Source organism: Canis lupus, chromosome 15 (genome assembly GCF_048164855.1).
Source record: "Canis lupus baileyi chromosome 15, mCanLup2.hap1, whole genome shotgun sequence".
Lineage (NCBI taxonomy): Eukaryota > Metazoa > Chordata > Mammalia > Carnivora > Canidae > Canis > Canis lupus.
In genome coordinates this window covers 8,043,860-8,188,038 of record NC_132852.1, presented here as the reverse complement: position 1 = coordinate 8,188,038, position 144,179 = coordinate 8,043,860, and the positions used below count along the sequence as shown (strand labels likewise).

Sequence of the window (144,179 nt, the reverse complement as noted above, 5' to 3'; positions counted from 1 at the left end):
ATTTATTTTCTTACTGTTCTGGAGACTAAAAGTCCAAAATCATGGTTCTGACCATGCTCTGTCAAAAGGCTCTTGGGGAGGGTCCTTTCTTGGGTCTTCCTAGCTTTTGGTGGTCGCAGGTATGCCCTGGCTTATGGCAACAGCACTCCAATCCATGCCTCCAGCCTGGAGATCCCTCTGTGTCTGTGGCAAAATTTCTTCTTACAAGGACACCAGTCACGAGGGACTTAACGGCCTGTACCACTCCAGTATGTCCTCATCCTAACTTAACCAATCACATCTTCAAAGACCCTGTTCTCAAATAAATTCACATTCTGTGGTTTCATGGGTTAGGATTTCAGCATATCTTTTGGGAAGACATAAGAATTCAACTCATAACAACCCCCAACCAGCAACAGACAGAATCACTTGGACTCTTGCTTTTGTTTTTTTCAATTAGCTGAACATCAAGCAGTCTCTATCGTTTCCTCAAAGAATGGGCTCGTGGCCAGCTGCAGGCGGAGAGGGATACACAATTCGGTGGGGCACTCATGCAAATAAGAGAGTGCTCCTGTCCAATTTCAACTGGAGTAGAAAAGTTTCCTTAAGGAGACAGTGACGCGAAAGAAATGCAAGGAATAGAAACCCCAGAGATGATGTGACCTTAACATGGAGAGCTCGGAGATGGCTGGCCCTGCATGCCGGGCCTCTCACATGCAAGCAGAAACATTGCCACCATGTCAAACTCACACCTCGCAGTCTCATGTTATCCAGCACTGTGTAGTGTTTCCTCTGGGAATGCATGGTTGGAAGCTGCTCAAAGCCTCCACAGCAATAGGGTTGGTTGCCTAAGCATAACAGGGAGGGAAAGGGGAGGTAGCGGTGATTGATGGTGGAAACAGTGGCAATAATTTTCTCCCACAAAAATAGCCAAGGGGATATCAAGGAGATTAAAGGGGAAATGCCATTCACTGAGGCAGAGATCAAAGGTTACTTCACTTAATCCTCACAATAAGGGGGTTTGCTTTCAGGCTATACAGTTGGAGTCATGTAATGGCCCTGGTACATATTGCAAATCACAATTTGCAACTTTTGGCCATTTTTTTCTCTACTGAAGCATAGTGGAGGGTGGGTGGGATTGAAGAGATGACATATTCAATAAATTTAAAGGACATCTAAATTAAAGAGGACATAAGCAAATGGGTTTCAGAGACTCCCCAAAGCTGATGAAAAAAACTTTTGCCACTTGGGCCAGTCACTACACAAGATGCACAATCGCTTGCATTTAGTGTCCACACCAAGAATTTGCCTCTTCTTAGGGCTCTTTTTCAAACAATCGTTCTGTGGTTCTTTTTAACTTCATTTGCATCTTTCTTTTCTTTTCTTTCTCTCTCTCTCTCTCTCTCTCTCTCTCTTTTGAAAATGTCATTGCTTTTTCTTTGCTGGAGAATCATTTAAAATCCACCCACTCGCCTATCTATGTGTTGGACAAGTTACATGGAAACTTCCTCCTCAGAGCAATGTACAAAGTACACTTGTGCTATTTCAGTTCTGAAGAGAAAATATATCTACTGTCTTTTTCTAGAACAAAAAAGAATAGGAAAAAATGAGCAAGTGTGGTAAAAGGTATTTTAACTTATCATGAATGAGAAATGTTGTAAATACTCTCAAGTGAGAGAGCACAGAATGGACATGTTCCTTGCCAGGTCACATTTAAACAGTTAGTTCATACCTAGAGGATTATCCAAGTTGTCACTGACCTTGGCAATGAGACAAGAGTAACATTTTTTAAAGGATAAAATGTTCTTGAAAAATATCCCAGAAGGATCAGATGGATCCCTACTTTGTTTTCATCACTCTCCATAGTACTTTGCCTATTTCTCTTCCTTAGCCAAGAAATAGGGAGTCATTTAAAAGAAAGGTAGGAAAAATGTGATCCCTGACTCTATTTCCATGTCTTGGATTACTATTAATACTTAATAGAGTCATCATAGAAATAATCTTCAAAAGTGTGCGTGTATTTTACTTCTCTTGAGTTTGAATGGTAGCAAAAGACTGTAAATAAAGAACAGAACAAGCCACAAAATTCTGAGCTTAATCCATTGGGAGCAGTTTTTTTGTTGTTTGTGTTTATTTTAATGTCATTGATCCCATAGACCTGTCTTGTTCACAAGAGAAAAGATTTCATGGAATGAAATAAATGAATGAATGGTTAGTTCAATTAAATAATTAATGAATACATAGGTGAATAAGAATATATAAAAATACAAACATTTTTAAAGTTAAGATTTTTCCTTCTTTGTAGATAATGTTCTAAGTTTGAGGGGTTGAAAAGTAATGTTTTAAGAGAATTCATGATAATCTTGGGTTGCAGTAGCATTCTAAAATATCATGTCCTAGAAATATACAAACTGAGAAATCATATGGTCCCCATAGATTTTTTTTAAGGTGAAAATTTAGTTTTGAAATTCAGAAAATCACATGACTCTCATTAGTGAATTGATTTCTTTGGATCCTTGCCGAAGGATCCTTCCATTCATTTTTCTTTTCTAATTTTTGTCAGGCTTTGTCAAAGCAAGAGATTTCGTGTTTAATAACAAAACAGATTAGGGGCACCTTCATGACTCAGCCCTGATTTCAGCTCAGATCATGATCTCAGGGTCATGGGATCGAACCCCTATTTGGGCTCAGTGCTCCACATTCAGCAGGGAGTCTGCTTGAGATTCTCTCTCTCTATCTCTCTCTGCCCCTCCTCTACATGCTCTCTCTCTCTCTCTGCCTCTCTCTAAAATAAATACACAAATCTTTAAAAAAAAATAACAAGGCAGATTAGTGGCCACCAAATGATAGTTGCACTAAGAACCACTCAATTATTCAGGATGAATAATTACAAAAGGGTGTTTATTTGATTAAATGAAGCCAGTTGACTGAAAGGAAAAGACAAAAAGAATGAAGTGGACAGATGCTTAAATTTTAGTTATCCGGAATATTGAGAGACACCCTTAGGGTCTCAACAAGTAGACAAATTGCCTCATTATTACCATCCAAGACAGGTGAATGAAAGAAAGGTGAGCTTATACAAATGAACTTTGGAAGTTTTTTTCAGTGAAGAAAGACAGATTCTTCAGACTAGATGCATCATCTAAGTGTCCCACAGAATAACTTCATTCCAGAAATGTATTTGTCAACTATTTATGGAGTTGTGTCAGACACGGTAGTGATACAAGTGACTAAGAAGCAGGAGTGAAGAAAGCTAAATCCCTGATTTTATGAAGTTTTCATTCCAGTGAGTAAAAAAAGCCTAGCATTTCTCTGTGAAATTCTAACACACCACAGCTAAAGATCCTAGAACATTCCAAAGAGAAAAAATAAAATTATGAAAGGGTAATGATTTCGTTGGCTTTTGGATTCTTTTCAACATCCCCAAGTACTTGAAGATATTGGAGAAATGCCTTCAATACTCTGAGGGAAAATAATTTTGAACTGAAAATTCTATGCCTAGCTAAAATAGCACTGAATGATGAGCTCCGCCTTCAGGATTCCACAGGAATTCAAGATTGTAAAAAACACTCCTTCTTCCTTCCTGCCCTCTTTTTCATTCAGTCTGAAGGCTTCGCTGTACCGGACCCTAGAACTTTTCTAAAAGAGATGCCATAGCATTTTGTGTTCTTTTGCCTATTAAAGAACAGTCTTTAGGAATTATGTATTAAAATGTGAAGTCTCAGAGTTCTATTTCATACCCAGAAATTTCTCTCCCCCATCCTACTCCTCTAGCTCCCTTACCCCACCTCCCAGCAATTCAACTCTGACTCAGGCATGAACTTAGGGAGCAGGTCAGGAACAACATCCTCATTTCCCCTCTCTCCGCATTCTTCCTCCTGTGACAAACACCCCTGATCTTCTGAAAACTCCAGATTGAGTAAAGAAAACCAAAGTGGGGTGATACTGCCTGGTAACAATGAGTGTTGCTTCCTGAATGCCATAGACTATTTCTCTGTTCACATTAGTACAACATTTATATGTGCTTTTATGAAGAGAACCAGAAAGCTAACTTGGTTTGGTGAACTTCACCAGTTCGCCCACACTATATATCAGAGCAACCCTAAATTCTGGTGTGGGGCTTTACAGTTTGGAGAGCCTTCATATTTGCACTCACTTGACCCACACATCCCTATGAAAGCGGCAGACCAGATCTTCTTCTTTTTGTATTGTAGAATAGATGACTGAGCTCTCAGCTGGCTCTATGACCAGCCAATAGCCACAGGTCAGTATAGAGCAGAGATTTAGCTCTGCACTTTTGCCCTGAAGACTGCTCTTTCCATTTCACAAATTTTCCCTCTTTTCACCTGATAGACTTGGTATCATGTCAGGATTTTCCTTCATTCCAGTGTATTAGTGAATCTCTAAGTGGGCTTACCAGTTACACTCAAATCCTTTGAGAAAAGAAAACATTAATCTCTGCTGTTCTTTCTTTCATGGTTTGAAGAAATAAATGCCTCAAAACTTCTTACAGATGCAGTAGAGCATAGCATGTTCAAGTACAAAATGTGCTTTTTATGGCATGTACAACAATGCCCAGGATGTAACAAGTCTTTCGCCTACATGTTAACTCTAAGGAATTACACGTTTTTGCTTTCTTACTCAGGGTATATTTGAGTAATAATATATATTAGGTGTACAAAGCACAATGTTCTTTACATGAGCGACTCACTCAATCTTCACCACAACCCTATGAGGTACTATTACCACTCTCAACTTCCAGACAAGGGAACCAATCAAGGCACAGAGAAGATAAGTAACTTCTCTACATCACACAGCTTGAACCCAGCCAACTTGGCCTCATAGCCTGCAGTCTACTCTGAAGTGGTTCCATTTTGTCAGCTCTCAACTCATGCTTTGCTAAGACTATGTCTATATGTTAAATCAGATAATTATGACAATTTTCTTACTAATTCATCTGACTTGCTGAGGGATTACTGAGTGATCTTGTGAAACCATGAAATAAACTTGAGTCTTTCAGAAGGTGCCACATCACCAGCCCTCTTACATCATTACCACCTTTTCTTGTTGCACAAAATGTCAGAAATGTACAGAAATGGAGCCTATGAGTCAAAAGAATCTGAGACATTATTCAACTCAACATCACCCCATTATAAGAATCTTTACTACAACCTTCTTGTAGCATCTGGCTGCTGCTGTGGGACTCTGGAAAGATGGAGACCCCTCATTGTAGAGGTAGATCATTCCATGGCTAGACCATTTTATTGAAAAAAAAATCCTTATAATGACTCATAATTTTCTCCCCTATAACTTCTACATCTCTTCCTAGTTCTGCTCTGAAAATGTGAAAATAAGTGTAGTCTTATTGCAATATGACAATTCCACAAATGGAAGCCCAGGATGGCCTGACCTCTAGACCTGTTGATCTTCCTACAAATGTACCAAGTGTGATCCTCCATATCTACAATGCTGGATAGTCACAGTTGTCCAGACACAACAAGAACTCTTTTGTACAAAGTAGTGCCACACTCTTTTCTACATAATTTTATGTATTAGTCCTCCATTAAGACATGTTAAGTGGAATTAGTTATCTTGTTGGCCACAATCTACCACTGACTAATGCTGATCTCAGAGGGTGGTTTTTAGAATGAAATGACTTAATGACTTATAACGAATTAGCTCAGGGCCCAAGAAACAGGAATAACTGGTGGTTAGTTTTAGTATGACTTAAATTTCTTAATTTGGAATTCTTTCACCAAGCTGATCTTCCAACAAATTAAATTTGCCTGACATTTTGTCATTCTGAAATGCTGTGAGTATGCCTTATATGGCTTCATCTGAGCTGACAGCTAAGACATTGAATCTGCCAGGGGACGTAAGCAAGCATAGAGGCCTGCTCTCAGGGAGGTTCTCATGATGCCATGCTTCTTTCTTGAAAGTGTCAGTGGTTAATGGGCTTTTCATGTTTGGTTATGTGTGAAAGAGGTGAGAAAGAGAAACAGCATCTTATAGAAAGAGAAGACCAGATGCCATAGAGGTTGGGCTCAGCTGGGGGAGGACCTTCTAGGAGAACCTACCCTCCCTCACATTGCTCTGGTTTTAGCACATCACTGATGTCAATGTATCTGTGTGTCCACACGTGTGTGTGTCTGTGTGCACATGTACATGCATGCACACATATCAGAAAGAAAAATATATTGAAAACACTTGAGCTAAGGTTCAATTCAAAAAGCTAAACAACAACCAAGAGAATAAACCAAAAAGAACAGGAAAAAATAAAGAAAAAGAATGCAAAAAAATGGAATGAGATGAATGGCAGAACTGAATCAGTTTTCTGAAAAGAACAAAGGTAGACTAAATCCAAATGAGACAGATTAAGAAATAGTTGCAAGATTAAAAATATAGAGAAATAAAACCAAGAATAACTAAAAATCAAACAAATATTAAAATAATATTTGTTTGTGCTGCTACCATTCAATTTGTGAACCCTGAAATGATGCATGAAATTCCCAAGGTCACCCCTTGAAGAAAGAATCAAGATCAGCAAGAGCCACATCTTCTACGGCTGCCAGGACAGAGGAGAGAGGAAGGTTGTGTCTTCCTACATTGCTCTCTGCAGCGGAAGGTGGAAGATGCTCCTCATTAAGTTTCACAATCTAAGGGGGGATCCCTAAAATAAAGAAGAGGTGCAGGTATAGCACAGAATGAGAAGGGCAAATGTCTAGCACTTTCTTTTTGACAGCTCGATATTCATGTAGGTAATTTATCCCATATTTATACTCAAAAAAAAAATATAGTCCCTAACTAGAATACAACTATGCCTTATACTAAAACCAAAACCACATTTATGTCCTTTCACAGAGAAATAGATCCAAAAGTTATGAGTTACTATATCTGACAGATTCTGAACAAGTGTGTGTCATAAAAAAAAAAGTAACAGGAAAACCAGTCCCAAATGGAGCTGCTTATGCTAAGCCCCACATTACCAAACTAAAACAACTAAATTACAGTTTTAGCTGTCCCCAGAATGGAACCTTAAACCAGCCAGTCAGGGAATCTCTTGTTAGCACTAGTCAGGGAACACCCCCCCACCCTGCCCCACAGACCCCCTGTCATCCCCTGAAGGAAAGTTATCTTGTAGTAATCAGCCCACTCTCTTGCCTACTCTAACTTTCCATTCTCCCATTAAAAGTATTTTATTTTGGCTCCTCAGAGCTCCCTTCTACCTGTGAGACTGGAGGTTGCCCAATTCAAATGGACTTTTGCTCAAATGAACTTCTGAAATTTGTAATACTCCTCAGTTTATCTTTTTACATTGAACAACTAGGATGTCAAATTCCTCCCCAAATTGCACAGTTCTCTTGTTTTTGACAGTCTGCCATAAACTCAGTAGTAGTCCCCAAACAATAGTGGAGGGACTGAGAGGAAATATAAGGGGAAATAATTAAAATGTGTAAATACTACCCCCTCCAAGTGCTCTGACATTCACTGTGAGAGATCCTGCGTGTCTATGAATCCAACAGACACTGTGATTTGATGATCCACGGGATCAAAAGGCGTGTTTTGATTTTTGGCTTCATCAGCTTTTTGGTAGCATTTGCAAAGTCATTTGTTAGCTTGGTCTTTGAATTTCCCTGGGGTATGGTCTGCCGTCTGAGTTGAGAATTTAGAATATTAAGCTACCCATTTTTCTTCTTTAATCTGCCCTGTGCCAGTGGAAGCAGTCACTCTAACTCATGGGGTGAAATTCTGTGCATCCTTCATATTCTTCTACGATAGTAGAAATGGCTTCCCCGGAAGCTTGCTTGAAACCATCACCTCCCTCTAGTTAATAATGCAATTGGTGCTTTTATCTCAGCATTCCAGGTGCTGCAACATTCTCTCCCCTGACTAACAACGGGGTTTTGGGGATCCCTCAGCCCCAACTGAGCACTTCCACATCCTGCAAACAGTCCAACCTCCCCACCTCCTCCGTGTCACTCTGTAGGGTATCACCGATAAGCCCCACGTCTGGTACTATTTCTGTATTAGGCAGGATTCTTCTTACAAGCCAAGGAAACAGCTCTGGCTAATTTAAGCAAAAAAGGTTAATTACTGGCATCATTTCAGACAGCTCTGGAAGCTGGAAAATCCACCACAGGAATGGACAGGAACTCAGGGAACAACACACAAAGCCAAGAAAACCACGTGAATAGTTTGGTTAATACGGGGGACCTTGGACACTAGATGGCATAGCTCTGGTTTCACTCCTGCTGTTCATTTCTTGTCCTTATCTGCCTGTGTGGGTCACCAAGGAAAAGGGGAAAGTTGCTTTCTCGGCTTCAGTTTCTGTAGAGGGTTGGTGGCCCCTGCCCCCAGCATGAGTCACTCAATTCTCCAAACGGGGGATCGAATGACACGCAAGCACCACACCGTCGTCGCCTGGTCTAGTGCTGTACTGCACCCATGTGTCACTGGCAGAAAACTTACTCCCATGCGAGCGTTCTCAGCTTCTCTACCTCCTTCCCAAAACATTTGTGTTTTTACACTCTAGTTTCTTAGAAATTTGTCATGATAGGTTAATAGGTGAAGCAGAAAATTGAAAGAAGCCAGGAGGGTAAACTGATGTACCAAAGAGCGAAAGAACTGACCAGAGAGAAAGGGTGAGGACAGGAGATGGGAGTCAGACGGGTGACATCATTTCTTGAAAGGTGGGAGGGAGAGAGAGAATAGAGAATTGGAACCAAATATTTGGGGAGAGGAAAAGAAGGCAGACAGTTACCATGAGAAGGACACTTTCTCTTCCTTTCTTTCTTTCTTCCTTTCTTTTTCTTTCCTTCTTTCTTTCTCTTTCTCTCTCTCTCTCTCTTACAGGCTCCATGCCTCCCAGCATGCAGGGCTTGAACTCATGACCCGGAGACAAGACCTGAGCTGAGATCCAGAGTCGGACACTTAACTGCCTGAGCCACCCAGGTGCCCCGTGGAAGCTCTTGAAGGAGGGAATCTTCAGGCTCTTGGGAATGTAACATCATCTTTTCAAGAGATTGCATAAAGGCAAAGTTATTTTTCATGTTTTCTCTTTCTTATTTATTTTCAGAGATGTAGTGATGTGTCTTTCTGATGAGATAACAAAAAGGCACAGGTTTATTAGTGTTAACATTTAAACCCCCTTCGTCCTATTTAGCTGCTTTGAAGTTGATGCCTACTTGGTCTGAAATGTGATTCTTTTCATGGAAGCCACGTGTTCTTGTAGTCTCTTGACAGCTCCAGACACTTTTCTGGGTGATGTCTTTTTTTTTTTTTTTTTTTTTTTTTTCCAGCAAGCTGCCATTACCCTGGAGTTGCAGGATGCTGTTCAATTCCTATTGCAATATTATGTTTCTTATTGCACTGGTGTCTCATTTCACTTCGCTCAATCTCAAATGGAAGGAAATCTAGCCACACTCTGGACACGGGTGAAACTTTAACTGCTGCCTGGTTCGGGGACACTAAAAACTGATAGAGGTCTTGGTCTTGAGAAATGTCAAGCCTGCCCTACGGTGCCACCCCTCCCCCAAACAGAGCTCTTCCCTTGCATGGACTCCAGCTCTTGCATGGGATAAACCATAGCCACTTAGCCTTTTCTTCCATGTTTTTGACAATTGCATTTGCCAAATGTTTTTTAAAAGGTGGTGCTCAGGAGTGGGGCCCGGGGCACTGTCTGAGTGAGAGGTGAGTTTTTGAAGTATTCTAATTGATACACACCAATTTTTTTTTTTGATCTAGGGAATTCATAGTATTACAAGTCAAAAGCACGGTGGCCCTCCAAAATTACTAAGGATCAGTCTAGTGCGTTCACAACTGATTGAAAATTTTTCACAATTCTAAAAATGGTTTGATCATGACTCTTAGTTTTTCATATTATGTATTCTCTGTGCCTTCCTAAGTAGTTCAGTGGGTCTTTAGAAGAGAAGATATTGGGTCCACTGAGACAGCATTTGAAATGGCCTCATTGATGATGATTTATTTCCATATCACCCTCCTCCCAGATAGAAAATGAATCTATTGAGAGCAGGGATCGCATCTCACTTTTCCTTGTGGTTCCAGCACCTATAACAATACGTGGCATAAAGAACACATGTGATAGATGTGGTGTTGAGTATACATGCAACGTACTAGCCAGCAGATTTCCAAACCAAACTTTTTGTCTTCATTTCCTCATCTCCCTCTTTTCGCTACTGCCTGACTTGGGTCCTCACCTCCCAAATGCCCAAGCTTGGAAGGCACCTTGCCAAAGGCACCCTCCTCCTTGCCAAACCAACCACCTTCTTTTCAGTTCTTGGCCATGTGAGGATGCTGTGATGACTGTAGTTGATGGCCATTCCCTCCTCCTTCCCATGACCTTCCTTTGGTTTCTTTTTTTTTTTTTTAAGATTTTATTTATTTATTCATGAGAGGCACAGAGAGAGAGGCAGAGACACAGGCAGAGGGAGAAGCAGGCTCCCTGCAGGGAGCCCGATCCCAGAACTCCAGGATCACGCTCTGAGCTGAAGGGAGACACTTAACTGCTGAGCCACCCAGGCATCCCATCCTTTGGTTTCTGACACCACTTCTGCTTGGTTCTTTTTTCACCTCATCCCCTTTCCCTAACAGCATCTCTGCTGCTCAATCTCTTAATTTTAGAGCTTTTGGGTCTTTCATGCTTGGTCCTCTGCTCTTCCTGCTCCCCTTTCTGTTCAATACTCTTTGCCCAAGCAAGAGTATTGTTTCTTCCCGGCACTTCAGCTCTCATTTAAGAGAGATCCCACTGGATCCTGATGCTCCTTCTAATCTTTATGAGCTCCGCCTCTATCCTGAACCCCAGGTTTGTATTCCGCACAGATTTTTTTAACCTGGATGCTCCATTGGAACAGCACTCACAACATGTCCCAAACCAAGTGTATCACTCGCCCCAGGACCCCCCAAATTTCCAGAGCTCCCTTCCCTCCAATGTTTAAAATGTAGTGAATGGCATTTCTCAATCCTCATAGGTTTCTGAACCAAACCTTGAGATCATCCTTGATTTTTCTTCTGTCTTCTACTACTACCATCCTCACATCCAAGTTCTTACTGGACTTAGTCAAGTATACCAATCTTTCCTCAGATGTGCCCCTGATTTCCATCCCAACACCACTGCTTTCCCTCAAACCTACATCCTTTCTCTTGCTGTATAATCCACGACTCCAACACATCTACTCCATATACCATCAGAATCATAATTCTGATCTCAGTGTATCCCCTCCTGCAGTATATAGTCTAAATCTTGGAGTATGACACCAAAAACTCTCTATAACATTTTGAAGTAGATCTTACCAGCTGACCTACACCATCCACCCTGTTGGTGTGCAGCCTTACCCTTCTCTGACCATTCTGTGGTCTCTCGCACCCCTGTTCTGTGTACCCAGTGGTGTCTGCATTACCTAAAATGACTTGTCCTTGCCCTTCCCTCCCTCGCTAATTCGCAGGCCCAATATGAAATTATTCTATAACTTTAGCCTTGGACCTTCCTCATAATTCATGATTTCACCACATCCCACTATCTTTTTTTAAAGCTGCTGACTAAGATTTCAACATAAGTCTGTATTTCCAGTGTGGCATTGCAACATTCATCATTCTGTGGCTATCCCTGAAATACTGTGGGTACGTGAGAAAGTGGAGGAAGCGTTCTCAAGATTTCAACACAGTTGAGTTTTTCTAACAATATTTGCCAAAGCTCTGCACCTTCATTTGCTGACTAGACCTCCTTTCAGCAAAGGGCTAGACAAGAAAATAATTTTGAATGTAAATCACAACAGTTATTTCCTTAGAATTTTTAGCCTGACAACTCTTATGTAAAGTGAGATATAAACTCCATTGGAAACACTGGAATCCAGGCTTAGAGTTGCCCTAATGTGGACTCAGAGTCTTCACCTAAGGAAAGAATGCTGACAAATCTCTTGTTTGCCTCCACCTGGAATTTTTTGAGGAAATATTTAGCTTACATACAAAAGGGTTTTTTTTTTTTTTTTGGAATGTCTATGTGGGTACTATAATTCATTAATTCAAATATAAAGGGAATTATATTTCATATCTACATCTGATATACCAAAATTACAAACACATACTCATAAGGTTTTCAAATTACCCTTTAAAACTTCCCAAATCAATAATAAATCCTAAAATTAATCATAAGTGACATAAGTATGGGATATTTTTTAAAGGTAATATCTACTTTCAATCTGTAATTTCAAAAGACTTTAAATGCTACTAACCTGGAAATAATAACTCATTTATTGATTTCACATTAACTTATACATAGCTGGTTTTAGATCCTTCCAGGTGACGTGTGTTAATACAAAAAGGCAGAGGATGTGGGAGAGATTAGAGTCTTTGATATGGGTAAGGAATATCACATGGAAGGGAAACCAGGAGAGTCTTTTTACTTTTTAAAATTTTATCTTTAATTTTTTTTTTTTTAAGAGAGAGAGCACATGTGGACACGCACACACGGGGATGGGGGGGCAGAAGGAAGGGACAGAGAAAGAGAGAATCTTAAGGATTCTCTATGCCCAGTTTAGAGCCTGACTCAGGGCTCAATCTCACAACCCTGAGATCATGACCTGAGCCGAAATCAGGAGTCGGGTGCAAAACTGACTGAGCCCCCCAGATGCCCCAAGAGAGTATACTTTTACCTGAAGAACTTCTCCTGCAGACCTGGCTACTACACAGTGCGAGAGGTTTGACCTATAAGGCATAAACTCTAGGTGACTGGAAAGAAAAGATTCTGGTGCATTCCAGGCCTTGACCATGTCATTATATGATAAGTTGGGACTTGTGAGTAAGTATTTCTTCTTTGTTCAGCGACTTGTGCTCACAGTTTTTCATGCTTTGCTAATGTGACTCTGGAACTCTGACATTGGCTGCATCTACACCAGTATCACTAAATTTAATTCCAAGTGCAAATCTGGAAAGTATCCTCTAAGGAAGGAAAAGAATCCAATCTTTTAAAGTGTTTTACCATATTTCATAATATCCACTACATATCACACCCTGATTTACTTATGGCTGTGTTCCAGGCTTAGACAATACATTGATTTGATTATATTTGAATTTTTGCTGAGACTCAAAAGTTCCAGTTTTTGATCTCCCATTCAGTAGTCCAAAAGTGTCCTGTTCACCCAAAAAGGGTGAATCTAAAACTAAACTGTAGTACTCCTATGATAATTCATCATCCACAAGGAAAATCTACCTTTTTTGACCTTAGGATTTTATTTGAATCCTGACTCCCGCAGAAAGTTAAAATAAGGGAGGATCTCATGGTTGAACAGGGCACACTCCACGCCTGCAGTGATTTGCTGAACCCTGATTTTGGAAGCAATGAGGCAATTTGCAAGTCAGAGGGAGTCAAATTATTAAGTTGGCTAAAGATTCAAACCAGTCCATGTTTGTCACAAATCTGTCAGTGAACTCTATGCTCAACACATTTTCCCTGTCTCTAGATTATAGTTACTCCAGCTGCCTTATGTTAAGTAAGGAGATCAAAGAAGACCTGGCCTTAAAAAAATCTCCCCTGAAAAATCTCACCGCGTGAGGCTGATTCAATCTGTATTTAACTAAAATCCTAATGGTAATGATAATAGTTCCTATCCTGGGAAGGTCAAGTACGTGCAGGTAATCTTTCTACCTCTATCCCCTGTGTCTGTACATGTTGGTGAGGAATCAGCCAATACCTTTGCTTAGGGTTTTCTAAGATTTCAACCACTTCCCCACCTCCTACTTTCACTGAGACAGTCGACTCGTAACTAGCATTTCATATGTTCAAAGACCTCTGTGGTGCTTTGCGAAGGTTCTAAAATGGTTCACTCCTTTTCCTAAATTTTAAAAACAATCCAAAGAGCTATATAGTCCAACACCTATCAGCTAACAGTAATATATTCTAAATTGAAAAAAAAAAACAGCAAAGTCAAATTGATGTTATAACTTTGAAGTAAAAACTACAAAAGCACAACTAATCAACAGTATGTTCTTTTTTTCTCTGTCTTCATACTAGCACAAAGGAAAAAAGTTCTCCATGAACCTGAAACCAACACATAATTTTTGTAAAGAAATGCTTTTACACAAATCATGGAAAACGTTCATGGTTAATCCTTTGCCTTTGGTTGCAAAATAATATGAAGAATAAGGTTCTTTCATGACTACTAAGTAGTCATTTTCTCCTAACATTTTCTTTTCCCATCAACCATCTGTGGAAATCCCTCATCTCGTCACTGTAATGAATAAGCATAAGTAAGACGACTGACTCATCTCAGATCTAGTCAACGGCTACGTAACAGAGAAACTCATTCGTATGTTAGCAGAATCCACACTCAACTGAGAAACATGAGTCTTGGGTTCTAGTGGACTTCCCCTAATTACCTGGATGATCTCTGATAAACCACCTAAATTCTCTGGTCTTCATCATAAAATAGTAAAGTCTAATCAGTGACTGTATCATCATATGCACTACTCAGGGAGATTTTAAATATATGCATATCCCAAACTAAACACATCAATGGAATAAATAAAGGGAACATGAACAGATCCAAATAGTGGCATATATTTATTTTATTTTAAAAAGCGGCATTTACAACAATGGGGAAAAGATGATATTTAATATGTTACATTTGGGTGATCGATAATCTCTTAATAACTTATTTGTGTCCCTCGCTTACATACAAGGTCAAAATAAATTTCCTAAGCACCCACAAATATCAATTTAAAAAAAAACATAAAATTTTGGAATAAGGTATAAAAAATGGTTTATCATATCTGTTTATCATAGCTGTGTGGAAAGACCTTTTCTAAGTATGCCATAAAACTTCTTTGGTTTTATAGGACATGCTGATGCATTTGGTACGTAATAATCTAGCAATGCCTGGATAAAACCACAGATAAAGTCAGAAGACAAATATAAAACTGAGATAAATATTTGCAACACTTATCACATAGGGTTATTATCACATAAGTTTTCTTTAAAGTTTTTTTTTTTTTTTTAATTTAAGTAGTCTCTCCACTCATCGTGGAGCTCAAACTCATGACCCCGAGATCAAGAGTCACGTGCTCCTCCGACTGAGCCAGGCAGGTGCCCATAGGGCTTCTTTAACATGCAGAGAGTGACAAATCAGTAAGTAAAAGATAAGTATTTTATTTTTAAGTAGATAATAAAAAAGATAGAGTACACAGAAAAGACTACACAAATGGCTTTTAAAATATGAAGTATACCTAATCTGCCTCAAATTTCAGACAACACTTCTGGAGTTAAAAATTGAAACACTATCATCTGAGTCCTTGTGGTTTTTAAAGAAATTCTGTCAATAGATTCTAGGTTGAAAACCATTGACTTAGACATCACCTAAAATCCACTAATCTCAGAGGTGATGTATGGTTAGTCCTTGTCTGTCTTCGATCCAACCGAGATTCTACTCTGCCATTTTCCCTACCTGACCTACAAACATCCAACACTGTCACAATCACATGAGCACTGCGCTTCCTTTCTTTAACCACAAGGCCAGACGCCGCTGGGGGGAAAACAGTCATGTATTAGGATTGAAGCTTGTTCAGATTTGTGCTTTCCAAATCTGTGGCCTCCATTACACTCTTCAAGACTTTTTTTTTCTTTTTGGACTTTCCCTCTCACATTCACTTCAGCTTTTTATCCTAAATGATTTCCACTTCCTTACTCCTCCTACTCAGACTGTGGCTTCTTCATATTTACCAGATGACCTTATCTCCTTAGCTCACAAAGGAAATAGAGTCATTCCTTCATTTCCCTGACCAGTATTCATTCCATCCCCAAATACAAATTTCCTAGCATTCTTATGTACCTTTTTCTCCTTCATTCTGGTGTCAGAGGAAAATGTGTCTCTTCTGTACAAAAGATAGACTTTTATCTATGTTCTTAAGCCCAGAGCCTCCTTCTATTTAGTGGATGCTGCATTATTTTTTTCTCTTCTCTGCATTATATGGTCAGCCTTTTCCACTACCTTCTCTTCCAACCCAGTGGTTCTCAACAGAGAATAATTTTGCCTCCCTCCCCAGTCAATGTCTGGAAAAAGTGTGATGGTCACAGTGGCATCTACTGACGTCCAGCACGTAGAGGCCATGGGTGCTGCTAAACATCCTATAATGCACAGAATCTTCCACCCCTACCCCCACCACACCTACACACAATACAGTGTTACCTGGCCCAAGATAGTGTCAAGACTGATAGGTCCTGTAGCCTCTAGACATATTTCTGTGTTTCCTCCTTCCTTCCTCCCACTCTCCCTTCCTATCTTCTTTCCTCCTATTTTTCTCTCACACAAACATATACACACACAACCACATTTTAAATACATTCCTCCTTCACCCTTCACCTCCCTCTAAATATTCTTATATTTCTCTTCCTTTTTTCTCAGCCAAACATTTTTTTAAAAATGACCAAATGATATCACTTGCTTATATCTCCACCACTTAAGGCAGTCTGGCTTCACTGCAATCATTCTAGCAAAGGTCACCAATGACTCAGTGTTGCCAAATCCTAAAACAAGTCTCAACCTTATCTCAGAATACTTCTCTGAGGCACTTAGCCTTTGTTCTCTCTTTCTCTTTCTCTCTCTTTTTTTGGACATGTTCTTCCTTAAAACTCTCTTACTATTTTATGTGTTGTCGTAACTTACATTCCCAGGTCTTGGTTCGAGAACCCTTTCAGTCTCCTTTTAATGATTCTGCATCTTGCTTTTGGCATAAAGGTAGTCCTTATTCTTCTGTCTCTTATTGTCTTCATTTCTAAGGCTGTATTTTGTATTTCAAGCATATTGTATCTACCACAAGCTGATGGCGCATAAATATATAACTATAAACAAAGCATTTCTATGGAACTCAGGGCAAATTCAACCAATCATCCGTTAGGGTTTCATCCTGTATATTCCAAGGCACTTCAAATTTTATATACGAAAGAAATACAAAAATAAGATATACATTTTTACACTTACAAAAAAATACCCATTTTCTGTATGCCTATCTCATTGCCAACATCACTATCCAACCAATTTTCCAAGCAAGAAGCCATATACCTAGGAGTCATCTGCGGTTCTTCATTCATGGTTATCACTCCTTACAATCCATTCAGTAACAAGTATTAAATTTACCTCCCCAATACCTCAAATATGTCCTATCAAAACATGCCACTGTTAGGGACTTTGTTTTAGGTTCCTATCATTTCTCACTTGGGTAATTGTAATACCAATTAACTGATTTCCCTACCTCCAGCCTCTCAGGGTTAAAGTGCTTGCTTTATCATGGTTCTCTCCTTCCTGAAACCCTCTCAGAGTTCTCCATTGCCTGAACCAGACTCTGCAGTCATTTTGCAAAGGACATAAAGTTTTACTAAACTGAGCCTTGCCAAGCTCTTAATCCTTAAATCTCTCAACTTTGCTCCTTTCCTTCTATCTTTCAACTTTGCTCCTTCTACTTCATGTTCCAACAATATCAACTGCTTATACTCTCCCACACTCATGAAATTGCTTCCCATCTCCTTGCCTTTGAAACTTTTATCCTTGGTGCTAGAATCGACTGGCATATCCCATCTAGAAAACGTCTATTCTGTTTTTAAGACTCAAGTGTCTTTCTAGAAAACATCCTTCAGCATTCTTTGAGAATTACTTGTCCTCTCTCCTCCTCATTGCTTTTTTGCGCTGTAGTTGGTTTAAATGTTACATTTGTCACAGTGTATTCCAATTTTAAAGTGCACATTTTCTTCTACTAAATCATAGCTTGTTGGGGAAAGATCTATGCCTTAGTGGTCAATGATGTAGCACTAGAGCTTGGGAAAGTACTTAGGACTAGGCGTTCTATGAATGTTTGCTGAAGGAAGGAAGAAATGGTAAGAAATACAATTATTATTAACAAGCTATAACACACAGTCTAAAAATTGTTTAACTTTGGCATCAGAAGCATTTATGAAATGTCTACATTTCCTTGCCCTTGATGGTACATTAAGCACCGCAGAAGGCAATTGAATGTAACCGATGAAGTGTGTTTTAGGTAAATATAAAACCAATAATGAGTCCTTGCTATTGTTCACTGTGATGCAAGTCATCACAGTAACACACACAGTGAATTCTCACAGCCTAAGTTTTCCCTTTCTCTAGTGTCTCAGCAGATCTTTACTTTCTCCAGTTAATTTTGGCTCTTTAAAAATAAACATCTTGAGGTGTGCTTCGAGGAAAACTGTCCTATGAGACTTCCTCACATAAAAGGGTCTGGTGGTCAATCACATGTGTGCAAGACACATGTCATGTCTTTCTATTGGCGATGGAGAATATATGTGAGCATCGTAAAAGCTCTGAGAAAGTTTTGTAGTGAGAAAATCTGTTATTTTTGATGAATGGAATGTTTCACAAACTCATTTAATTGTGGAACCTTTCTCATGCCTTATCTAGAACAGCTCATGAAACTAGGATTCTGTGAAACCAGCTTTGGGGGACGGTGGGTAAAAAGATAGTTTATGAAGTATCTTAACTTCGCCCCATTCCCACCCACCACTCCTCCCCAGCTCCATGGGCTCAGGTGGGTGCTAGGCTGGGAGTGATGGCTGGGGAGTGTATGTATAGTAATTGTCAGAATCTCAAATAAATTCCATATTTATTCAGAATCGGTTAACCTAAATTTGTTTAGATGCAGTGGAAATTATTCCACACTTCAACAAAATTTGATATCCCTTTTTCATAACATATCATAGAATTAAAATGTCATTATTATTTCACTATAAAGATTAGTAGGCAAAGGGACATGTCTTAAAGTCATTTAAAAGGGTTTTCACCCCAATCAGTTATCTGGGCAGAGGGAGAGAGACTCTCAGGCAGACTCTTCACTGAGCATGGAGCCTGATGCAGGGCTCCATGCCAGGATCCCAAGGTCATGACCTGAGCCAAAATCAAGAGTCGGACTCAACGACTAAACCACCCAGGCGCCCCATTGGGCTTTTCTATCTTATCAGGAATATGTACCATATAGCTACAAACAATTATAGTGCTGAAAGGAATTTAACTCAGCCCCTTAATTTTACCAGTGAGGATTTTGAGGCCCACAGAAGATAAGTGACTTATCGAATATTATTTGCATCCTCAGAGGGGTGGAAAACACAGGGTTTGTGACTTGCACTTCAGTACTTTTCCTACTTTCCACTTCCTGCTCATGAATCCAAGTGGACGGATGGAGTTTGGGGTTGGAATCTAATGAACTGTCCATGGATAGTAACCTGCTACATATTGAGTTTCATGTTGCTTGTAAACTGCTGTCTTTTCCATTATCACATTTGACAGCCCCATCTGCCCTGCGTGGAGAGTCAGGAGAGTCAGGCCGTCCTTGTTTCCTTCTACAAAGAATTACAACGTAGCCCTAAGTGAAAAGCTCCCTGTCCCTGGGAGATGATGCCTTGTTAAAATGTAGGAAACACTTAATGAGAAACACTAATGTACATTAGTCATGCTTTCCAGGGAAAGATCCGGAAATAACTCACATAGACCGAAGACGAGGCACACACACATTGGTGTGTCAACTGTGGCTCTAGGAAAACGATGGCAAACCAGAGGTGCCATCAGCATCCTTTCTGCTGTTGCACCTTCCGTGACTAAAAATACCCATTTTCAGAAACCCAAAGTGTTTAGTTTGAATCCAATCTACGGTAAAAGACAAGCAGTCGGGCTCACAGGAGCGCTTCTGAAACCACCCTCCAGAGGTCAAAGAAAACAAGGTGGGTACCGGAGTGGAAAGGTTCTCCCAACAGCTCCCACCAACTGGCACCGCGGCCTCGCTGAGTGCTCACGATTAGAGCTTCATGGGAGATCAGAAAACATTCTACTGCAAACAGCACTTCCAGACCCAGAAACCAGGTCACTAGTATGTAAACATTTTGCACTGCTCTGTAAACAGATAAAAATACCAAGTCGGTTTGGTGTTAACAGACCAACAGCAGGAGAGGCCAGCATCCTTCTTGGGTGGGGCCCCGCGAGGTAAAGATGCCCAGAGTTAGCTGATCTCGACCTGCTTGGCACTGGCCGCATTTCAGTGTCTCGAAGTCTGGCCTGTTTGTTGAGAAGCTGGTGGCAGGATAACAATAAACTCAATAAACCATCAACTCAGGCTAACAGCAGGAGCACGGTGGCCCACAGCAGGCCCCAGGTCGTCCTTAGGAATTTCTGGTTCTGTGGCTCTGACACTGACAACTCTTCATGCTCAAATTTAAAATAGGAGCCGAGGGGCCCCTGGGTGGCTCAGGGGTTGAGCATCTGCCTCTGGCTCAGGTTGTGATCCTGGGGCCCTGGGATTGAGTCCCACAGGGAGCCTGCTTCTCCCTCTACCTGTGTCTTTGCCATTCTCTCTCTCTCTCTGTGTCTCTCATGAATAAATAAATAAAATCTTAAAAAAAATAAAAAATAATAATAAAATAAAATAGGAGCTGAACAGTGTGGACGTGGAAACCACAAATGATGAGACCCTTCAGGTGGATAGCAGGGATAATGAGGCAGGAAAATGGGGGAAGACAAAGCTTGGACATGAGCTAATCCCATCCACCGGGGTCAGGACACATGACTTACGGACCATTTGGTATTTTCTGGCAAAGTATCTCACTCCCTCCTACTCTACCACAATGTCCTCCCCACCCCGCCCCTCTGCCTTTACACTTACCAGAAGCAGAGAAGGGTTTACCCCCACAAACTGTACAGCATTGATAGGAATGATTGGATTGGGTCCACCTTCCCAGCAAGTGTCTTTGAAGATCTTTCCCAGGTACACCCATGATTCAATATTTGTGAGTTCCTTTAATCGCCTGTCCCTCTCTTAAGTATTTATATGGTAAAGCAGATAATACGTGGTTCCTGCACTCAAGGACTACACTTTGTATGTTCAAATATATTTGTAAGTTGTGGGACACTTGAAAATATAACATGCCCATTCATCCTATAACGACAGGCACTAGAAGAAAGACAGATGGAAGGTGTATTAAATACAACACTGCACTCACATTCACCCACCAGTATGTGACTTGGGTGATTACGAGAGTTTTCAAGAATTACGGCTCTGACACCTCTTGTGTCTGAGTTCTCTTGGCCTCCCACTCGGCCACAGCTATGGGGACAAGCTCCACGTGGGCTACCACCACCTCTGCTCAGGTGTGGCTGGGCAACGCCTCATCTCAGGCACCTGCTACTTCTCTCTGGCTTCCTTCCTGGTGTCTCCTCTGACCACGTGGCATGGGAAGCCCACAGAAGCATTGATGACCTGTGGGACCATCCTCAAAGAATAGAGAGAAAGTGATAGAAGGACATTCATTTTCTATCCTTGAGATAGAGAGTTCTGATGCATTCCATGCAGATGCTCAGAAAGTGACGGTGAAATCATGCATCTGTCCCAGGCAGGGATGACCAACCCAACCATGCATCTTGTATTGACAGTCCTTCCCTCCTGATTTTGCTCTGTCCCTCACTTCTGCCCCCCGAGGGGCACAGACTCTGTAAATGCCCTGCCAACAAGCATGACCCCAGGTCTGCCATGGGAGAGAGCCAGATTATACCAATTTGAATGCTTCCTCATCACCTGAGCTATTTAATGATGTTCAACGCAACTGGATTTTTTTTTTTTTTTTTTGCATTTTCCTCAGTGATTTCCTCCCCCGGACACAGAATTTTAGGAATCCAGAAAAGATGTCATTCAAAGATTATTTACTATCTTTTACCAACTTTCTCCTTTAACTGACACTGTCATTATTTACATGGAGCTAGATCTAAGCATTGACAAAAGAACAACAGGGATGGAGGGAGGATGGAGAGGAAAGGGAGGAAGGAAGGAAAGAAGGGTCAAAACAAGTTTGTTAACCCTTTCAGAGAACTGAGAATCCATAGTGTTTTGGAGAAACTATTTCTTATGATTACATTTTTGCAATAACAGAATTCTAAGATGCTACTTATAACTATGTTAGAGATTTTTTTTTTATTTGCCCTTCTGTTTTCTTGTTTTCCAGTTTCTCCCACTCTTCTTTTGGTCAGCTGTGTGGTGGGAAACAGAGCAGAGCCTCAGGGCTGGAACAGAGGGAAAGGATTGGAGGCAGAGTCTGAGGCCCCCACTATGAGGGATGGCCTAGAAACACACTGGGGGGCAGGAGGGCAGAGACCATATTAGACGCCTACTCTAGACCTACAGGACTTCCTTCTGCATCTTTTTAGGAAACCCATAAGTGAAACACACTATATGTGTTCCTGAAAATTTGATGTTCTGCTTGTTATTCATAAAAACTACATATCTACTCTGCTCTCTTACAGAACAGCATAGATACTCTTTAGTACAGAATGCTACACTTTCCTTGATCATTTTTCCTGCCAAGGGGTATAGTTCGGGTTCTTTGGATACACATCAAACTGACAGTTATTTCTGGGAGGGGACGAGGATTGTCCTGGTAATCAAAGGGAAATTAACCTGCATCGATAAATTTTAATGTCTTACAAGGAGAACTTACTCATGTATTACTTGAGGAACTGAAAAGTAATAGTTTTTAAAAACTCTCATGTTTTAGTTGACATAAAAAGGCAGGTCAACAGGCGGTACAGGAAATTGCCCCCCCCCCCTTTCTCACAGATCACCTGCTGTGCTTTGGGACAACCCTCCTGTTTTTGAACTGCTTGTTATTCCCAACAATTGCATCTTGGTTTTGGTGTTAATTATAACCTCATTCTCTGTGTGTCAAGTGTTAACCTCACAAAACATCACTGCCTCTATCTGCTTCCTCACCTGCTCTCTTGAGTTCCATATCTGCTCCTCCAACGGTCTGCAAGCCACATGCCCCACATGCCCTTCCCTGTTGGCTTTCTGCCCAGCTCTGTCCTTTGAAAGCATGGTCAGGAGATGACAAACCAGGAGGAAGAGAGAACTTTCTGCTTCTGGTCCCCACAGCAGTGGACATTACTGGCAGTGGCTGGTTGTCGCTGTTAGGGTAGAAGGGATGGGCTGGTGGCAGCAGCCTCTCCTGGTACCTACAACTCTGGAATAGGTAACATCTCTAGATGAAGCTGCAGGTGCAGGTTCAGGGCATCTGACTTGGAAGCACAAGCAGATTCCTGATCTCTGCACATCATTCCTTCCTTGGCATTCCCTTGGTGCCCTCCTCTTGCTCTGTTTTACTTCTCCAGTCCTTGTGAGTCCTGTGTATCCAACCTCCTCTACTTGAAACCTTTAGCATGGTTTTGTTTTCCTGACTGGACACCACCTGACTCATTACTTTTAGCTCTAACAGCATCCAGTGTAGTTTCCAGTGTAGAAGTATTTACCCAAACTATGTTAATTTCTCTTTTATACCCAACTCTAAGCCTCGATGCAGGCAAAGTGCAATACATTCTCATTTCACTCAACATGGGCTGTAATACATGAGATTGACTGGACCTTAGAAAGTAGTAATGTGGGCCTCAAAGCAGAGAATCTTATTTTGTAAATGTAAAGAGTGAGCATGTCAGTAAAATACAAAAATGTCAAGAAGTCAAGAAGTTTTGTTCTATTGACCAGATGTTTAATGTCCATGATGCAAAGCATCTAAGTGTTTGGAAACACCTAGATGATTGGGTAAGACTTCCCAGGTAGCCTGATGTTATGCATCCACAGTGTTGGAAGGGACTTAGACAGTTGCAATAGTTTTAGGAGTCGTATTTTTAGCAGATGAGAGCAAAGTGCCTAAAACACAGAGTCGCATTCTCATCACGTGGATCTCTGTGGCAATCAGCCTATTATGATGCTTTTAGGGAGGACACTGATGAGCCCTCTGTGGTTTCAGACATAAGAGGTCAGCAGCCCACAATGTTGGAATCACACAGCACCAATGGCAGACAAATAAAGCCTGCTCAGAATACATATATTAATACGCCACAGCTAATATTTCTGCACAGTTTGTTTTCTCAGCAGTATTTTGCTATCTAGGGACCCCCCAAAAATGTGTTTTGCTTTACAAGTGAGACATGATTGATGCTTTACTAGGAGAGACTTTTCATAACAGAACAGATGTCTCCTGACAAGAAAGTTATTGGGAGAAGCAAACTGCATGATTGCAATAACGTTAAGGTTCAGGCTTAAGCAAAAGATTGTGAGAGAGTATGGGGAAGGGCACTGGGGAGAGAGAGAAAGCAAGTATGAATAAGAGAGTGAGATACAGTTAGGTCTGAGTTGACATCCTTAACCTACCGTATTACCTTCCTCTGTGATCTATGCCTGCGGCAGAGAGCTCTCAGGAGGCTAACATACGCAAGCTTTAAAAAGGCCAATCTCTGCACATATTCATTTGTCAACATCTTAGCAGCAGGCAGCAACATCTCTTTTTCCAGACTCTCTTAACTTCAGCATAGCAAAATGTTTTTACTTGCGAATGAAAGGTGGTATTTCTCTCATTCCAACATGACAGAGTCAGAATCCTGCAACGTGCAGAGTATTGAATCGCTTAGAATTTTATTCTTGTGCTAATTCAACTACAATGTTTTTTTTTTCCTCATTGCTATCAATTTGTGCAGAACATAAGGCTAGGAGAGCGAAGAGGACAGGTTTTAGAACTAACAGGCTGTCTGGATAGAGTGAAAAAAAGAAGGTAGAGCTACGCGCTTCCGTAAGAAAAGGAAGCCCTGCACTTAAAGCAAAAAGCCAAGAGCTTGGTGTTGAGGAGGTAAGTGGAAGTAACAGATCCAAGTGGAGAGAATTTACTTCAAAAACTTGATAACACAGTTTCTTGAGAATCTTTTACTCAGTTGAGTAAAATACCAAATACAATTATGCAGATCCTTAATATATAGCGATCATCCTAGTCGAGTGTGTCATTATGTATGTGGATGGTTCCAGTAGAAAAGATAATGGTGTTTCCCATTATATAGAAAGTAATACATTCCTAGGTCTGTGACCTGCTCTCAGAATATTTTTCAACATCGCTTGCCTCTCTCTCTTAGATTCATGGTCTAAATATGTCCACCAGTCATCCGTCTCTGGGTTCTTTATTCCAGGTTGACTATTACATACTACTGTTCTTAGTTTCTACCCGCATTCAATGTTATTGAGGTTGTATTTTAGGGAAACTGGATAGCATTTCTTCTCCACATCCTGCTTGAAATGGTTCCATTTCTCATCACACTGCAGTGCTTTAGAAACACCAGCTGCCCTTCTTCTTTGAAGGTGTCCTGTCAGGCCAAGGAGCACATGACAAGGGACACTTCAGTGATGCTTGACAGGTCTTACCCTGCTGTGCAGTACTAGCTCATAATTGTACACCCTAAGCCAAGTGAACCACTCCCAGAAATGCTTTAGTTAGGATTTTGTCAATCAGAACTATGCAGTCACTTAAAAGATGAAATATGTTCAGTATTGGTAGGCCTTCAGTTGTCTGGGAAATTGATGCCAAAATCTCAAGCACCCAACAAACAAGCCATTTGGAATCTGTAATGTGTCTTTCAACCTCTTAGCTTATTTATACAAGATTTTCACACACTTAGATGATGAATATGGGTCTGGTTTCTCTTGTGACAAGATCTGTCTAGGATTGGCTTCTCTAGGAATAAGTAAGCTTTTAAAATTGGGTTATCTTCTTGAACTCAGACTATTAGTATATAACAGATTATGATCATCTCTCAAGGAATTTTGATAATAGTCATAGCATATCGAATCTTAAATATTTTTCTCCAGAGGAATGTAAACGTTTATACACTGAAATATGGATAGGATGAAAACCAGAGAGTGGTGTTTCCTGCAGATGTCCTCCTGTGAACGTGAGGTTGGAAGTTGCTTATGACAACAACAACAACAAAAAGCCTGTGTATTTAAAACTTGGAAGCATTAACAGAATGTGCTGAATTAATCAGGTCCCACAGCCAAATACTGTTCTTGTAGCCCATGTGATATCCAGGGTTAGCTTAGGGTACAAAGGTAACCCTCACTATATTGAGCACAAAATTCAGGGGGAAAAAAAAGCAAAACTCTAAACAGAGATTTCTCTGAACTGTTGCTACCAGGAGGGATGTTAAATTGTGCAAAAGAAAAAGAATCTTGATATGGTTAGATTTATACTTTACAAATTGCACTTCAAGCCAAGAGGGAACTCTTCTCATGAGAAATGTGGAGTAGAGCGTTCTGTTTGCTGCAGGGAGGCAGGCGGACTCAGAGAGCAGAGAAAGAAGCTCGTGGAGGCCGAGCCTCTGGCTAAGAGCCATTCCCATGATAACGTTCTCCATTTGGCAACCAGCACTCTCCAGAGCACTTTAAATTTGTATGAAAAGTTATTAATAAATGTTTAATATTTGAGGCAAATGGAGCAATTGCATCAACAGAGATGGAGAATCTGAAAATAGTTATAAGGACATTGGATGTGAAAAGATTAATATATTGGTTGTGGAGCACAGACAAGAATCAGAATGAAAGAGGCCACTGGGCCCCGGGCAGGGCGGTGGGGGGGGTCATTGCTCAGTCATGATGACAAACTATTAACACAAGTTCCCAGTGAAGAGGAAACTGAGACCCCTATCAGAATTACATGGTGGATCCTCTTGGTTCTCTTTCTAGGGTGCAGGGATAGTCCTATTCAGTAAATCTTTTTACATATTTTTCTGTCATCTTTTGAGTCAGAAACCTAGAAATATCCACCTAGATAGATTCTGCATGTCACTGAGTGACCTTCCCATCCTTGAGAGCATCTTTAGTAACTAGGACAGATCTTAATTTGATTCTGAAAAGTAATATTTGATTTATTAAAATCAAAACAAAAATTATATTTTCCTAAATCCTTGAAGTTCAACCAGTAAATCATTTTATTCTATCCAGTCATCTGGTAAATTTTAACAAACATCAAGAGAAGCATTTTAGTAACTATGTTTAACTGGATCTATCAGTTTATTGTATTAGATTTTCTTTTGAAATACTTCAAATGCATCTTATAAACAAAACACTTTAAGTACTTTTTAAAAAAAGATTTTATTTATTTATTCATGAGACACAGAGAGAGGCAGAGACATAGGCACAGGCAGAAGCAGGCTCCCTGCAGGGAACCCGATGCAGGACTCAATCCCAGGACCCCGGGATCATGCCCTGAGCCGAAGGCAGATGCTCAACCACTGAGCGACCCAGATCCTCCACCTTTAAAGTACTTAAAGCATTTTTATAAATCTAATAAATTTAGCTTATAAATTACAGTGAGCACCAAGTCATTCTAAATTTTTAGCATTGTTTATGAACAATAATTTTCTCCTACTTTCTAACTTAAAGTCACGAGCCTAAGTCAATTCTCATTTTATAAATTAAAACTTAAGTCAATCTCCTACATTCTCTGAAATGCCAAAATCTGTTAAAAATACTGACATAACACATAGGTGAAGTACTTTCCAGACAACACAAAAGTATGAATGCTTTGAATTTATTTTACTATTTCTATACTTATATCTGGCTGGAATTAAACCATATGTCCCATGTATTAATAAGGGAATAAAAAGAGTTGAAATTCAACTCATGCAGAAGAAATCGTTATTTACAACCAGCCTCTATTCCTACGGTATTAGCATCCATTTTTATTGGTTGGTTGCAGTGGTGTGGTAAACCAGTTTTCCAGAACAGAAAGCCCCTGATTTGTAGCATTTGTCACTTTCTGTGGTGTAAATACTTCACCAACAGATGATTTCAAAGTACCAAAGACTTAATAACTGGCTGATAAAATTCCTAAATATTTAGCAATTAGTTCTCAAGGGTCAGTTTAAGTGGACTTCAGCACAACACTGGTTGTTCCCTAAGCTGCATTAGTTTTTAAATATTTTGATTATCACTCAAGGGTAGAAGTTTAATTTATAAAAAAGATACTTCAAGACACATTTCATATATATATATATGTATATATTATATTATTTATGTATATATAAAATTCCCATTATACGTGAAGTAATACATTCCTTAGGCCACAAACTGTTCTTAGAATATATTTCAACAAGTGAACACTGTTTGTCTCTCTGTCTCTTAGATTCATAGTCTAAATATTCTCATAAGTCATCTGTCCCTGATTTCTTTATTCCAGTATATGATTTATGTAATAATTTAGTGTGTGTGTGTGTATATATATATATATGTTATATATATGATATATATATATTACTGGTGGGAACATAAAAAATGCTACAGCCACTTTGGAAATAGTTTGGCAGTTCCTCAAATTTTTAACCATAGAGTTACTATATGACAGTAATTCTATTCTTACATACATATACCTAAGAATAATGAAAAAAACATGTCCACATAAAACCTTTTCAGTTCATGTCCATGGTTTATGCTAGCTAAAAAGTGGAAACTACCCTAATGTCCATCAAATGATGAATGAAAAAACAAGCTATGGCGTATCCATACAATGGCATATTACGTGGCAATGACTTGGAATGAAGAATTGACATATGTTGCAAAACGGATGAACCTCAAGAACATTATACTGAATGAAAGTTAGTCACAGAAGTTCACATACTACATAACATCACTTATATAAATGTCCGTAATGGGCAAATCTATAGAGACAGAAAGTAGGTTGGTGTATGTCTAGGACAGAGGGGTACAGCTGAGGGCTTGGGGGTGATGAAAATGTTCTGAAATTAAGTTAAGGTCTTGGTCACACAATTCTATAAATGCTATATGGTTAAAACAGGTGAACTTTATGGTATATCAAATTGTATCTCAATAAAGCTATTTAGAATACATTTGTTTGAACAAGATATAGTTTTATTTCTTTCTCATCTAAGAGTTTAGAAGTAGATGGGTAGTAAAGTGACTCCTCTATTTGGATTGACTAGACTGTCCCATCTCCAAAATGTGTTCTATATTTTAAAGTAAAGCAGTTGTAACCATTTCCCATCTAGCAGGAAGGGAGTAAAAAGCTAGGGTACTGCACACTCAGTTATTTTAATGGAAAGACCAGGAAGGAGCATAACTCAGCACTGTTCACATTGGGTTGTCCACAATTTGGTGATATGGTTACAGTTACAAGGGAGTCTGATGTGGACTAAAGTGTAGTCCCTGGATGGGTTTTTGTGAATCCAGCTAAATCTCAGCAGGTCCAGCTATGAAAAGAAACAGAAAACAGATATTTCAGTTCCCCAGGTGAATCTATAATACCCACTAATTAAATAATTCTACCTTTTCAAGATAACTAGGGTTTTTATCCAAAGAACATTGAGGTTATCTTCTCAGCTGATGAGGTTTCATACTAACTAGAGAGATTTTTGAGGGAAGGGTCAAGAAAGGTGGAAGTGCATATAACCAATTTTTTGTATGTTCTTAAATAATGAGCTGAGCCACTTATGGTTACCTCAATGCCAATAGGGACTCAAAGTTCATGCCTTCTAAATGACTCCTGAAGACTTTGTCTTTGGGGTCTAGCATCACATTACCCAGTTTTCAAGTCTGATTTGAATCTGCAATCTTCTCACATAAGTCGCTGTATAATTAAATTGGATTCAACAAATCTACTTCTTTATTCTGAATTCTTTTCATACTCATCCTCTTTGCTTGAACTTCGACTTTTATTTAGATACTTAGGTGGCATTTGATTTTATTTAACGTTTGCTCCTCAATTGCAGTTGTGAAGATCACCCAACTAGCAGTGATTATCACAATCAGGATCTTAGCTCCCAAGTGTGCAAAACCAGATAAGAAGTGTAACTTAGTGAATGCTATTATCAAGCTTATGTTGTCCTCTGAAGACCAGGGTTGAGGCCATTTTTGCTTTCAGTAAGGATAAAATGTGTTAATTAACAAAGACTAAAGTTAGCCATTGCTATTTCATATGCTCAGGTGGTGCCTTCCTTTATCATCCTGTGGCCAATAGGCTTGGAAAGATCACTTTGATAAGTATCTCTGATTTCTTCAAGAATCATTCTTCTATCTTATTAGTATCTTGAGTTATAAATGAAAAGCATCTGTGTTACTGATAATTCCCTCATTCTTTTTTGTTATGATTATGCACAGTTGCTGGACAGCCATTTATATTCTGGCCTCCATTAATAACATATTTGACCTGGTTATTGTCCTAATCCCCTAAGGTCCTCTTAGTAAAATGGAGGAAAGAAAATATGTCACAGGGTGGTGGCAAATGTTAAGCAGAAATATAAAACACTTAGCACATGGCAAGTTCTCAGAAATGTTAGCAATTACTATTTTCAAATGATAATTTGCATGTTCTGAGACAAATGTCTGCCAAATATTGTGATTTATCATTGAAGGAAAAAAAAAGAAAAAAAAGAAAAAAAAACATACTTCTTTCAGGGAAAAAATGTCATCTCAGATTTTTCTTAGTATGTATAACAATCCTTCATATATAGGTAAAAAATCATCTTTTTAATGTATATGGCAATAGTATTCTCTTTTATTTCACTTCCTGTCCTTTTTCCATACTTTGGGATCCATATTTTCTGTGTTGAGTGGGGTTTTCCTGGTTTTCCTCCAGGGACCTTGGTTTGATAAAAGTGGAAGATGATTAGGACACCATCTTTCTTATATCTCTCTCATTTGAGGTAATTGTTGGGACCTAAGCAGGGGTCTAAGGACATGTAGTACTGCAGGAAGTCACTCCTGGCCCTTCTGTGTCCAAGTACACACAGCCCTCAGCTGTATTTGGTGCACCATGGGCAGAAAGCTTGTGCTTTACGACTCACTCTGTAAGTAATAGCACTTCTGGGAAGTAATTCACGTATCAATGGAATATTCTTTTGTGGGCTTCTATGTTGAAAACAGTCATTGTCCTTCATGCATTGCATATGCTGGTATTGGCCAAGGCAGCCTCATCAGCAAGAAAAATTATTTGATTCTCCACAAAAATCTGGACATGATCGGGTCTAGAACACATAAGAATGATCTTAAGATTTTTCTATCTCTATATACATATATTCCCACACACAAAATATGATTTTACAATTACGAACACATACAGGCATGTGTATGTATGTATTATATGAAGCTTGATCAATACCGAGAGGCAAAATTCAGGAGAAACTGAAAATTTTTAAAGAAAATTAAGAGCTGGGATCCCTGGGTGGTGCAGCAGTTTGGCGCCTGCCTTTGGCCCAGGGCGCGATCCTGGAGACCCGGGATCGAATCCCACGTCGGGCTCCCAGTGCATGGAGCCTGCTTCTCCCTCTGCCTATGTCTCTGCCTCTCTCTCTCTCTCTCTGTGACTATCATAAATAAATAAAAATTTAAAAAAGAAAGAAAGAAAATTAAGAGCCGTATTCTATTATTCAGGGACTGGGATTCAGATGTTTTCTTTCTCTGAAAGTTTTATGTGATATTTTCACCTTTATCTATTGATTCCGCATGGCTGTCCTTTCCTGGACATCCAAAGAGTGAAAATATCCAACTGGTTTTAACTAAAGCAGATTAAACAACTACCCAAGAACTACAAAGTTCTAACTCAACAACTACAAATTTCCTTTAACCAGAAATAGAATTTGATTCGAGGGATGCCTAGTGGCTCAGCCTTTGAGCATCTGCCTTTGGCTCAGGGCGTGATCCCCGAGTTCTGGAATCGAGTTTCACATCAGGCTCCCTATGAGGAGCCTACTTTTCCCTCTGCCTGTCTCTCTGCCTCTCTCTCTCTGCATCTCTCATGAATAAATAAATAAAATATTTAAAAAAATAATTTGATTCAAATTTCTACATTCAAAACAAATTTAAAAACTTCTCTCCCCCCAAATTGCCTTATCTCCCAATGTCAGGCCTATGACCTAGTCAGCCAAAGAATGGGTCAGATTGGTAGGAAGTGGAATTCTGTTGGCTGCCAGTCCCACAACTGCAAGAGAGAGAGGCACATAGGACTCATGCCATTCTTCCAGAGATCAGGTGTCCAATGTTAGGAAGTGGATAGGCAGTGTCTACAAGGTCTAAGCCAGAAACACATGGTCCAAGGGGCCATTTAATACACAATCTCAAAAATGATAGCAAATTATGAATGAAAAATCAAATGCTCTAATCACGTAGGCCATGGCTTTCTTGTATCAGAGTTTGTGAGTATCAGAGGGGAAAAGAACAAAGGTCTAAGATAATAACTACATACACGATACCAGTGGAACTTCTAATGCAGACTAAAATCCATATTGTAGCCTAGATTTTCCTGAGATGCTTTTACACTCTACATATTTGCAAAGAGAAAAGTATAACTGAAAAAAGAAATTAATGCACACGAAGGCAAATTGGGTCAGCATCAGTAAGTCAGAACTGACCTTGAAATCAGGAGGCCTGAGCTTCAATGTGATCATCTGGCAGCTGACTGTCTGATTCTGAGAAAAATAAGACAACTAGGATCTATGGAACACATTTTGCCAGGCCTGAGCAGGATGCTGTATATATTGTTATGCCATTTAACCATCTTAAAACCTCTGTGAGTTACATAAATTACTGCTATTTTACTGCTGAAAAAAAGTTCTGCATGGCTATAGTCTGTGTTGGAAGAGGATCAATGAACAGATTCCTAAACCTGTTTAAGTCATTTTTTTTTTCTTTTGGTAAGCAGAAAAGATTTTCATCTGAATCCTATCACATGAGAGATTAGTATTGTCAATTCAATATACCTTCTTATACCATCTAATATCTTGATGCCCATCTTCACCATGTATTTGCTAAAGGTTAAATTCACATGCATTTTGTTTTTTATGTTGAAGTAAACATTTGATTTGGGAATCCTCTCACATAATGATTTGAAACCCATTGTTTTAGTTCTTTGAGTCAGTGATTCTGTATATTAGCAGAAAAATAATAAATGGAATGTTTTAAAATAAGAAAATATGTACATGGCAATTAGCCTGAATATAAGGAAAGTTATCACTAATATTATTGTAGATAATTTTTTCTATGCAATAATAAATACCCTCCAATAATTAATATGCTTATTTTGAACACCTTAGCAAATGAGAGCAAGCACTAGTGTGTATCAGAGTAGGCTATCTTCTGACCTGAGAGCAAGAGGAAATCACATTTCTCAGTTATACAAACAATCCTTTAAGACATGATGCCTCGTCACATTATCAGAAAGAATAATGTCTTATATGAGCCAACTCATTTTCTAAGGACCTTCTATGGGTCTTAGTTTGTACGTGGGTCATAAATGTCACATTTCCATCAGTTGATTGCAGAGAGATTAATAAAGACAGAGTTAATTATACAATGATGTAGGTCAATTGTTTCTCAAGAAAACCAGAAAATTTTTTTTAAAGAGACGAAGTTAACGCAAATGAGGAAGAGTGAAGTGTCAAAGTTACCACCTCTTGGCTTGAAGGGGCAAAGGGAGGGAGTGATTACTAGATACCCGTCAAGGGCTGTGGCCTTATGGGAGGAAACAGAGCTGGAGACGACCGATGACTTGGCACAGAGTGAGATTGAAGAATAAATACCTCTACTTTTCTCTTGCCTTCCTAATTCTTATTGTACTTTCTATTGGCTATGTCAACTGGAAGCCAGAGGAAAGAGTGATCGATGTAATCGATAGAGGTCAATTTCTCCAGTCCAGGGCAGTGTGGTGAAAGATGGAGAGCAAACAGGGTATCCAGACAAATGCTTTTCTAATAGCAATTCACTTATTCATTCTTCTTTTCGTTCAATGCACGCACATTTGTAAGCACCAATTGTGTTCAAGATGTAGTATTTCCTGTAAAGGTTGATGTAGGAAGAAGAAGGAGAAGGAACTGCATAAGGAATTGTCCATTTCTCAAGATAATAAGAAAAATATATGAAGAATGTTGAAGCAGAGAATGATAGGCATAAACTGAGTATATGGAAGTCTTACAGGAATTCAATGTAACAGAAAAATAATTAAAGCAATGAGGAAGGGCTTCATGGGAGGCATAGCATCTGAAATTGGTCCTGCAGAATGGACAAAATATCGATGGAAACAGGTGATGGACAGATATCCCATATGGAGAAAAATAGTGGGAAACAAGGAGGTGGCAGGAGGTAACCTATGTCCAAGGAAGTCGATTGCAACGGAGTGCTCCTTTGATGAAATCGTGAGCAATAAAATCAGAAATTAAGTCAGATAAAGCAGACTACCTGCCTGGTCCCAATCACACACATGTGCTCACACATGCTCACACCCACACATGTGTAGTCAAATCAAGGCTGTGCTAGTGCAAAGCTTCAGCAAGTCATTTCTGAGGAAAATGCAAATACAATGCGGTGGATGGGAATTATACAATCTGACATGAGTGTATCCTCTGTTGGAAGACAAAACCCAATATGCACGCTGAGCATTCTCTCCTTTATTCTAGCTTTATTCTAACTTTATTCTAGCACTGTTTCCAGGGCCCGATCGCAATTGGGATAAGAGCACCATCTAGTGTGTTCCAGTCTTATGTAAAGTTCAAGGACTTTTGATCTGTTTCTAATATTATTACCCAGACATGACAAAAGGACTGAAACAACAACAGTAAAAACCCCTCCCATCTATTGTAGGCTTCAAAATTTGCAGTTTAATAAATTGGAATTTGTTGGGATTTATACGATTTCTAAAGAATCCCCCTAAAAGAAAATTGCCCTGTTGTCATCAGTACCTGAAATAAAGACAGTAGAAAAAGTAATTTCTCGTCATTTTGTGGTCTGCACAATCTGGCAGCTAAAATATAAAGAGCACCCCCCCCCCAAAAAAAAATAAAATAAAATATAAAGAGCAATATTAATTAATTTTTGGTGTAAAACAAATGACACCTTTATTTATAGGTATAATTTTAAACATATAAACTAAGCAACACGTAGCACGTACATTAAATATCAATGATCACCACTGAATTATAAAATGTAAAATAAGAGCTTTGATGACTATTTATTTTAGTAATCGGAATGTGAAGAGGAACTTTGAGCCATACATCATAAACTAATTCTGGAAAATATTCAGGTCATGAACCAGGAAAACTGTCACTGTCAAAATTGAGGGGAATCTCAATTTTGTTTGTCCTGCTGCTGTCTGTGCTAACAGAAGAACAAGAGAATGATGGGAAGTGGTGTAACCAAGGCCCAGACTGAGGAGGAAGCAAAGAAGGCAAAATGGAGAACAGTGGGAACTCAGGTACCAAAGAATGAAAGTCACACCTCTTATCTCCCTATTTCCTATCCTTCAGAAGTCTACATTTGGACGTCACACCTGCAAGTCCACAAAGTCTTTTTAACTAAGCCAACAATGTATTTGCTTATCAGCATTACAAGTGTAACAGAATAACCCAAAAGACTATGCTGAAGCAAATACTACTCAGCAGAGACAATGCCCACACCTCCGCTGGGGATCCTGCAATGCACCCAGAGAGCATTCATGGAAAGAATGCAGCTTGCTCTTTGGTGCCTCTCCTAACTAATTTTGTTGATACATCTGAGAAGAAATGATACTAGCTCAAATGAAATCTAACCCAGCATTTCCTGAGTGGGATACTTCATGTGGCAAATATGTAGACCGAATGGTGAGAAAGAGCAAGGGGATAGAGGCTGTATTTCCCATTGCTTTTATGCTATGCTTTCAGGACCACTGCCTGGACGGGAATGTGCCCTTCCATCAGAGTGAGCCGCTGTTACCCACATGGGTTAAGGCCTCGCATGGCCATGTCTTGTTGTCAGTTGAATTAAGTGGGAGAAAATTTCTACTTTCTCAATCAAATATATTTGAAGCACATAAACATGCTTTAAAGGTCACAAAAAATAATATTAAACACTTTTTCACCATAGGAGGTCCAGTACTCATGCTTCACTTCAGTGGACACACCAACCACCTGCGGAGTTTATTAGCAATGCAAAGCCCAGAGCCTCCTCTTCAGACCCACTGAATCAGAATCTCCTTGGGTAGGGTCAGGGATTTCATATTTTCAACAAGCACACTGGGTGATTCTCAAGTGAAAATATGTGGCTTTTTTTTTTTTAAGATTTTACTTATTTGAGAGAAAGAGAGCAGGAGCAGGGGGAGAGGGAGAAACAGACTCCCCCATTGAGCAGTGAGCCTCACTTGGGGCTCCATCCCAAGACCTCACTCCAAGACCTCAAGATCACTACCTGAGCCAAAGGCAGGCACTCAACTGACGGAGCTACCCAGGCACCCTGAAAATATGCTTTTATGAAAGCAATGTGAATCCCCTGGTTTTTCTTTTCTTCACTAATAAAAGATTTTTCTGTTTACTTCATGTAACCATTATTGTTTGCTCTTTGAACAAGAGGTCACATATATCGATAGATTCATATTATATAATTGTTAGCAACTGTGATTCTTATAATTTCTGATACATTTACTCTAATTAAGAGTTCAAAGTTCAAAATCTGAAATCTTCCATTTAAAACTGAAAGCATTTTCTTTCACTAAAAATGAAGTAACGTCTTAACAAAAATATAAAATATTTGTTCCAGTGTCCACTGGAACGTTCTTTTCTCCTCACGCTCTTCTGCCTAGCAAACTTCAATCTTTACAGACACAGATCAAATGTTACCTTTCTTGTGAATTCTTTCATGAGCTCCATTAAGTAGGATTGACCAGTTCCAACCCTATCTCCTCCTCTGCGCCCCTACATATAGAACATTAAATTGCATCTGTCTTTATGTGTGTCTCTCTACCAACCAAGCAACAAGCCTTCAAGGGAGGAGGGTTTCTCCATCATTTTATAGTCCAGTATCCAACCCAGAGTAAAAAGTCAATAAATGTTCATAAGCCATAAATAAGAGTTTCTAGGTCAAATGTGTGAGCAACCCCAAGCACCTGGTCATCTTGAAATCTGGACCAAAGTAAATTTTGTTCTAAAGGAGTAGTTTGAAATGTCATGGAAAAACACCAACTATTTCAATAGCGAAAATATGAAAGTCCTCATTTGGTCTCAATATCATTAATTTGAGAACAGTTCCTTGTTTCTCAATCTATTACTAATTTAAAAGAATATATATTTGAGCCGAATAAAAATGTGTGTGAAGTGGTAGAAAATGTAGAGGCAGCATCTCTAAACTTCTCCCCTAATAATACTAATCTGGGATTCTTTGAGATTCTTTATTTTGTTTTCTTTCATGTCTAGATAACAAAGTTGCACAGAGCTGTTGCTATCTGGGGAATAAGAAAATCTATCGCACACTATTCATCATTTCCCAGTCAATTATAGGAATGTCCAGAATTCTTCATTGTTTCTTAAAACAAGAAATGTATCTGGGACACCTGGGTGGCTCAGTGGTTGAGCGTCTGCCTTCGGCTCAGGTCATGATCCTGGGGTCCTGGGATTGAGTCCCATATTGGGCTTCCTGCAGGGAGCCTGCTTCTCCCTCTGCCTGTGTCTCTGTCTCTCTCTCTGTCTCATGAATAAATAAATAAAATCTTAACAACAACAACAACAATGTTGTTGTATCAGAAAGGAGCAATGTCTCAAGAGTATGAGTAGACCCCCAAGTGACAAGTCCAGCAGAGCACCTTCCATGTCATATATTCTCAAGATATTTGCCAAAATAAACCTAAGACACTGATGTAAGTAAAGATATAAAAAAGTAAAGACATATTTGTTATAGGTTAGTATAAAGTAAATATTGCATAGAATTTTAGATTGCAAAGTATGAGGGCTCTTGGCAGTAAATTGGCCACTAATAAACACTAACCAGATGATAGTCAGCAAAGATGCCCCATCTGTTTACATTTGCCAGACACTACATAAGACATTTGGTTTAGTAGTAATAACAGTATTGAGTGAAAGAGAGTTTTAAAAAGCACACATACACTGCATTTCATGTTTTAACATGGAAAATTCACATCAGCAGAAAGTAAAAGTACAGCTGTTTCTAGCATTTTGTCAAGGATAAAACTATTACCACTTCTTAGACTCAGAACTGGACTTACTAAAGTAAGAACATGTGGGCTCTATCATTTATTTATCACTTACATCCTATAACTGCAAATAAAAACACATATCTGAAATGAAAATGTTTCCCATATAATTTTTTTTAGTAGTACAGAAAAATATGCTATATTCACCGATGGAATTCACAAGCATCTCTGCCAAACAATCACTGCAGAGCTTAAATTAATCAATACCAATCAACCTAAAGAAAGACAAGATAAAGTTAGTGATATTATGATGAATAAGTTTTCACATACCTATTATTGTCCTTCTGATTCCATTAAAGAAAACTCATGGGGAAAATATCAACATTTAGGATATGTGGCCTATAAAAGTAGTTGGGGTAAAGTCTGTAATTTATTTTTAATGCTTCTTGATTGAGAGCATATTGGGAATACGCTCTACTTATGAAAGAAAGAGAAAAATTTCAAAAGGTTATTTTCTTAAACACAAAACATAGCAATGATAATCATTTTAAAAACAGAGAATCACAGCTCAATAGCTGGAAAGCAACTATAGAGTACTAAGACCAATGATTAAAAATTGTATAGATATCCCTCTACATATATCTGTATTAATAAAACAATAAAACTTATATATGTCTCCTCACATGAAAATATCATTGCCTCCCTTTGGCCACACTAAAACACAGTGTCCTCAAGATTCCTTCAATTGTCTTTTCATGAAGTACACCACTTCAGGTTCTGCTTGTATGCAGGCTTATACAATATTTATTTGTGTGATCCCAGTGGCCTGGAACTTTCCGAAGCCTAGTGTGTCAATGTTATCTGCCAGCAACCTAAGCGTCCAGGTTAGGATTGGACAAAAATATGCTGCACATTTGTCTACACAAGTGTGGGGCTCTGTGAATGCCCCATCCCCACTCCATGGGCCACACCTCGACAGGCAACTGAATTCCAGGGAATGTATTCTTTTAGTCACTCCAAATACCTTAATCATATAACCCCTATTTGGAAAATAAATAAAATAAAATAAAATAAAATAAAATAAAATAAAATAAAATAAAATAAAATAAAATAAAATAAAATAAAAAAATAAAATAAAATAATAAAATAATAAAATAAAATAAAATAAAATAAAATAAAAATATTTCCATTATTTGGAAGTTTTCACAAGATTTGATATGGAGTTCACAAGAGCCCCGGCTTCAAACTGATGTTCAGACAAAAGCTGATTGTTGTAAGCTATTATTTTAATTATGAGGGGGGAGGGACACGAAGAGAGGGACAGACAGTAACTCAGGACAGGAAAATCAATGGTGTCGCCTAACTGAGCTCTAACGTCTTCATTTCATGAGAGAAAAGTCTAATCAAACCATGATTTATTGCTTCACTAGTGCTATCTTGTATCCATAGTTACATGTCAATTTCTAATCTGTCATCAGTATACTATAGGTTTCACTAAAGACTACCTGATAAATCATTTGACGTCAATGGAGAGCTCTTTGTATAGGATAATGTTACAATAATTAATAGAACACCCGGAAGTATTTTTCCAAACTTGATAAATAATTTTTACTGTGAAATAGTCCACTATCCCTAAACATTCTTCCCAAATTAGTTCCATATTCATTAATGTTTCAAATACAAATATCAATATCTGTTACTAAGTACCAAAAGCAGCTAATTAACCAAATTAGATTGAAGGAAAATAGCCCCAAAGAGCTTTATAATAAAAACCGAAAGAGATCTCCCCCTTTTTTTTTTTTAATCCAGTATAAATTATATGCAGGGACCTAATGAGCTCCATGAATCTGTTCTAAAAAAAAAAAAAAAAAGAAAGAAAGAAAAGAGAGAAAGAAAAAAAAGAAAACAGAAGAGCTAAACTTTAAAACAGACATTTAGTACAAGATAACACTTAAAATCATTAGTGATCTTGTGACACTTCAGAGTTTAAAAGAATGTGTATATCCTTTAAAGAAATAGGTCTTTCTATTTATATGACAGTAAATGGCTCAGATTCAAAATCTACCCACAGCTCCTCCTTCCAAAGGGTGTTTGGCAATCTACAAACTTGACAGTTTCCAAGTGCACTGTATTATAATGGTACATTGCAGCCTCATCCAAACTCAGAATTTCCCATGTAAACTTAAATTTCTGTTCTTTGCCCCATCTCAATTTTACAGAGCAATTATCTTTGACAAGAATTAATAAATCTGCTTTTTAAAAGACATTCACTATATTGCATGCTTGAAAGTTGCTAAGGAGGTAAATCCTAAATGTTCTTACCAGAAAAAAAAATATTATAATTATATGAGTTGATGGATGTTTTAACGACTCTTATTGTGGTAACTATTTAGCAATATATATGTGTATCAAATAATCACATTATACATATTTAGCTTATACAATGTTATATGTTAATTATATCTCAATAAAGATGGCAGAGTTGAGAGAAGGGAAGAAATGCACACATGGCAAAGTATATAGCCTTCCGCAGAAATCAATCATAATATTTAACATATGTCTCTGATAAACAATCATTTTCATTCATATCTCGCATGGTACAATTTTGAACAAATTTCCTAAAAGAACTTGGTTTGGAAGAAAGGGTGGATCAAAAGTCAATATGCTGGAGGTGCTGGAAACACCAACCCACGTAAAACATGGCACAGCACTTTACAAGACCAAAGATCCCTTATTTATTAAAAATAAAGATCTTTCATTTAGAAAACTATGTCTTTAATTTCAGGATGAACAAGAACATATTAAAATATGAAAAGCAATCATTTGATATATTCAGGTTATTGATTTTCTGAAAATTAACATGAATTAAATTCAACCAAAATTTATTGAGCAATAACTTTCAGCGGGCCAACATGCTAGGTTTAGGAGTATAGCAAAATGAAGAAAACCAGCTTCTCTCAAATTTCCTTCATCAAAAAGCACTGCTTTCCTTTTGATCTAAGACTCTTTCAACAAACAGAAAAATTCCACACCTTTCTTTGATGCCATTCAAAGCCTCAAAATACTTCACATTTTCTAAATTCAACACAAACCCACAACTCATATCATTTTAATATTTTTAAAAATTTTTTAAATAATTTTGTGGCATAAATTATACACAGTACAATGGGCCCGTTATAACTGTATAACTATTGATGACTTTCGACAAATAACCGTATAGTCATTACCCCTTTCAAGATACAGAACATTTCTATCATCACCGGAAGTTTCCTTGTGCCTCCTTTGCAATGGATCTACCCCATTTCCTGCCCCAGGCAGCCAACTTTCAGATTAGTCAGTACAGATTCCTTCTGCCTGTCCTAGAATATGCTATTAATGGAATCACAAAGCCTGTATACTTCGCACTCTGGCTCTTTCACTCAGCATGATCTTTTGAAGAATAACCACCTTGTTGCATTTCTTCCTTTTTTATTATTGAGTAGTATATTCCATTATATGTATATACCACACCTTTCTAATCTGTTCATCAGTTGGGAGATATTTAAGTCATTTCCAGTTTGGGGCTATTGTGAATAAAGCTGTCATGAATGGTTCTATGCAACTCTTTTTCATAATTGCTGTGGTTGAGTTTACATTTATAAGGTTACTATTAATTTTTCATCTGTCCCTTATGTTTTGGCTACCTTTCCACCCTTCTTTACAGTTGGTCAAATATTTTTAGTGCCTGTTTTATTTCCTCTGCTGGCTTCCTAGCTACCTATCTTTTCTTTATTTTTTAGTTGTTGCTCTAAGGCTAGTAGTATGTGTCACTTTAATTATTGCCCTATGGCAGTATTCATCTTACCAATCTTATTAGGGACAGCATTATATCTCCTTATATTTTACACTTTGAACTTTACAATTCTTTCTCCATTGTTCCCCCTAACAATCAACACAACCTTACCACTTCCTCCTTCCCTCACTGGTTTCCCACTTCCGGCTCCCTTTTGTGCAAATGCACTTACTGTACAAGGTATAATTCCATTTACCTGCCCCTGCCCTTTCTCTGCTGCATTTATCTTTTACTTCTACATGTGTTATGAATCTGAGTCTAGAGTGCTATTCTTTTTACTTTAAGTTATGTGAAGAGAGAAAACAGTCATCTCTATTTACCTTCTAAATTAATTTGTCATTTTCAGTTCTCTTAATTGTTCTTTGTAGATTTGAATTTCCAGCTATTACACTTTTTTGACCTAGGGGACATCTTTTTTTTTTATTTTTTTATTGGAGTTCAATTTGCCAACATATAGCATAACACCCAGTACTCATCTCATCAAGTGCCCCCCTCAGTACCCATCACCCAGTCACCCCCGCCCTTGCCTACCTCCCTTTCTGCCACCCCTTGTTCATTTCCCAGAGTTAGGGAAATGTTCTGTCTTAGGGGACATCTTTTAACATTGTTTGTAATCCAAACCTATTGGTGGTGAATTTTACCTCTCCTTTTTCTTTCTCTTTCTTTCTTCCTTCTTTCTGTTGGTATACCTAAAAATTATTTTATTTCATCTTATTTTTGAAGAATATTTTCATTGGATATTAAATTTTGACTTGACAGTCTTATATTTTCTTTTAACACTTTTAATGTGCCATTCCAGGGTGCCTGGGTGACTCAGTTGGTTAAGTTCCAACTCTTGGTTTCCACTCAGGTCATGATCTCACAATCATGGGATAGAACCCCCTCACTAGGCTCTGCACTTAGTGTAGGATCTGCTTCAGACTCTTTCTCCCTCTCTCTCTGCCTCTCCCCAAGCTCCCTCTCTCTCTCTCTCTCTCTCAAATAAATAAACTCAAAGAAAGAAAGAAAGAAAGAAAGAAAGAAAGAAAGAAAGAAAGAAAGAAAGAAAGAGAAGAAAGAAAGACATCCCATTGTCTTCCAGCCTGCATTGTTTCTGAGGAGAAATCAGCAATCCTTATTACCACAGTTCCCTTGTATATGATTTTCTTTTTTATTGTGACTGTTCTCAAGTTTTCTTGTTTTCTTTGTTTTCACTAGTGTGACTGTGATGTGCTTCAATATGGTTCTCTGATATTTATTCTGCTCGGAAGCTTTTAGTATTTCTAAGTAATTTGGTGTTCTCAAATTTGAAAAGTTTTTGGACATTATTTCCTCAAATACAATTTTTCTTCTCAATCCCAGTTTATTCTTCTAAGACATGAAGTAAAAATAAATTAGACTACTATATATTTTTCCATCCAATTCCTGGCATCCCATTTGTTTATTTTTCTTCAAAGTTTTATCTCTCTGTTGCTGAAATAAAATAATTTCTTTTTAACTGTCATCAAGTTTTCTCTTTCTCCCCATCTTGAATCTGCTCATTGGTAAATTTTTTTATTTCTGCTATTGTACTTTTCTATTCCAATATTTCCAGCAGATTCCTTTTTTAATAGTTTCCATTTTTCTGCTGAGATTCTCTACCCTTTTGCTCAACAAAACTGATCTTTTTAAGAGAAACGTATACTAGTTGTTTTAAAGTTTTTCTCTGCTTAAATTCAACAACTGACCCATCTCAGATTGGTTTTCTTATTGAGTACTTTTTTCCTTGACTATGGATCAAATTTTTCTGTTTGAATGTCTTGTGATTTATTTAAGAATATATTGGATTTATTGGATAAAATACTGTAGAGACTGGAATTCTAAAAATCTTTTTCTGAAATGTGTCCATTTTTATTTTAGCAGGTAGCTCAATCACTGATTTTTATGATAAACTTGTGTGGACTTGAATTTTTGCTTTGTTAGTGTGGATTTGCATAAAGCCCAAGATTCCCTCAATTCCTGTAATTCAGTGGGAGTCAACCCCCAAAGTGTTTTCTTTGCACATCTTTCTAGAGCTTAATTTTAGGCTTTAAGGTATCTCTACAGCATTTCTTGAGGGGTTAGTGCAGATATTATTTGAGGGAATTAATCCTTAAATTCAGAGAAGCTTTTATATGATGTGGCTGGTGCTATGAAATTGCTTCTGTTGCCTTAGCTAAGTGCCAAGAGTATCAAGAAGGTAGATATTGAGGTCACTCCAAAGTACTTCTCTTCTCCAACACTGAGCAGTATCTCTTCCAGTATATCTGTTCTACTCTTAATCCCATAGTACCTTCCATCTCCACATGCATAATCCATTTTCTAATCATAGGCCTTTGACATAGCTTCACATAATCTTTTGGATTTGCATCTCTGCATCTGTCCCAATGCTTCACTTCACAGATTTAAGCTGCTTTAGATGCCCTAAACTCTGATCTCTGCCTCCTTATTTCATTGAAGAACCTTCATTCTCTCCTCAGTCTTGAGCTCCTTGCAATGTAGGAAATTTGCTCAGAGAAAGAGCTGGAGAAATCATGGGAGCACCCTGGCCTCTCTTCTTCTAGGTCCTTGATGTGGAGAGTTACACTGTTTATTTGAGCTATTTCTTCTTTTTTAATGTAGGTGTTAGGACTTTACACTTTCCTTTCAGTACTGTTTCGGTTACATCCCATAAGTTTTGGTATGTTATGTTTTCACTTGTTTGTCTCAAGATATATTCAAATTTCTTTTTTCATTTCTTCTTTGAGCCACTGGTTATTCAAGAGTTTTCCATAATTTCCACATATTTGTGACTTTTCCAGTTTTCCTTTTTTATTAATTTCCAGATCAATTCCATGGTAGTCAGGAAAGATGCTCGATATGATTACAATATTCTTAAATCTGTTAAGACTTGTGTGATATAACAGCTGCTCTAGCCTAGAGAATGGCCTGCACGTATTTGAGAAGAATATGTGTTCTGCTGTTTTGGGAGGGAAGCTCTATATATGTCTGCGAGGCCTATGTGTGTATAGTTTTGTTTAAATCCTCTTTTTCTTTGCTCTTCTGTCTGAATGTTCTATTCATATTGACAGGGTATTGAAATTGCCTACTCTTATTATAATGCTGTCTATTTCTCCCTTCAGTTATGTCAATATTTGTTTCATATATTTAAGTTTATGATATTGGTTGCATATATAACTTGTATATATTCCTGGTGAATTGACCCTTTTGTTAACTGGTCTCTACAGTCTTTAAAGTCTATTTTGCCTAATATAAGTCTGGCCACCTCTCTCTCTTTTGGTCACCTTTTGCATAGGATATCTTTGTCCTTTCTTTCACTTTCAGTCTACATCTATACTTAAATCTAAAGTGAGTCTCATGAAGGCAGTGTATAGTTGGATCTTGATTTTTTTTACTTTTTCGGCCACTTTATATCTTTTGATGAGTTTAATCTACTTACATTTAAAGGAATTATTTATAAGGAAGGATTTACTATTGTCATTTCTTAGTTGTTTCATGTCTGGATTTCTGAATTTCTCACAAAGAAAATGGTAGTATTATTGTCAAATTGGTGTCTCTGTAGAAGAGAGAGTCTGGGACTTCTTATCAGTCATCTTGCCACTTTCCCTCAAAGATCCAATTTTTATTAATCAGGATTATTTCAGGTTTGCAATGGTATTCAAGTTGAAACTAGCTTACACTAAAATAATAACAGGTGTAAATAACTGAAAAGTAGTGGCATAGAGCTTTTTAAGTAAGGCAAGGATTAAATAATATAGTTCAAAACTCTGTCTTTTTCTCTACCATTCAGGCAGATTCACTCTGAACAGTGAGCAAAGGTGCCTATCAATTTAGTAGCCTGAATAATAAGCTCCATCTGGAAAATTCTCTGATTGTCATGGCCTGTATCATGTGTATTTCCCTGAACCAGTCACAGTCTCTAGGAAAATGAGGTAGCTAGGGCTGTGAAATCCAATGTGTGCTCATTATAAGGCTGACAGTGATTTCAAAGACGTAATAAAAAGGATTCCCCACACAAAATGGGTTTCTGTTTTTATGAAGTGGGAAGAGTTGTAAGCTACAAAAACAACAGATTTTCTATCTCACTCTTGAAGATAAGTTTTATGACACAAAATTGAGCAGGGCATCATTATTTATAATGTCTGAAACATTAAAATACACGAAAATACCCAATAATAAGGGAACGGTTAATAAATGATGATATACAACTGACCGTTGAACAATGTAGAGGTTAGAGTCACCAACCCCTGTGCAGTCAAAAATCTGCATGTAACTTTTGACTTTCCCCCAAACTTAACTACTGACAGCCTACTATTGAATGAAAGCCTTACCAATAGCAGTTGATTAACACATATTTTGCATGTTATATGTAGTGTGTACTGTCTTCTTAAAATAAAATAAGCTAAAAAAATGATATTAAGAAAATCATGAGGAAGAGAAAATGCATCTACAGTACTGTACTACATTTATTTTTAAAATTCCATATATAAATGGACCCATGAAGTTGTTAAAGGGTCAACTGTAATCATATGACCATTAAATTTTGCATGCAAGTAGCTTTATTAACGTGGGCAAATGTGTTATAGTGTTAAATGACAAAATAAGGACACAACTTTACAAGACTCTATGGAGCAGAACATAAGCATATAAAAGGTTGTAAAACACATGGGGAAATATCTAGGAATGTTACAATAGAAAGAGTAGATATATCTGGATATAAAATAAAATTCTCTTTTTTCATATTTCCCTATTTTTTCTACAACATATACAAATTTTATATTTAACAAATAATCAAAATTTTAAATTAAGTAGAGACAAGAAAGAAACTTATATGTTTACTAGCATTTATATTTGAAGATTTGTCTTGAAATTAGGATACTGGTATCACAGGAGGAATTATGAGGCGTGATAAATGTTTGAAAGCAGAGGTTTAAACAGACAAGTTGTGTTTCAACCAAGTGAGTGGAGAGATTTCATTTATTTTTAAAATGAAGACTATATTAGCAGGCATTCAGGGATTTGGAACCGTTCCGATACATGACACCAAGGTGCCTTTCTTAATTTTCTCTATAAGCAGAGCAGGCTATATTGGCACCTTGTTTAAGAAGCCGAGGTGTGTTCAGTGTTATATAGCCGATAGCCAAGTTTTAATAGAGGTAGAAAAGGATGCTTCTGTTCATTAACTCCACAGGGTTCACATTTGGCCTAGAACTTCAATAAAACCAAGAAATAAATGAGACTCTGATATAAAACTGCATGAACACTGGAAAGGCACCTGTCAATTGTGTGGCACTAAATAAAGTTGAACTTCTTTTAACAGGACCTGTTTCTAAGTCAAGTTAGAACCAATGACTCTTAGGGTGTGAGAGAGAGTAATTTCAGAAAACACCTTCCATCTGGATTCTTGCTGTTACGATTCTCGCTATTTTAATTAAAAATGTTTCCAATGATTTGTTTACTTATTATACGTAGCATTTATATTTCAGATTTGATTTTTAACGTCTTCGTGGTGCTCCTGTGAACCTACTGCCTCCCATTCTCTCTGCTTTCCACAGGCGAGCTAACATGGCACGCCACCGGGAATGGGCCGTGCGATTCCTAGCACCCACAGTACCATCCAAGTTGAAAAGAAGCAAATAATTATCAAAACAGAAACATATTAATTTGGCAGAGGAGTAGAATCTGCAATTTAGAACTCCTAACCTGGAATGTTTATTAGAGTTACAAATTCATGTATATGAGTGCTTCCCTGTCATCTGCTAGCTGTTAACGACTGTGCCCAAAGAATCAGACAAGATTTCTGTTCTCAGGGAGCTTACGATATTGTTGTGGACATGAACATATAAACCACCATGATGAGGTTAAAAAGTGGTGAGGACAGTAAGACGAAGTCTGCTGATTCAGCAGAAAGGAAAGGAATTTTAGCTTATATCTGCAACAGCATAGAGAACTTCAGACTGAGGGATTTTTTTTTTTTCTTTTTTCGAAAAAGTCATGAGTTTAGGAAAAGTGCCCTCAGGAACAGCGATGAGCCCAGTGTGGCTTCAGTCTAAATGTGTGATGAGGAAAGCTAGTTGCGAGCAGATTCTTGAGAACCTGGATGCTGAGTCAGGGACCAAACGGGACCTTGTAGAGTGTGAGCAGCCCCTGGAGCGTTAAAGCAGCAGACTGGCCCAAATAGTTCTGGGCTTTAGTAAGAGAAGGCATGGGACATATGAATGATGGATTTAAAGGGCATGAAACTACAAACAGGGAGGCCAGTCAGATGCAATAATCCACATGAGAAAACAAAAGGAAATTAATTAAAGCAGTAGCAGCAGAAAGGAGGGCACACAATCTAGACAGTCCAGAGTCAGAGCCGACACATTAATGATCGTAAAATGTGCATCAGCTGCCATCTCTGTGATCACGACTGTGTTAAGGACCCCACACACTCATCCATTAAACCTTCAAAACAGCCCCCTGGAGCCACCTGTATTCCAGATGTGAGAATTGAGGGTCAGGGAGGTTAAGTAGTTCAAGGTCACAGAGGTAAGAAATGGTAGAGCAGAGACTGAACCCAGGACAAATCTGGTAGTACACACCCTTCAACTGGTCTGGGGGACCATGGGCAACAAGGAGGTGGAATCAGAGACGATCATGCTGTTTCTGGCATCAGTGACTGCAAGAATGGGGATGTGATTGCCTGGAGTGAGGAATATATAAAGGAAAGCAGTTTCTGGTAAACACGGATGTATATATTTGTGTGTGTGTTGGACACATTTACATGATCACCTTGAATATTGAAAATAAATATATATACAGTCGGAAGCTGGAAATTCAGGTTTGGGCCTACGCAAGAGCACTGTGAGCAGCTCTCGTGGACACGTTGTAGAAGCCACAGCACGGTGCGGTGTCCACGGTAGAGCACGTGGTTAGGAGACACCAGCCCTGGGGGCAGGTGTCTGTGAGTCCCCTCTTCAAGGATGCATCAAGGATGATGAGCCTGAAGAGAGAGGGAAGGAGCTTGCAGATACAGCCGAAGGTTCTGGAGAATGCAGGGTTAAGGAAGTCAAGGCAGACGGGAATTTTGAAAAAGTGATACTGAGAAATAAAACCACACCATTCCCAAAGGCTGAGTCTCAAATATCAAAGTGAGATCATCATTCTGGAGAAGAAGTGCGGGGTGTTGGTGGCATTTGGCATTTGGGAGAGCCCTGTGGACTTCTGAGAAGGAAGGTGGGTGGGGGGAAGCATCAGGCCGAGATGCAGAGATGCAGCGAGCAGGGCAGGTGGGGAAGGGGGTAGCTTTCCTCTCAGAACGGATGCTCTCCTGGTGGCTGTGCTCCTCTCTTGCTCCAATCCCACGGTGGAAATGTTAGTGTTACTAGAGCAGTAGCTACACTTGTACGAGAACATTCAACACATGCCTCCTCGCCTAAAAGAGGTGTTCTTCTCCTTTGGGCCTGAGAAAGGAAACAGAGTTAAGAAGCCTGGGCAGATTTCTCTACCAGAAATGGTATGTGCATGGTACTAAACCTTTTTTGCCAGAGATGGAACCCTACTAATTTAAATTAACATGTCATAGAGTCTACTTACTTTGTATCAACTGACCAGTGGCATCTTGATGAGAATAAAAATTATGATTTTTAAAATTTTTATCACCTATTTTGGGGAGCCAGTCTCTAAGACGGCCCCCCCCCCCCATGTTCCCTACCTCTTAGTATCAGAACCTCTGTGTAATTATTCTCTGCGGAGGTTATTCTTGTACTGAGTGACTCATTTCTGTCTCTCTCTCTTTTTTTTAAGATTTATTTATTTGAGAGAGAATGAAAGCATGCAATGAGGGGAGGGGCAGAGGGAGAGAGAATCTCAAGCAGACTACCCACTGAGTCTGGAGCCAAGGAGGGGCTCCTTCCCACCACACGTGAGATCATGACCAGAACTGAAACCAAGAGTCGGACGCTCAACCAACTGAGCCACCCAGGCGCCCTGAGTGACTCATTCCTAAGGAATAGAATAAGACAGAAGACAGTGCATGACTCAGGAGTTAGGACATAAATGACAGAGCAGTAGCCATGTTCTGAGGACACGCGGGCGGCCTATGGAGAGGCTCCCATGGTGCAAGATTGAGGTGTTTGTCCATCGGCTGGGGAGCAGCTGTGGGCTGTCTGCTGCCACACGAGTGGGTTTGGAAATGCTGACCACAGCCCTGGAGGGCAGCTGGACGCACCTTCATGAGGGCCTCTGGGTGAAAACCAACCAGAGAAAGTGCTCTTGGTTTCCTGGACCATAGAAAGTGTGAGACGATGTTTGTTGTTTTAAGCTACTAAGTTTTGGGGTGATTTATCACATAGCAATAGATAAATTAATATGCCTTCTTTCATTTAGAAATAACTGAGCTTTTATACTGCCATTTTAGTTAAGATTGAATAATGAGTTCAAGGGATTTTTTACCTGGGAAAATATTCTAGGACCTGAGGGCGGCCCATTTTTCTTAAAGTTGGTATATAGAGGGGCAGTGTAGTTATAGGCCTGCATGACCTATTGACTCTTTGGATTCTAGAAAGAGACACATATTAGATACCTTGGGTTCAATTAATGAAATATATGAGGCCCAGAAGAAATACCCACCCCCATTTTCATGTGTCCAGATAAATTAAGAAAAACCTCTAGCAGAATTGAAAATTAGGCATTATTTTAAATTCTAACTTTTAACTCCTATTCTCAAGAAAATTATATTTTAAACATTTTCTTTAAAGTTTAATGGGTGTAGCCTTTTGTTTCTCTCTGTGAATTTGACAGCAGAAGATGGCTTCTACTGAACTTTCCTGGCATTTTATTTTTGCGGCATTTGTATATTTCATTCTTAATAATGTCATTAAGCCTCATTCTAGAACCAGCGATAATGTTGGAAAGCACGGCTGGACATAACTTGGGATGGAAAATAAAAACAGTGAGTAAATTTTCAGTCTTACCTAGAGTCACCCTGGAGTAGATTAATTAACGAAGCAGCAAACTCATTTTAGAGCCTTCTCAGGGCAAAATGTGTCTTTCCTATGAGAGGTGCCAAGAGGATATTAAGAGAGCAGTGATTGGCCTTTTCGATTTTTGGATTTTTTTTAAGATTTTATTTATTTATTCATGAGACACACACACAGAGGCAGAGACACAGGCAGAGGGAGAATCAGGCTCCATGCAGGAAGCCCGACATGGGGCTCGATCCTAGGACCCTGGGATCACACCCTGGGCCAAGGGCAGACACTCAACCACTGAGCCACCCAGGAAAGTGGGTAAAGAGTGGCCTCGTGAGCGTGACAGCAGCCGGGTCTAGAATGCTCATCTCCTGGACAGAGGACTACCCACCCCTGCCCCCAACCACACACAGGCTGAGGAGCTAAGCCAGTGAGGAAGGAGAAACAAAACAAATCTGTTAAAGGGAGTGCTGTTTCCCTTCTGTGAAAGTAACTCTATGACTATACAACCTACCTCTTGTCTGCCCCTTTGCTCTGCGCTGGGGGGTTGGGGGGATTAATCTGACTGACAGATTTCAAAAGAAACCACTAGGCATGCAGAGCTAGCCCAACACTTTCCCTCTTGAGAGCTATCTGCTCCCAGCTGTAGACCGTCTCTATGGCCCCAGGGAGCTGGCTTTCCCCTAAAACAGTCAGTCCTTAAAGCCTTGGCAGGGTGGACAAGTCTAATCTTGGCTTCATTTCCCAGGCTTAGTTAGCCCTTAACAACTTAGACCTTCTCAGTTGTTGGGGGTTTTTTTATGGGGTTTTGTTTAGGGGGAAGGGTGGTTAGCAACATTTTCATTTTCCATATCCATTACTCTTCATCTTACTTCTCAGTTTGCTTAGAGCCTGGACAAGAAAGAAGGCCACTCTAGAAGGGAAAAACCAACACTCCCGTCAAAATTCGAGTCACAGGATTTACCCTGAAAGGTTCCAAGATAATGATACAAAATTTCCTTTAGATTGTATGCTTTTAGCACAATCCAGTAATATATGATTCAAGTGTCCATAGGATGCCCCCTTGGAATATACATATTTTCCTTGTTTATGTGACAACGAATAACTTGGGAAAAAATAGAATTAATAGCTAAATTGATCCTGTGCTCAAAAATCAAGTTTTGAAGCCTGGCATGAATGACTCCTAAACCCAGATCTGGTGAATCACAGAACCTCCCAGAAGTCTGTTTCTTATCTGCATCTGCATCTTCATGTGAGCAATGAGGAGGGTTGATGTGACGGCCAGAGGAGACAGTGTGTGCAAGTCAAGGCCAAGTGCAGTACCTGACCTGCAGCAGGTGCCCGGTCTGTGGGAGCTGGGATTATTGGGTCCTAAAAAGTCTTTTTTATTTTACTCTATAATAATTCATTAGAGGCAAAAATCTGATGCCATTTTTCCCCCAGAGAATTTTTACATCATAAAGAAATTTCCTACAATTGTCATTTCCTTCTGGTGTTTTTATTCTCAGGAACACTTTCTCTGTTAAGCTTGCAATTAGTGCATCTGTCACTTTAGGTAAATGTTAGTTCATCTTCTCTCCTTCTGCTTTAAATTCATAACATGTCATTTTAAGGTAATTCAAACGTTTTGTCAGCTTTCACCACTTAATTTGTATGAATTTTGGATCGAGGGGCAAAGTGAGGTCAAGGAATAAAAGTCCCTGTGGATATTGCTGTTAAAAAAAAAAAAAACAACTTTTAATACTCTTAATATTAGATTTGCTTGTCGAATGTCCATGGTACAATTTAATAAATTCTGGTTTTGTTGCCTGAGTAAAAAGTTTCTTCTATCAGTCCTTCAGGAATTTTTTGGATAAATTCGTTTCTTGGTTAAATTATCCCATTAGCTGAACTGTCCACTGTTGAGAGAGTCTGTTGTGAAAATGAGACTTTAATAACTTTAAAGTGTCTAAAATTGATCTCTTTCCCAGCATATAGATCTACAGCTGCCAAGCTGTAAAAGAATCCTTACCTCATATCTGGTGCCCAAGGGGACTCTTCTGGGCTCCACTTTCCAAATTGGCTCATAGATACCGTGTAACATACTTTACTTGGGCTCCTGTGTTCTCACTGCCCAATTTTATAGACTCAAATTTTCAGACATTGCCTAGCTCCCAGCTTATTCTTCATCTCCCGGGAGGTCTCCACTCCACTTCATTCTGTGCCCCCAAATCCTCGGCCAACACAAACCAAACCACTCTCTGGCCTGGTTTGCTTCACACAGGTTCCCAGGACCATGCTCAGAATGAAGGAGGAATGGCTCGTGGAAACCCTAAAAGCAGTTATTTAAGGAAAGAAGGTCATATTTCTAGCAACACAATTGCAGCATCATGCCATTAAAAATGATGAATAACACTATTCAAACCTAGACTCCGTTTTCGTGGATTATCTTACTGGTGTTTGTGTTTTTTCCATTTCCCAAACTTTTGTCACTTGGACTCTAACAATAGTCAGATTTATAACTTTAGGAAATGAATGGTCCCTTTCAAAGAAGGAAAATCAAACAAAAGATTTCCTCACCAAACATTAAAGAGAAGATATAAAAGGGAACTTACCTGAGTCCTGGAACCGCGGTGTATTTCTTTTCTTTTTCTTTTTTTTTTTTCTTTTTCTTTTTTTTATAAAAGATTTTATTTTATTTATTCATGAGAGACACAGACACAGAGGCAGAAACACAGGCAGAGGGAGAAGCAGGCTCCATGCAGGGACCCTGATGCAGGACTCGATCCTGGGACTCTGGGATCACACCCTGGGCTGAAGACAGACTCTAAACAGCCAAGCCACCCAGGCGTCCCTGCAGTGTATATCTTAAACTCTTTTATTGACTCTAACATAGAAAATATGTTCTTTTTCCCTAGCAGAATACACAAAATCTTTTCCCATACTGAAAACATATCCTTGCCGGAGGTAAACTTTTTCAATGGTAGAGAGGGAACATAGAATTATGTCTCATGTTTAATGGAAGACTTTCTTTACAGAGCCAAGAATAGTTTAAAGTTAATTTAGTAACTTGAATAAGATATAATCATGGGCATTAATATCAAGGGTACACCAATCATCCAAGTTCTCCTCTTCATCCCTCCCCCTTTTTAAAAAATACCTGATGAATCCAAACAACAGAAATAGTATATGAGAGGGTGGTTAGCAGTGAGAAGGAATCATGAGTCCAGTCTTACTTTTCTGCTTAATTGTGTGACCAAGACACTGCCACTTAGCAGTTTTCTCATTTTTAAAGGAGAACTAAAAATAGTTTCTACCTATTTATAATTCAGATTATTTGAGGAGGGCAGCCCGGGTGGCTCACTGGTTTAGCGCCGCCTTCAGTCCAGGGCGTGATCCAGGAGACCCGGGATTGAGTCCCACGTCGGGCTCCTTGGTGGAGCCTGCTTCTCCCTCTGCCTGGGTCGCTCTCTCTCTCTTTCTCTCTCTCTCTCTCTGTGTCTCTCATGAATAAATAAATAAAATCTTTAAAAAAAAGATTATTTGAGGAGATATGTACAACCTAATCAGCACAGTAGCTGGAGTATAGTAAATGCTCAATAAACATTAGCACTTAGCATCAGAGAAGGGGAATGTATACTTATTTAGAAAACAGTTTTGTGATGTAGACACTGAACAAGAAATTTTTACAAACTATTTAATCTACTCATATATTGGCCATATTGAAACAAAGTTTTTTGTCTTTTTTTTTTTTTCCTGTTTAATTTCCTTTGAACACAGTTGTTCTACAAGCTCAAACATGTACATTGAATTCCTCCTGACATTTCATTTACTATTACATTCCTTGGGCTAACAGCAGGTTTTTAATCTCAAACAGATTTTCATGCCTCAATCATCTTAAAATATTTGCTGAAACTGATATTAAAAGAAACTGATGTAGCAATGCCAACATGCTTTAGATGGAGGTTTTCATTCCACACAGTATGGGAAACAATTTTTGATCAGACCATTTTCAACCTAAGGTAAATTTGGAACCAAACTGATTTATTTTGGGGTTCTCTTTACAGCTTCCTCAATAACAAATTCAATCTGTGCCCAGCTTCTAAAGTTAATCAGAGGCAGTATCATTTTTTCCACTGGTACTTAATTTTTTTTCTTATTTTTTACTGTCCAAGATCTTGGGTCTCAGAAGAAAACAAATTGCTTCCATTTCAACCAAGTACTCTATTCCCCATGGACTAGATATCTCCTTTAATTTCCATATCCTTCTGTGGCATCTCCATACTTGAATCTTTTAACTTCATAAAAGAAGTCCTGTTTGTGTTCTTTCTTTTGAATTGTTAAATGATCAAAACCACTCTTGTTCTTTCTCTTCCAAATGAATGCAAATTACCTTGTGAGGGCTTGTCCCAGTCACTGACATTCTTGCTGCAGTAGAAATTGGTCCTTTCCTCTTAGGTCCTCCTCTGCCTGTGTTGTCAATCTTCCGGTTGACTCTCCACTTAATTTCTAGTGGAAAATAATTGTGATTGCTTTATATTTCTAGAGGGCTTCACTTAAATCTCTAATTATGCTCCAAACATGTATAGCTTCCTATCGTATTTGGTTGGACTCAAGCTTACCTGCCCACTATACTTCCTATAGCCCCTAGCACCTAATTTGAAAATAATAGGCACTAACTTAATGTTGTTTGAATTGAATACCTGTGTTGGAATGAATATTACTGATTCTGCTTCTTTTGTTTCCTGGCCATATATTAAGTACCAACCACCCGGTTATACGACAGTGCTGTAATATAGCTAAAGCTCTATTAGTTTACAGGAGGAAACTAAACAATCATGGTTATTGATCTCATGAAGGTTAGTGGGTATCTGCTCTGTGCCCACCTTTATTCAAAATATCATTGCAATTTTTATAAGTGCCTTGAAGATAATTAAGATAAGTCATATAATTTATTATATAAATTTATATAATTATATAATTATGCAATCTGTATATTTATATATTATGATTTACATATTTATATATAAACGTATATATTATATGAATAAGTTATAATTAATAAATTATATACTCTTGCCTATATCAAAAATGTTGTGCTCTAATCCCAGTCCCCTTTGCAGCTAGGATTGGTCATATCGCACAGTTCCAGACAGGACACATGCTGATAGATGTGAGGGAGCTTCTGGGAAATCTTTCATTTATTTTTTAAATTTTTTGAGAAAAAGGGAATAGCATCAGTGACATTGTTCCTTTACCCCATAACCAACCTTCAACAAAGACACAATATCTGGCCCTGTGGCAGCCACCTCCTAATGGGAAGGTGAGGACACCAGACTCCCCAGGGAGCAGCTAGCCCTGTCATCCCTGGAATGCTGAGTCATTGCCCACAATTGACTAACTCTTGACTTCTGGTTGTCAGAAAAGGAAATCCTTCTATGCTTCTGTTGCTCTTTCTTGAATCTCATCCTCATTTCACAGAAAGGCACAAAAAGGAAAACGTGAGTCAGAGACGCTAAGGGGTCTAAGGCTGTGCATTTGTTCTGTGACATGTGGGGCAAAGTTTAACAATGAATGCAAAAGCTGACTTTTCTACGACCTCTATTCGAGTGTTCCAGGTGATAAGTTAGGCAACCTGAACTCTACGTACATACACATTTGTACTAGTTGTAACATTTCATAGCCAATGTGCTTTAAGGCACTCATTGCCCAATCTTATCTTTGAATCTTTCACTTGTGGTATATAATTTGTTTCTTAATAATTTTCAAATAATGTAGCTAAGCAAGGGGTGTTAGAGATAAATTTTTCCAATTTATATACTGTCTGTCTTACTTAAAATAAAAGCATTTTTATGGAAATCTGCCCCACCGATGCAAGATCAGAATGCCTCCTCTGAAAAGTTCTCTTCAAAAAAGTAGGAACCCATGTCATAAAACAACGTGGGCATTATTCCCACAGATAAGGCCCTACTATACAAAAGACTGTGTACAAATTTATCTGCGGCCAAAATGTTGGTTTTCCCTCATGAAAATATTGCCCCCAAATTCCGATCATTCTGAAAAACAATTAACCTGTCAAGTTTAAAGTTTTTTGGGACTATATCCTGCCATTGATATTTATTTTAATCTCCTACTGATTTCTGTGGGAATTCTTCTTGTAGAATTTAGGCAGGATATAGCCCCAAAGGAATTTCTGCAAAGAAGCTTCCCACTTTCAACTCTTTGTGTTTGATTTTTATTAAGTTTAGGTCATGACGCTGTACATCTAAAAATAGATTTACAGGCTAAACCTCTGATAAGGTCTTCTATTTTTAGATTGAGGCTGAAAGGTCAATGAGAATGCTAAAATCTCACAGGAACAACTACATTATAAATGATTTTTAACCATATGTTTGGTCCAGTTTTTTTTAAAGGAATATATTATTTTAATATATCTTTTTTACTTTATATGTCCCAAGATGTCTATCTGCCATGAGATTTATTTTTTTAAATGCCCGCTTAAAAAAAATAAAAATAAAATAAAATGCCCACTTAGACCATGTTTGAAACATTTTAAAACAGTAGATAATAGTAGATAGTCATTAAAAATTATAGTAATAGGGGTACCTGGGTGGCTCAATCAGGAAAATGTCCAACTCTTGATTTTGGCTCAGGTCATGATCTTATGGTCATGGAATTGAACCCCACAGTGGTCTCTGTGCTCTAAGTAGAGTCTGCTTCAGATTCTTTCTCCTTCTCCCTGCCTGTCCCCCGTCTCTCTTCACTCGCTCTCTTTCTCTCTCTCTAAAATAAATACAATCCTAAAAAGAAAATTGTACTAATGATGACTATAGAAGTATGGATCTTGGAAATGCTTTGGCATGTTGTAAAGTTTTAAAAAAGCAAAGTAGAAAATTATATAATTATATGTATACATATTTGCAATAATGTAAAAATGTGACTAAATAACGATTGGATGATAATAGAAATTTAAATTTTGTCTTTTAATTGGTGAATTTTCTCTCTTATCAAACTGCCTAATGTTTTGTATCTTATTTATTAATGTTAAAATTCAAATGCCAACAACTAATATCATTTACCTTTAAATTCACCAAATTCATATGAACTTAAAGTTATGACAAAAACTGAAAAAACTCAGAGTAAGGACTCTTAAGAAAATGCTGGTGAGCACAGCTTAACATATAGACTTATCAAATCACTCTGTGGTATGCCTGAAGCCAGTGTAACATTGTGTGTCAACTAAACTTCAATAAAAGATAAGAATGTGCTGGTAGTTTCAGTTTTTAAATCAGTGATCTCTGGATCCCTTCTAAAGCAGCAAAGGGCCTCTATGGTCATGTGGTAACCTTTTTTTTTTTTTTCTTTTCTATTGTCATGAAAATATCTTTATAAGTTATGAGATACTTACAAAAATTGACCCAAGAGAATTTTTGACCTGGTTCTGTCTACTTGATAGGGTTATTCTGTGATCCAAATGAGATGGTGTTTCTCTGAACACTTTGAAAAGTACACATGAGAAGCAGCATAATAATTTTCAATATTACTCCAAATATTTTCCAGATTAAGCCCATCATTGGATCTCAATTGTATAATAAAGAAATACAATGAAATGAAACAAATACGAAACAGGTAATTATAACATGGACTCACACTGTTCCTTGTCCCTTAAGAAGAAACTGATGCTAAAATAATTTACTGTTTGAAGCTGCTGCGCTGAGAAGCTCTCATGCTGGAGAAACAATGTCCTGGCTCCATGATACAAACTGCAGATCAACCTCATCCCTCCATTTCGCTACCTGAATTCATTCTGAGAATGTGTAAAAGTGGGGCTGAGTCTCTTAGATCCTTTTTTTAATATGGGACTCAGTTTGAGGAGTGTAGTTAGCAGACAGCTTTTGCACCAAGGTCATATTCTTTTCAGGATGGTCCCCAATGATGGTTGATGCCAGAGCAAGGCTGAGGTACAAAGCCTGCTCACCATTTCTGCCTGACTGGCAACCTTGCTCTGGACCTCCCCACCGGCTGCACTGAGATTTTGTCAGGTGTATCAGGGCCTGTCAGCTCCTCTAGTACAACCTTGCTTCCTCTCTTTGCCTCTCACAGAAGCCTTTGGTAGTCCTATCTCCACCCAGTGTCCGCTTCCCAAGAACCCAACGGGCTCCAAGAGTCGTCCAAGAAAGCTGGCAGGAAAGATGTGCTTCCGAGACTGGATCTCCAGCCACCCATTTGACAATGACCATCCCAGTGGTGTGCGAGCTGTGAATAGACCCTGGCACAAAGAGGCAGCCCAATCACTAAAGAGTCACTGATGTGACTTGGGAGACTATTCCTATGGAAGGAAATCCCATGACTGGTGAATCTAACAAGAATTGGAAACAGCATACAGAATAACAGCAGAATCAGTTGGTTGCCATTAAGTCACTGCAGTGTCCTTCCGAATGAAAAGCTGATACTTTTTAACAAATAATTAAGAATCAAGTATAAAGACCAGAGTCCTCATTGCTAGTCTAAAAGAAGCCACTTTTCTCTCTTGGGAGAAGAGAAAAGGCCTAAAAAAGACTGAGGATTTACATTATAGCCACTCATCTCCAAAGACAATTGCAGCCTCAGCTGAAGCAGCTCAGTTCTACCAAATTTGGTTAGGTAGACCTGGAATCCAGACAACTGAGATACAGATAGCTGGGCAGATGTCCCTTGAGATTTGAATTCCCAAAACTCTTTTTTTTTTTTTAAATAATAAACTTAATTTTTAGAGCACTTTTAGATTCACAGCAAAATTGAGTAGAAAGTACAGAATGTTCCCATATATGCACAACCTCCCCCCATCAACATCCAGACTCTTTTGAACCTTCTGAACCTACAAAGGTGAGCCAGTCCTTCTTCTCAAGAGCTATCTCCACTCTCATGGAGGAAGAAAGGACAGAGCTACTCCGCTACTCCCCTGCAGATCTCTCAGTATATTGCCCATCACTATAGTTCAGTCACAGCATAACTGAGCCAGGGACATGCTGCCTCTTAAAGGGATAAAGAGCCTTTGCCACAATACCAGCAGCAATGTGGGATGGCAGGAGTCAGGGCAGTCCTTGAGGGACTGGATTCAGAGGTTTTTAATCAAGAGGACTGGAAAATAAGAGAGAGTTTATTGACTTAGAGCATCTCTTGTGATATGGGACTTAACACTCTGCCAAGGACCCCATGGGGTGATGCAAACCTGCTGCTGGAATGGCTCCTGAGGAGCCTAAAGAAAGCAATGGTTCATTGTAAATGGAACTGAAATTCCTGACTTATTAGGGGGGATTGTAGAGAAGTGATGAAAAGGCTCAGAAACATGACCATGATAGAGTGGTAACATTCTGGTGATGCCCTCAAATCATTCGTATTTGTCCCCGCCTCCCCCAACAGAGGAATGCTCAGAGGACACAGGAGACTCAGAGGCTCCAGAATTAGCTGATAAACGAGGATATCAGCCTCATTAAGAGGCCTGCTCTGTAGCCCAGGGCCAAGAGAGGAAAAGCTTGCCTCATTGAAAGCAGAAGAACTGCAAAGGCCTAAAGCTATGAAGCTAGTGGCTTTTAAATATCAAAAATCTGAAAAAATAAATAAATAAATAAATAAATAAATACCAAAAATCTGGGAAGCAGGGATTTACAATGATCGTAACAACTATCCAGGTCAGAGTGGCCCCTGATGGGGTTTGCTTCATGGGGAGGTGTGGAGATGATGAACAGAACATGGAGTCCTCAGCAGAAAAATACATGTGCAACCAGTGAGGGGGCTATTTCACGAATAATCAGAAGAAAGCAAGAGCATATGAATGGGAGAGAGCTGGCTGTCACTCCATGAAATAAGCCATAATCCTGAGGCAGTTTTCAAAGCCGGGAGCCATTAACTGAAGAAAGAGCTATTTCCACAGGAGGCAAGACCCTTCAGCAATACTGCAAATGCGTGCTGCAACCATGCCTCCACTTGTTCTCCCGAAGAACCTAGAACAATCTACTCAGGTTACTATTCCCTGAGGAGAGGGCATTTCAGGGACTATTAGACACAGGTCTGAGTTGATATGGATACCTAGACAGCTAAATTATCCCCTTGGCTTCCCTATCATCATAGAAATATATGGGGTCCAGGTAATAATTCGATTCCTGGAACAAACCCAACTTACTGTGAGACTATGGGTCTCCAAATCCACCCAAAGGTCTTTTCTAAAGTTCCCAAGCCTACACATACATTTGACTTTCTTGAAAATCACAGTCACCTTCACAATAGGTTCTAGGCCTGTGTAGTGAGAGCTATGGGCAAACCTCCATCATTGCCCCACCACCACAGTCAAGAGAGTAAATGGAAAGTATACGCCAGGAAGGATAACAGGACAGTGCCACACTTACAGATCTAAAGACAAAGAGGTCCCGGTGTCTATTATAGCTCCATTTTATTTGTCACGCTGGCTCCTGCAAGAAATGGTTGGATCCTGGAAAATGATTATAGACTTCAAGTTAGGCTGACCAGCCACCAGGATAGAGGCAGCATCATTGCTGTAGCAGATGAATATGGCCTCAGCCACATGGCATGTAGCTAGTGACTTAATTAGGACATTCTTTCCCAATCAACAGAGAAGAGCAGGAACCATTAGCTTTCTCTTGGAAAAAATAAACTTGCACATTCACAGTTTTTCCCCAAGGCTTTCTTGATGACCTCATCCCACCATATCATCTGTAGAGATCTAGACTTTTTTGGATATTCTACAAAACACCACATAGATCTATTTTATCAGTGACATCAAGCTAATCTGGCAGGATGAGCAAGAAGGGCGTGTGGAGACAGTTGTACTCTGGAGGACAGGGAAGTGATCTGTGAACATTCAGAGACTGTCACTCCTGTAAAGATATGGGAGCTCTGGTGGTCAAGGACATGTCAAGACATTCCCTTCACAGGAATAGGCAGTGTTGCATTTTGAATTACTACCACTTGGAACAAATCACAACTCTTGGTACATGTGGTACATGCCTCATTTTGGAGGCAACACATTCCGTATCTGGGAATACCGCTCTGCCCATACGTTGACGAGGAAGGTGCTCTACAAGCACTGGAATTAAGATTTGAAGGCATTGCAGCACCAGCTCAAGAACAATTCTCTGTGAGGATAGGATCCCATCTTCCAAGACAGGTTGCATACACTAAATTAGAAGCCTTTATACGGTGCTGTGGACCCCAATATGAAGAGCACGTTGGTTTGGGTACAAGGATGAGCCATCATCATTCCTAGAGACTCACCCTTACAACTCTGGACTCCCCAGGGTTATAGGTCCTGGTCCTCAAAGGAGAAAAATAAACATAACAGTTAACATTTAATAAACCCTTAATATGTGCCAGACACTATTGTCTGTGGTCTACAGGTGTCAAGCCATTAATCCCATCAAAACATTGTGGAGTACTTACTATCATCAACTTCTGGCTAATGGAGAAACCAAAGCACAAAAAGGAAAGTTGCCCAAGTTCACATATTTATTAAGTGTAAAATTCAACCACTATGAATACCAAAATTTATGACATAGTGTGTCAGATAACATTCAGTTGATATTAGCCAGACAAGACCTAATGGTCACATGAGATGTTACAGATGGGCCTTCATCACGTAGTGGGGCTCGGAGGCAAGAGAAGAGCTAATTACTTCTAGCAAAGTCATGATGTGTCTCCAAAATCACCAGAGCTCCTGCTATTGCTTTCAGCACAGGGTCTAGGCAGCATCTGCAAGACACACTGAGCCGTGAGGGCCAGATGTAAGAGTTGCTTGCATCGCAATTTGCACCAGTAGGGGAGCATTCTTGTTCTTTGGGCCAAAGAACAGTTGTTTAGGGCCACCGTATATGGACCAGTGCAGCTCACAGATTTATGATTTATTTTTCTTTCAAAATCAAAGAGGAGTTCCCTTAGATCATAGGACTCTCAGAAGCCTTATGAAAGTGAAAGATCCTTGCACTTCTATGGCATTTATTTTTCAGGTTGGGTAGTCATGTATCTTACAAGGTAATAGGGAGCCTGCCTGCCATGTTTTCTATATGTCACTAGGGTGATGGCCAGTTGTGATGTTCTGAGAATTGATGGTGTAATTACTTATCCTTGCTGAATGACTTGGGACACAGACACGGAAAGGTGACATAACCCTGTGACAAGGCAGTGAAGATGTACAGCTGTCGCTGTCACAGGAAAACAAACTTCGGCTATTTACTGCTTTTGGAGATAGAGAAAAAAGCATTTGTCAAATCAATGGGTGCTTAGTAAGGGCCATATTGATTTGCTCCCATGAAGAGACCACATCTTGTACAAAATCGCAAAATTGAATCCCCACTTGATTAAACTTCTGATAATCTATAGCCATTCTCTGTGATCAGTCTGCCTTTTCACTAGCTGAGCTGGACAGCTAACTATGAAAGTGATGAGGATCTCCACTCTCACATTTTTCAAGCCTTAAATGATATTGCAAATATTTGTAATTTCGCCAGGTCTGTGGTCATGCCTTTGATTTATTCCCATTGTGGGTGGAAAAGACCCCAGAAGCTTCCACTTTAGCTATTCCTAACAATGATAATAGCACTGCACTGGTGAATACTCAATCATCGCTCCTCAGGAAAATGTGTGTATATATATATATATACACTAAGGTTGAGGGATCGAAGACTATCGATACTAGGTCTTCGGAGACACTATTTACGAGAGAAAAGCACAGGGTAAAAGCAAGAGCAAGTGTCTGATCTTCTGTGGTCCTTGAATTCTGGAACAGCACAGATAGATCTTACAGAACTTGACAAATGATATTAGGAAAGATACCCCAGCTTTCAGACTTGGAGATTTTTAAGCTCCATGATTAGGGAAGTACCAGCCTCTCCCCTGGCAGGATCAAAGGCTTGAGTTCAAGTCTCATGGTTACAGTAGTATAACAAAGCAGATCATTGGCCTCTGAATTCCTACCCTGGTGATTAGGGGCCTGGGGTCTGGAACATGTAGCCTGAGTCCACTTCCTCAGTACCTCCCAACCTTGATTGCTAGAGCTGGCTAGAGCAATATCTAGGGAGATTCCCAGGAGGCTAGCCTGCAAAGAGTTAGTGCTAGGTTGACCATAAAGATCTAGGTAACTTCCTTTTCCTTCTTCTGGTTATTTTTAAAATATCCATTGAATCATTTGAGGAATGCTAATCAGGAGATTCAAAAAATATTATCAGGTTGCTATTGCAAAGCTTCTCAGATGCACTCCTGGCTTCTTCAATCAAAGGACTTTGAGGGGCAGCCTGGGTGGCTCAGCGGTTTAGCGCCTCCTTCGGCCCAGGGCGTGATCCTAGAGACCTGGGATTGAGTCCCACATTGGGCTCCCTGCATGGAGCCTGCTCCTCCCTCTGCCTGTGTCTCTGACTCTGTGTGTGTGTGTGTGTGTGTGTGTGTGTGTGTGTGTGTGTGTCTCATGAATGAATAAAATCTTAAAAAAAAAAAAAAAAGACTTTGAGTGTGGAATCAAAGGAAGAACGGACATTATGATCGTGTCTAAGCCAGAGCTTTGCTCACCTGACCTGTCCTTGCTCAGATATACATATCCAGTAGGACCTGGATGCTCGGTCTTCAGAGCCCTCTCTAGTCAGACTGACGAGGGGAGAAGTTAGCCACGTATATTAGATTTACTCCAACATTTTTTATCTCCCAATGTCTTTGGATTTCTTTACTGATTTCATTCCAAACATTTTCTGCCTCCTCAGTTTGATTCAGCAAGAGCCACCTGAGACTTTATTTTAGTCACTCAACCCAATCTTTATCATTACTTCCAGCTGTTAAAGCCACACTGAATCCAGAACTCTGGCATTCCTATGGATAAAGTCAGCCCAACCTAAAACTCTGTGTCCCCCTTTGTTCAAGCAAGCTTAGACCCATTCCCCAGATTATTCCGGATATGAATTAGGAAATTACTCTAGTTCTTGTTGTGTGAATCACATCCTACTGGTCTTGACTATTTAATCTCACCTCCCTGCCCCCTGCCCCCAGTGTGATGGGATCTGATTTAGTTTAGGTTTAGATATAATAGAGTGTGATGATGAGGTTAACTGGCTTCCCACTGAAATATAATTCCCTCCTGCCACTGAGATTCTAAGTCTTTAAATAAGGCAGGAAAAAGCTCTCAGGAAGTAGAAAGGAATGGCTTCACCTGGTATGGGAAGTTTGTTGGGGTTAGATGCCTGAATTCCTTTACGCCTGTAAATCCATCCCAGAGAACCCCACATTAGTGCTAGTTGTTCCATTAATACCAACCATGTCCCTGGCTGTTTTATCAGATTTCTGCGAAGGTTGTAAAGCACAAGGGTATGGAGATCTACAACTGCAGAAACGCATAGCACATCTGCTTTTTCTGCTATTTCTGTGCTCACGAAAAGATGAGAGATTCATTTAGCCATTGGAGGAAGCCCCTGAGATTTAATCTATACATTGAGTCATGAATTTGAAACATTGAACTCATCATGGTCTTTCTTTAAACTTTAATCTTTTCAGTGTCAATAAAAGCACACCACAGATGCTGTGTCTTGGCCATGTCAGCTCAGCCCCTCGAATCCTCGCCTTTGATGGATATCTCAGATATCTGATTAAGCTGTTTGCCGCTGTGTGCCATGGCAGCCACATTTCCATACCTTGACGCTGTGTAGACGCCACTGCCTTCAACACTTGATTGACCTTCAGCAGACGCCACTGCTGAGTAATTGCCACTTCCCAGGGGACTTCTGACTACAACTCTAATATCAATTTCTGAGTCCATTAACATATTTGTGTCTGGAAAAGGCAGGAACCCCTACAACACTGGTGCAACTACTATAGGATCTCACGGAAGAGGATATGTTTCTTCTCTCTACGTTGTACCCGTGTGGGCCTCATCTTGAGGCTCTTTCACCTACAGGCTCTAGGAAGTATGCCAGTAGCAACCAATGCAGGTCATGTGGGAGAAAGAGTGGCTTTTCTTGGCTCTGTGTCATGAACCAGGAACTCGAGCCAAAGCCTAGATCCAACAGAACTTCCTCATGTCCTTTTGCCACGTGAATGAGTTACCTTCTCCAGTGTGCATTCATAATTGTGGATTCTGCTAAAAATCATCTTTTATACTTGAAACAACCCTCTGTCCTTTCTGGATTCTTTACTTTGTTATTACCATGAGGCCAGGTTAGTGTAAGCTCTATCAAGGCATACACTTCCTTTTATGATTTTTTTGCGCCGTGTTCAATAAATACTCAAAAAGTATATGTGCAGTGGAGGAGAAAGACTGGTCTTGGAGAAATCTTCCCTGTAGCACCCAGACGTGCCTACAGATGAGCAATCCAAGCCGATATCTGCTATGCGCTGGATTGTAGAGTATAAAATAGTCTCTTTCCCTCGGTGTAATTTCTGTTAGGTTTGTTTTCCTTTGCCTCTTGTGATCTGAGTGGCCTATTAGTGGCCAGGGTTTGGATGTGGATAAAAAGGAATGAGTAAATAAGGCCTATTTTTAGCCTAGACTCCCCTAACCTGTCTAGTCTATACAAATGAAGTCACCCAGGCTCTTAGGTTTCCAGCAAATGAGAGATTGATCTTATGCAGGAGTTGCATTAAGACGAGACTCTAAGAACACCAAAATCCCCTGATCCCTGCCTTGGCTAGCCATGCTTCCTTCTCAAAAGGCCCTCTATGTACAATTGTGGCAACATAGGAAACACAGTACTCTCTTATTAACTGGGATTTTGTGCCAGAGTAGAACCCCAGTGAGTAAAGTTGAATCATGTGGAAGTATTTTATTTTTCCTATACCAGTTAGGTCTAAATATTCCTGAGTCAAGGAGGCTTTCATGCCTGTTCTTTTCCTCCCAAAGTTTGAACCAGCATCTCAGAACTCACTATAACAATGAAATGCAAAACCCTACCTGCCCAAATGATCACTGGAGAGGCCATGTTTCCCTCATGGATAAGTCACTATTAGGAGAAGTGGTTTCGATGACCAGCCTGCAATCTGAACAATTAAAATCCTCACCCTTCCTAAAAAAAAAAAAAATAAATAAAATAAAATAAAATAAAATAAAATAAAATAAAATAAAATAAAATCCTCACCCTTCCTCCTCAGGATGAAGATGAGAATGGAGAGGACAGAGCCAGCACACCCTGGCTCACAAAAACTGAGGCCCTCAACACTGAGGATTTGAAGCCAAAGACTTGAAATAGCCAAAGGCATACTTGGTTTGCGGTTTCTCTTCTCACTATCTTCCCTGTGCCCCCCAACAAAGAACAGCTGATGGAGAAGCCTCAAGTTCAGGATTCCAGCCATGCAGCTTTTTATTTTCTCCTTGGAGTCCTATCTAATAGAAGAGCAAAATTCCTATTAAAATGTGTATGAAAACATATTGCTGTATATTTGGAAATAGAATGGCATAACGCAAGGTGACTTTAAGCACTATGTAATCTGTCTTCCTATCCCCTGAGAGAACAGCTCACAGGTCATTTTGAAAACATCGTTATGTATCATTTCCTTAGGGCTCTGGAACAGAGAGTGGTTTGGGGTTGTGCAAGAAACAGATGCTGACGTAGGGAATCAAGGGCAAGTTGTTGATCTGGGATGTGATCTTGGGAAGGGATCAGGGGGCATGGAGAAGCGAGGCAGCAAGGGGAAGGTGTTGATACAGGGCATGTTAAGAAGCAGCTACTGCTTAGGACATTCAAGGGGTTGGTGCAGATACAGACAGAGGTACTTCTCCCTAAGAGGTGAGGAAGTTGGGTTGTTTACCCCCCAATTCCTATCCATCATGGCCCATAGGGTGCTACAGGGGCATAACTTCTCGAATCTGGGCATGCCAGAAGTCCTCAGGCAGAGATCTCCATGAGACTCTGGAAGAAAGGCTTACTCCTCAGAAAGAAGGTGAGACCTCAAAACGTGGTCAGGAGCTCCCATAGCTCCTACTGCCCTGTTTAAACTACCATTGGTAAAGTTACCTTGGGTTAATGCTCTTAACCAGATTACCTCCCCAAAATCTGATTTAAATCCTTTTTAATATCTTCAGAAGACTATAAAATAATGTTTTTCAATCTTCATCGATAGAATAACATCTGCTTATGTATATTTCTTCAAGATCATCATGTGTCTCCTCAACCTTTATGAAACATATCTATAAAATAGTATTAAAGACCATCTTTGTCATGAGCCTATATTATTGCTCATTCACATTTGGTAATATGCTGCATTTCTATTCCCTCTCCTGACAAAAAAGGAATGTTAGATAATATTTTTTTATCGTAAAATATATATATATATATATTTGATTGTTTACTCTGTCCCGGGCACTGTTTTAAAGTGAACACATGATTTAAATCACTAAATCCTCACAATCAACCTGTGAAGGTGGGACCTTTATTGGATCCTTTTGACGGATGAAGAAAACAAGGAAATGAGGGGCTAGTTCATAGAGCAGGAAAGAACCCACCCAGGCAGGCCGTCTTCAGAGCCTCACGTGATTGTCATCTCCGGCCTATACCGCCAAGAGAAGTACAGCACCACAGATTTTGCATCCTGTTCTTCATATCAAATGTCACAATAGGATTCTTATGCTTTCCTGAACTCTAGTGCTGCTGCTGTGAGTCATGGCATCTTCATGACTCAAAGTCAGTCCTGTCTAAGCAGTATAGTAAGGGACCTCCCCTTTGGTCCTGATGATCTAAGTTCTGTTTAGGTTTGTCAAGGTCACCAACATTTAACCTCTTTTTGTTGGTTTTGATTTTTTTTTTTTTTTTATTTCTTTATTCATGAGAGACACACAGAGAGAGGCAGAGACACAGGCAGAGGGAGAAGCAGCCCCTCAGGGAGCCGGATGCAGGACTCGGTTCCAGGATGCCAGGACCATGACCTGAGCTGAAGGCAGACACTCAACCACTGAGCCACCCAGGTGCCCCTGATTTAAAAAAAAAAAAAAAAAAAAAACACTGTTAGGTACCATTAGATTCTAAACTAATTACTGAGGTCTTGATATTTGCCATGAACAAGATCTAAAGTTACAAAATAATTTTTCTTTTTCTTCTTAAACACCATATGTAGGTCTTCCTGTTCTATGATAATAGAAAATTAACACAGGGATCGGAGAGGCCTCTCTCACTGTAGTGAGTGCTCTTAGGAAGCTTCCATCCTGGGCCATTCCATTTTGATAAGAAGAATGGGATATATCAAATTGCTATTTATTTCTTATGGATAAATCTCTGGGATTAGAACTGGATTAAGAGATTTATGGGTAATGATAAGCATTCTAAATCCCCACATTGAAAGGAAGATAATTGGTACTAGAAGTAATGGCATGATATAAAAAGTTTTTTAACTATCGTGCATAAAAAGCGTATCACCAATAACGTTCATCAGAAGTCAGATGCTCATTATATTTCGTAAAACTTACTAATTTTTTCCTTGATTACTTGCACTATATTGAAAAATGGAGTTGGATGTTGGGTTTTTGAGAAATCATGTTTAACTTTAAATGTATGTGATGCTATTCACTAACCTATTTCTATATTCTGATAACAAAATGTGTAAACGTTTTGGGAGGCCTCAGGGATTTTCACATTTCAAACCTTTTTTTGCAGGGATGCCTTGAAGCATTCTAAAATAACAAACACTATCAGTATCCTGTTGGTTCCAAATGTTTTTGATTTATTCCCACTTTCAGACCAAAGGAACTTATTAAAACCTGGCAATTCTTTTACTTTTGACTTTTCTCAAACGAATTTCAAAAGTTTCCATGGCTAATAGAAAAGAACAACAGTGTAGATATTTTACCTTTTGTGGCCTTTTTCTAAGTACAACAAGAATCAAAGTCCCCTCATTATAGAGAAGATAATGTGTCAAAAGACAGTTACTGTTTATTTTGGGAGAAAATCAAGTAAAAAATTTTAAAATATGGCAGCAGCTGTATTTTCATCATGAACAGTCCAGTTCCTGGTCAATTTCATTCAGAAATCTCCCAAGAAACTCTCCGGCCCTTTAATCCACTTTGATTAAACCAATGAAAGAGAGCGAGGTTTATAGTCTAAGCTGATGGGTTCTCCAAGTTGCAACCTACCGGCTGATCAATGTAGGCACCGTGCTGGTTTCAGACACAAGTTTCTTCGATGCTGTTCACATCCTTTCAAGTAGCAGCGACTCATCAGCCGTTCACCAACTATGTGATCCACATCATTTATGATGTCAGAATTATCCTTTGTTCTATTTCAGGGAGCTATTTCCAGTATTTTCCATTCCTTATATTGCACTCACCTGAACAATCTGCAACATGTAAAATGACAAAACCATTTGAAAATATTCACGCTGATGTTATTTCTACAAGGCAGGCAAAGCCTGGAAGAAAATTCTGGGCAGCCAGGAATGACCCTCCAAATCCTAAGAAGCTCAGTAAGTCAAAGAGTACTATCACCATGTCTGGATGTGAACAAGGACCTCCACCTGCTGGTGTGTGACAGCCAGGGGCCCCTGGACAAAGGGGAAGCCCTCTGGGGTCATCCTTGTTACAAACCCGTGAACTCAGATGACACGGCATGTTTTATAACCCTGCCCAGCAAGGAACTTGAGACGTCAGTAGAATGAGGGCAAACAAGAACAGGGATCCCTCCCTTCTCCACTTTGATCATCCTGTAAGTATTTTTGTCCAATCTTCACATGCTATTTACTTTCTTTCTCTTCGCAGAGCACAAGAGGCATTTTGTATCTTTAGATCTTGTTCGTGGCAAATATCACAACCTCAGTGATTAATTGAGAACCCGAGGACATACAGGGAAAAGGCTACCTTTTCCTCTTGATAATTCTTCTCAATAACAATACATTGACTCATCTATCTAACAGCCTGCATTGTTTAGCACGTTATTGCCACATCATTATTACGATTTTTTTCCAACCATAAAAAAAAATATTTTTTTCCCAACCAACCAACCAACATTTTTTAATTAGTTTTAGATTTTCCTTGGTGTGGGAGATATGTTGGTTTGCTTACTTTGGGGGTTTATGACTTTGTACGACATTGTGTAGTTCCAAAGTCAAAGTAACATAAAAATGTTCAGAGAATGTTAGCTCCCACCACTGCTCCTCCTCCCTACATCCTCCCTTTTCATTAGTTTTTGGATTAACTTCCCATCGTTTCTTTCTGCAAGTAAAAGCAAGCGAACACACACACCTGTGCACACATGCACACATACACACAGACTGATTATAGCATAAACACTCTTCTGAACCCTGCTTCTTTCATTTAATAATACATCCTGGGGTTACACATAACAGTATATAAAGATATGTCTTGTCCCATTTTACAGCAGGACGCATATCACTGCGTGAATGTGTTATCCTTTATTTAGCCAGTCTTGTAATGATGGATATTTGGGGTGTTTCTTGTACTTTGCTCTTACAAATAATACTGCAATGCCAGTGCATACATCATTTCTTGGTTAATTTTCCACCAGTTCTAACCAACCTACACATATAATCCATGTGATTTGCAGTTTAGCCATCAGATAGTCCACACGAACCTAATGGAACCATCTCAGAGTTCAAGGCCGAGATTTTCCATCAAGCTTCAGAGAGCCGATCCCATGTGAGTAAAACACAAAAAGTAAACCGAGTACAGAAAAGCAACTAAGACTTGCGTGATCTACCATATGGGAAAATAAATCCTATGAATTTAATAATAAATTAAATGAACGATGAAGTAAATCCTTCGTTATACATAGCAGGCTGAACGGTCCACACATCTAATAAGCATTAAATAATAATTATGACAAAAGAAATGCTTACAAAATTGCATTGTACTGTGATCCTTTAAAATCCACTTCCGAGCAATAACTGGGAATGCAAACTATGGTTTCTCTGATGTAATCAAAACTAGACTAGGGGAATGTGTTTAGGGAAAGTCCTGGTGATTTTTGGGACAGACTTTTAGTAGGTTCATTTCATCACCTTAACTCGTTTTTACTCACTACCACATAAAATAGCATTTTGAATAAAAGAACATGAACCTAAGTGTTGCTGATGGTTCCATGTTTGGTGTTTGCAAAGAATGAAACTTAGGATTTAATTTGAGGCCTCAGATGAAGTAAAGGAACTGAGATGTTTAAGCATTGAACTATATCTAATAATTTACTTTTCAACACGGTGGAAAGCCCTGGAACATGTTCTCTCCACTAGACTTTCCTACTTGCTTTAATGTCAAATGTCATCCAAGACGACATGCTCTTGTTAAGTAACAACAGACTATGCAAGCTGAAGATCTATGAAAAAGACAAGCGAGGTAATTCTATTCGGTTTATGGGTGAGCTGATCTGCCCCACAATTTCTGCACACCTGTAACTGAAAGAGTCAGTAAGAGTGTGGGCTTTGGAAGATCAGTGCCTGAAGTCATGAGGGAGTGATGCCAATCACAATTTGAGTGGCCTTTGCAAAGTTACTTAACATCTTCAAACCTCAGTTTCCTCATCTGTAAAAGGGAAATAATGGTTTGGGTACCTGGGTGGTGCAGTGGGTCAAACATCTGACTTTGGATCAGGTCATGATCTCAGGGTTGTGAGATCGAGCCCGGCATTGGGCTCTGCGCTTGTCTCTCCCTCTCCCTCTGCCCCTCCTGCTCATTTTCTCTCTCTCTCTCTCTCTCTCTCTAATCAATTAGTCAACCTATCTTCTTTAAAAAAAAAAGAAAGAAAGAAAATTAATGGCAGCACCCAATCTTACATGGTTGTTGGGACAGTTAAATGAGCTGCTGTGTAAAGCATTTGCTCTTGGAACAGATTAAGCACTCCATAAATTTTAACTATTTTAAATTCTAAATTATCATTATGCTTAGGGTCATCGAGGAAGGGAAGTTGGTGGACTCACCATAAACTGTGTGGCTCACCAGCTTTCAGCATGGCAGAGTGGGAACACGGATCTTCTATGGTAATACAGGCTTGTGGCTGATGCTAAACCAGTTCTCTCCAGATGCATGGGGGGAAATGCACTCACACTCACTCTGCTGGAGGGCCCTGTGTGACTGGCCCCCAGCCCCCAGTGGAAAGTGCTGTTTCTTTCTGACGTCCTCCATCAGCAGCTCCTCTTCTTGCTACAGAACAGCTTTAACTTTGTGTACCTCACGGCCTTCTTGCCACCCGTACTAAGCCTAGGGTAATCTTGCTCTCCAACCCTCCTTTCCCTCTGTCTTGTATTCTGGAAGACAGCTGGGAAGGTGTGAGTGTCACCTCATGCTTCAAACTTGAACAGACCCTGGGGAAAAAGAAGCAGGATGCTGGCCAGAATTCCTCAAATATTTGGGTCACTCGGGTGGCTCAGTCGGTTAAGTATCTGCCTTCGGCTCAGGTCATGACCCTGGATCCTGGGATCGAGCCCCATGTTGGGCTCCCTGCTCAGCAGGGGAGCCTGCTTCTCCCTCTGTCCCTCCCCCTGCTCATGCTTTCTCTCTCTCTCTCTCTCTGTCTCTCAACAATTTAGAATCTTCCAAAAATATTCCCCAGATATTCCCTTCTGAAGAATAGAGATATAAAGAACATATATGCAAATAAAGAATAAAGAAGGAAGATAACGGAAAACACATGGTGTTTTAAGGAGGGAAGGAGAAAAATATGTTAATGGCATAAAAGACTTTGCTGGTGATTGATCTAGGTGCTACACATAGCATTTTATTCTTAAATATAGAATTCATGGCTGATGCTCTCTGGGAATTTAATTAAAAAGGTAATGATTCATGCTCACGGGGAATTCTTAATCTAGTTGAGAGGTAAGATTTAGATTGAAGCCAGTTCCCAGAAATACACTCAAATCACAAAAAAGTCCATAAGCACTGCTGAAAACAAAACAGAGTCAGAAATATTAAATCCAGGAATACTTCCTGGAAACAGTGAGTTTCACAGGGTTCCAGAAAAAGAATGGCAGGAGTGTATTGGACACAATCTCGGGTGGCAGGAAACTCATGAGCACAGAAACTCTGACTTTCATCATCTCTTGCTGTCCCCTAGACATCCCTACACGCCTGTGCACATGCACGCACCATGAGATGCTGGGAGAGCAGAGGGGAGGGGCAATCATTTTCTTCTTCCCTCCTCTGAGAGCATTATGACTCTGGTTTCAGGGAACTGTAGAGGATTATTACTAAACATGTTCTATCTCTCAAGTTCTATCAAGTTCTGCATTTGGTTTTCATCTAGCCTTTGGAAGATGTTGCCTTAAGGCAAATCTACTTGGAAGGACTGGGGGCCCCAGGTCAGGGAGAGGCTGCGGGGTGGCGGGATGGACTACATGGCACATTTTACCCCTTGCCTGTGCAAGGTCAACCGGTGCACTTGTGACTGTGTAGAGTAAGAGGGATTAAAACAACATGCTTTTATCGAAAACCAAAGCCAATGGTTAAGCAACTATTAAAGTGAATATTAACATACCACACCTTGAAAAACGGAGAAAATTAAGTAAAAAAAAAAAATTAGATTATCTGAACTCCCCACACATTTAAGAAAATATTTTGTTGGAACATTGCATTTTAAGCTATAATAGGCATGAATATTAGATGAGTGTAACTATTTCTCTCGGGACATGGAGGGCAGCCCCCTGTTATCACTCTAATGCTAATAAAAGAAGACTTTTCACTTCCATCATGATGAGAACCCAGAGGTAAGACATCCCAGCTCCTAGCTCGGTAATGTACCCTTTGGATTAATTTAATGATCAACTCACACAAATTAAATCTTGCAGAAAGCCAAATCTCCTTACTATTAAAATTCAATTTTGCTTACTTTTATTTCATTTCAATTGAATTTACTTTTGGAGTTTGTGTCCTCAAAAGTTTCCTTAGGGAGTTTTTTTTTTTTTTTTTTAATTTTAAAAAATTTATTTGAGAGAGCACGCACAAGCAGTCGGTAGGAGCAGAGGGAGAGGGAGAAGCAGACTCTCCTCTGAGCAGGGAGCCTGACATGGGGCTTGATCTCAGGACCCCAGGATCATGACCTGAGCTGAAGGCAGATGCTTCCCTGATGAGTGGCCCAGGATCCCAGGTATTATATACTTTGATTGAAACTATAGCAATATGAGTATAGATGTAATATATCATAGTATAATAACACATTATTTAAATTCAGAGGCTTTCCAAAGCCAAATCCCTTAACAGTAGCAGATTGGAGTTGATCCAAAGTGTGGTAGAAAATGCTGACGAACTGGTTGGACGTCAACCTGCTGTTCTGATACAACGTCACTAGTCAAATTAATCTCACCGGTGAGACGGTATTACCATTCTCTATGGAGAAAATTTCTCAATGTCAGATATCTGTTCTAATTTGAAATCACATTTTCCAAGCCTATAAGCTTAAATTTTCTTTTATTTGGGTTTGGATGATGTACATATTCAGACAAGACTTTTTAAAAAATCTCACCATATTATATAATCATATCAAACTAGGATTCAATTTATTTTATTTTATTTTTTTGTTAAGGATGTTTGCATCTTTGTTCATGAAGAACACTGGTCTTTTTCTTACAGTGTTTTAATCAGGTTTTGATATCAAAAGTACACTGGCAAAAAAAAAAAGTACACTGGCTTCGTGAATTGGTAAATGTTTCCTTTCCCTAAGTTTTCTCTAAGAGTTTGTGTAGGGTCAGTACTATTTCCTCCTAACATGTTTGATAGAATCCACCCCGTGAAGCCATCGTGGTGTGAAGTTTCATAGTAGAAATGTCTTTATTAATGAACTCAACTTCTTTGATAGGATGAGGCTCTTCTGATTTCCCATTTCTTCCTGCCCCAATTTTGGTGACTCTTGTCTTTCAAAGAATCTGTCCATTTCTTCGAAATTATCAAATTTATTGACATAAGGTTGTTTATACTGATCCCTTGTTATCCTTCCCTAGAGTTGGTATTGTCTACTGCTGCAGAGACAAACACTTAGAAGTTTAAAACAAATATTTAACATCTTGCACAAGTTCCTGAATTCTGGGTCAGAAATTCTGAAGTACGTCAGCTGGGTGGTTCTGGCTTGGAGTCTCTCATGAAGTTGCATGCAGTCGGAGTCCAGCTGAGGCTCCAGCCATTGGAAGGGTTGACTGGGAACGCAGGATTCAGGGCGGCTCACACAGGAGTCCGACAGATTAGGATTGGCTGTTGGCAGGAGTTCCTTGTCATGTGAACCTTGCCACTAGGCTTCTGATTTGTGTTCACAGCATGACGGCCGGCGGCTCCCAGAGTGAGTGAGCCAATGCCAAAGAAGGTGGGCGACACAATGTCTCCAAGACTTGACCTGGGGAGTCACACTTGGTAAGTTCCCCAATATCTTTTGATTGGTTGTGCCTGTTAGCTCTATTCATGTAAAATAGAAGTTCTCAGAAAGTAGGAACACCAGGAGGTGGGAAGGTTGGGGCCATCTCAGAGGGTGGCTCGTAAGGAACGTCTGTTACTCAAGATGCAGAATTCCCGGTATTTGTGATTTGTGCTGTCGTATTCTTTTTATTTTTTTTCTCCTTAATTGGTCTTGCTAAAGGTTTCTTTAATTTTACAGATATTTTCAAAGAACCACTTTTTGGCTCTAAGTTTCTTGATTTTTCATCTGTTTTCTATTTCCTAATTTCTGCTCATTGTTTTCTTTTCACTTTATCTCCTTTATCTTACTTTTTAAGGTGAAAGTTTCCATTACCGATTTTAGAATTGTCTTCTTTTCAAATATACGCACTTATGACTCTAAATTTCATGGGACATCTGGGTGGCTCAGCTGGGTGAGCATCTGACTCTTGATTTAGGCTCAGGTCATGATCTCAGATTGTGAGATGGAGCCCCACATTGTGCTCCATGAGCTCATGGGGGAGTCTGCTTGGATTCTCTCCCTCTCCTCCTCTCACTGTCCCTATCCTTACCCACTGACTCACTCCCTCTCTATATAAAATAAATAACTGAATCTTTAAAAAAAAAAAACCAAACCTCTAAATTTCCTCTAAAACATTATTTAACCTATAGCCTCCAAATATTGTCACACTGTGTCTTTCATTCACCTCAAAATATTTTCTGATTTGCCTTGTGATTACTTCTTCAAGCCATTCACTATTTAAAAATGTGTCACCTAATTTCCAAGTAGTTGAAGGGTTTACTCATATCTTGCTGATATTTATTTCTAATTAATATCACTGTGCTCAGAGAACACATTCTGTAATATTTAAATGTTTTAACTTTACGGAGACTTGATCTATGGGGAATTTACCATGCGCGCTTGAAAAGAATGTGTTCTGCTATTGAATGAGTTGTTCTAGAAATATTTATGTCAAGTGGTTGATTATATTAAGTGTTCTATATTGTTATTGATTTTTGGTGGTGGTTGTTGTTCTGTGATTTGCTGAAAGAGGATTGTTGAAATTTCTAGTTAGGATTTTTGATTTTCTATTTTATTTGGTTTATATGTTTTGAAGGTGTTTTTAGGTGCATACCAGTTTAGGTTTGTTACTCCTTCTTAATAAATTCACCCCTTGGTCATCATAAAATATCCCTCTTTATATCCAGTAATATCGTTTGTCCTGAAGTCTACTTTGTCTCTTACTCATACAGCCACTCCCTACCCTGCTTCTTCGTGAATAATATTTTCCTGCTATATCTTTTTCTACCTCTTTTTTTTTTTATTATTAAAACCCTCTATTTCTTCATAACTAAGTAGGTTTCTTTGAACAAAAAACAGGGTTTTTTCCTCCTGGTCTGACACTTTTGTATTTTATTTCCATTAGTACCCATGTCTTCATTAAAGAGGAATAGAGAGGGACCGGACCTGGCAAACAAGAGACAAATTACCATCCTAAAAGGTTGACCAAGTCCGAGGGATTTAAGGGCAGGCTGATGGTCTGCTGAGAGTTGTCAAGGAGGTCAGGACCTTGCAATAGCTCAGGAAGGGTAAAGTGTGCGATTTCAGATATTGGGCCACCAGCAGTTCTGCAAGGGCTGGAGAGAAGCGTGGAGCTGGCCAACGGTCTCCTTGAAGCAACTTCCACCTGACTGCCCAAGACCAGAGAGCTGCAACATTTTCTGTAAAGGGTCAGAAAGGAAATATTTTAGATTTTAGGGGCTGGATTTTGCCCACTGAACCTAGTTTGCTGATCTCTGCCCTAGATCATTCTCTGGTCCTGGTCTGGTTTTGGCCTTTCATGTCCATTTCATTTCTTCTCCACCATCAAGAAACTAGTTAGCTATTTATTGCATCCGTCCTGCATAGAGGCAACACCTCCAGATCTTCCTTGCCATTCCCTTTGTCCTAGCCATGCTTTCCCCACCTGCCTCTGTGGTGCTGTGTGCAGGTGAGAGCCAGTGGACCCCGCCCCCCGCCTCCCTCACCATGGGCTTTCCAATAGGTGCAAGGCTACTGTCTATTTCTATGCCTGGCTTTCTATGTTGTCTGTTTCCAATGCCCTGCTGCTTGTTGTTGTCCTTCTCCTGCAGCTCTGTCTCCTCTAAACAAGTTCAATCCAGTCTAAGCCATCTCAGGAACATAAGGGAAGTTAGGAAAACAAAATGGAGGTGATTCCTGGATATTCTGGGAGGTGACAGCCTAAGGCAACCCCAAATCAGCTTTGTAAAGGCCCTATTTAGACCATCTAATTCATTTTCAGTGAACTTAAGTTTTAAGTTAAGACTTAAGTCTAAATTAAGTCTTAATTTAAAGTCTTACGTTAAGACTTAAGTCTACCATCTTACTACTTACTCATATTCTGTTTGTCATGCTTTTTGTTTCTTTATTCACCTGCCCTCTCCCTCACTTTTTTGGAATGTTTTTGGATGTTACGTTTTTAGCCACTGCTGAATTATTGGCAATTCTAAGTTTTTTTATGGTAACTCCAGAGTTTACTAGGCATCTTTAACTTATAACTGTCTTCATTCAAATAATATGACATGATTTTATGTATAATCAAAAAAACTATGTACATCCAATGTCCATATCCCATCCTTTGTGCTAGAGTTGTCATGCTTTTGTTTCTACCTCCATTATAAAACTCAACATACTTTGTTTTATTTAAACAATTATCTTTTAAAGACATTTAAATATCTATCCACATATTGTGCTACACATTTAAGAACAACACATTCTCTCAGCTTTTTTTTTTTGATCTAAAAATAATTTATTTCTTTCTCCTTAATTTCTTTTTTTTCCTCTTCAATTTCTAAAAGACATTTTCATCAGATATTGAATTCTACACTGACTCTTTTTTCTTTCAGCACTTCAAATGATTAATTGGATTCTGACTTCCACTGTTGCTCTTAAAAGTCTCTGGCCATTTTTAACTTTGCTTCCCTATAGGTAACATGTCTGCCTTTCTTTCTGGCTTCTGTCAAAGCTTTTTTTCTCCCTAGCTTTCAATGATTTGATTATGGTATGCCTTGATGTTATTTATCATATTGGGGATTATTCAGCTTCTTGCATGTGGAAACTTCTGGTCATTATTTCTTCAATTGTTTTTTCAATTCTCCTTTTCTGGATCTTGACACCTTTATATTTGACACAGGTATTGGGGTCAGTTAAAATTTTTTACTCTTTTTCTCTCTGTAGTTTATTTTGGAAGTTTTTTCTTTTCATGTCTTTGGTTTCACTGGTATTTTTCCCCTACAGAGTCTAATTATCTAATGAGTCTATTTAATTTTTCAGGCCAGACACCATATTTTTATTCTCTAGAAATTCCACTTATTTTTTTTAAATATATCTTTCATTTCTTTAATTATTTGTATCATGTTGTTCTATAAATCCTGGAGCATGTGTATAATAACAACTTTATGACTTGGGCTCCCTTTACCTGTGTTACCTCTGGACCTGTTTCTATTGATTGGTTTTTCTTCTGGTTATGGTTTATGTTTTCCTTCTACTTTGCATATCTAAAAATTTTTTATTGAATGGTAGATATTGTTAATAAAATTATATTGATGCTCAGAATATTTTTGTCTTCCTTTAAAGAGTGTTGAGTTTTGTTTTACCAGCAGTATAAGTGCTTTTCAATAGAAAGAAGACACAACTGTAGGGCTTATCTCATATGTTCCTCTTTTCTCAGGGATCACAGTCTTATACAGTCCATTGCCCAATATTTAAAAATGGGGTTTGGGTTTTTTTTTTCTTTTTTTTTTCCTATTTTTCTAGTTGTTTGTGGTGACAGGGCAAATTCTGTACCAGTTACTCCACCATGATTGGAAGTAAAAGTCCTAAATTCATTATTGAGTTATGATCTGGCTAAATAAAATCAATTTGGTAGTCTAACTTAATATTGTTTAGTCTGAAATTTGAAGATACTATCTCATGACTACTTATTTTTTTCTGTGTTACCATGAGATATAAAAATCCAACTGGTATTTGGTTGTGAATCTTCATTTCATCATCTATATGGCAGCTATGGCATAATAATTATGTAAATCCCTTCAGAGTTAGAGCATCTTGGTTAAAGACTTATTTGTGATGCTTATTATCTGTATGGCCTTGGGTAAGTTTTTAAAATTTTCTCTGCCCTAGTTTACCATCTGCTAACTTGGGATAATCATAATACAAACTTCAAAGGATTGTTTTGAGGATTAAGTGTCTACATATAAAGTGCTTAGGAAGGTTATTTAGCATCTCCATGGATTAGTTTCCCATCTGTGATATTTTGATAATCATATTACCTACCTACTTCATAAGGATGTATTTAGGGGTAATTCTTGAAAGTATTCAAATTTTTTTTTATACCTTGAGTTCTTTCCATTTGAAATTTTCTTTAATTCTGGGATGGATTTTTCTCTCTTTCCCTGGTACTCCTGATAATTAGGTATTATAACTTTTTTATATAAAGGAACAGAGAGTAAATATTTTAGCCTTCAATAGCCATGTGGTCCTGATTACAACTATTTGATTCTGCTGTTGTATTGTGAAAGCAACCATAAGTAATATATAAGTGTATGGACATGGCTGTTTTCCAATAAAACTTTATTTACAAAAATAGCCAGTGAGCCAGGCTTGGCCATAGGCATAAGTTGCCAATGCATTGTAAACAGTAGTTACTAGACATATCACCTCCAACTCCATCCTAAATTCCTAAAGTTCAGAAACTGTGCCCTTATTTTGTTTGTATTTTTATATCTCTTACCCAGTGCCTGGCATAAAATAGGTGCTTAACTGGTGATTTTTAAGAAATATATATTTATTGAACTTCTCCCAAGGGCCAAAGCACCAGTAAAATGCATATTATGAGGTAATCCTGGCCTACTCTTGCTTTTTTACCCAAGGAAGCAAGATGGAAATGCCACTGAGGAATTAGAAAAGAAGGAGTCTATTCTAGTAGTATAAACAATCCCGCTAAGCTTTATGTTCTTCCAGCATTTGGGTCATTGATGTTTCCTTTGCACCTTGCAGAAGTAGTTTAACCTAGTCACGGCCATCTTTTAAATCCCAATTATCTGGCCACATTCCCCAGACAGGACATTACAAGTTTCCTTGATGATCATTTCACTTTGAACCTAATGGAAGGGTGGGTTCAGTTTCTGGTCCTTTAAGTGCTGGAGCCAGGACAACTTGTGCAACTGTTACGTTAATGATGAGGAAAGCAATGTATGTTTGATGAAGAGGATTTCCTGTCCCTGCCCTGTCCCCCATCCCGCCTTAACACGCCTATCACGCAACTCTGCTTACCTCAGTAAATACACCCTGATGGGACCTATGTCCCTGAAGTTCATCCTTTATCTTGGGGTCTAAAACTTCTTCACCAAAATATTTTAGAGGAAAGAGTAAAAAGTCAATCTCATCTTTAGTCAATCTTTATCTTTTTATAGATAAAATAAGATTGTTATAATGCTATAAAATGGTCATTTTTACCCAAGAGAAAGGGGGAGCCATCACAAAACATCAAGTTAATTCCATTTCTAACCTTGCCAATAAAGCAAGTATATTTAAACCAATACAAATGTTCTGAGCATGTTTCTTTGGGAAAAATAAAGTAGATGGCTGTCACAAACACTGAAGGCTCCTGTTCCGGTGTCTCTAAGTGTGTGTGTGTGCTTGTCTTGAGAAAGAAGCTATAATATAAACACACTTAAAAATCATTACATTTTAATTGAGACAGGGTTGGCACCACTTGACTGGCTCAGGTCATGTAAAAGTTACTACTTAGCCTTGTTTGAAATCAGAGCTTCCGATGTTGGCTGCAGATGCATATTCCACCTAGGGAAGCAAAAACAATGACCTGATAGCTAAGCATTAAGGGATGGGTGTTGATGAAAAGATTTCCTTGTATTATTTTCATTAGTTTTCCTGCTTGCTTCATCAATGCTTGATAGACTTAGGTGCCAAAAAGTAGAGATTACTTTGATGGAGCATCTTGTGCATTTATTTCCTCTAAAACTTGATGATATTCACCTTAGTGATATAACAGAGCATGGTCTTTACTGCAATTAGAAACAAATGGGCCGGGATGTGCGTAATCACTAAATGCCCTGGGGACACCAGCTTAGGCACAGTCAGATAAGCTCCCATCCATCTGTGGTCATTGTCGTCCAAGTTCACACATGATGCCAGCCCTCCACCCCCTGCTGTGTTGATACTCCTGTTATCAGTGTTCCTGAAGATAGTTATCTTTGTTCCACTCTGTGAACAGGACATATTTCTACTTTATGTCAGTGGGCCCCGCCTTCCAGTTGTCTGTTTTAGCTGTGCTCTTCTTCCTTGGCTTCACCCCAACACCTAACTAGCTCTATTTACTCTACACTAGGGTTTTCTAATGCATCATTTTTGACATTTTGAGCTAGATAATCCTTTGTTAGGGGTAGTGATGATTATCCCATGCATTGTAGAATGTTTATCAGTATCCATGGCCTCGATCCACTAAATGCCTAGCTCACCCCCTAGATGTGATGACCAAAAGTGACTACAGATATTGCTAAAGTTCCCCTGGGAGGGTGGCATGCCGAGTACAAAATTACCCCTGGTTGAAAACTTAATGCTATATACTAAATTAATTTTTCTGCCGATGGTATCCATAATCATAAAAATTTTGACCTATTTTATAAAGTATCTTGCTCCTAAGTGAACATTTCTTTCAATACATCATTTTAAAGGTAAGGAAATGGAGATCCAAGGTAATGAATTCAATTAACCAAGATGACATAGTTCACTGATGACAAAGCCAGAGAGTTAGGCTTTACTTCATTACACTGCTTCTTCTGACCTGGCCCCACTCCCACTTACTCTATCACAGAAACTTGTCAGCAAAGAGGTGCTACATCTTCTGCTCTGTGCTGTATAAGCAGCCATCATTAAGTGGCTAATTAGTTATCCCTTCACTCATGCAATCAACAAATATTTGAATGGCTTCTTTGTACTAGATACTGTTGTAGGTTCAGGAGATACAGTAATGAGCAACCAGGCTGTCTCTGCATTAGTGAGGACATATAAAATAAGTCAGGTGAAGAGAAGTATAATCTATAAAAGGAGATTGGGAAACAGGAAGGGACTGTGATTCTATGCAATCCACCTGGATATGTGAGAGAAGAGTATTCCAGGCATAGGAAAAGCAAGTATGCACAGGCTCTGGGATGGGAATGTGCTCATTTAAGAACTAGTTTAAGAACTAGTAAGGAGACTGTGATGTCCAGAATAGAGTGAGCCGAGAAGTGAGTAGTAGGAGATGTGGCTGGAGAGGGGCCAGGGGCAGATAAACTAGACCACAGAGACGGGGTGGATGTTGATGTACTCTGAGATGGAAAGGTAATTGTCAAGTTCAAATCCCAGTTCTTCTACTTTCAGTTCACAACCTTGGGAAGTTACTTAATCTCTGCACTTGAATTCCCTTATCTGTTATGTGAGGAGATTTGATAATAGTACTGGATAGGGTTGTATGAAGTTTTAAAAGTTAATATATGTAAAGTACTTAGGATAGTGCCTGTAAGTACTAAAAAGAAGTTACCAGTTATATTATCGACTGTTTAAAGATCATTCTTGCTGCTGAGTTTGGAACCAATTAGGGGAGTAGGGGTGGTGTAATGTGAAAACAAGGAAAATAGTTAAGGGCTTGTTACAACAATCCAGAGTATTATAAAAGATGTTTGAAGAAATGGCCTGAATATTTGGAGTATAGTTTGAAGAGAATACCAGTAAAATCACTGATGGCTTGGACGTGGAATCTGAGAGAAAAGGAGAAGTCAAAGATGACAGCAGCTTCTTTAACTGTGTCAACTAAAGTTGTTGCCTGTTGCTCGGATGGGAAAGAGGGCAGAAGGGACGAGTTTGGGGTGGAGAATTAGAACCTGTTTTGAGGAGTCTTCAGTATGAAATGTTTGTTACACATCCACGTAAGTATGCTGAATAGTTGACTCAGTTCATAAACCAGAAGGTCGGGAAAGAAAACCAAGCTGGATATACACAGTTGGAAGTTGATAGCAGATAGAGAAGCCCTTGGAAGCTGGGAGGTTGAATACAAATATATCTAAGGGGTGTTATGGATAGAAAAGGAGAGGGCCAAGGGATGAGCTCAGTTTGCCGGCTGGCAAGATAAGGAAAAGCAGCAGAGGGGAAGGAGAGAGAGTTGTGAGGAAGGGGAAAGGATTTATATATTTTTTAAGATTTTATTTATTTATTTGAGAGAGCGAGAGTGATCACAGAGGGAGGGGGAGAAGCAGATTCCTTGCTGAATGCAGAGCCCTATGTTGGGCTCAATTCCAGGACCTTGAGATCATGAGCTGAGCTGAAGGTGGAGACACTCAACCAACTGAGCCCGCCAGGCATCCCAGGAAGAGGCTTTAAAAGGGAAAAGTGTTGCTCAGGAATCCAACAGAAGAAAGTAACCCAAGGCATAAGGACCTCCAGCTCCAGTAATGTAAGGCTAAGTGTGTATATGAGGCCAACCCTACCTTTGAGAGAAACTAGGCCAAAGCTAGACCAAAGATAAAAACTATCTTCTTAAACACATTAAAGAGATAAAAAGAAAGTAGAAATTGTTTAATCTGCAGAGACACTTTCCCTTTTAATTCTGAATGTTTGATTTTTTTTTTTTTTTTTGGTTAATTCTAAGTTATGATCTGGGAAGAGAAAAAACACCAAATGATGAGCCCAGAATCTGTGACCTCTTTTACAGTGGGTATGGGCTGGTTCTGGAGAAGGTGGCTGAGGGGTCAGGAAGCTGAAAACTCTCAGAAGCTTTACAGGCCTCATAAGATACAAACCAAGGTTCTCCACGTGGAAGCCAGGTACAGGTGAACCTGTGTGCAGCTCGGTGAACCAATGAACTGTATGCTGAGTTACGATGAACCTCCGCAGGGAATCTTCTTAATTTCTAGGGCTTCTCTCAATTTATTGCTATAATTTTTTTAATATTATTTATTTTTTATTCATGATAGAGAGACAGACAGACAGAGGCAGAGACACAGGCAGAGGGAGAAGCAGGCTCCATGCAGGGAGCCCGATGCAGGACTCTATCTTGGGACTCCAGGGTCATGCCCTGGGCCAAAGGCAGGCGCTAAACCACTGAGCCACCCAGGGATCCCCAATTGCTATAATTCGTAATACCATATTTGGCACACAATAAAAAAATATCCTGGCACATGAGAAGACAATAGTTTCTAAACAGCAGAGTTACATGACAGTGGAAACAAATCCATTTAGAGTCCATGGCAATGAATTGAAAATAATGCTTCTTGCATTCCAGTAAATAAAAGACAGGATAGAGAAACAGGACAGATGAGTAGAAAATATAAAGAAAGATAAAGCAGAGTTGAAAAAAGACTAATAACAGCAAAATTAAGACAATAACAGGTGGGTTTAATAGCAGATCAGTCTGAGCCAGCATTAGTGAACTGAGCGACTGGTCAGAAGAAGGTAACCAGAGGACAGACACATGGAGTTGAGATATGGAAGAGGAGATGACAGACACAGGGAGTACAGAGTGCAGGTCTCACAGAGACAAAATAGGGCAGAAGAAAAATTGAAAATAAAAAGGGTAAGAATTCGAAAACTATAAAAATAACTTGAATTCTGACAGGTATGAGGTGATGTCTCATTGTAGTTTTGATTCCCATTTCCCGGATGATCAGTGATGTGAACCATCCTTTCATGTGTCTGTTGGCCAACTGGACATCTTCTTTAGAGAGATGCCTATTCATGTCTTCTGCACATTTCCTTTTCCATTTTTTTCTTTCCTTTTTCCTTTCTTTTCTTTTTTCTTTCTTTCTTTTTTTTTTTTTTGAGAGAGAGCATGAGTGGGGTGGGGGGTGGGGGCATAGAGGGAGAGGAAGAGAGAGAATCTTAAGCAGGAGTATTATAGCTAAGTGAAACAAGTCAGTCACAGAAGGACAAACACCATATGATTTCACTTACATGGGGAGTTTAAGAAACAAAACAAATAAGCAAAAGGGAAAAGAAGTAAAAATAGAGAGGCAAACCAAAAATGGACTGTTATAGAGAACAAACTGATGGTTACCAGAGGGGAGGTGGAAGGGGGGGGCAGGTGAAATAGGTGACAAGGATGAAGGAGGGCACTTGTGATGAGCACCAGGTGTAGTACGGAAGTGTTGAATCATTACATTGTACACCTGAAACGAATATTATTCCATATATTAACTAACTGGAAATTTAAAAAAATTGAAGCAGGATACACAGGTAGGATAAATATTTTTAAATGTACACATGAGAATATCATACTAACATTTTCCAAAACCAAAGATAAAACATTAAAAGCAGTGAGAGAATAGAATGAAAATTTTCTTCAAAGGAGCCAAAGTTGAAGGAAAAGCTGGGCCTCCTGGAAGACACAATGGAAGCCAGAGGAAAAGGTAGTACTAAAACTAAATAAAGTACTATGCCAACCTGTAATTTTGTTGGTAAAGAGGTCCTTCAAGAATGAGCATGAAAGAAAGAAATGTCCAGATAAATAAAAACAATTCACCACCAGCAGAGGTGTGCTAAAGAAATACTGAAGAGACTTGATTAGAAGAAAAAAAGTCAACAGTTGCAAACAAGGAAATGTGAGAAGGAATATGGAACAATGTGAAGGATAATCACATGGTAAATACAAGTGAATATTGATTGTAGAAAGCATAATTGTAATACATTATAAGGTTCTAAATGCAAATCATTAAAACAATTAAAAAATAAAAGTATACAATTTGGAAGGAGTTAAATGAAATCAAAGACACCTTACCTTGTCCACAATAGGGATAAAAATACGAGTCAAATTTGACTTTGATCAGTCAGGAATGCATCTTGTCATCTCTAGATGACCTTTGAAAATAATAAAACATTATATAACTATGATATTTTTACCTAATGAACATATTGAAACAAAACTATTCCCTCACCCCCTCAGCCCTCTATACCTTAGCCAATCCTCACTCAACCCTTCCACTAATGAAAGCTTTGAACAAAAGGAGTGAACAACTCTTCCAAGTGAAAGGCCTGGTTTGAGCAGATCAGGATGTAGAATCTGACCTACGGGTTTAACAGTCTAGAGGTCCCTGACAGGACCTATTTTAAGGGCATAGGAGGGCAATTAAAAATAGAAATTGGAGTGGATTTTAGAGACAAAAGGAAGGAAGAAAAAAGGAGAACCAAATGAAGACAACTTTGGGGAGTAGTATTTCAATAAAAGGGAGCAGGACTTGGAGATAGCTGGGGTTGAAGGCAAGACCAACAAAGAATTACTTTCAATATGGAGGATGGTAGAGGATGTCTGTGTGCTCACGGAAATGATGCAGAGGGAAATCCTATTATGCAGAGAGGGTAGGGGGGAATTTCAGGAGCAATCACTTGGATTTTGAACAAAGCAATGCAATGCAGTGCACAAGGAGAAGGTTGGCCTTAGACAAGAGGAGATAACTTGTCCACCAAAGTAGCAGTGACAGCAGATGGTTGCAGAGACAAGTAGGTTGGGGGACAAGGGTGGCACAATGGAGGTTCTCTTCTGATTGTTTTTGGTTTATCACCAAAATAGAAAGGAAATGAAGTAGAATTGCACTAAGGATCATCCACATAAAGTGAGACCTAGCCAGCAGAGCTATAGGTTTTTCTCTAACAAGCTGGATGCAAATACAAAAGAGAGGTGGATTTTAGCAGATATGGAATTATTTCAGCTGAGGAGAGGGTAGGGAATGGCTTTATCACCAAACAAACTGGGCAAAGAGAGAAGTGAGAAGATTGGCAAGGTGAGAAATGCTGAAAAGCTAGTAGCATCAATAGATTATAGAGCTGTTGAAATCAAAGACTCACTAGGGTTCTTCAGGTCCTTAGAGTTGACCTGGACACATATAAGGCGGTGCTGGAGAGTGGCATCCTTGACAAGGAGAGACAGGTGTAGCCCTCCAGAACGCCAGCTTGGAGGGTATGGTCAGAGCAATCAGTAAGTGGGCAAATCCACCAATCACTTAATCTTAGAATTAATCAACCAATATTCATGTAACAGGTCTTCGCCTCATTCTAAAATTCAAACCCGATCATGCTGTTATTGAAAATCTTTTAGACTATGCCTCCCAATCTCTGAACTAATTTTCCATATAAAATTCACCCACAGGAGGTAGGCATGAAAATCCTTTCATTATCTGACTTCTCCTTTCATCTGCAGCATTTCTACCCCCACACACCTCCCTGGACTGAGGATTAACTCCTGTCAAAGTACATCTGAGGGTGCTACTTTTTCTGAGAACTGCAACCATCCCCCATCGAACTGAGTTTAGACATAAGATCGGAGTTTCAACACTTGTTGCTAGCATTGCACATATGTTGTATTTTCCCTGGGGATGGCTTCCCACAAGGCCTTCCAGAAGGTCTTTGAGGACGTGCAGTTATTTATCTGTAACCCCTCCTTTTCCCACTACCATTTCCATGTATTTGTGCATTAATTGAATTACTAAGTAAATGAGTAAATAAAGAATAAATGTGCATCCTGCTTGAGGCAGAAACAAAGCAAAGGATTTAGCCCTGAGACTGCAGTCAGAAATACACACTCTGGTGTTCCCAGTGAGAAGGATTTGGGGTCGGGGGTGGACAGTTGTAGGAAGAAACCAATTTAACAACGCTTCCCAGTTCTTAGAAACATAGTAATATGTTAGTAAGAACATCAGCGCATGCAATTGAAAATTTATCAGCAATTCCAGAAAGTAAGAAACTAGAATATGGTTTCTGGATAGATTCTGAATAAATGCCAGTCATCTCTGATAGCTTTGCCAATATGTCGATCATTCAACGTTTCTGTTCATTTTTTCCCCAATCTTAAAGTGGCTGAGTTATCATTTCAGTTGTTTATATAAAAGAGGTAATTAATGTTTGGCAAGAAACTGGAAACAATGACGCTCAACTGAACCTTTATTTAAATTCTGTACAACATCTTTGGTTTCTTTTTTTTTTTTTTTACATCTTTGGTTTCTATGTTCAGCTGTTTATTGGTATCTAGGTAATTATTTAATTAGCTGCTTATTTAACGAAGCCATTTATTACTGCCCAGATAGCCATAATCAAAGGCATAATACAAATAAAGTATGAAAAAGATTGAAATCAATTCATCAACCAAATATGAGCTCCTATACAATGGAGAGATTTAATTATTTCAGGTCTGGTATTAAGATTAGCCTGATTGACTTTCTGGCTTTGATTCAACCATCCATTATCTCATTTTGAGATCAAATCTGGTGAGAAATAGTCATATCATTTGTTTTGCAGGCCTAGTGAAGGAAAAACATATTCACTTACCTACCATAGCACCTGACAAAACAAATTACTGAGTGAGATAGAATGGATTATGGTTTTTACTCATTAAGCGTCATGCTACACTAATTTTCTGTGCTGTGCTAGGTCTTAGGAAAACCAGAGTCTGGGGTTGTTAATGTTACTTAGACAGAAAATGTCATGCTATTTAGATAGAACATTTTTTTATATTATGGCATTCCCTGACAAACCATGTCATTGTGAAAATGCTTATGTATAAATTACACGAGAAAAAGACTTCCTCTCTTTGCTTTTTTCAAAAAATACACAAAAGGAGAAATGCGGACTGATGAATAATTAAAATATTACACAGTTTTATGAGACTCCAACTGAAAATATCCAACACTCGTGGCCAGAATGTGTACATTTAAATAATGTGTATTAGCAAATAATTTTAAAGTTAATGCAATGTTATTTCTACTTCTTTGGCTCCCAGTTGCATAACAAGGTCAAGTATGCCCCTCTCATCATGGTATGTCTGCCTCTGTTGTTGTTTTTTTTTTTAACCAACATTTCTTTCCATGTTTCCTCCTCCAGGCATGCAAAACAGTCCAAACCAAACCCCGCATACATGCCCTGCTCCTTCTATGATGTCACTGGTACAATTGCCTCACTTGAAATCTGAGTTAATCCCATTAACAAGATGATGTCTTTCCTAAGGAAGAAAAGAGCTGGAACGGAAGTACAAGTAATTAGGAAGAAGTTGGGGTAGAAGAATTCACATGTGCTTAAGTTGGAAACTGAACAGGAAAAATCTAAGGGGTTTAATTTTATTGGAACACGTTTTATTTCATGTGATCTTAATTAATCAGAGGGATTTTACTCCTAGACATACAGTGTTATGTAAACCAACTTATACAGTAGAACTTACAGCTCTATACACTCTAAGTGATTTTTTTTTTTCACATACAAAGTGAATAAAAGGTCTTTTTACCAATTGGAAATACAGGTGGACAATGAAATGTTCGCACCATGGTATCACTAACTCAGTTTGCTGAGTTAAGCATAAATTATGTCACTCGAAGGAGAGGACTAGATTTTCCTGGAGGGTTGCCAGTAAACTGTTTGACTAGGTATTAGAAGACCAAATGTCTGAGTTGACAGTTTTCCATCCCAGGCCTTGAATTCTGGTGATGCCTTCAGAAATGAGGAATAAAGCACAAATTCTGTGAGGAAAATAAGGTGTCAGATTGACACTTTCCCATGGCATTTTTGTGTAACCGTATCCACACACTGAGTGTAGGTGCTCTCAAAGCACAACCGCTCACCATTTTATATCTCTGCAGCCCATTTAAACCATGGCCAAAACTCAAGTTACTGGATTTCATTCAAAATATATCAACCACAAAATCTCATGCTTTAGTGCAGGTGTTTTTGTGTGACCACTTAGCTGTTGAGGATGGGCAGGTCTCAGTTTTTTCCTTCAAAACTATGGCGCAAGATGAAAAAGGTTTTCAGTTTTTGTTGGTTGGTTTTTAAATTTAAGATAATTTCTTCCACAGTCACGTAAGCTCTCATTTACATTTACAAGCTTAGAAAGCTGCCCCAGATGAGTTCTGCAAAGCTCTGCTACCAAAGTACTTCAATGCAATTCAAGGATTTCCTGAACAAAGGCTTTTGTGCTGAGCCCAAAAGCTGGATCTGCCAGGAAAATACAAAGGAGTTATAGGCACGGCTCCTACTTTCCAATGTTTATTATCTAATTGGATAGACAGAGCCTGTACATGCATGATTCGGGTTGTACATGTTTATGTGTTGAACACCATGTGTGGTGCTGTGATATCAGTTAATGTAATGGAGTGCTTGAAGAGAGGTCCAGGGGACACCAATTTATTTCCATCTTCCTAGAAGAAAGAAAGTGGGTAATGAGTATTGGAATATAAGGCATAAAAGAAGATGCTCTATCATTCAAAAGGAGAAGAGATCAGATATCAAAACCAAACCAAGAAAGCCAAGGAAATGGCACAGCAGCTCCAGAAATCAAGAACGTGCCACCAAATAAACTTGAATATATCAACAGGTAGGAATAAAGCTATAGGCCTTGTGGTGCTGGCCTTGAAATGGACAAACCTGAAAAAAAAAGGATAAGATCTTAAAGATTTTAAGGAGAAAAAAAAGATTTTTGTAGAAAATAAATGATGGAGGCATGTGTTATTTTAACTCTTCTGTGACCCTCTCTTATAAAACACACTGAAGACATGTGACTTTTCTGAAAGACTCCCATTGTTTCCACCAAATAACAATATACTCCAGCAAGTTAGTTTGAATAGTTAAGGAGAGCTTTTTGTCCTGTAAAAAATGATTTGTTTCGGGAAAAACCTGAAGGTAAACTTCGAGATTCTAATCATTTCAAGAATTGAAAAGATACCATATAAAGCAAATCAATATATGGCTGAATATAGGTTTATTAAATTGGAAAATTCGGGTTTTCAATTTAGACTCAAGGGCATAAAAATAATAATGATATGCACCTCATACTTTTTCAATATATATATATATATTAGATCCTTATATATATATAATATGTATTATATTCTAATATATTTATATATAATAAACTTATCTCACAAAGCACTTTGAAAGGTTAAATGAATTAGTATATATTTAATCCTTAACATTATTATAGTAGCATTACATATTAATATATTTAATATTATATATACACACATATATATACACACACTACACACACATATATATATTTCTTAAAGTAAGTCTCTGGGGGCAAGTGCTGTGATTGTCCTCAGTTGCAAAGGAAGAATGAGGTCTAGAAACCATAAGCAAAGTGCCTGAGATCACACACCTGGCATGTAGATCTGGGGTTTCCATAGAGGCAATCTGCTCCAGTGTATGTGCCTTTTTCTTTTTTTTAGAGAGAGAGAGAGAGAGCAAGAGAGCAAGAGAGCATAAGTAGGGTGGTTCAGAGAGAGGGACAGAGAGAATCTTAAGCAGTCCCATGCTCAGCGTGGAGCCCGACCCGGGGCTCGGTCTCAGAGCCCTGACATCATGACCTGAGCAGGAATCAAGAGCGGACCCTTAACGGACTGAGCCACCCCTGGGCCCCGGAGCATGTGCTTGTAACAAACACATTCTCTCTCTCTCCAAAGCATTGTGCCTGAAAATGGTGTGATTCTCACTAGTTTGCATCGTGGTCTCATCACTCTCTGTCCTGTTGCCTGTACCTGAGACACCCTCGCACTTGCACTTTGCTGCTTATTGGCACCTGCCCACTTTTCAGACCTCAGGTCCCGTTTCAGGTCCAGCATTCCCTCAACTCCTGTTTGCCCCTCTGGTGTAGCTCATACGACTAATTCTTTTCCTCGGGACACATATCCGTTCATATCAAGGAATGTGATCGTTTCCTTCAAAATCTGTCTCTGCTACAAGATTGCACGATCCATCAGTGTAACACTTGCCATCATAACATAGGAGGAAGTCTGAATTATTTGTTGAATAGATGAGGAAAGAGAGGAAGGAAGGGAGAGAGGAAGGGAGGGAGGAGGGGGAGGGAAAAAGAGAGGACAAGGGAAGGGGAGGAGAGGGAGAGAAAGAAGGAGAAGGGAAAGGTGGCAGGCAGGGAAGGAGGAAGTAAAGAAATGAAAAAAAAGGAGAGAGAGAAGTAAAAGCAAAAGAAAGGAAAGAAACTAAACATATATAAGTTCACCCATTCTTTAAAAGTTGTACACCTTCTCCAGGAAGCCCTCTGTGGTTTCTCCAGTTGGAAGTGATCACGCCTTCCCTATGATCTCATCTCCCTTGTACTCTATTTCTGTTGTTACCAAAGTGTGCTTTCTATCCTCTTAACATTCATCTGCACCCACCTCCTTCACAGTAATAGAAACCTCTGGAAATCATGAGTGGTGTCCTGTTTGCCATTCTGTGTCCCACAGTGTCTACTGCCTATTGTCTATTTAACACCAAAGTTACTAAGTTGTTTTTTGTTTGTTTGTTTGCTTTACTGAACTAATTACCTAAGAAGATGGTGCCATCTTGCATAATCTATCCTTTTTTTGGACCAAAACTTGGAAGGAACCCTACTGCTTTTCCTATAACATGCTCTTTTACTATTGTAAAAGTCTTATTTAACAAGAAACAGTCAGGTATGCAGACTAAATATGCTGTCTTCTGTCGTTAAAACACAAACCACATGTTTTTGATGTTTTAGATGTTTTAACAGAATCTAGACCCCATCAGCAATGTGAATCCAGTGTTGATTCCTGGTGTAGCCCCCAGGCTTGGAATTTCAAGTGCCCTGTTGGTCATACATGTTTCTTGACCCAGACTAGGAATCCTCACTGCTTTCCCCAGAGTGGTGATGAGGTTTCAGGGTTAGCCCACATTTTGTTACCTCATTCTTTTATGAGCCAAAGCCTCTGGGAGGCTGAGCCGGGTCCACAGCCTATGGCTATGCAATAAAAGCACCCACATGGAGGCAAAAAACCAAACCCACCAACAGGTCTCATTAGCACCATGTCCTTACCAACTGGGCAAATACACTCATCCTAAACATATTCAGCTCTACAGGAAGTGCCATCCTGGAAAATAAGCTCATCAAAATCCCAAAGAGAGACTGAAAATGTAGGATATTTTTGGCAGATCCTAATTTACAAACAGAATTTGAAATTATGGAATTAAGGTAGGAAGTGCTATACTATATGCTCCTAGAAGTAATGTTTTCAAAAGATACTGTCTTTATGTTATTACTATCAAATTTCACCAAAGCCAGATACAAATGACTTGGTCATTAGATGCTTGCTGTCCAGGGAGCCAAGAACACAAGAGTCCACAGTCCACACTGTATCCTTTGTTGTCTCAGAACCTTCTGGTTAATGGTGAATTGCTCTCAAGGGTTGTGTCTGAGAAAATTTCATCCCTTTCATATTATTAGGGCCTATGATCCTGTACTTTGACCTCCATTCCAAGGTCCAAGAGATGGACCAAGAACAAGGCCATGGAGCTAATCTCAATCTAATCTACCCTCCCTCTCAAAAGTAACCCCCCAGCCTGGGACTCCATCTGAAGTCACCATCAACTCCCACAAGAGGCTGTGCCTTAACTAGGGTTCTTGGCTTTGCCTGCTCTCTACAAAAGCTGAGAGGTATGATTTTCAAATGCTAGGCAAAGAACATTCCAACACTGCTTCTGCTACAAACATAAATGAATGTCTGGCTTCCTGGGATCTTAAAACAATAGATTTAAAGATCGTACGATAGCTCTAACGAGTATTATGAGTGCATCAATTGATGGATTATATAAACTATGATTGTTTCAGAAAAGTATTTACAAAAAGGGAAGGAATCTTAGCTACTCATCAGTCTAAACACTAAATCATTTTACAGATTAAGAAATCAAGGTTTAGAATAATTACATCCAAGTTTCCACAACTAGCTGTGGAATCTGAACCAGAGTCCATGTACAAGAGATTACTGGGCCCGTACTCTATCCACAACCCTCTACTAAATGCTCTTTAGTAGAATCCGATGGCAGATAATGAGGACATAGCTGATGTTCATTGGAATAAGACCTTATGAAATACAAAAGAGAGAAAGACCAAAGGGCATGCACAAAGTAATAAAGCCATCTGCAGCAGCGATCCAACTAGAATTCAAGCCTATTAATCCTTGCTGTTTTTATAGGGTGTTGAGTTTAAGAGTTAATATATTTAGGGATAGATGTTTGGATCCCAACAAAAGTTGTGACCAAACTTCTCATGCCCAGAATGGGCAGCCAGTCAGGAAAGCAGCAAGTCCTTACACAATGAGGCTTTTAAAGACTTATTGCTGTTGGGTGTGACCCTTGCTATACCAATTCCTTTCATTCCAAATCTCAGAATCAAGAGCCTGATACCCTGCACAATAACCACTCTCATGTGATGCATGCGATACTACTCCCTACCTCAGGTTCATCTACAGATGGCAATGAAAGTGCTCATTCCTACCTTCTACCTGAAATTGTGAGTCCTCCCAGCAATCTAATGGGATTGCAGGATAAAGAAATTATGTAATGTTATTATAATAAACAAGGAGTAGAAATACGGAATTGCATCCTTCCCAACCAAACACAAGAACCTTACTTTTCAACATTAAGAATATCCAAAAGCCCCAATTGTTCTGAGTTGCTTCATTTTCTGGTCCTCTGAGTACTGATAAAAATTACTAACTAGACTACAGTGTGGTTTATCTATTTTTGATGCCATAAACAAGATTTTCTTCAGCGGATAAAAGAATAATTGTACATAATGGCCACATCTCTCATGTTACAAGTGCTTAATTTATGATAAATATTTATGAACAATTCCAGAAAATATTGTCTGAAAACCAAACAAAATAAAAAATTAAAAGGGTGCTTTATCCTTCCTGCTCTGGCATACAGTGAAACCATTTTAAAGGGAGAAAAATGCTACAAAGGATTTCAGGATAGTGAAGTTGGAGGTAAATACTTAAAGTTCTTTTAGTTCAGGAACCAAAATGCATAAGAATGTTAATGGAGGGCCCCTGGGTGGCTCCGTCAGTCAAGTGTCCTACTCTTGATTTCAGTTCAGGTCATGATCTCAGGGTTGTGAGATCAAGCCCCAAATTGGGCTCTACACTCAGTGAGGAGTCTGCTTGAGATTCTCTCCCTGTCCCTCCCTCTGCCCCTCCTCTCCACCCCACAGCCACACCCCCTTTCTCTCTCTCAAATAAATAAATCTCAAAAACAAATGTAAATGTACTGTTACAGAGAAATATCTCATGGTACAAACATGATTATTTAAATTGTTTACTTTTGCATTTTGAATTTTTACTTTTGAATGCTAATGACTGAAAAACATTTTTTTCTGATATTCCTTATATAGTTACCTCAAAACAATATGTGTCCTTTCAATCTGTCCACTTATAAAATGTCAAACTTTAAAACGATGAGCATCATCAATATTCTTAAGGAATATTTGTCTTTGGGTTCACAGATTTTTAGATTTCAGTGTTATTACAAATGAATTAAACAACTTTTTCTTATACTGCTTTCAGGGGGAAAAATGTGTTACAAATATATCTCCTTTAAACTTACTTTAGTATGGATGGTATTTGATTTTCTTTTACTTTATACTAGTTACACTTAGTTTATTATTTTTTTACACTTATTTTAGTTGCATTGGAGGATTGCCATTTTTTTAAAGATTTTATTTATTCATTCATGAGAGACACACATAGAGAAAGGCAGAGACATAGGCAGAGGGAGAAGCAGGCGCCATGAGGGAGCCCGATGTGGGACTTGATCCTGAAACTCCAGGAACATACCCTGAGCTAAAGGCAGATGCTCAAGCACTGAACCACCCAGGTGTCCCTAGGATTGCCATTAATAAGTTCTGGTGCCATATGCAAAAGGAATCAAGATTATAAATATTTGTTTTAATTCCTATACTTAGCAGTTATTAATTCCTACAGAGAAAATTATCTTTAGCCAAACATATTAGGCTGTATTAGGCAATTGAGTATTATTCTGTAATTGTTAACAAGTATAAAGCACAACCATACGGGCTGCTTCATCAATTTGAGCTGGATCGTGCTAGTACTAGTAGGGTGCGTTGCTGGGGATCAAGGGTTGATGTATAACTCCCCCATTCAAAAGAGAATACCTGGAAAATTAAAACAATAAATAAGGGGAAAAAAATAAAAGACAATGAATAATCTCTTATAGCTCCTAAACTTTCCTGGTTTTATGCTTGTTACCTTGAGGTAACAAGGTACCTCAAGGTACCTCCTCCTATGGAGGAGCTCCTTACATTCTAGGAAGCAGAAACATGAATGGTAAAGTCCTGCATGGGACAGTGTAAGACTGAAATGAGATTAACATGTGTGAAGCACATAGAAAATATCTGGCCCAGAAGAAACACTGAAAAATGATAATTACGATAATAATGTTCATTATTTTTACTACCATTTCTAATAATTGACAGAAGTTATCCTCGGTTGAAAGACCAGAAGGAAGGTAAGAAGAGGGTAGATCGGTCTTGGGAGAGTTATAATTATCAGTGCTCTTATGCAGTCAGCTTTTTTCTTTTTTAAAATTAAATCTATGTCCCACTGGACTTGACAAACAATGCTTTCTACGTGCAAACCTCTAAACTTCATAGCGATACAGATCTTGGGAAGACTTCAAGGGAAATGCTAAACAAGAAGGAATACTTTAGAAAACCCGAAGTGACAATGAGATAAGCAAAATTTCTGTGGAATGACAACACATTACCTTTTTATGGAGACATTCAGTTTTCCAAGCACAGGCCCAAACATATATTAACAAATTTCATCCCATTGAAGCCCTGGGAGACCACCTGCATTCAGAGGACTGAAGAAAGTCTCATGGTGGATGTCTGGATTCACACGGCTAGAAGATACCCAGGAGGAGAACCAGGGTCAGAACTCCTATGTTCTCACTCTGGGACTCCCTATTAACCCTATGCTGCCTTTAATGAAGTGTTGACCTCCATAGCTATATAGCCAATAAAAACTAAATAAACTTCTGAGCACTTGCTAATAGAACAGAAAGATGTATTGTTTTCACCAGGCTTTGTAATGGGTCAAACACAGTGCCATGATGCACACAGGTATCACATCACCGCTACGGGTGGCATTGCTAACCCTGTTTCTTGAAGGAAACTATCCAAGAGGCCTCAATTCTTTTGCCTCTTTGAATGTGGGAGTTATACAGAAATAATGAGAGAACAAAGAAATTTGTAGGAAAATTTGAAGGTAGAAATTTGGTAATATAGGAAATTCTTTTTAAAGAAGGAGTTCTACTTTTTCTTTTTCTTTCTTCTAAGGTAAATTATTTTACTTTTCCCCTTTCATGTAATGCTTATGAAATAAGGAAACTGAAAGGAAAAGGGAAGAGACTTATGTAAAAGGGAGGACTATTTACCTGGGTCCATCTTTTTCTTTAATCAAGCATAAGTGCAGGAGATGATCTGTCTCCAAAATGGTAGCCCAACTGGTTGAAAGTGACTGTTTCCATCCTGTTGCTCATATAACACAAACCAATGTCTTCTTATTATATCTAATTTAACAAAGAGTGGAATTACTTACGTTTCCATATATTTCTCTCTAGGTCATCATACACAGAATAAGCTATCACGACTTTAAAATGTTGAATTACTTTGTTTCACTGTTTTACTCTTTCTGGGGTTGACTTTATCTCTGCTACACAATTTCTTTCTTCCTGTTTTAAATCCCCTCCCCAAGATATAACCCTAGTTATAACAATAAATAGAACTTCCTCCTGTTGACAAATTTGACAAAGATCAAATAGGCAAAAAAAAAATTTCTGTTTTGTATGTGAATATGTCAATAATGGATGTCTGTCTGTGATCCATTCTGAAAAAAAATAAATAAATCTCACACATTATTTAAAGGGAACCGTTAGGTATTATCACTTTGGCATTAAAATCACCCAACTGAGAAATTGCTTCTCTGTTATTGTCGTTTCTTCAACCTATTAATTCGGTCCATTACAAGAAAATACTCTACTTATAAAACATCCAGCATCTGAACATATTTCTTTTCGAGTCTTGAGAGAAACAAAAGTAATCAAATGGCTTTGAATAAAAAAAAAAAAAAAGAATGAAAGAAAGAAAAAGGAAGGAAACCATGTCAATGAACTCAGATGGTGAAAATAATTATTCACAAATTGTAACTCTGCAATCAGGTGTGAAGATGAGACTTAAAATGGTCTTTATAAGCCCTCCATGGGCATACTGCTGAGGCTTTGCTGGTTACATAGTGATTTGAAATAAATCTGCCCTTAGCATTGACCCAGAAATATTTTTTTTAATTTTTTTGGTAATATCAATGCATCCTTATTTTTTTATCCTTATTTTTAAAACAAAATTTGCTATTCCAATGTCTCCATAAGCAATGTGAGCAGAGATAAAAGTGGAAAGCTTTTCCAAAGAAATGAGATTTCCTCTTATTGTGAAGATGAAAACACTCCCTCTTAGTCATGGTAAAGGCGGGGAGCAGATCAATCACTTGACCCTGTCTTGGTTTTAGGTGTGCCTTCTTAATTGGATGACGTTCGCAAGCAGTCAGGATGCAAGACAACGACTTTCCCTAAGTAGTTCCTAAACACTAAAATAATAGAGATTTCAGAGATTACATTTGGTCCTACTCTGTGAAAAGCTGTGTGTCAAAGAGGAAATAACCTTTAAAACGGTTCCTGATCTCTCATAAGAAAAATCAGCTCATAAAACTAGTCCCAAAGAAGCAAACTGAATTTCAGTATTCTCAGCTAGGTGACATTGTCATTAGTCTGACATTTTGGTTTTAAAATAAGATAGAAGCTATCTTTGCAGTGAAAAGGAACTCATTTCTATAATACAAATAAATGCTAAAGGGGCAGTGGAGAAATATGCCAGTTTTAAAGAATAAGTGATATAAATGTCATTTCTTAAGTATACACTTGATCTTAGCCTAAAGGCCGAGAAGTGATACTTTTCTTAAGTATAATACTCTAATTGTTTGAGTCTATCTCATGGCCTAACATATTGCTGGAAAATGTTTCATGTGTACTTGAGAAGAATGTGTATCTTGCTGTTACTAGGTATAGTATTCCATATAGAGATGCATATGAACTCTGAGCGCTTCTCTGTATGTAGGTAAGATTTTAATCACATTTTTCTTGAAAAGAAGGGAAAGAATAATACTGGCTTTCCAACATTTAGAGAGGTCTATAATCTCATTAATAATCCAAGTGAAAATTTCAACAACTAGATTCCTATTCTTGCCTTTAAAATCAGCAAGGGGGACCCTTGGGTGACGCAGCGGTTTGGCGCCTGCCTTTGGCCCAGGGCGCGATCCTGGAGACCCGGGATCGAATCCCACGTCGGGCTCCCGGTGCATGGAGCCTGCTTCTCCCTCTGCCTATGTCTCTGCCTCTCTCTCTCTTTCTCTGTGTGACTATCATAAATAAATAAAAATTTTTTAAAAAATTTAAAAAATAAAAAAAATAAAATCAGCAAGGATTTTTATACACATTTTTTCAAGAGTTTATTTTATTATTTATTCATGAGAGACACAGAGAGAGAGAGAGGAGAGAGAGAGAGAGAGAGAGGCAGAGACACAGGCAGAGGGAGAAGCAGGCTCCATGCAGGGAACCTGATGTGGGACTCGATCCCGGATCTCCAGGATCACAACCTGGGCTGAAGGTGGCGCTAAACCGCTGAACCACCCAGCCTGCTCTTTATTCACATTTTTAAAGTAATACATACCCAGCACTGTGAAGCGTACAGCAAAACAGTCATACTTCCACACTGTTGGTAGGAGCAGTTTGGTATGACTCAAAGACTGCTTGGCATTTTCACTTTTGGTACAAAAATATATTAAAGAGTTGTGTATAGAAGCAAAAATTAGAAATTAAGTGTAATTGTTTACAATGATATCTATGAAGAATTCATAAAAACGTGGAAAAGGCCAGTAGACATTATTATTTAAAGAGAAAACAAGACTTAAAATACACACACACACACTCACACACACACGCTGCATCTTTATTAAACAGAGGTCACCCCCCGAATGTAAAGATACCTCAACATTAGAAATGCTCTCTCTGCAATTCGCCATATTGCAGAATAACCACATTACTCCAACGGAATACTACAAAATGTTTAAATATTTCATTCTGGTTAACTTGCCTTGTGAGTTCATGTATCTGCGGAAAGTGGACTCTCTAATCCTGTCCATCTCTTTGGGGCCTAGACTACGTGCTCAGCCAGGTATTTGAGGAGGTGAAACAGGGTCATGGTCCGGCCTCTGCTTCTGTGCCCTCAAACTTATTTTTCTCACATCGAGACTTAGCAAGTCGCAAAGTCACACGGTCCACGTGGAAGCCCAACAGCACTGTTGTGTGTCGTGTGTGGTCAGACATCTCTCAGCGTGGATCTTGTCCCCATTACACAGCATCCACACGCACGTGTCTGACTTCCTTGCAGACAACACGTTCCACCCAACCCTCTTCTGCTCGCATCGGCTGGACCAGAATCTATGTTCTGCAGCAGGAAGCCGTAAATGATCCTGCAATAAGCCACAAACTTCAACAAACATCATATTTAATGGAGGAATATTGGATTTAGCTTGTTTTAAAATTAGATGTATACTGAGCAACACTGAAAGACATTGTGCCAAGCGGGACGAGTTAAACTATGTAAAAAGTTGATGCGGACTCTTAGCCATGTCGGTACCGTAAAGGTCATGCACAAGCAAACACGATTTCACTCTGACACGTGCACCCGGCAGCACATGTGCTGTCACTCAGGAGGTAGAGGCAGTGACTTCTCAGGAACAGAATGGGGTGTCTAGAAGGATCAGAGAGAGAGAGGGCTTCCGTCAGCGTTGGTGCCCTGAGCGTCACCTCAGATCTTCTCAGCTGTACCTGTTGGTGAGTTCAGCCACGTGAGGCTGCCCGACCCCCAGCGGCCCCCACCCCCCCAAGACAGCAGGATGGCACCTCATGCCACGTCCATGACACGCACCCTTGGCTCCAGACTGGGAGCTGCCCTGAGAACATACGGCTGTACACAGTGTTGGAGCACCCAAAAGCCAAGCAAGGGTTGAACATCTCTGCCTTTGGCCAGTAGGAAATGTGAGTGGGCATCAATTCTTTCCTTTCTTCTCTACATTGAATGTTCTGAGAAATGATCACATGTACAGCTGCTTAGATGATCTGCTCTATGGGATCAAATAGTCAACCTTCTGCGGTGCCTCCTGCCAGCTCTTCCTCCCGACCCTGGCTCGTTGTGCAGTAGCCCCATTTCTGTCCCGTGAGATTGCGTATCCCAGTAATAACCTTAGCACAAGGGCCTTTGCCTCAGGCCTTGTTTTCTGGAGAACCTGGCTCAGACAGGCAGATGAGCAAGAGAGATTTGTGTGCCTCGGTGCTCATACATGCATTGGCCCCAGAAACATGATTAGCTTCACTTCTCCCCCTGGGGCCCAAGAAGGAAGAGAGAGATAGGCAGAAAGGGTGAGCACACAAAGCAAGAAGGAATAAGATAGAAAGCAGCTACAGAATATCGGCAAAACAAAGTCTTGATCTTAAAACAAACAAACAAACAAACAAAAAAAAACACTGAGATTAATCTTTGATGAGAGAAAAACAAAAGAGGGAAAGAAAAATTTAAATGTAATGCAAAAAAATGACAGATTTTTTAAATTGTAAAAAGTTCTTGTGCATAATTCTATATAAATAAATAAGCCCAGGACGCCTGGGTGACTCAGTGGTTGGGCACCTGCCCCTGGCTCAGGGTGTGATCTGCGGTCTCGGGATCAAGTCTCACATCGGGCTCCCTGCCTGGAGCCTGCTTCTCCCTCTGCCTGTGTCTCTGCCTTTCTCTGTTTCTTTCATGAATAAATAAATAAAATATTTAAAATAAATAAATAAATAAGCCACATAAGTGTATTTCTGAAAAGATTTTTTTAATGTTGAGAATCAAAAAAAAAAAAAAAAAGAACTAGAAAATCCAAATCAAAGAAAGTATTAAGGGAACTGGAATGAAAAATTTAAAAACTTCAGCTATTTACTCATACCTCAAAAAAAAGAGCTCTAAGGCCAGAGTTTTCATTGGTGAGTTCTAACTTTAAAGAACAAATAATCCTTAATTAATAGAAACAGAGAATATGGAGGAAAAAACCTTCCTATATCAATATATAAAGCTAGCATAAGCATACTGACCAACCCAGGTCCAGACCATACACCTACATACAAAATACATATTGTATCTCATGTATATGGACTCAAAATCCTAAATTCTTAGTTGTGCAGTTTAAATAACATTTTTTTAAGATTTTATTTATTCATGAGAGACAGAGAGAGAGGAGAGAGAGGCAGAGACACAGGCAGAGGGAGAGAAGTAGGCTCCATGCAGGGAGCCCAATATGGGACTCGATCCCGGGTCTCCAGGATCACACCCTGGGCTGCAGGCAGCGCTAAACTGCTGAGCCACCAGAGCTGCCCTAAGTAACATTTTTAAGTGGAATATTCTCACTTAAAACTTACTACTGGAAAACTAAGATAACTTTGCAGCAGAAAATGTATCAATGTGATTCCCCATATAACTGGCTCAGTGGACACAGCTATATTAACCGTCTAAAAGTCTAAAATCAAAAAAAAATAAAAAATAAAAAAAATAAAAGTCTAAAATCAGTGAAGGAAAAGCATGTAGGTGTTTACTCAACACCCACTTATGATAAATATTCTAACAAAAATAGAAACAGAAGAGAATTTTCTTGACTTGCTATAGACTATCTGCAAAATAAAGTACAAAGTATCACCGCGTGTAATGAAAATTGTTCAAAGTATTTTTCCAGGGGCGCCTGGGGGGCTCAGTTGGTGAAGCATCTGACTCTTGATTTCAGCTCAGGTCACGATCTCAGGGTCTTGAGGTGGGGCCCTGAATGGGCTCCACACCCAGAGGGGAGTTTGCTTGAGATTCTCTCCCTCCGTCCCCACTGCTCATGCACGTGCACTCTCCCTCTCTCATAAATAAAAATAAATAAAATCTTTAAAATTATTTTTTCTTTAATGGTGAGACCAAGTTAGAAATACTAATTATCACTGTTGTTGCTCAAGACTTTGCTGGGAATGTTAGAAAGTGGTTGAGAACTGGGGAAAAAGGGGAACGTGGTTTGATTTGGAAGGAAGACTTTATTCCGAGGTGACTAGTCATTGCTAAAGAGATGCCATGGGACTCACCTGAGTTTCTCAACAGAGTCACTTGCAGATTTAGTAAATGCAATCGAGAGTCTGATCACATCATTTTAATGCGACTGCTGACGACCTGTAAGCCTAACCCCTACTTCTTGCAAGGGCTCCCCACCCTTACCCTTCCCCTGGCTTCTTCCCCAGCTCTCAAGACAGGCAGGCCTGCCCTCCTCTCCCTAGACACCTCACTTTTATACCCTCTTGCTGTATGTGGTCTCATCAGTCCTAACATCTGAGCCCCATTTGGGGTGAGGGTTTATGCTGCATCTTCAGAGTGCTCACGACAAAAAGTGATTGTGATACAGGCAAGATTATTATACTAAAACCAGAAACATGTTCCTTTGTACCAGCAACTGCCAATAATGAGCCAGACTGGAAGACATCAGTAAGGAGAAGGATTTATAAAATAGCTATCACTGAAATTTAAAAGAATGCATATAGTTTTGGGGGAAAAACATTAAATTTCTTTGAAGAACGCAAAAGATCACTGCACACCGAGAAGTGTATTGTGTGTGGTACCACTTTATTGGTCCTCCCCAGCAGGGGCCACCCCTACAGAACATGCTCCGAGCAGCACTCCCCAGTGTTCTGTTACACATGCTTCCTGATTGTCCTCCCGATGGCGTTACAGACATGCATTCCGTAAGCCTTAAAGTGCAATGCAGTTCAAGTAAAAGTCCCTGAAAGATATTGAAGAAGAATATAATGAAGTGGCCTGAAACTTACTGCGGGAAAATAAAAACACAAATAAAAGTCTGCATCAAAAGGCTGCATTGCCATCATTGTTAAAATAGCGTAAGACGTGTCCCACTTCAGGTCAAGAAAGACTAACCGAATCCAGATTTAACTTCCTGCCTAACACAACTAAAAAAGACAAAGGATCTGCAATAATATTTTTTCAAGACATCAGACATCAGGCAACAAAGGAGTGACTCCTGAGAGCTGGGGACGAGCGAGCTCTGTGGTTCCTGGCTTGCCTCCCCAAGTGAGTCTCCAGGCCACCACACAGGCAGGGGTCATGGGCCCAGCCAGCATCCTCCCCATCTGGCAGGACAGGACTCAGAGGGCAGGAGGCGATAGCAGCTCGTGTCTGCAGGGCTGAGTACCAGAGAGGATACAGCAGCACAGGGGGTGGGATCATCCCACATGGCTCGTGCATGTGAAGAAACTACCTGAATCCATGGAGAGAACCATCCCAACTGGATTAGAGACAACAAACCCCAGACCTCACCCAGGGCTGGAAATGGTGCCCCTTCCCACCAGCCAAAGTGGAAACTAACTCGGGCTTTGGGTGAGTGTACTTAGGAGGGTCTTGCCTGAGTAATAGAAAATAATTCACCTTACACTAAACACAGGTAGTCAAATACTGTAAAAGCAAGACCTAAAAACATCAGTTTTGGGGCATCTGGGGGGCTCAGTGTGTTGAACGTCTGCCTCTAGCTGAGATCATGAGCTGAGAGACCTGGGATCAAGCCCCACGTTGAATTCCTTGCTTGGTGGGGAGCCTGCTTCTCCCTCTTCCTCTCCCTCTGTCTATCATTCCCCCTCCTGTGCTCTCTCTCTGTCAAATAATAAGTAGAATCTTAAAAAAAATAAAAACATCAGTTTCTGATTTTATTTCTAAATGCATCTTATAACAAAGGTAAAAAAAGACATATATAAATATTTATTTATTTAGGAGGAGACATTCCTAATACTAAACTTGCAGCACCTGAAACCTCAGGCTGCAGGAGAACCACCTTTAGAACTTCTGGAAGCATTAGATTCCCCAACCCCAAATGTTCTGATTCAGCAGTTTGGGATGGTGCCCCCCAGTGTAGATTTATTATCTCTGGTAATGCCGATGCCACCATCAGCAGAACACTCTTGAGAAGCACTGATCCAGAGCGTTTTCTTTAAGCTTTAAGTTTTGGCTGTGATCCAAACAGGAAGTGTGGGCTACAGGACAGGGTTGTACAGGAGATCAGTTAGTGAGTGCAGGTAGAAAGGCTAGACGGGCACTACTAAAGCAGTTCTCCTGTGTGAAAGAGAATGATAAAATTTGGAAGGGAACATTCCTCAACATCGTCTAGCTTTTTATTTCTCAAGTCTTGGGCTTTGCCACTGAGCCAATGGCCACCCTGAAGTGGGGCTACCTCCCTTGTGGGATTAGGACAGCCATCCAGCAGGACAGGCCTGCATCAAGTGGCCTTCCCAACACTACTACTGCTCCCCTGGATGTCCTCAGGGAGCCTCTGGTGAGAATTCAACATTTGGCCCAGAGAAAACTCTGAAGTGGATCAGAGCAGTATGTCAATTAAATATATTTGATACCCAGGGGTGCCGGGATGGCTCAGCCAGTTATGCATCTGCCCTCCGCTTGGGTCATGATCCCGGGGTCCTGGGATCAAGTCTATATTGGGCTCCCTGCTCAGCAGGAAGTCTGCCTCTCCCTCTGCTCCTCACCCTGCTTGTGCTCTCTCTCAAATAGATAAATGCAAATCTTTTAAAAACAAACAAAAAACAAATCTACTTAATATCCAGTCTATTCCCAAAGCCCACACTTTCTTCTATGCCACATCCCAAAGTGCATCAAGCCACACTTTCCAACACAGCTTATCAGAAAGGGCGACCCATCATCTCAGTGTGCCTGGGACAGCGGCATTTCTAAGATGGGGGACATGACTGCTTTAAAACTGGAACAAGGGCAGCCCAGGTGGCTCAGCGGTTTAACGCTGCCTTCAGCCCAAGGCGTGATCCTGGAGACCCAGGATTGAGTCCCACGTCAGGCTCCCTGCATGGAGCCTGCTTCTCCCTCTGCCTCTCTCTCTCTCTCTCGAATAAATAAATAAAATCTTTAAAAATAAATAAATAAAACTGGAACGATCCCAGGCCAACTGGGACGGGTTGGTCAACGTCTGCAATATAATTAGATGACAGTAACATGGACATGCCTGGAATTTGAATATAAACGTTCTCCCAATTATCAAATTCTAAGGAAGAAATTTCAGTCAAAACACAAAATTACTTTTCAAGATACACAGGAAGTACACAGCAGGAGGAAAAAAATAAAAGATAAAACCAAGCCTGAAATCATCTTTCCCAACATTTGATTCTGCTCTGTCTCAACCAGATGATTCTCGGGGAAGCTGGCATGTCTTCAGTAAATACAAGCCTGGGAAGCCTCTGACTACAACGAATGGCATTCTTTCAGGGCCTCAGAAGTTGTAGTATTGTTCAGTTTCCAGATTCTCCCGAGACTCACTTGTAAAGAATCCAAAGTGGTTCTGGACTCACATGAGTATCCATAAGATTATCATATCTATCACCTCACACCCATTAAATTTAGAATTTAAAATAAACTTCAGACTTTAAATCAGTTATCCGCAGAAAAAAATCACACTCCCAGAACCCAGGAAGTTTTGTGGATGAAGCCATAGCACAATCCTGGTCTTACTATAGGCAAGGACTCTAGCCAAGAGCACTTGGGGGTCTGCATGAGGGAAGGTATCTGGAGAAAAATCTCAGCTCCAGCCCTTCCAGGAGGCCAGTCATGCTAGGTCAGCCACCCAGAATCCATGATCTGTGAACTTTTTAGCATGTTGGAAGGAATCTCTGCACAGAGGCAAATCTTGACCACCTACTTCTACCATTTCAATGGTTAGGATCAACCTACGCCACTACCTTCCCTCTCACAGAGAAAGAAGGCATCGTTGCCATCATGAGATGTTCAGACGTTTGCAAAAGAGACAACGCAGTCCTCAGTCTTCACTCGAGGTGTCTTTCTTTTCCAGTCATTATGTTAAAACTGGCTTTGTGGGGCGCCTGGGTGGCTCACCCCGAAGAGTGTCTGCCTTCGGCTCAGGTCATGGTCCCGGGGTCCTGGAGCCCCACGTCGGGCTCCCTGGTCTGCGGGGAGTCTGCATCTCCCTCTCCCTCTAACCCTCCCCCTGCTTGTACGTGCTCTCTCTCTGTCTGTGTCAAATAAATAAATAACACCTTTTTAAAAAAATTTAAAATTTAAAAATTTTTAAAAATTAAAATCAAAAAATAAAACCGGCTTCGTTCCCAATTCTCTCAAGGGCCGGTGTTTCTGACACCCCATGGTAGCAGCATCTGCACCCCTGCCGTGGTATTCTTCAGACCCAGACTACAGTGGCCGTTTGCACTGCCTCTTGCTGTTGTTTCCCTGGCCTAGGAAGCCTGCTATGGTGTGATGCCTCCCTCGTAGCAATTCACCTGAGAGCAGGCCCCAGGGCCTGCCTCTAGAGCCCCTGTGCAGCCACTCAAAGCCAGTGCTGCTTCTACACAGCATCCCCTCCACCCCGCGTGCACAGGGGGTTTGCTGCAGTGGATCTGGCCTTGCCCACCTAAGTGTGGCACCAGGGATTTAAAACTTAAACCTCCATGAGCTTTTGTCCCGTGAAGCTTTGATTTCTGCCCTCTCTTGTCTATAAAAGCAGCAACTTTCCTGTGGACAAGCTGTCATAGGCCGCAGTCACTTGCCATGTGGCCTAAGATGTAAAACCACCCACCCAGGCACAGGGCAGAGTGAGCCCACGGCAGGACTGCAGCATAAAGTCACGCTGCACAAATTGCTACGCAGTCAACGGCCAAGTTGAAAACCCATGGGCCCAACCCCACAGGCTACTGTGCTCCCTGAATTCCTCCCATCTGTGTCATCAGGTGTCCTTGATGCAGAGACATCCCATCAGTTTCCTAAAATTCACGGGGGAATCCTTCAAAAAATTGCAAGGTCACCCACAGTGTCTATGTCATGTGAAGCTCAGGGCTTGGACAAGCAGAGCAGAACCCAGAAGGATGCTGAACTGTTTTAGTGACCTCGAGTGGGAAAGCATTTCTTTAAAAATCCTCCCTGCTGTTGTCTGGGAAAGTGAGAACATTTTAGGAGGAAAACCAAGCAAAGAGACACTGGAGGAAGGGCATCTTGATGGTACATTTTGTTAAGACAATAGTGGCGTTGTAATGTAATTTTTGAAACATGCAGACTAACAAGTTCCCTTCTGGGACGGGGGGGGGGGTGGTATTAATTAAAATACTTAAACAGTTTTCACTTTATTGATCAAGTGATTCAAAGCACAAAAGAATGACGTATCGATTTTACACTGATTACAAGACGAGAATCTGGGTTCAGTGGAGCAGAGCTCAGATGGCTTCACGTGAGCTTCAGAAACTGGGAAGAATGGGAAATAGTCTCTCTTTCTGTCATTTCTATAGTCTCCAAATCCATCACTTCTCTGAGATGATGAACGAGATAGTCTTCAGGTGTTGCCTGGCCAAATGCAGATGGAGCGGAGAGTGATTCACAGTCAAAGAGCCAGAAATGCCTAAAATGGCAAAAGGAGTCGCGGCATTTTTAGTTTGGGGAGGAAAAAAAAAATTGCACTGCAATATTTTGTAATTGAGAGAATTCTTGAGGTTAAGAGCTCTAAAGATAGATCATGTTTTTGCCACTTTACTAATTTTAAATCCATTTCAAACTTTTTGTTTCTTACAAACTGAGGGTCGCTGGAGGGGAGGCCGGTGGGGGATGGGGTAACTGGGGGATGGGCGTTAAGGAGGGCATGTGATGGGATGAGAACTGGGTGTTATAGGCAACTGGTGAATGATTGAACTCTACAAAAGAAAAATTGTTTCTTAAGGGACTACACTATAGGTTTACCTGTAGCTTTGTACAGGGCAGTCTTCTGAGGCAATAACTATATATCCGAACAGTTTTTATTTTTCCATGAAGCCTTACAGAAGAGGCAATGGATACAGTAATTGTAATAAATAAAAATATTTTACCTAAGTTTTTTTTTTATCATAGCACAGATCTTGATGTATTATGGAGCTGTCAGCATGGAATAAACCCATTAAAAACTCTTTTCCCCTTTGTCAGTGGGGAGATCATTAATTTTAGATTCAGTACCTAGGATCAAATAGCTGAAGCAAATGTTTAATTGACTGAAACCTTAAACTCTTCTTTTGGTTAATGTATTTTTTTTATTTTATTTGAATCCCAGTGTAGTTAACATATCGAACCCTTAAACTCCTAACTGCTGTACCTCTATGACGACGTGAGGACTGTCCCACTAAAGTTTGGATGCAAGGCCTTTATCAGACGTGTGGTCTGTAAACTCAAATAACCTGTCATGAATTATCTCTCCATCCAGGATCAAGGCCTCATGTCTCTACTGATTTTAGTAGCTGAGCTGTTTGAGTTTTCTCAACGCATGTTTTACAGAGAATTTTATCTGTTTACCAAGGAGAACAGTAAGGGATAGAAGAATGGACAAAATTTAGTAAGAACTACAATTTTATGTTTGACCCCACAGATAATAACCTCTTTCCTTCCTGTCCGTATCAGCACAAGCTTCACAGACATATAATTTACCTTTCCATTTAAATTAGTTTAAACATTTAAAATTTACTTAGCAAAGCTTCATAACTGTTGCTTTAAATTTGACCATATCATAAAAATAGATAAGTAAAATACAAACAAAGAAGTAAGTGCCTTATGAAGTTCTCACTGACTGCCTACCTGCAGGAACACATGTTGGTCACATTTTGCAGCTCGAAGGAATTTATTGTAAAGCAGCCTCCCTGGGACCTGACAGATGCCTTGTTAATAAACATTTTTTTTTTCTTGAAAGTGGACTCCAAAATGTTATAAATATAACAGGCAAGAAGAATGCCATGCATGACCTCAAAGCCAAAGATTACCACGATGTGGGCCAATAGTAGTAAAAATAGCATCTATGTTGCATGAACCAGTCAACGGTTGCTGGCGATCGTCCCAGGGTAAAAATCTCTACCATGACCAGAGTCAAAAAAATCAAGGAACTGGAAACCTTCATTTGCTAATAAAGACGGAAGAAATATGTTTCACCAAATGTGGCCACGACACTGATGAATGATCTACACTCCGACATTTTACCATCTGAACTATCACGCTGTGTCCTCACAGTGAGGGCAAAAGCACAGTAGGCACGGGTCACCCTTGCAAGGTGTTGAGTTTTAAATAACAAGTCTGGTACACAGCTTATGCTGATTCAAAAATTTAAAACTACTTATTGAAAGGATAGTTATTTGTCTCTCCATGCTCTCTGAAAATGCTCTCTAAAAATAGGACATCATTAATTAATAACACTGCTATTTATCTCGTCTATCGAAACTTCATACAGCTGGTATGCTTTGCATCTGGGCAGAGGTCACTGGTCTTCCATGGAATATGCTTGGGCAGGATCGCCTAGTCAACAAACACGCGTTCACACAAACCACAGAATCACCCCCAAACCCGGAGGAAAATGTGTCTAGGGCATTCCGAAGACTAACAGTAAAGTTCTTCAAATTCTGACTCCGATACTTAGCTCTGCTATCTTAAGAGAGTTACGTGTTTGGGTTTTTTTGATTGAAAAATAGTACCAATCTCATCAGGGTGTCGAGAAAGAATGCCACGCCAACAAAATTAGCAAATGTTCCGTTGAAAACCTATCAAAATTGTTTATTTTCAAATATAAAATTCATAAATATGCCATTAATTTTTTTTAAATTGGGGACTTAGATTCTTTTCACTTATAAGAAGTCATACACACACGCACACACACACACACACACATATAGGATCATTTCTAATAAAGAACTATGGATTTTTTAAAAATCTTAACTGGTTATATATTAAATAAAATTTTGTCACCAAATTATTTCATAGGCAAACTTAGAAACTATTCTCAAAACAAAAAAATGTTGTTTTTAATGTGCAATGTGGGAGCATTTTAACACAGCTGAGTAAGGTAAGGATAAGGACGATGGGCTATACAATCAAGAATGCCTAGAAGTTATGAAAGTTTAAGTGGCTCAGGAAACTTGTTAGAAAACAAAGCAGGAATCCAGGTGAGATTAATGACCATTGGGCCCAGAGCTGACAACACACATAATTCTCCCTCCACGCATAATTCTCCCTCTCACTGTTCATCTCCAGTGTACACAGCAGCATCGTGTACATTTAAGCCCCACGTACCATGCGAACCAACTTTATCAACTGACGTGCTTTTATTGCCTTTAGTCTTACAGACTGTTCATTTCCAAGGTTGCTCAGGTCAGCACCTTTCTTCCCATCCCTTCAGGAAGACTATTTAATGCATTTGTACTGTAGTTAGATTATCTTGTCACATTCTGCATTTTATTCCGAGATCCCCCGACTCCCAAAATGATTTTGTGAAATTTGCCTACACTAAGGTTCACTCTCTCTGGCTGGTAAGCTCTGAGTTTTGCAAAACACAGAGTGTCCTATGCCCACGATTCAAGCACCCTACAGAATCGTTACCATCCTAGAAACAAACCAAAATGAAACCCTGTGTGTCGCCTGCTCAATCCTCACCCACCCTCCCATGAACCTACGGCAAACGCTCATCTTTTCACTCTTGTAGTTCTCCCTTTTACGAAATATCATAATTAGAATTATATAGTACAGGTAGCCTTTGCAGGCTGGCTTTTTTTACTGAGAAGTATGCATTTAAGGTTTATTCATGTCTGTTCATGGCTCAATAGCTCATTTCTTTTTATTGCTGACTAGCATTCATCGCAGGGGCATACCACGATTTGTTTATCCGCTCACTTATTGACGTAGATTGGTTCCCGGATTTTGTCAATTATGAATTAAGATGTTATAAGCATCTGCATGCAGGTTTTTGTGAGAACTTGGGTTTTCATATAGTTGGATAAATACCTAGGAGCATGATTGCTGGATCTTACGGGAAGACTATGGTACCTTTGTACAACACGGCCAGACTCTTTTTCCAGGGTGTCTCTACCACTTTGCATTCCTACCAGCAATGGAGAACTGTTGCAATTGGTCCCCACCTCATCAGTAGTTGTCCTAGTCAGTTTTTTGGATTTTAGGCACATTAAAGGGGTATGTAGTGGCATCTCGTGGTTTTTTTCATTTGTAATTCTCCAATGAAAAATAACATTTAGCATCTTTTCCCCTGTCTGATTTCCATTTGTCTATTTTCTTTGGTGAGATGTCCTTTCAGATCATTTGCTCATTTTTTTTATCAGGTTGTTTGTTTTCTTATTGTTCAGTTTTAAGAGTTCTTTGTATATTTTGGATGCAAGGCCTTTATCAGATGTGTGGTTTGCAAATATTTTGGCTTGGCTTCTCATTCTCTTAACAGTTTCTCTCGCAGAGGAAACGTTTTTCTGTTTTAACAAAGTCCAACAGATCAATTATTTTCTTTCATGGATCATGCTTTGGGCATCATATCTAAAAACCATCACAAGATGGAAGGGGTCAGGTAGCCTTTCTCCTGTGGTCTTCTTATATAAGCTTTCATGTCTTGCTTTTAAATTTAGGTCTCTTTGGTTGATTTGGGGGAAATATTGAAGTCTGTGTCTAGGCACATTTTTTGGTTGGACGTACATTTTTTTTATCATAAGTTCTGTCCTTCCTCCATTAAGCTACCTTTGCTCATTGGTCAGAGATCACTTGATTGTGTTTCATTGATCTATTGTTTTTATCAGTACTACACTGTCTTGCTTACTATTGCTTTATAATAAACCTTAAAATTGGGTATTATAAGTCTGCCATCTTTGTTCTGGGTTTTTTGTTGTTGTTGTTTTTTTGTTTTGTTTTTGTTTTGTTTTTTTTCAGTAGTTTGTTGTTTGGTCTAGGTCTTTTGACTTTCCACATAAACTTCAGAGTAAGTTTGACAATACCTGCCAAAGAGCTTGCTGGGAATGAGACTGGGATTGCATTGAATCTTTTCATCAGTTTCAGAAGTATTGACATTTTAACAATCTGATTCTCTCAATCCATAAACTCAAGATATCTTGATCAAGATATCTTTCCATTTATTTATATGCTCTTTAATTTCTTTCATTAGTTTTGTAATTTTCCATATGTGTACACAGTACCTGCTTTGCTGGATTTATATCTAAGTATTTCATTTTGGGAGGTGCCATTATTGTAAAGTATATTGGTTTTAATTTCAAATTCCAAAATGGTTCACTGCTGGTATATAGGAAGGCAACTGACTCCTGTATGTTAGCCTTGCATCCCATGACCTTACTATACTTATTTCTTAGTTTGAAGAGATTTTTTTGCTTGTTCTTTGGAATTTCCTGCATATACAATTGTGCCATCTGCAAATGAAAACAGTTTATTTCTTCCTTTCCAATCTGTCTACATTTTATCTCCTTTCCATATTATTGCAGTAGCCAGGATTACCAGTATTACGTTGAATAGAAGTAGTGAGAAAGGACATAGTTGCCTTATTCTTCATATTAGGGGAAAGTACACAATTTGTCATCATTAAGTAAGTGCAGTTTTTTGGTTCTTGATATCCTTATCAAGCTGGTGAAGTTCCCCTCTATTCCTACTCTGCTGAAAAAATTTATAATGAATAGTGTTGGACTTTTTTCAAATGTTTTTTCTGCTTCACTTGATATGATTGTATACTTTTTCTTCTTGAATCTATGGATGTGATAGATTACATGATTGAGTTTGAATTTTGAACGAACTTTGCATATGTGGACTAAATCCCCCTTACTTGTGGTATATAATTACTTCTATGCATTGCCGATTTGCTTTGCTAAGATTTTGCTTGTTTTACATCTATGTTCATAAGAAATATTTGTCTTTAGTTTTTCTTTCCTGTAATGTCTTTATCTCATTTTGGTATTTGGAAAATGCAAGCCTCATAGATGTTCTGGTTAATCCCTTTCCAGAATTCCAAATAGACATGTATTATGCCTTTTGTAATTGTCTCAGAGTTCTGTTCTTTTTTTCCCATCATTTTGTCCCTTTGCATGTCAATTTAGAATGTTTCTTTTTTTTAAGATTTTATTTATTTATTCATGAGAGACACAGAGAGAGAGAGGCAGAGACATAGGCAGAGGGAGAAGCAGATTTCCTGCAGGGACCCCGATGTGGGACACCATCCAGGGATCAGGATCACGCCCTGAGCCGAAGGCAGACACTCAACTGCTGAGCCACCCAGGAGTCCCTCAATTTAGAATGTTTCTATTAACCTATCTTCTTTTTCAAAATTTGTATTATTTTTTAAATTTTCATTTAAGTTCCAGTTCGTTAAGTGTAATATTAGTTTCAGGTGTACAATTTAGTGATTTAGCACTTCCTTCCATACAGCACCCCATGCTCATCACAACAGGCGCACTCTTGAATCCCCATAACCTATTTCATCCACCCCCCCACGGACCTCCCCTCTGGTCACCATCAGTTTGTTCTCTATAGTTAAGAATCTGTTTCTTGATTTGCCTCTCACTCTCTCTTTTTTCCCCCTGTGATCATTTATTTTGTTTCTTAAATCCCACATATGAGTGAAATCATGCAGTATTTGTCTTCTCTGACTTATTTTACTTAGCATTATATTCTCTAACTCCTTCCATGTCAGTGCAAATAGCAAGATTTCATTCTTGTTGATGGCTGAGTAATATTCCTGTGTGTGTGTGTGTATGTGTGAGTGACTTCTTTATCCTATTTATTCATTTGAGAGAGAGAGAGAGAGAGAACACATGCATGTGAGCAGGGGTAGGGACAGAGGGGGAGAGAAAGAGAATCCTTGAGCAGACTGGATCCCAGGACCCTGAGATCATGACCTGAGCCAAAATCAAGAGTTGAACACTTAACCGACCAAGCCACCTAGGTGGTGTTGGTAATTTTAGCCATTCTCAAAAGCATGAGGTGGTATCTCATTATAGTTTTGATTTGTGTTTCCCTGCTGATGAGTGATGTTAGGCATCTTTTCATGTATCTGTTGGCCATCTGGATGTCTCCTTCCCATTTTTCAACTTGGTTATTCATTTTTGGGTGTGGTGTCTATAAGTTCTTTTTTTAAAGATTTTATTTATTTATTCATGAGAGACACAGAGAGAGGGAGAGAGGCAGAGACACAGGCAGAGGGAGAAGCAGGCTCCATGCAGGAAGCCCGATGTGGGACTTGATCCTGGGTCTCCAGGATCACACCCTGGGCCAAAGGCAGCACTAAACCACTGAGCCACCCGGGCTGCCCTATAAGTTCTTTATATATGTTGGATACTAGCTTTATCAGATATGTCACTTACAAATATCTTCTCCCATTCTACAGGTTGGCTTTTAGTTTTATTGATTATTTCCTTCACTGTGCAGAAGCTTTTTATGTCGACGAAGTCCAGATAGCTTACTTTTGCTTTTATTTCCCTTGCATCAGGAGACATGTCTAGTAAGAAGTTACTATGGCAGATGTCAAAAAGGTTACTGCCTATGTGTTCCTCTAAGATTTTAATGGTTTCATGCCTCACATTTAGGTCTTTCAACCATTTTTAGTTTATTTTTGACATGAGTTTATTTTATATATATATATATATATATATAGTGTGAGAAAGTGGTCTGGTTTCATTTTCTTGTATGTGGTTGTCTGACTTTCCCAACACCATTTGTTGAAGAGACTGTCTTTTTCTCATTGAATCTTCTTCCCTGCTTTGTCAAAGATTAATTGATCATATAATTATGGGTTCATTCCTGGATTTTCTATTCTGTTCCATTGATCTCTATTTTTGCACCAGCACCATACTGTTTTGATCACTTCAGATTTGTAATAGAGCTTGAACTCTGGAATTGTGATGTCTATAGCTTTGCTTTGCTTTTCCAGGTGGCTTTGGCTCTTCAGGCTCTTCTGTGCTTCCATACAAGTAGAAAGCTATTTCATGCTCATGGATCATAAAAACAAATATCGTTAAAATGTCTGTACTACCCAAAGCAATCTAAACATTTAATACAATCCCTATCAAAATACCGACAGCATTTTTCACACAGCCAGAACAAACTGTCCTAAAATTTACTTTTTTTTAAAGATTTTATTTATTTTTTCATGAGAGAGAGGCAGAGACATAGGCAGAAGGAGAAGCAGGATCCCTGTGGAGATCCCAATGTAGGACTAAATCCCAGGACCCTGGGATCAAGACCTGAGCCAAAGGCAGATGCTCAACCACTGAGCCACCCAGGCATCCCACAGTCCTAAAATTTCTATTAACCTGTCTCCTGTCAATCTCACTGATTCTTTCCTCAGCTGTGTCTGGTCTTCTGATCAACCTATGAAAGACATTCATCAATTCTGTTACAGTGTTTTTATTTCTAGAATTTCCTTTCGATTCTTTTTTAGAGTTTCCATTTCTTTACATTACCTAGCTGTTCTTGCATATACTATACTTTTTCCATTAAATCCTTTAATTTATCAATTATAGTTATGTACAAGTTTTGGATTGGTAATGCCAACACCTGTGTTCTATCTGCATTCAGATCTAATGAGTACTTTGTTTCTTCAGACTGTGGGTTTTTTTCTTGCCTTTTATCATGCCTTATTATTTTTTAATGAAGCCAGACTATAAAGAGAAAAGACTTATTGATTCTCAGAGTTATGTGACTTGAAAAAGCTAAGAACTATGATAGAAAATAATTCCTTTTATTTTTGTATATAAACATACAGCTCAGGTTCTCAAATTAGGAGTAACAAGAAAACATAGAGTACATTACTTTTTGCTTTTCTTTGAATATCTTGAGTAACTCATGTAAATTCTGAATTAAAAGGCATTAATCTGCTATATGTGTTCAGTTTGTGAAAAGTTACCTTGCTTTAATAATTCATGAAATAATTTTGACAATGCAATTTGTAATTTGGCTTTATATACATTCGTCCTAACACCAAGCAAAATAATAAGTTTTTTTTTAAGATATGATCATTGAAGAGCAGACTTGCCTAGGTGCAAGACTCAAAGAAGCTTCAGACAAGGCAAAGAAAACATTCATTGACTTTTTTAGCTTTTCTAAAAAATACTTAGCTTTTTTATTATTGTTATTTATATCACAGAGTAAGCTAACAAGTCCAAATCGGAGGTTGGAGATATCTCTTATGCTGTATGTTACATGAATCACGTTAGCAATAAAACAGCAATATAAAAGATCGTTTTTTAATTTTGTACCACTGTGCAAATCACTGTACTTATTTTCAAGGCTAATTAGATGGCATTGGTGAGAGAAGGTGAAAAGGAGCCTACATGAGAGCATTCAATTAATATAACTTTTATTAAAAGAACATTATGGTGACAATATCAAATCCCCAACTGTTCCCTGTCCTCTCTAGCAGATAAAAAAGAAAAGAAGCCCCACTGTTTACAGGGAGAAGATCCTGTGGGTAGTCCATCACTATTTTGCTTTTGCTCAGTATTTTACATTACCATCAGACTCCCTAACAGTAGTCTCCGAAAGATGAAAGTGGACTCTTACTGAGAATTCCACACAAATGGATTAATTTGTGTCACCATTTTTGGCATGTCGCCATGGATACGGCCATCTGACGGCCTGGGTGCAGCTGTGAGTTGATTGACGGTCCATTCACAGTGCAAGGCTTTACAAAACCAGTAACATGAAAGAACACTCATTAGAGGACAAAGACCTTACTTACACTTTTGGGTGATGCTTCAAAGGCTGAATGTTACCTCTCAGGAAATCTGACCTTCATATCAGTATCACCAATAAAGTTCAAATTATACCATGAGTGAATAGATTCAAAAATGTAAAGTTAATGTATTTATTTGATACCCAGCTTTATTTTGCATTGGCTCAAATCTAAGTAAATGACAGTGGGATGGAAAACAAACCTAAAAGGGTCTGTGTTGTAAATTCTATACTTTCTAAAAATTAAAAAAAAAAAGTCAAAGAATAAAGAGCCATTTCTCATTATAAACTGAGGAACTGGGATATACTTGGAGTAATAAAAGGGAATAATTTCTATCATTTACTATGAAGTGGAAAAATCTGCCTTCTGCATGTATAACACATTGGGGAAATATTGACATTTTACACTGTCACACACTCAAGTGTACCAAGATGTTGATTATTTCTCTGTGATTACATTTCCCTCATCAGACTCTGAAGCTGCTTGGTATTGAAATACCTCACTCTCATATATATTCAAGGCAATTCTGTTAAGTGAGGTAGATCACTCCAGAGTATCTACTCTGTCAATTGAGGAAGCTTGCCTCCCAACATGACTACTTCTCCTTTCCCAGGGTGTGATCTGGGCTCTAAGGTGGTCACACCATCGAAGGAGAGGAGACAGTCTTACGCTCACCACGCCCTCACTGGCTTCTACAGACCTACTCACCTGGCCTTGAGCGCTGGCCCCATCTTGTCTCTTTGCTGATGTCAACATCCTTACCGGGCATCCAGTCATTAGGTCCATGTTCTGGGAAGCTCCTCAGCCTCTATGCCAACCCCTCGTCTGTCTGCTCCGCCGCTTGGCGTACCTCTTGGGGTGCTAGGAACATGCACCTGCTTTCCACATGGTGCCTACAGGTGCCTGAGACTGTGAGGTTGATCTTGCACCTGACCACACAGACATCCCCGTACCCTGAGACATAGAGAAAGAAGCCTTTTAGGTAACAGGACACAGACAGACCTCGTCAAAGTCCATTGAACCACAGCCGGCTCTAACTCTTCACACCCCACCTCATCAGATGGGTAAACTACATGGGCAGTTGATTTTGACACTTTGATGTGCTTTAGCTATGAGTCTCCCTTTATTTCTATCAAAGGGCCAGAAATAACAACTCTTTCAGGACTTTTAGCGCTCAAGATTCCTGCTGTTTTCCTTGGAATCAGAATCAAAAGACATCATTTGGCATGTAACCCATGTATAATGTAAGCTAATCCATCAACATGACAGCATAAATGAAAACGAGGTCCTACTGTCCTCCCTATTGCTGACAATTTCAGTAGAATTTACTCTTCTGTCCTCTTCTTTTTTTCCTGTTAAATTGGGCAGAAACACCAAATCAAAATCAACATTTTGGAATTTCTTACTTTAGAAATATTTCACATGAATCAAAATTTTAGCACCTTAAATGAATTAGAACACTGATTGAGAAGTGTGGGACTATTTGCCCACATTTGTGCAGGTGCATCCTAAATTGAGATGTTCTTTGTTAAACAGTCTGATGAATCTACCTGAAAGCAGCAAAAGGGGTAAAATTAATGTGAGTCACACATGGGAACATGTCATGTAGATAAAATGTAGAGCTGGGTGGGATATAAAAGATTTATGTTTTATGTCTTTTTTTTCCTCTGTTGCTATTTATAAATTATCCAAGTTCATTACTCTCGGGTACAGGAGGACACCAGGGAAGAAGGGGGTAGCAGCTGGGGAGTCAAATCCATGTGATGAAAAGGAAGGACAATTAATGAGGGGGAAAAAAAAAACCCTCATAGGAGAAAAAAAAAAGCCCTCATAGCAAAATAAAGGGTATCGGTTACATTTCCAAAAGTGAGAAAGTAGTAGGTAGCATAGAGGAATGTAGTTTGATTGTCTGCCTTTGTGCCTGTTGTAAAAGCTGGTTTCTACTTCCTTTCACATAATAATGATAATATCAGATCTATTCCTTTTTCCTATATTTGTGTTTGAAATTCAATGGTTGTTAACTTTGAGATGATACTTTGATCAGGAAATAATAGAAGAGCCTCTGTATTCAGTTTTCTGTGAAGCCTCAATCCTAAATCTTTGAAAATGAACAGTGGCCAGAGAAAGGGCAAAAGTCCCAGGCCTTAAAATTATTAAATAACGCTGAATAAAGACAAGAATGAACAACAGCCATTTGGGAAAGATCATTTCATTTATAAGAATTATTGTTATAGATGGAGAGTTAGTGGATACAGGGTTTTTCTTGGCCTGATTTTTTTTTTTTTTAAGTATGTGCAATTAGGGAACAGAAATGAATGGGGAAATTGGTCTTAAAAGAGAATTAGTCTTTCATCTCAGTAAACCCAAAGTCTGGAAAGCTCTTATATATCTTTTAAAAAGTCTTAGTTCACTTTTCCACATATCAAACTTCTTGAGTGCCAACAAGATTTCAAGCAAAATAAAAATTGAAGAACATAAATCCCTGGAGAGAAAGTTTCAAATTAAATATATAAATATAAATTAAATATAGAAATATACTGATCTAAATTATTATAAGCCAATGGGTAAATAGCTATTAATTTTACCTCTGGAAATTTCTGATTGTTTTCACCTTTCATAAAGGAACACTTTAGTTATCTTAAGTTTTTAAATCCATTTGCCCCAATGAAAGTTACAAAATTTCTCTTTTCTAGACCTTGCATGTCACTTATCAAAACAAAACAGATTGGTATCTGGCTGCAACATCAATACTGACCCCTAATGTCATTAATTTTTTATCAACGAATATAACCACAGTATTGGCTGAATTTGTCATTTTAAAGATAATGAGAAGAAAAATCTTAGCACCGGTTGATGGCAACACATCTGTCATTCAACAGCAGAGTCAAAAATCTGGGTTAATGAGACAATAAAATATCAATCAAAAACTACAATTTCATAGTTACTGATACTCATGAAAAATTTTGAAGTTAAAAGTAGAGATTTTAACATGTGTTACTAGTATCGAAGGTTTATGGGGAAGGAAGCCAGTTTATAACCTGAGAAAGAGCAACGGTGAGGAAGAGAAGAGTAAGATAGAGCGCATGGTTCTGGCACTTGCCACCACCCCTGGGCACCGGGATGGGAACTGACCATCTGAATGGTCATCAGTGAGCCTCACCTTCCTTAAAAAAATTTAAGAGCCATGAAACTTCTCAGAAATGCCCAATTTCTATTTCAATGTACAATAATATCTATATATGAGATACATTTGAGTGGAAAAATTTGACATGAAGTTTTTTTGAATGTAATAATCTGTAAATAATTTGAATCTATACCTTACAGTTTATGTTCTATATAAAATTCTACTCTTGGCCTACAGTTTTCTCTTAATTAAATAGTTGGCTTTATAACTTTGAACCTCACAGCTGATCTTTTCCCTCTGCCAGTCGCATTTTACTTCTTATCGATTTTTTTTAAACCAGTAACTATATTTCATCCAGATACAGTTATGTGAACTAACTTTTCCTGAGTAGTTGCCACATGCCACACACTCTTCGTTTGACCTGCTTCACTACGTCATCTCACTTGGACCTCACGCACACCTAGACCTAGGCACTGTTAGTATCCTTTTACGAATAAGCAAACTGAGGCCCAGAGAGGTAAAGTAATTTGCCTCAAATTGCAAAGCTAATACATGGCTAAGCAAAGACATGCATCCATTTTGATTGTATTTATCACTTTCAGACAAAATGCTTCAACCTCCTAAGATCCTTGCTGTGTGCTTTATTTTATTAACATGAGTCTGTGCCTCTATTGATGAAGAAGTTTCCAGAAATTGGATTTAGGCTAAACTAAATATGATTGACTTAGGCTAAAAGAAATATGAAACTTATTTTTTAATCAATTAAGATCAAAACACAGCAAGGGAGAATTTCCTTTTTAACGAGGTTGTCAAGCATCTGGGAGCTCAGTTTTAAAGAAATATAAGTGTGTAACAGTCAGGCTAAGAGTGAACTAAACAGCCAGGAAGGGAGCAACATCTGTGCTGAGAGCTGGCCCTTCCTGCTGAGCCAGAGGGGTGGAGGAGGCTGTCACCATCTCACCCTCACCTTCTTCCAGCTTTCTATTCCTGCTGAATTCTGGATCACACTCAGATCTTGCCTTCTCGATTGTCTTTTCCACTGCATCGACCCAAAGCAGGAACACAATCTTTTCTCTTGACTTCCGCAAGCAATACCCAAGCACACCATGTGTGATAGCATTTAACTGAACATGCAGCAGGATCAGAGAGGGTCAGCAGGGTATAGCTGATGTTTTAAAAGTGAGAATTAGGGATCCCTGGGTGGTGCAGCAGTTTAGCGCCTGCCTTTGGCTCAGGGCGCAAACCAGGAGACCCGGGATCCAATCCCATGTGGGGCTCCCGGTGCATGGAGCCTGCTTCTCCCTCTGCCTATGTCTCTGCCTCTCTCTCTGTGTGTGACTATCATAAATAAATAAAAAATAAAATAAAAGTGAGAATTATGGCATCCTTCAATTCAAATAATATACATTTCCAAGTCCTTTTCCCTCCCTTACTATCCAGAGAACTATGAGTGCCCCCAATGAGTTTTCTATGCTGAAACCAGCCAACAAGCTTCCTTCCAGCCTCCAACCTTCTCAGAGCACCTTACTTCCCTCCTCCTGTTGCTCCAGGCAACCCACAGAGGGAACTCCAGAACACTTTGCCTTAAGAAAACAGACACAAAGAACATAATTTAAATGTCAGCCAATAGAATGTGGTAAAATATTTTTTAAATCATAATAATAAGAGAGGAGAATGCATTCCAGGAATGGAAAGATAACTTAATAAAAGAACCACATTTTCATTAAAAAGAAATCAACAGAGTTAAAAACTTTCAGAATGGACTGGAGATTAGTAGTCCCCAACAAAATTATACAGAGATAAATAGTTTGATGCTAATTTTTATTTTTTTTATTTTTTAAAGATTTTATTTATTTATTCATGAGAGACACAGAGAGAGGCAGAGACACAGGCAGAGGGAGAAGCAGGCTCCATGCAGGGAGCCCGACGTGGAACTTGATCCGGGGATTCCAGGATCACACCCTGTGCCGAAGGCAGGCACCAAACTGCTGAGCCACCCAGGGATCCCCTGATGCTAATTTTTAGAAAAATTATTTAACAGAGTAATAGGAAATAATCCTAATAAAAGTAGCAACAAGAGACATGAAATACTTAAGTAACAGTGTGTTGAATTTAAAGGGAAGAGGATTAACTTTATGGAGGGACAAAAAAATGCACCGAGTAAGAAGACAGATCATGTCTATGAACAGAAAGATTCAGCAATATGAAGATGCCCATGACTTCAGAATTGGAAGACACTATTGATCAAATATCAACCTAAGGGTGTTCAATTTTTTCCAGTGGTGTGTTTTCTTTTTTATTTACAATGAACATATTTTGATAATTCAAATGTAAGATATAACTGAACATTTATTTTTGTGAATTCCTCTGCAAGATACTAGGAATAAACTAGAAAAGACATAGTCTCCGCTCTTATGGGGTTTTTACTTACTGTGTGAGAGACAAAGTGAGAAAGTATACAAATAAAAAAATTACAGAATGTGATGTATAATCATGGGTCAGACCTAATTGGACAATAAAGAGCTCCCTGAGAAGTAAACTGTAAGCTATAACAAAGAACATCTAAAGAGCATACATCTAGAAAGACCAAAAATATGGACTGTAATGATGAGTGGTGAAGCTTATTAGTAATGTTTTCTTCTTTACATATATCATTTAAAATTTCTGTGATAAGCATAAAAATTTCTAAGGAAAAAACATTCATTTTTAAAATAAGTTGAAACTAAATGCTATAAACGGTTGGGAGTTTTTCTAGAATGCCCTTTTCAGTTCCTCCAGTTCCTATCACATTAAAAAATGTATTTAACCCATGAATGGATATAGATACAGATGAACATAAGGTGTTTTTTTCAGTCAAAGTTCACAAACATACTCTGAGTAATCTGAGTACTGAAATATCTACAATCTTCATTTTAACAATTTATATATTCACATTTTACTTATATATGTTTGATGACAAAATACAGAACATTAATGCTTATCTGATTTTTCTTAAATGTTATATCAAATTTCACGATGCTATTTTTTTTAAATCCCTGGGTCAGTTAGACACTAAAAGTTAGATTAGTCTCTTCTATTACTTAATTTTGTTTCTACTTATGCTTTTCATTTTTTACAGATGTTCTGAACTCATTTCTTTGAAATTTAAGGAAGTATGGCAGTGAACAAACCTTTTGCAACTTAGAATAGATTGAAATTATGATTGATTTCTAATATCTTCTCTATAGGTATCTTCTATATCCAATATCTAGCCAATATGAGCCCACTTAGCCATGCTTTTCCTTCAAAATATGAAAAATTGAAAATATTACCATATAAGATATCATTTTAATAAGGATTTTGATACCTATATAAACATAAACATAAAGCTCTACTTGAAAGTTTTACATTGGGTCATATTGAAATCAGTATCACTACCAGCAGGTATTGTTTATAATTTACTTATTCCCAATATGAAAAATACACTTGTTATAAATAAATACATATATATATGCACCTTTCAAATGGTGCAGTTAAATTATTATTTTTAAAGATGATGAATAATTTAGATATCCACATGTTATACTAATATCTCTTCAGACGTCATCTCTCATTAAATAACCTGTGAGTCTTCCAGATAAACTCAATGGGTAAAATCTTAGACATGATAGAGTTCAAATAAATTTCAGCAATAGAAATCATGAACCCATCCAACTTCTACTTCAGGAGACTCATCTTTCGAACAGCAATTGGCAAATGGTATGAAGCAATCAATTAGATGTTTTCAAGAGCAAGTAGGAGCCAAAACATTGTGGGCCTGGCTCAAGGATACCCCAGATGCTCAATCCATCATAAGCAGAGTCCACTTTGTTTTACATGACACTTGTGTACTTCATTAGGGGAAGTGCTAATCAACGAGTAATAGCTTCTATTTCAACATTTAATGCTTACACAGGATAAGTCACCGGTAGCGCTTCCAAATAGTTTCTAGGACAGGAAAAAGAGGCCAGAATAAGCAATGCAAGCCCATTGCCCAACCAATGACCTTTATCTTGAGCTAGAGTTACTTCCTGATGTAGATGTTGGAGATGGTTCATTTCGAATGTGACTTTGATCCAAACCAGATCCCTAAAGTGAGGTAAAAATGAAACTTGAGATCCCAAGAAACCAAAGGAGGGGTAAGATATAATGTGTGCTACTGCTATTGGCAGGATTTTAGTTTTCTTATATACATATGGGCTCACCTTCTAAGAGTTAAGTAGAGAAAAAGACCATGTGGCATTTATATCCAAATTCAAATATTTTCCATTGACATTTGCAATTAAAATGCTAAATAAGGATCATCTTTTCCAAGAGACAGGAGAGTTCTATAAAGAAAGACTTACTGCCAGGAGTTGTCCTTTAAGATCTGGAATGAAATTATGTCTTCAAAATCCTTGTGCCAAATAGGGTAGAGGAAAACAGCTGGTGAAATGAGGTAATGAACATAGAAGAGCTTGCTTGGGATGTGTTGTTAGATGTATTGATCTAGTTCAAATCTATGATCTACAAGCCAGCTAGGTTACCTCGGTCATTTTCCAAGTCAACAGAACCTGAAATGGTCCTAACTTACAGCTTGTCCCTCATCTGTCTCAAGCTTCCTGGAAAACAAAACAAAACAAAACAAAACAAAACAAAACAAAAACTCAACACCAAGCCCCCAACCACAAGGCTTCATACAGGGTGTGAACATGATGATCACTCCATAGGTACTTATTTAGTAAATTTGGGTCCCATGTGACTTCATTGTTTGTTTCCTTAAGTATTTGATGGGAAAAATGGGAATAGGAAGACTATCTCTAGAGATATTATTTATTTTGTTCACCAAAAATAGGTGAGAAGAAAAATTATAAATATATCTTAGTCTCATTGTTTAGAAAGGAAAGATCTATTTCAGTTGATCTATGAAGCATTGAATTTAAAGCAGTTATATTCTGGGAGAATTCACAATTCCCCTTCCCATCCTATATCATAGCAAACTACCTATAAAGGATACTGAAGGAAGAGGAAGGCTTTATGAATAGGTGAATAAGACTTTGTAAGCCTCACAAAAAGCTTACATACAGGAGGTAGGTGCTTTTAAAAATGAGTCAACATACAGATTTTAGTTGGGAGGATAGACAAGATGTGGACAAGAGAGGAAACATAGTGCAGAGAACTTAAGGAAAACACACAGAGAATGAGAAGCTCCTTAGTAATACCATAGGAAGCAAGATTAGTGTTGAGGAGCACTTGAGCAGCCAACACAAATCTCTTAAAGACAACTGAGAAATGAAATGGATGAACATTTGTTGATTACTTTCTAAATGCCAGTTGCTCTGCTAGCTGTCTCTGTCCCCAAGATCTACAGATTAATTATAAATCCACCTGTGAGGTGTGGATTTCATTCTCACAATGGCACCATGCCATATATTTATTTTGTGTCCCTGTTTGAAATGTGGGGAGACCAATATTCAGAGTCAATATCCTGTCAAAAGCCACACCACTACTGAAGTTCAGGCTGACCACAATGGCACTCATGGCCAATCATGGAAGTGTGGACCCCAAAGAACGGAAGAGCAAGAAGAGGTTGAAGTAGAAGCAACAGAAGAATGTGAATTAAATTAGGGATCTTGGCCTCATCTCAAGTCACACTGAACTACTTTCCTTCTCAGGAAAACAATGTTCTCTGGCCTTTGCATTCTTTCTCAGGATTGCTCGCCCCGCCTGGAAAACCTCCTCTACCTTTCCACTTTCTCTCTTTACCTGATAACTCACACTTGCCCTTCCTCTAGAAGGCCTGGATCGATGCCCCTGGGTAGTGTGGTTCTTTCATGAGCTCCTACAGCACTGTCTCTAAGCTCATCCCCCCACACACTCACTAACCATAACTTGATGTCTCTTCATATGTCTGTGTTCCTCTCTTGGCCAGGAGCTTCTTTAGTGCAAGAACTGTCTTTTTCACTCCTATAATCATAGAGCCTCATTCAGTGCCTGGGACATAGGATGAGTTTTTACACATACTGTTGTTGAAAAAGGTTGTGATATTAAAGAAAAGTGGGAAGAAATATACTCAAATGATATGCTATTGTCGAGTGATACGAAAAGGCACAATGACATTATGAAAGGCAGAGCAGGTTTAGAAAGAAGAGTAAAGATGCATTCTTCCATGGTCTCTAGATAACACTAAAGTTTTGCCCTTTGAGGGAGAATGGAAAGGCATGAGGGACCAATCAGCAGTTCAGAAGAGCCTTGCTTAACAGAGTTTTGGGGTATAACGAGTTTAAAGAGGCATTCTAAAAGATGGACTGATTGTGCCTTATTCTGAAGAGACTTCTCATTACGCATGGGATGAAATTGGAGTTTCTTACTATCACCTCCCTGCCCCGACATCTGCCCCTGCCTGCTTCTCTGGCTTCATTTCCTGTTTCTCTTCCTCTCATACTCTTTGTTATGAATCCAGTGGTCTTCTGGCTATTTCTGAAACATGCCAAGTGTACTCCTGCCTCAGATCCTACAGGGTTGACTCCATCTTTACACTCAAGTCATCACTTCTTCCAAGAGGGCATCTACAACAACAACGTGAAATATCTCCTCCCACTCCCCCAGCACTGTCATGCTCTTTCAGCACAGATTCGTCTCTAAATGTGTGTTATTTGCTTGATTTATCATCAAGTTTAATGATTTACTTGAATTTTAAGCTCCATAAGACCAAGTACGTGTTTTTTCACTTTTGAATCCCCAGTGCCCGGTGCGTAGCACATGCTTAACAACTATTTGTGAATAGAGGAATGAACTGATCAACTGTCCTGCAATTTGATATGTGGCATCCCCAGTAAGGATGGATAAGCTTGAAAATAATAGCTAATAATAGTCCATATATGTCAAATTACTATATTCTGGGTGCTGTTTTAAGTGTTTTCTGTGTATGAATACATTTAATCTCCAGAAAAGCCTCACATTGTTCCAATTTTGCACATGGCAAACTAAGGCCATGTGAGTTTATAGTATTTAGTATAGCGTATGGTATGATGTAGGTACAAGGTAATGTTAAGATACATAAAATGATAGCATCCAGTTTTCTAACTTCTCATGTGTCATATAATGTAGTTCCTAAAATTCATTGCCTCCACATCTTTGACACGGACACCATGGAAGAAATTCATACTTTGCCCTCAGGATTTAGGGCACATCTTGCCACCACTGTGTAAAGGTGTCACACCCAGCAGTGGATGTACCAATATGTTCCCCCAGACAATGTGTTCCCACATTGACATTGGCCATGTGTGTTCATTTGACTGTCTCCCATTAGAATTCTCTGCGGGCAGGCATATTGTCAGTTTGCTCTGCTATCATCCATGTCTGTGGCAGCACCCAACAGAGAGCAGATTCTCAGGAAGTATTTATTGAATTAACGCCACCATTGTTCATACACGCAGAAATTTTAAAATTCGCTTGTTCCTTCAAACTGAAGATTCAATTTTCCTGACTTAAATATGCTTTTTTTAAATAATCTCTAAGTGGCAAAATTTTGATAACGTGATGATTTTTTTTGGCTTCTTCTTATGGAATAACGGGTTAATTCAGTCCCATATTTCATCATGGATATTTTCATCATGTCAGACACCGGCACCTTGTGAAATACATATTGACCTTAGGAATGTACATGAATGTGACTTTTCCTTAGCCGTGCTATTAAAAGCAAAACCAGGGGGTTTAGAGTTCCTTTATATATAAGTAGTAGCTCATTTGGCTACTTTTTCAGTCACTCCCATAATATACAGTTAGTGCAGCCTAGATAAGAGACGCTCCAGCAGTTCAGCATTGGGATTTGGTTAAGCAGATAATCTAAAACAGTGGATGTTTTTCTAAGGCTTATCTGAATCATCCAAACCTCTGGAGTTGACTACACTGGGCTAGAAATCTTAGAAGGAGAGGTGTTCTCATAATATTTTTCAACACAATTTGTTTCTGGCTTTGGCCAAAAATAATGTAAGAGAGATCTGTCGACACATTAAGGTCCAAAGTTAGATTTAAAAAAAAGAAAAAGAGACTTGGCGGGGGGAAAAGAAAGCCTTTGAAATTAAAAAGAGTTCCATCCTGGCTTACAGTTCAAACAACAGCTATAAAACCACAACACAAGTGGTGAGCGCACTGGACATTCATTCTTTATTTTAATAGATTATGGTGTGGCTGTCTTTCAGCTATGAACAGAGTCCCTTCAGTCTTTCCCTGCCTCTGGCAAATTCATCTCAACTAAAAGGACTGGGAGACAGTGAAAAGGTACTGAGTTGCAAGAAGGGCAGCCTATAAAAAGAAACACAATAACAGGAAATAGGTGGTGCTCACACAAGCATTAAAATGTGCCTTAAGTGTGAACTTAGGAGGGAAAAAAGTGAAAACAAAGTAATGGCCAGAGCCAAGAAGCAGAGCAATTCTTTGGCCCTAAGGAGGAAAGCTCTGCCTGCGTGTTTGGAATATGTTGATTTTTCACTGTCAGGCGACTTTAATTGAACCCATGTTCTAGCAGCGACTGAGGAAACATTAAGGTACTCGCTGGCCTTGAACTCAGACTCTGGTTTGCACACCTACAGATAATTTAACATTTCCAAAAGCATGTCTAATTTTTTTACTAATATAGGAGCTACTTCGCTCTCAGTGTTCTGCAAGGCAAGAGCCCGATTTAATGATCTTCTTTTGATATATTCGATACTTGCTTGGAGTGCGCTGGATTTCCAGGAAGCTTGTGAGACCCAGCTGCGTTGCTCAGGGATGCTGGTCCGTGCAAACCGGAGCAGAAAGCAAGCTGCAGAACATAGAGCCTGGAGGAGAAGAGAAGAAACCTGCCCATCCAGTGTCAGCCTCCTAAAAGAGACGTTTAATAAGGTTACAGTATTAGCCCCCAGATGCTACGGCATAAAAAACCATATGGAGCAAATCTTTGGCATTTCCCTTTTTTTTTTTTTTGACTCAATTGGTATCACCTGCCACGATCACCCATCTCATTCATCAGGCTAGTTCTGTGTTTGGGGCAGTCCCCTAAATTAAAGTCTGTCTTCAAAAAACAAATATCTACCACCGCAGACAACATTTAAAAGGCTCTACACATGATTTTTTTTTAAGGGAGCCTAAAAATCACCTGAGTGGAGCAAATGCGTAACATCTCAAGGCAGGGAGGGAGGGAGGGAGGGGGCTGAAACCGTTGCAGAGTGTTGCCCGTGGTGGTGTTTATACCCAAGTTTTCCATAGTCCCCCATGTTCGCGTGGTAATTGTAAGGTTGTGTTTACCCCGATCTCTAAATAAACCATTCCTTTTCCATAGTTTCTAAAAATATCACAAAAGAAACCAAATAGAGTTCTAAAATGTGCATCTGCACAACCAACTGGCCCGTTGGTGAAATGCGATGCTCCTTACGGATAGTGGGATTGGTGGGGAATTTGAAACCACTTAGAAATGTTAGGAATTATCTCAGGAGGAGTGAGAACCTTATTTGGACTGAAGCTTTCTGGAAAAAAAAAAAAACTATGAAAAGCAAGGCTCAGAAACGAGGCACCTTCAAGTGCACCCGGTTGGGTGGCGATGGCTCATTCTCTTCTCGCTGAGACCAAGGGGAGTTCATAGAAAACTGTGCAGTCATGCTCCACCAGCTGCCTGCTTCTTCACCGGGGGCAGCAGAGGAGGTTAAGAAACCCGTTTACGAGGGCACTTGATGGGATGAGCTCTGGGTGTTATACTACGTGTTGGCAAAATGAATTTGAATTTTTAAAAAAGAAAAAATAATGAAAATGAACACACATGGAAGAAATATTTTTTAAAAAAAGAAACCCATTTCTGGTTGAAAGGTATCTATTCACACCCCATTGCCCATAAAGCTGTGAAGCCCATAGAAAGCTTGGTTGCAGTTTCCTTCCCTCTGTTCTTTGGGGTCCCAGGAGAGCTGGGATCAAGGATGGAGGGCAGGGGACTGCGACACTGAGACAGCAGGGAGCTTCCGAGGGAGGATGCTGGGTGGAGCTCCTCTCAAAATGCAGGCAACAGCATCCAGGCCCATCAAGCCACTGCCCTGCAAACCGATCCGACCCTGTCGTGGGTTTAATCTGGGCCCCATGTAGGAACAGGTCAAGCCAGACTACGTTGGCAGTCTGTCCGAAGCCACACCGGACGTGAGGCATCCAGTGCTTCCTGGTTCCAACAGCAGTCTGGGGATTCCCAGATAAAGGAGTGTGTCATTAGCATCCTGTGGTGTAGACAGAGGTTGGGGAGGCCATGACTAATCCATGGCAACCCTTGGACCTGCCCTCCTCTGGCTGGTGCAGTGCCCCTGGGAAGCCCTGTCTGGTGGCCACGAAGGGCAGCAACTGCCCCCTCCTCTGACTCTCCGGGGGCACGAGGCTGCCCTGGTGGGCACGGTGGAGGCCCCATCCAGCAAGGACCCTGCACCAAGGGGCCAGGGGTGGGAAAGGGAGAGGAAGCAAGGGGAGGACACGAGGAGCCCTGAATATTACCCAGGTGACAACTCCTGACAATTGCCACGCTGGCTGGGGAGATGTCCTGCTGTCGCCAAAGCGGAGCCTGCCTGGCCCCTCCGCTAACTGAGCACAGGCCAGTTGGCCCTGGGTGGATTTCCGAGCCCCTGCTGGCTCACCCAGCCTTTCTGGGTGGACGGGGAGCTCATCGCAGGCAGGCACCTGACCCCAAAGGTCACTGGCCTAGCAGACACCCTTGACCTAGGCCTTTGCGGCCCTATAATGGCTTGTTCTGGGTGATCTGAAGCGTGTCCATGGACACGCATCCAAGGCCGAGAGGAGGGTGAGACTATTTGCAGCCGAGGTCGCTGGCTGCTTGGGGTGAGGCTCCTGAGGAAGCGCAATTATTGCAAGGACGTAAGTCTCCTACCCCAGGAGGCCACCACCTGAAAATGGAGGCCATCAACCTCCAGACGTTCTGCGTTCTCCAGTTCTAGAAGGAGGAGGATCTGTCGCCGAGGGCCCGCTGCCCAGTAGGGATCACCGGTGAGCCTTCAGTGAGGCCAAGGGGAGGGCGGAAAGTTCCTTGGGTTTTTGTTTTTTCTTTTCTTTTTTTGTGCCCCACAAAATGAAGTGGGAAGAATCAGGCCTGGATGAGGAAGGCTGGGGACGTGGCATCCCCGCCCTGCACGGGCCGCACCCCTGCTTCTGCTGTGCTCCCACCTGCATTTGCATCCTCAGCCTCTCGTGCCAGTCTCTTGACCCAAAGTGACCCCCGGGGGGGACTATTCGTGCAGGGTCCTACCTCCTGCTGCTTAGCTGGGGAGCCAGTGACCTAGCAAGGAAGTAGTGACAAGGGGCCTTCTGGACAACCTCCTGTCACTTGCAAAAGAGCTGGAAAGACGCCATCTCAGAGGCACAACCATAGTGTCAGACCCTGGAAGCGTGGGATTTACCCCCCAAGGGCTGCCCGCCCTTTGCACATCGTGTCACAAGCCGACACCTGCTTGTCACACCTGCACCGAGCGCCCCTGAGGGCCCCGGGCACCAGGTCTGTGCCCTGGCTTCGGCCGGGGTCGTGCCAAGATGGGGGCAAAGCCCCAGCTCGTGCCCCACATCCCGAGCCTCGCAGCTGCTGGAACGAATGCCTCTCGTCCCCCGCAGCGCCAGGAAGATGCTCTGCAGGGACCACGGTCAGGGCCTTCAAGCCTTGTGCAAATCAGCTGCCTTCATTCTGCGCTTTGCTCTCTCATCGAAAAACACGACAACGACCACAAGAATTTTCCATAATTCTGGCTACACGGCTCTCCAGAAATAGGGTATCTATTGAGTTGGCTTCCAGAGTGTAATAGTAGAAAGATCAAGTCTTTTTAAAAGCACATCGGGAGTAAAGTTGCAGTTTGGTATATGGTCGGGGCAGAGCTCCAGACTCCCCGCCCGGTTCAGCCCCGTCGTCCCAGTTGTTTCCCCTTCCAACTTGGCTCAGAACCGCTCAGGCCTTTTCCGCACACGGAATGTTTATCGTTTTTCTCCCCCACTGTTACTCATGATTGAACCAGCTCTAGTAGGCAGGTGCGGAAAATGAAATATTATTGAAATATAAGGTGATGATAACCATTAGATTTCAAGCTAAATTTTCTAACTGGGACTTAAATCATTTAAACATCATATGATTTCAGAGACTACCTTTTTTTTTTTTTCTTAAGAGAAAAAGAAAAACACCTGGTAAGTTATTTGGTGGATTCAAACAGAAGGAACCGCAGGAAATTGTCTTTGACTGGCAGTAAGGATAAGTGGTTATATATTTTACCTGTCAAATGTAACTATTCCTTGGAAATGCTGAATGGCACCTGCTGTTTTCTTCCCCTCCACTTCTGGTATTCTCTTTTTTCTATGTCTCAATGGCAAATTAGAATAGATTTCAGTTCTACCCTAACCTGGCTCAGATACCAAGTCGATTGCGCAATGTCTCCCTGACTTAGCAGCATGGTTTGTTAATTAAAATTGGGACAAATGGTTAAGAGTTCCCTTCATGACCGCACAAAAATAGAGGTGGATCTTGGGCCAGCCCCACCCTCTCTAGCAGGAATCTCAACGCCAAGAAGAGAATCTGAGACCAAGAAAGGCAAAGATCTCACTAACGTAAAAATGTGATTTGTTTCACCTGGAAAGCAAATAAATGTCAATGATAATCAGATGGTCCTGTACCCCGAGAACCTGACCGTGACAGTCCTGATGCATTTAGTGATGGCAGCTATAATTGCTCATCAATGGGCCCCTTCTGTTTCTGGAACCATAGATGATTAAAAAGATAAGGGAAGTTCTCTGTGATTTTCAAACTGCGCTCCAGCAAAACTAGGATTCAGAGGAGAATGTTCTGGACCACGGCCAGGCTCAGGGGGTAGTCTAAAAAGTCAGGCGCCTCCTCCTCCACTTGGCCTCCAGCACATCATCTCTCCTCTGATCTATCGTGTGTGTCATGCACCAGCCCCTTGAATCATGCCCAGCACTCAGTCGGTATCCAATAAATATTTGTTGAATACTCAATAAGTATTTGTTGAAACTGAGGTTCTGCCTAAGACTGCAGACTTACAGGACCGCTGCTTTAAAAAGAAAACAGGTATATTTTTAACTGTTTGAAAAATATACCTGTTTTCTTTTTAAAGCAGCGGTCTCGGTGTCCAACGAAAGATGAATGGATAAAGAAGATGTGGTTTATGTATACAATGGAATATTACTCAGCTATTAGAAATGACAAATACCCACCATTTGCTTCAACGTGGATGGAACTGGAGGGTATTATGCTGAGTGAAGTAAGTCAGTCGGAGAAGGACAAACATTATATGTTCTCATTCATTTGGGGAATATAAATAATAGTGAAAGGGAAAATAAGGGAAGGGAGAAGAAATGGGTGGGAAATATCAGAAAGGGAGACAGAACGTAAAGACTGCTAACTCTGGGAAACGAACTAGGGGTGGTAGAAGGGGAGGAGGGCGGGGGTGGGAGTGAATGGGTGACGGGCACTGGGTGTTATTCTGTATGTTAGTAAATTGAACACCAATAAAAAAATAAAAAAATAAAAAAAATAAAAAGAAAACAGGAAGAAAGAGGCAAAAAAGAAAACATCTGAAACACCTTGCTGGAGTTCAGTGCCCTGAGGGGGGAAATATCTCACCCAGAGGGTACAAGTTACCATCTAAATGCGGTCCCAGCGTCTAGATCTTCACTGCTGGACGCACCCTGGGCTGTCCTTCACCTCTTCACAGGTTGAGAGCTCACATCATCACGATACCGTCACCTTTGTTCTGCTAAAGAAGCTCCAGATGGGGGGATCCCTGGGTGGCGCAGCGGTTTGGCGCCTGCCTTTGGCCCAGGGCACGATCCTGGAGACCCCGGATCGAATCCCACATCAGGCTCCCGGTGCATGGAGCCTGCTTCTCCCTCTGCCTATGTCTCTGCCTCTCTCTCTCTGTGACTATCATAAATAAATAAAAATTAAAAAAAAAAATCTTTAAGAAGCTCCAAATGGGCCTCTACCCAATTCTTCCAAACCTTGACTCAAGCGCCTAGTAGTGCAATTACAGTCAGTGACCCATTAAGTTAGTCGGCAAAGAAAGCATCTCAATATACTGGTGGATGAACATAATCTATCAATCTTTCAGCTTCAGTTGAAGAAAAGGTTCTGAAAAACCAAAATCATAGTTTGGCTGCCTTTTGCTCATTTCAGCTTCTTTTATCTCTTGATTCCCTAGTTGTGGAAGCAAAGGGCTCAACCCCCTGAAATAGAGTCTGTTTGGGATATTTCCATTCTGACTCAGACAGGAAATAGCAGAGGATCATGAGGAAGCTGGTTCTGGAGAGACTTCTACCCCAGGTTACATATTGCAGGGATTGAAACGTGTTGGATAATATGCAGAAGAAAAATAATACTAAGTTATGGGGCTTAGTCAAAGAAATCCCTTTCAAAATAATCTGTTGCTAACATCTGGACTTCAATTAAAAACTATTTGCTATAGGGGGCACCTGGGTGGCTCAGCCCTATAAATAACTGACTCTTGGTTTCGGCTCAATTCATGATCTCAGGCTCCTGAGATGGAGCCCAGAGTCAGGCTCTGTGCTCAGGGAGGGGAGTCTGCTTGAGAATCTCTCTCTCTCTCTGCCTCTCCCCTCCCCTCTGCTCTCTCTCTCTCTCTCTCTGATAAGTAAATATTTTTTAAACTATTTTCTGTAAATTCTGTAACTTTGATCCTTTTGTACCATTTTCCTTCAAATATATCCTTGTCTTGACTAGGAATTAGTTCATTTTGAATGATCTGAAAGTGATTACCATTATACCAATGCAATTTTACTCACTAATTTGCCTAAATTGCTAGTGGCGCTAATTAGTAATTCATATTGAACTTGCTTTTTTTGTTAAATCTCAAGCTATCACAATATCAATGAGATTATTAGCAAACAATTAACTTGGATGACTCCTGGAGAATCTCAAGTATAAAAAAACAGTTGTTGTGACTTTCTTAAAACTGGATATTAAGCATGTTTCTTAGATGCTAAAAGCTTTAGACGCACCCATCCTTCTTCACAATCGAACGTAATTTTTTTAAGAAGTTTCATCATGCCAGAAATAATAGTTTTAAATAGTAGTTCCTAGACTTATAGTCTAAATAAAATAAATTAGCCTATTTTGCCATTTAAATTACGTAAAAATAATAGGAAACATAAAGGGAACATAAAGGAAGTAAGCTTTTGGTATGATAGGACCTGGGAAGACCAGTTACCACCTAGGTATACACTTCGCTAGTGTTCTTACCAAATTACTGTTGTTCATGGATTGTATATCTTGGCTAGACAACTTTTGAGAAAAGGAAACTCCACTTTACCTCTGGATCCAATTTTCCAGTATGTGTTAGTACAAAATACATCAATTTTGACCTCATCCAGTGCCAAGAAGTTAAAATTATGCTATTAAGGTTACAACAGAAACATGTGAAATTGCTTAGTAAAGGATTCACTAGTTTCTCTTTTTTTTCTCAGCAGAAATGAGTACTGCCTTTTGCTTTTCTCTGAGTTTTTATTAAGTATAAATGAAAATGCAACAATATGAGACAGAACTTCAAACATAATTACTGCTGTTAGCTGGATTAACAAGAACAATCCAGGAGCTAGGCAATGGCTCCTATGCCAGGTCCTCAAGTAATCTTGATGCAGGGCAGACTGCGTGAAAATCAGGACACTTACCTCAATGAAAACTCATAGCCTTTACCTCTTCAGTCTTCACCCTCTAAACACATACTTGGCTTGGTTTTCACAGGATTATGTGTATGAAGAGAATTCTAAATCCATCTGCAATAAGAAGTTTTTAATAGTAACTAATTATTCATCAAACAGGCCTCCTGCTAGGTGTTGTGGATATAATAGTAAACAAGTCGGGGTTCCAACCCTCAGACAGCCTTACCATGTGTGGATGAAGTAAGCCGGGGAGGGGAGGGTGTACATTTAAGGGTAAATGAGTAATTCAAATGAAAGAAACAAGTCACCCAATTTCAGTTCTATGAAAAGGGATGGATAAGTGGAAGCAAGGAGTGATGCATTCCACGGGAAAGAGATAGGATAAGAGAAAACCTAAGGTTAAAAGGGAGCACAGGCTTGAAAGTAATCTGATATGACTGTAGGTAGAACCGTGTGTGTGTGTGTGTGTGTGTGTGTGTGTGTGTGTGTACGTGCCCAAGCATGTGTGCATATGTTGGGGACGAGGTGATCAAAGTACAGGAGTAGAAGTTGGGCAGCCACCCAAATGAGAACCTTGGATGAACTTTGTCTTAAAATCAATGAGTTCATTGGAAGAATTTAAGTAGGGAAGAAGAACAGCCACATCTACATTTGGAAAAATAATTCTAGAAGCAGCATAAGGAATGATTTGTCTTGACTGAGGGACCAATTAGGAAACAGCCAGGAGAGAGATAACAGCTCAACCAAAGGAAGGTAGTGATAGAGGCAGATATTAAGAATGGGCCTATCTGAGATAAACATGCACATCACTCACAGAATTTCAGGTTATCTGTACATTGGGCAAATAGAGGAGAACAATTCAAAGATAGTTTTTCATAGTGTTTTCTGGGCCGCCTTGCGGATGTGGCACCATTCAGTGAGATGGAGAATACAAGAGAAGAGCCCACTGTGGGGCAGGAAGTTGCCTGACCAAAAAAGAAGTAGAAAGTGAGACTTATTAGAAGCCCAATTGACACCTCTAGAAAATATGGATAGAATTTGGAGAAATCTCCAAGTCCTTACTATTATTAGAACAGAACACATTAATAGTGAGTATAATAATTATAGCCAATTTCATAAAAACAAAGTTTTTTGGATAATAAATATTGTTTTCCCCACCCTCACTTTTTGCTTATTTTTAATAGTTTCATTTTTTTTAAATTTATTTTTTATTGGTGTTCAATTTACCAACATGCAGAATAACCCCCAGTGCCCGTCACCCATTCACTCCCAACCCCCGCCCTCCTCCCCTTCTACCACCCCTAGCTCATTTCCCAGAGTTAGCAGTCTTTACGTTCTGTCTCCCTTTCTGATATTTCCCACACATTTCTTCTCCCTTCCCTTATATTCCCTTTCACTATTATTTATATTCCCCACATGAATGAGAACATATAATGTTTGTCCTTCTCCGACTGACTTACTTCACTCAGCATAATACCCTCCAGTTCCATCCACGTTGAAGCAAATGGTGGGTATTTGTCGTTTCTAATAGCTGAGTAATATTCCATTGTATACATAAACCACATCTTCTTTATCCACTCTTCTTTCGATGGACACCAAGGCTCCTTCCACAGTTTGGCTATTGTGGACATTGCTGTTATAACCATATGGGTGCAGGTGTCCCGGCGTTTCCCTGCATCTGTATCTTTGGGGTAAATCCCCAACAGTGCAATTGCTGGGTCGTAGGGCAGGTCTATTTTTAACTCTTTGAGGAACCTCCACACAGTTTTCCAGAGTGGCTGCACCAGTTCACATTCCCACCAACAGTGCAGGAGGGTTCCCTTTTCTCCGCATCCTCTCCAAAATTTGTTGTTTCCTGCCTTGTTAATTTTCCCCATTCTCACTGGTGTGAGGTGGTATCTCATTGTGGTTTTGATTTGTATTTCCCTGATGGCAAGTGATGCAGAGCATTTTCTCATGTGCATGTTGGCCATGTCTATGTCTTCCTCTGTGAGATTTCTCTTCATGTCTTTTGCCCATTTCATGATTGGATTGTTTGTTTCTTTGGTGTTGAGTTTAATAAGTTCTTTATAGATCTTGGAAACTAGCCCTTTATCTGATATGTCATTTGCAAATATCTTCTCCCATTCTGCAGGTTGTCTTTTAGTTCTGTTGACTGTATCCTTTGCTGTGCAAAAGCTTCTTATCTTTTTTTTTAATTTTTATTTATTTGTGATAGTCACAGAGAGAGAGAGAATGAGGCAGAGACACAGGCAGAGGGAGAAGCAGGCTCCATGCACCGGGAGCCCGACGTGGGATTCGATCCCGGGTCTCCAGGATCGCGCCCTGGGCCAAAGGCAGGCGCCAAACCGCTGCGCCACCCAGGGATCCCAAAAGCTTCTTATCTTGATGAAGTCCCAATAGTTCATCAAGATAAGAAGCTTTTTAATAGTTTCAATGCTAATAACTGGTCATATTGATCTTTCCACATTCCATCAGACTTTCAGATCCTCAAAACCCAACCTAATTACCTTTTTTAGATATGAAGAAAGACATCATACATTTTGGCATCTGAAGTACTTTTGAAGGATTAAATTTATGCAAAAGATGAATAATCCAATCAACAAAATGTCTTATGTCTTAATATCCTATGGCACACTCTTATCTTGGTAGTTAATACTGGACTCTTGGCCACAGGGGGTCTAGCAAATGAAGTTTCAGAAAGAAACCAGGTCCTGTGAATGTCAGTCATTACTAGCATCATGTATAAGCACAGCACTAGGTTCTGGGGAAAATTAGGTATTAGAAGTGACCCTGAATAATCAGAGTCCACCATCTTCCTCTGGATCAGAGATATACTAATATATCAAAAGATTTCAAAATATAAACAGCATCAGTCAGCAGCTTTTTTGAGTACCTACCAGTTACACATGTCATAGAATTAGAGCTTTTTTTTTTTAATAAATGAGTTTTTTTTTTCTTTTCTACTTTGAAAGCAGTCCGGAGGTAAGCTTACCAGAGCTGGCACAGTACTTAGCAAAATCATCCTGGTCCTGGCTCCTTCTGGATTACCTCTTCCCTCTGCAAAGTCCGAGGTTTTCCGCAGGAGCTACAGCCATCACATAGGGGTTCCAGGCAGGAATAAGAAGCGCAAGTGAGAAATGTGGCACTTCATGCCACTGAGTCATTTTCTGGCAAGTTATGAACCATAAGGAAGACCCATCCAACCACTTCTGCTTACATCTTTTTGGCCACTCCTACCTGCAATAATCAGAGAGGCACCCAGGTGGTAGAAAACATTCTCTAAATGCTGAGCAAAAAGAAGTGTTAGCGCAGAGATCCAAAAGTAGTAAAAAAATATCATCTTTTAGAGGGGAGGCAAATAAGACATATCCTCAGATGAAGGAAGCTAAGATGCCATCTCCAGCAGAACTCCTCCGAGAGATGTCCTTCAGAGAGAAGGGAAATGATACCAAAGGGAACTTTAGAAATGAAAAATGAGGGCCACAGAATTGCAAATATGTGCCTAAATATCATAGATGCTTTTTAAGTCCTTTAGAATATGTATGACAATTGAAAGCAAAAAGTATGTAGCCTGTTGTGCTTTCAATGTATGTAGATGTAACACGTTGGGCCACTACAGCAGGAAGGAGGTAAGATTTCTTGACTCTAAGTGCTAAAATTCTAAGTGGATTGTGAAAATTAAAGTGTGTGTAATCTCTATGGCAACCCCTGAAAACTACACAGAGTACAAAACTCAGCAGATAAATTAAAGTGAAATACTAACAAATTATTCAGACACATTGACTTTCTGTATTGTTTTGTCTTGGGAATTATTTGGTGAAATTCTATATTCCCTAGTGACTGGTCAAACTTGGGTCTTAAAGTCAAGAAAACAGCCCAATCTGTACTTAAACATTTTTAAGATGATTTATACATGTAAAAAAAAAAAAAAAAAGCAAAAAGTTCAAGGGGTCATTCCTTATAACTAAGGTTTATAAGCTCAGGTACAGAGAATGGGATCTAAATTTTTGCCTATTTTCAGATTTGTCTACAGAAAATCATAAAACAGGAATGGTACAGTTGGTTGATTTGATTTCTCATGGCCTAGCTCTAAAATTCTATATATTTATAGAGTTTATAGAGAATCATAAATACAAAGCCTATAGAATAATCTTAAAATTCCCAGAGAATCATCCTATCAACTTTTCCATCCTCTAGAATGCCTTCACCATGCCTTACCTGCTTCCAACAGCTGGCTTTCTTCCAACTTTTAAATCCTAAGTGACTAAAACTTCAAATTCTTGGTCACTCTCTTCTAATCTTTACCCCAATACCATGGCCCCTTATTGTAGCACTCATTCTTATTGCTAATTTTAAGTATTGTGTTTTTCGTTCATTCTTTTTCTTCTTTTCGTTTTTGTTGTTGTTGTTGTTGTTTTACTTTTAAGCTGACTCCAGTTCTAGAATCTCCTATCCATAAGAACCAGGAATCAAGTATGTCTGGTTCCCCCCTTATACCCCTGAAACCTAGTATAGAGTGTAGCACTTAGTAACATAAATATTTGTTGAAAAAAATTAATTTCATTGGATTTTGACATTAAAATAAACATTTGATATTCCTTCATACGATCATTCCATATTAATCACTATGCTTTCAACTTCTTATAAATTAATTTGATATCCTCATTAAGTTAATTTCATCTTTAATAAAACAACAAACTTATAGTTCCTAAGGTTTTTTCCTCAATCTTCTTGAACCCTAGGATGCACAATGGCATGAACTGGGTTTTATTTGTCTTTGTCTTTAAGTATGACACAGTATATGGCACATAATTGGTATACAATAAATATTTATTAAAAAGAAAAAAGAAAGCTCAGAAGGTTTTTAGTTAAACTTCATTGAATAAGACATAATAAGGAAAAAGCATTTTTTTATTTCAATGGTTTATTGGTTACTAAAAAATTATTCATTAAAAATAACATTTAATAATGACCAACTAAGCTTTTGCTTGTGGTGAGTTTTTAACTATCAACATGTATTTAGAGGTTAAAAAAAAAAGTGTGCACTCAAGGGTTATAAAAAATCCTGGCATATCTTACAATCAAGTAAAAAAATACATCATGAAAAAATAGTGTTCTGCTTTACCTTATTTTATTCTGAAATATGTGACACTTCTTAGTATCTAAATGCCTTTCACATACTCCCAGGATGATTTTTAACTGTTTTTACAATGTTTATCCTCAATCCTTTATCACCTTTTGCCACTAAGCTATTTAAAATCATTTTAGATGTTGAGAGTTAATCTGGCTATCACATGCTAAAGCCTATAATGTCTCCTATATCTTGAAAGTGAGATATCAAGTAAGAATATCAGTCTTAAGTATTGTCAAGCCTAGAAAATTGGTGCCTCACTGTCTGTACCTTATGTCAACTCAGGCTGAACATCTTGACCTTAATAGATGGAGTGAGAAGGAATTCTAAGGAAATAATAGCAATTTCCTTAACCTAAGCCCTTACAACACCAAAATACAGTAACAATCATGAACAACATGGATATGTCTATAGCATACATGACAGTAAATGACAGTAAACCACCTTCATGATGCTTTCAATTAAGAATTTCAAAGAAATCTACAAAATTAACAATAACAACCAATTTACCAAGCATCGCATTTTTAAATTGGAAGTCACATAGACTTCTCATATTTTAGTGAAATCATGTGGGTAAAGAACTTCATAATTTGTAAATCAAAGTATATTTTGTAGTTATTTTTAATACTCTCCTTTGAGTTTTAAAGATAAACTTGTGTGTATATCTTTATATATCTGCAGCAAAACTATAGTATATAGTACACTATAATCCCAAGTGCATTCTAGAAGGTAATTGGTTGAAGGCATGATACATTCTAATTGTAAAGAATAACATTCATTACGTTTTTTTTCTTTTGGAAAAATATGTAAGTCAACTAATGTATTAATGATTGGTTACTTCTACCTCAGAATATATTTTAGTGCCAACTATATTCCTATGAATCTAGCTTATTTTAGCTTAAGTTGAAACGAATTAAGTTAGAGTTAGTTGGTGTGAATTAGGCTAGTGCAAGTATGTGCTGGTGAAGTGAGAGTCTGTTCAGTGGTGGAGGAGACTTTCTCTTCCTAAATAATGATTTGGGCTCAATGTCAACAGATGGGAGTGAGTCACTGCCTGCTAACCCTCAAGAGACATATCACAAACTGTTAGACCATCACTGGTCTGGTGGAAACACACTGCCAGAGCTACTTAGGGGTAAATCTAGAAGACGAGATCTTCCTGAGGGCCATGGGAGATGGATGCCTGGTCGGTTTTACCTAATGCTTTCTGCTAGGGCAGAACTTACCAACTTTGAGGATGAAAATTGCATGGGGATTCTGGTCATCATGCAGATTCTAATTCAGGAGGTCTCAGAGTGGGCAAGTTCTCAAGTGATGCAGATGCCCCTCATCTGTGGAACGCACTTTAGGGCCAGACTCAGGCAAAAGAAGAGGAAATTCTCTATTCTCTTTCACAAATTCCCTTCAATTCCCCAGCTCCCTTACCTCTGAGCAGTAGGTCAGTAAAGGCACAACTTCTACAACCTAAACACAAGAAACCTTTGAAAAAGAGGAATTAGATTGACTTTAAAGGGATTGTCCAAAGAAGAATGGGCATTTATTTAAAAATCCAAAGTGTGCTGGGGCACCTGAGTGGCTCGGTCAGTTGCACAGTCAACTCTTGATTTCAGCTGGGGGTCATGATCTCGGGGTCCTGGGATGGAGCCCCTGTTGGGCAACATGCCTACTCAGTGTGGAATCTGCTGGAGATCCTCTCTCTCTCTCCTTCTCTCTCTCTCTCTCAGAAATATAAATCTTTAAAAAAAGAAAGAAAAAGAAAACATGCTCATTGGGACTAAAATAAAAGGATAGCCAACATTTTCAGTTAAATTATCTGCCTAGCAAAAAATAACCA

The 144,179-nt window shown here is 39.3% G+C and overlaps 2 long non-coding RNA genes across 6 annotated transcripts; one reads left to right on the top strand and one right to left on the bottom strand.

The window, feature by feature from the left end:
• Positions 1–28,519: 28,519 nt before the first annotated feature.
• LOC140604612 (uncharacterized) lies at positions 28,520–69,716 on the bottom strand. Of its 3 annotated transcripts, none has more exons than XR_012007423.1 (4): positions 69,615–69,716; positions 54,921–55,036; positions 52,560–52,859; positions 47,595–49,039 (listed from the first exon to the last, which is right to left on the bottom strand). It is a non-coding gene; the product is annotated as an uncharacterized lncRNA (long non-coding RNA). The 3 variants fall into 3 exon arrangements; XR_012007421.1 differs by lacking the exon at positions 47,595–49,039 and adding an exon at positions 51,048–52,260; XR_012007424.1 differs by lacking the exons at positions 47,595–49,039; positions 52,560–52,859 and adding an exon at positions 28,520–29,072.
• Positions 69,717–69,751: 35 nt separating this feature from the next.
• LOC140604613 (uncharacterized) lies at positions 69,752–90,117 on the top strand. Of its 3 annotated transcripts, none has more exons than XR_012007426.1 (4): positions 69,752–70,182; positions 71,041–71,132; positions 75,728–75,821; positions 89,767–90,117. It is a non-coding gene; the product is annotated as an uncharacterized lncRNA (long non-coding RNA). The 3 variants fall into 3 exon arrangements; XR_012007425.1 differs by lacking the exons at positions 69,752–70,182; positions 71,041–71,132 and adding exons at positions 71,672–71,825; positions 72,375–72,466; XR_012007427.1 differs by lacking the exon at positions 71,041–71,132 and having other exon boundaries at positions 69,753–70,182.
• The last annotated feature ends 54,062 nt before the right edge of the window (positions 90,118–144,179 follow it).